The following is a 129,593-nucleotide window of genomic DNA, read 5'->3' on the forward strand; positions in this document are numbered from 1 at the left end:
TCACAAGAGATTCAGGTGGCCAGGGTAGGCCGGCTGCAGGGAGTACCAGGAGTACTATGCAGCCATGGCTCTTCCACACCGGGTCGGGTCAGCCCCGAGCACCTGGAATTCCCGTCCCGCGCGGTAGGGGCGCTAGAGGAGGGGCCATGGTTTGGGGTAAGCGGGAGGCCGCTGAGAAGTCGCTCTGAGCGGTCCCGAAACTCCATTTCCCACAGGTCCCTGCGCGCGACTCCATTTCCCACAATCCCCGTTCGGCTTCCGGCGCGGGGAGGCGACTCCGACGGCTTCCGGGTTTGGGCCTGGCGCTGCGGTAGAGGCGGCGGCGGCGGCGGCGGAGCGGGACGCGGGCGGTGGGAGCGGAGGGACCGGTATGGACGTTTCGGGGCAGGAGACCGATTGGCGGAGCACCGCCTTCCGGCAGAAGTTGGTCAGTCAAATGTGAGTAGGGGCTGGGCTAGAGGGCGAAATCTCCGGACCTTCCCCCCTTAGCCCTCCCGCGCGCGGAGGGCGAGGCCCGGGTGGGACTCGCGGGAGACCTAGGGCGGCCGGACCCGCTGGGGCCTGGGGGTTCCGAGAGCCGAAGGTTCCCGGGGCTCGCGTGAGTCCAGGGCGCGGCTGAGCTCTCGGCTGTCCTTTCCATTCTTGGCTGATATGGACTCTTCGTTAGCTTTCCCGGGGCCAAACTCTGCAAACCCAGCGAGCTCTGGCTTATGAGTCATCGTCCTGAGCGTTCTCATTCGTCATTTGTGTGCTTTGGTTGCAGACTTTCCCCTGCTTTGAATCACACTGAATTCGAAAAAGGAAGGGGGCAGCCCGTGGCGGCTTTAGCAGATCTGGGTGTTTTGTGACTCGTCTTTAAGAAAAGCACATCAGAGTGAGAGAGATTGCAGCGGGGTGGGTGGAAGATGAGGTTGGGAAGCTAGTCCTTGGGGCTGTGGGTGGTGGGGGATGGAGAATCTTAAAGGTAACCTGCCTCCCCCGCGCCCCAGTCCCGCCCCAGTGTGGATTTTGCTAAGGGTGGCAAGAAGAGGCTGTCAGGAAGCGACCGTCGGTTGGGAGGAGGGAGTGAAGAGCTGGGGTTAATACCTTTTCCCCACAGTTTCAGCTGCTGAACCCCTCAATGCAGGGGCTGCCACTGCGCCCTAGGCTTCACCTAGTGGAACTCCAGCTCCTCACCACCCACTGCTTGTTTCGTTCAACAGTATTTTACTGAGCTTACTGGTGTTGTGCTAGCCACAAATTCGCCTGAGACAGCCCCTGCCTGCCCTCTGGGAACGCACTACTATAAAGAAGCAGTTGCAGTGCGGTGCAGTTCTTTCTCCTAGGAAGAATGGACAGTTTGAGCAGGGCAGAAGCAGCCTTCTGGAGTAGGTGGCAAATAGATTGTGCCCTAAAAAGACAAGTAGGAGTGTGAAAGGCCATCATTCCAAGCTGAGTAGTGGAGAAGTATGAACTCTCACTGCATTGGAGGATATTGCTATAGGCTGAATTCTGGGGATTGAGGAGTAACGAGGTTCAGGAGATGGTAATGGAATGAGGGTGAGCAGGTGCTGACATGTTAGCAGTGGGAGTGTTGTGCTAAGGAGTTGAGCCTGTATTTGGCATGTGGCCTGCTTTGAGGTAGTGAAATGCCAGAGTTGGGAAGATTCCCGGAGTCCCTGGAGATGGATCAAGAACAGAAGAGAGAGGCCAGTTAGGCCATTATGAGTTTTGAACTCTTGGGGTTTGAGGACCTGTCATTTTTCATCCTTGTGTTCCTACTGCTAGATCACTGCCTGTCACATTGCTCCATAAAATGGTTGTGGAATGACTTAGTAAGAGAGTATAAAAGCCTGTACTAGACAGTGGTGGAAACTGAAAGAGGAAGACCATTCCAGAGAAAGGGGAGAGCAAGCATAGACAGTCCTTGATGACTAAACTGAATGCCGGGGGGGAGGGCGCGGGGGGTTGGGGAATGCAGCAGCGTGGAAGGAAGGAAGTGGGATGGAATGCTGGGAAGCCTCTTAGTACAGTGGAAGGCGTGGGGACTGTAGAGTTAGTGGCTCTGGGCACTGCTATTGGAATAGTCTGGGGGCAATTCTGCAGATATTGCAGAATCAGTGAAGTGTTTTGTTTTGTTTGGGGGAGTTGATCCCCTGGAGTTGTCTATAGATGAAATCATGAGGTATGACCCACTTCAGGGCTCTGGCAAGAAAAGCCCTTAGGGCAAAGATTTTTCTTTGGGAAGACCTTAGAACCAGAACCATAGAACCAGAAGACTGAGTTGCCATCAAAGGAAATTGGGGGATTGGGGAGAGTCAGAGGGCAGGAGGGTAATTGAAGAGTCTCTGGGTGCCAAGGACTGTCTGGATACTTCATAATTCAGCTTCCTTCTGCTTTTAGGCAAGCTGTATTCTTTCCTTTATTTGCCAGATTGCTGCTTGTGTATTAGTTTTTCTCTCGCTGCTGTACCAAATTACCACATCTATAGTGGCTTAAAACAACACACATTTATTACTTGGCAGTTTCAGTAGATGTAAGCTCTAGGTGGACTCAGCTGAGTCTTCTGCCTAGGGTCTTGCAAGGCTGAAGTCAAGATGTTGGTTAGGTGTGCATTTCTTCCTAGAGGCTCTGTGGTAGAATTTGCTTCCAAGCTCATTTAGGTTGTTGGCCAGATTCATTCAATGCAGTTGTAGGACTAAGGTGTTCTCGGACCTTACTATTTAGTCTTCATTCCTAGAGGTGGCCTGCATTCGGTCTCATACTTTCTATGTGGCCCCCTCCAACAGGGGTGGGTTTTTCTATTGCATCTTTCTGACTTCAGCCAAGAACATTCTCTAGTAAAGACTCAGGTTAGATTGGGTCCACTCAGATAATCCAGGATGATGTCCGTATTTATTTATTTTTAAAGATTTTACTTATTTAATGGAGAGCACAAGCAGGGGGAATGGCAGGCAGAAGGAGAGGCAGAAGCAGGCCTCCTTCAGAGCAGTGAGTCTGGTGCGGGGCTGATCCCAGGACCCCGGGATCACGACTTGAGCTGAAGGCAGGCGCTTAGCCAACTAAGCCACCCAGGCACCCTGATGTTCCTGTTTAAAGTCTATAATTTTATTATAGCTGGAAAGTCCCTTCTGCCATGTAACACCTAGCATGTTGACGGGTTTCAGGGATTAGGGCATAGGCATCTTTGGGGAGCCCTTTGAAACTGCTGGAATGAGCAGTTTCAAAGATTGCCTGACACGATCTGGTGCTCTCAGTTCTCGGGTTTGTCTATTTTCTCTCCAGGATTCGCTTGGAAGAGTCATGATTCTTGGTGCCTTGATTTGTTATGTTCACAGAGTTAAGTCTAACTTCCTCTGGTGTTTATGCTGTTGTTTGAAGGTGGATATCTTGGGAAATGTTTAGAACCCAAGTAATTTGTGTAGATGAGTGAGGAAGTAAAGAAAGCATAGTGAAGAACTGAGGAGTTTCAGCAGAAGGAAAAGCATCTGATAGCTGGTTCACTGTCTCCACTTGGCTCTTGAGTATCTATTAAGAGAACAGTGCTTCAGATCACGGGGCCGATAATCTAGTCTCTTGGCTACTATGAGAAAAAAGTGATTTTGATTTGGGGCTGGTTAGGAGAGCTCTTGTGCGGACTCTCTGGTATAGCCTCTTAGCCTTTTACTGCCTCTGCCACATCTGGACCCATTCTGGACTGCTCCTTCCCCCTTGTTCTCTGCTGCCCTGCTGAAAACCTGTCTGTGAACTTCTCAGCATTAGAACAAGATTCCAGATGGCCTACTCTCCCAGCTCCTCACCGTGGCCTGGCCTAGCCACCTCTTAATCCCCTCAGTTTGCTCCAGCCTCTCTGACCTTTCAGCTTTTTTAACATTCCAGGTTCTTTTTGTTGTTGTTGTTCTCTCTCTCTCTCTTTTTTTTGGTTCTCTTTATTTTTATTTTTTAAAAATATTTTATTTATTTATTCATGAGAGACAGAGAGAGAGAGAGGCAGAGACACATGCAGACGGAGAAGCAGGCTCCATGTAGGGAGCCTGATGTGGGACTCTATCCCGGGTCTCCAGGATCAGGCCCTGGGCCGAAGGTGACGCTAAACGACTGAGCCACCTGGGCTGCCCGGTTCTCTCTTTTTAAACAAGTTATTATGAAGTATTTAGGGTATTCAGCAATGGGTGGACTTCCCTCCACTACATTTATGACCAGTTTCTCTTCCTTTACTTTAGATGTTTGCTTAAATACTAAATACTCCAGATCCTTCTTTGCCTACCCTGCCTAATTGGGTCACTCTCGCTGATATGTTGGATCTCAGCCGTTTGTAGTTTCCCGTGGGCCCCAGTCCCAAGAAGCATGGCACCTGGCATATAAAACACGTGTTGAAGTGTGCAAGAGGAAGTATTTTTCTGAGGGGTATGTGTGCCGCCCTCTCATACTACAGTGGTCTTCTCTACCTGTGCCAGGATGCATTGTGAAGCTCTGCAACCACCCCACCCCCAACTTTCTCCACTTGTTACCAAGTGACCATGGGCAGAGTACCTAACCTTTCTGGGTCATCTCCCTCACCTATGAAATGGCTAGAGTCTATTAGCCCAGTCTGTCCATTAGCCCAGTCCATAGCCCAGTCTATCTCACAGGGAAGGTGGGGGGAAAAATGAAAAGACTTCCATCTGAGCCCTAGCAGATGCCTCCTCCCTAGGTTCTTGCAGGAGTAGGAGCCTTGGAAGGTGAAGGTAAAACCCCCAAGCCTGGGTAAGGGAATTCGTGACACTTGAAGGAGCCTGTGGGGAGGGTAGTTGTGACACGGTTGGTGAGTTCAAATCATCTCTTCATTGAACATCCACTCTCCCTACAGCACATGGGAGGATGCCCCCCTTAGAATTCTCAGCCTGGCTTTTGTGGGCCTAGGGCTTTCCTGGGGGATTGCTGGGTTAGTGTTGAACACATGTCTGGTATGTGGGATCCTAGAGAACAAGCATGTATCTGTAGTAGCCGGCACTATGCCTGACAGGGTAGGTAAGTAGTGAATGAAAGGACTTCGTCAATCAGTTCTTCCCCTTCTTTTAAATTTTTCTGCCATCTTATTCTTTAGACTTTTATGCCTCCCACCTCTCAGAACAGCAGATTGCACATATAGACATGAAATAAATAAATGTCTGTTGAGCTGAACAGATTGCAGAGGGGAGGAGATCTGGGGGTGGGGGGTGGGGAAGGGCAGTGTGTATCAGGGCTTTACTCGAGTGCCAGGAGATCAGGGAGCGCGGAGCAGATTCAGGCCAGACAGGTCAACCACCTCTTCTGGTGAAGCCCCCAAAGGAGATGTGAGCTCCAGGCTGGGACCTAGGAGATACAGAGCTATCTGCTTAGACCATAAGAAGAAAGTTGAGTGCTATTTAGCCAGAAACATAATGAAACAAAGCAAAAAAGTCCATGAGGAACAAAGAACAAACAACTGAAGAGCAACTTCCAAGGGCCTGGAGAGGCCTTAGGATGGGTGGGGAGTGCCCTGAAACTTACATGTCTCGATTCTGCCTGTGGGTTATGTTCTATCCTCCAAGCAGAAGCGAGGGCGTCTCGGCTGAGCCTTCCTTGATTGTGGCTTTTCCACTTAGGCTTCCCAACGGCCCTGTGCCCTCCTGGTGTGATTCTGGCCTTTATTCTCCAGTGGAGAAGGTACTGAGCCCTGCTGCTTTCTTCATAGCCTGGTTGGTATCTAAACAACCAGGCTGGCTTGCAGGCTTCTGTGTATAAGCCACCACTATGTCCATTCCCGGAGGCCAGGGGCCTGTCTCTTTGACCTCCTCCAAGCCTGACTTCCCCTGATGGCAATCAGGAAGTGATTGTGGAGCCATTGACTTCAGAGTCCTGAACCTTGGCCCTACTGCCTCTTGACCAGGAGTGACAGTGACCTGAGGGGTTGTGGGCCCTCATCTGCTCTGGGGTCAAGGTTTTCTTAATAGCAGCAACGACAGCAACTGATATGAATCCCCACTGCAGGAGTTGACTATGTTAGCTCATTGATTTCGCGCTTGCATTGTTAGTCGATGCATTTGTTACTTCCATTTTTAAGATGAAAAAACTGAGGTGTAGAGGAGAGGTCACTGCTGCTTCTAGTTAGCTCTGCATGTTACGAATGAATGCTTGCGGAACCAAAGCAGGATAAAAGAGGCAAACTGCCTTTTAATTTTTGAAAGCGAGGTCCTGCTTTTTAGGCGTAGCAGAGAGATGGCAGCTGGAAGGTGACCAAAGCCAGGTGCTGGCGGGCATCCTGTTGGCAATTTTAGCAACTCCCCGTGGGTCAGTGGGACCCAAACAGTAGCAGAAGGGCCAGCCAGCAAGCCTCCAATGATCTTTGGCCTTCGCACAGGCTATAGCTAGGCTCCCAGCCTCACCAGCTCCGTTTTGTAAGAGACCTCACCCATCCATCACACCTACAGCCCTTATATCCATTCCTGACCAGAAGTCTTCCAACTCTTGCTGCCATTTATGACAAGGTGGATGTGGTTAGTCCAGGCTCCCATGTGAGACATTCCCTTGTTGTCACATGATCATCTCCCTGCCACTGTCATGCAGGGCAAGGGAGTGCCCTTAAAAGCATTCCTCAGGGCAATAATGTTGGTTACATACCAAAGGGTGCATTTTTTTTTTTTTTTTTTGAGGAATAGTAATGAACTTTAAAAAATTCGAAATGGAAAGTTTAAATCCTAAAACCAAGTAGCATAGTTTATTTTTTTAAACATTTAAAAGAGTTTATTTATTCACAAGAGACACACAGAGAGAGAGGGGCAGAGAGACACAGGCAGAGGGAGGAGAAGCAGGCTCTATGCAGGGAGCCCGATGTGGGACTCCATCCCAGGACTCCGGGATTGTGCCCTGAGCCAAAGGCAAATGCTCAGCCTTAACCTAGGCGCCCCCCAAGTAGCGTAAGGACCCCATGCCACATTCAGCTTCAGGCTATCTATCCTTGCTTCTTGGACTCCACCCCCTGCCCTCAGTCATGTTGATGGTGGGAATGTTTGAGTGGCTGCCCACTGCCTTGGGTTCAAATCTCAGTTTGACTCCCTCCTTCAGGGTCTGTAGCCCCCTATACTGGGCTGCCTGTGGTTTCTCAGAGGAGCCCAGCTCTTTCTTGGCCCTGGCTGTTCTGCATCCTTTTTGTTCCCCTGCATGAGACCAATCCCTCCCATGGTGGAACATTGTAGTCCCATCCTGCTCACCCTTCCAGGACACCAGGACACCTGCTGCCTCCCTCCTCTTCACAGGCTCTGTGAAGAGTTACCAGTTTGTGCTTGAATTGCTTGAACACTCGTTTCCCCCAGTCTGAACCCCTCATGGGGATTCCTGCATCTCCAAGAATGCCGTAGCGCATGGATTCCCAAGCACCACCAGAGCCCTGCTATGGCTCTGTGGTGATAGTGGGCTAACCTGATGGGTGCTTGCCTCAGAGTTGGAAAAAGTCTTTTTTCTTTCTTTCTTTCTTTTCTTTTTTTTAAGTTTTATTTTTTTATTATTATTATTTTTTTAATTTTTATTTATTTATGATAGTCACAGAGAGAGAGAGAGAGAGGCAGAGACACAGTCAGAGGGAGAAGCAGGCTCCATGCACCGGGAGCCCGATGTGGGATTCGATCCCAGGTCTCCAGGATCGCGCCCTGGGCCAAAGGCAGGCGCCAAACCGCTGCGCCACCCAGGGATCCCTTAAGTTTTATTAATTTAAGTACTCCCAACACCTAAAGTGGGGCTCTAACTTATGACTCTGAGATCAAGAGTCTCATGCTTCAGTGATGCAGACACAAATAAATACAGGAAACATGGGCAGTCTGAAGGAGGTGAGTGGACGATCAGCATCCACATCCCCGTGGTGACACTGTACACCATAGTTACACAAATGTTATATTTGGGAGAAATTGGGCGAAGTTTACAAAGGATCTCTGTGTTACTTCTTATAACTGCATGTGAATCTACTGTTACTTCAGTAAAGTTTTTAATAATAAAAAAAAAGAGTCTCATGCTCTTCTGACTGAGCTAGCAAGGTACCCCAAGATTCGATTTGATTTAATTGACTGATTTTTAAGTAGGTTCCACACAGTACAGGGCTTGAACTCACTACTTGGAGGTAAGACCTCAGCTGAGATCAAGAGTTGGACACTCCACCAACTAAACCACCCAACCCAAGTACCCCTTATTTTTTAAGTAATCTGTAGACACAGCGTGGGGCTTGACCTTATTTAGAACTCCAAGATCAGGAGTCATGTGCTCTTCTGCCAGAGTCAGCCAGGTGGCCCCCCAAGTTGGAGAAAATCTTAACACCAATGATGGGAAGACGCAGGCAAACGGACATCCTCACAAACTGCTACTGGAAGCACATAAATGAGGCCATTTTTCTGAAGGCCCTTTGGCAATACTCTTTATTCCAGTAAGCTTAAAATGTCTACTTCCTTAGGCATTTCCTCCAAGGCAAAATGCAGGAGAGTGTTCAAAGCCTGTTGGCAGTGAGGGTGCTCATGTCCACATCAAGTCAGAAGAAGAAAAGGGGGAGATAAGACAGCAGTGGAGCTGGATTAGATTTGTTCTAGGAGCTAGGGATGGTAGGTTTAGGGCTGCTGTTAAAAATGACATGGGAGTCAGGAATCTGGGTGGCTCAGTTAGTTAAGCCTCCAACTCTTGACTGTGGCCCAGGTCATTATCTTGGGGTCCTGAAATTGAGACTGGTGTCAGGCTCCCTGCTTGAGTTTCTCTCCCTCTGCCCTTCCGCCTATCATGCTCACCCTCTGTGTGTGTGTGTCTCTCTCTCCAAAATAAATCCGTCTTCCAAAAAAAAAAAAATGACATAAGAGGGACACTTCGCTGGCTCAGTTGGTGAAGCATGTGACTCTTGTTTTCAGGGTTGTAAATTGAAGCCCCACTTTGGGTGTAGTGATTACTTAAAAATAAAATTTTTTTTTTTTTTTAAGATTTTATTTATTTGTGAGAGACACACAGAGAGAGGTAGAGACACAGGCAGAGAAAGAAGCAAGCTCCCTGCAAGGAGCCTGATGTAGGACCCGATCCCCGGACCCCAGGATCACGACCCAAGCCGAAGGCAGACTGCTAACCGCTGAGCCACCCAGGTGCCCCTTAAAAATAAAATCTTAAAAAGAATATGACATGGCAAGTGTTCCATAGCCTTTGATAATGAGAAGAGCAGGTTAGCAAGTAAGACATGTGGTCCAGAGTGTGTTTTGTTTTGTTTTAATTAAAGATTTTATTTATTTGAGAGAGAGGGAGCACAAATGGGCAGGGGGGAGAGGGAGAAGCAGACTCCCTGCTGAGCAGGGAGCCCAACTCAGGGCTCTGTCTCAGAACCTCAGGATCATGATCTGAGCTGCAGGCAGTCACTTATCCTACTGAGTCATCCAGTTACCTTGAGTGAGTTTTGTTAAATAGATGTTGTTAGCTGATTATCTGAGTAATTTTAATTTTCTTTGTAGCTTTCAGTACGTGTGTATTTTTGTTAACAATAAATATATATTCCTTTTGTAGTCAAAAATCTTTTGAAGAAGGGGTGGACCCTGTCTGCACATGAGGAGGAGGGAGCCATGGTCATAGATAGCTACCATAAGGTGGAAAATCACATTCTGACATTGGGGTGGGTGTCCTCTCACCAGAGCCCTGACTGCCACCACAGTCTTCCTAAGATGATTATTTCCTTTCTACCCCTGCTAAGAAGCATTCTTCTTTCAAACTTGAAACTGTCCTTCCAGATGGCCTTCCCTCTGTGCTGGTATGAGAGCCCTAGCCAGATGCTCCCTCCTCCATGCCAGGCCTTCTGGTTTCACTCTTCTCTGTTCTTTTCCCCATTGGAGGTTTGGCCTTGGCCTCATCCCCTCTTTATGAGCCCTGATGGCTCAACCCATGGCAATTCTTCCTCTTGAGTTTGTAGGGTCTACATTGAGTGCATCCTACATGCACTGAACAGAAGAATTCTTTTTTGCTATTTTTATACTCATTATAATTTTTTTTTGCCTTGCCAACGGTATTATAAATTCCTTGAGTGTAGGTCCTGATCTTATACCTCTACCTCTCACTGAGCAACTGGCATAGTGCCTTGACTTAGATATGAGGTGCATAATAATAGCAGATAGGGTGGTGGAAAACAGTGCTGACTTCTTTTCTGATGGCCTTCCAGAGCTTTCTTTCATCAGTGCCCCTCAACATTGAACCACTTCTCATTTGGAGCTTTTTTTTTTTTTTAATTGGAAACATTTAAAAACAGGGAGTCCATGACAGTTACGAGGTGGTTCTTTGTTTAACAGGTAAATAATTGAAGACCCAGTCCTGGAGAGCAAAGAAGATACACTAGAATCCCAGGTGTAATGATCTGGAAACCCACCTTGTGAGGGAGAAACTCCCTTCTACTTTAAAACAACTCTCTTGCTAACCTGGTGGGGGTTAATAAAGATCCCTGATTGAATGACCTCAAGTATCTTGAGGTGGAATGGCCATTACTGAGTGCAGTGACTCCTTGGAGAAGACATTGGACCTCTGGAAGTCTTCATTCTCTTACTTTGAGCTTTTTATTTTGAGAATATTTCAAACATACAGAGTTGTAAGGATAGTACAGAGTGCTCAGTACACCCTTCCCTCAGACTTACCCATTCTTTCATTTATACACATTCTGGTGCTCGAGCTTGATGAATAGCAACTGACTTCTGTCTTGCTCCCTCCTCCTTCTGGACCCTGTTTCATCTCACTTAGCCTTTGGCCCCACAGGCATCTGTAAGTTCTCCGCCTGGGAATCTGCTGGAGGGGTGGGGGGCACGTAGGGAACCAGAGTGGCCCAGCTGCTGGTTAGCCTTTGAGCTGAGCCACTTGCGTCTGGTCCAGGAGAAGGACAGGCAGGTGAGGTACATCCAGGCTGGAGGCCTGGACCAAAACTCCACCCCTTCCACACTCCCAGAGGCTCTAGCGGTGTGGATGGGGTGCTTGTTGGTTAACAAGTGGCTTATCCGCATCCCTGCTTATCCTTTTCTGCTCCCCACCCCTTTCCAACTTTGTTTCAGTCCTCATCAGAGGTGATGTTTGAGGAAGTGATCTGGTCACGGTTTTGGATGGTGCTTCTGTTATAAAGTAGAAAAAATGCCAGATTTGCCCTGAGAGGCTCTGATGGATCACCCTGAGCCCTCCAAAAGCTACGGGTCTGCTTTGATTCATGTTGGGGAGGATTCAAGTCTGTGAAAGTACAGAGGGAAACCTGTGCTCTGTACTCAGAATTCAGTCACAAGGCTGTTCCAGTCCAAACCTGGGGATGGGGCTGGGGCATAGCAGCTCTGGTTGTCTCACATGGTGTGTGGTTTTTTGTTTTTGTTTTTATTTATTTATTTATTTTAGAGCGCTCTTGTGTGGGCAAGCACATGGGGGTGGGGAGCAGAGGGAGAGCAGCAGATTCCTCTCTGAGCACACGGAGCCTGATGTGAGTCTGGATCTTAGGACCCTGAAATCATGACCTGAACCGAAATCGAGAGGCAGAGGCTTAGCTGACAGCCACCCTGAGAGGCAGAGGCTTAGCTGACAGCCACCCTGGCGCCCTGGTGCTTCTTTACATTGAAGTATAACGGATGAATGTTTACATGTGTAAATGCCCCATAGCCATAGCCCAAGCCTGCATCTGAAACAGGCCTGGCACCTCCTAGCACCTCCTCCCTGTGTGCTTCAGCCACTGTAGATTCTGCTCCTACTCTTTTGGCTTCTGGGCCATGGAGAGATGTGTTCTTAAATTTCCTGTCTTGGAATCATACTGTGTCTGCCATCTTTCATTCAGCATGATGTCTGTGATGGGTGATCATCCTATGGGTAGCAGTTCTTATTTATGCCATGTGTTACTCATCCGTTACTTGACTGCAGGTCACTTTTCTGCCCTATGCTTGATGGACATTGGAGTTAATTCCAGTTGTTGGTTATGTGAAGATAGTCCCAGGGATATTCAGGGGAATATCTTCTGATGGGTATATGCTGGATGCTCTCTGGGCTGAGCATCCAGGCTAGGTTGAGGGGTGTGGCCTGAATTCAGCATTACTGTGGTCTGCCAAACAGTTTTCCCAGGTTGGTATGTACCCATTTACATTCCCACCAGCCATGTAGGGGAGTTCCCCTTGTCAGACATCCTTGCCAACATCTGGCATTGTCAAGGAACCCGCCTTTATAACAAGCACCCTTGTTGTTCTTGAAAGCACACTCAAATTTGAGACCTACTAGGTGCCATGGCAATGGGAATGGAGAGAGGGTGATTTAGGAGGGAGAGAGTCTGTAAAGAAAGAAGCTTTGTAATTTGATGACTGTGTGTGTACACGCAGGAGGAAGGGAGGAGAAAGATACAGGTATGCACCCGTGAGGGAGACGGGCTGTGATTCTGTGCTGCTTCTGAAGGGTGGGGTACAAGGTGATGGATGTGTGGAGTATGCGAGGGTGTCAGCCCTTCCAAGGAGAGAGTCCAGCAGCCAGTGGGTGGTGCAGGGAGCAAACTGGAAGAGCAGTCAGCTGCAGGAACGAAGTGGGTGGGGGCCGCAGAGGAGGCTGAACAGAAGGCCCTGGCTGTGGCTGTGGTGGGCAGAGCAGATGTGTGGAGAGACTGGGGTAAGGTGGTGTGGGCACAGGAAGCTAGTCCCAGCAGCTTGGGCCTGCCTCTGTCACTGTGTTCAGGACCAGTGTATACAGTACTTATTCCCTTTCTGATAACATTGTAGAGGATTTCAAAACAGGAAGATGTTTTCTATAATCTCTCTGCCCAGAGATGGCCATTGGTGACAATTTGATTTTTGACCTCCAGTCCTATTTCTGTGGGTAATACCTTGATATGTATATATCTTAAAATATGTAAATACATGTATATACCAGTATTTTTAAACTTTTTCTTAAAGATTTTATTTATTCATTCATGAGAGACACGGAGAGAGAGAGAGGCAGAGACGCAAGCAGAGAGAGAAGCAGATTTCACGTAGGGAGCCTGATGTAGGACTTGATCCCGGGACCCCAGGATCACACGCTGGGCCAAAGGCAGATGCTCAACTGCTGAGCCACCCAGGCATCCCTATACCAGTGTTTTTAAAGTGGAGTTAGACTCAAGTTCAATTTGAGTTTTGGCTTTTTCACAGCTCAGATTGTGTTTGTCTCTTGGGGGATGACTCTGGCCTGGCCCTGTGTTCCTCTGTCCCTGTTTCATACAGGGCATGGACATAGCAAGGCTTCTGGCCAGTGGAACTTTTCCCATAGTTAGGTTTTGTCTAGGTAGTGAGGGACTGGACTGACCTCTGGTGTGGGAGCAGATTTCTTAAAACTTTTATTGGTTACTGCCCTTCAGAGGCCCTAGCTTCTCGAGGCCAAGAAGCCTCTGCAGCCAGGGTGACTCACAGTGCGTGGTCTCTCCCTGTGTGACAGCCAAGATGGCCTCCCATTGGGGCACTCTTGGAAGTAAGCCTCCTCCAGGGTCCTCTGAATAGCCATCCCACATGCTTGACATGAGCATTTTATTTACTATCTTGTTAAAAGTTACATTGTGGCCTTTCCCAAACATTCACAGAAATAGAGATAGAAGAATGGTCTCTCAGGTACTTTGAGAGTTAGCAACATATGGCCCGTTTCACCCATCCGTCTCCACCCCCTCCTGGACTGTTTTCTTTTTTTTTTTTCCTGGACTGTTTTCAATCACATTCCAGACACCATATGATTTCAACTGCCAGACCTTGAGTGCAGATCTCTAGAAGATAGGGCTTTTCTCTCCCCCAGATACCACAAAGTCATATGAGATAAGCATTTTAATAAATTCTTTGGGTTGGCAGAGAGCGTCTTCCCTGTGTGGTTGCCTGCCGGGGAGTGGGATGTGCTGGGGGCTGGAATTGGGGGAGCTGGCATTGTCCCAGGCCTAGAGCCCAAAGGCCAGCACCTGAACAGGAGTCTCAAGGCCTCTGCAGCTCTCCCGGTCCTGTGGGGAGCAGACTGGCAGATTGCAGTAGATGACAAAGCTCCTGTAGTCTTCTCAACAAGCTCAAATAACAACATGTCCTTTTAAGGGCAACAGTATTCTCTTTAATAGTTCTTCCATTGATCTAGTTTGTTGGGGATTGAGAAATCTTAAGAGTAGGATTTGGAGAGCTTGATCAAACAAACCAAGAGGAATGTGAAAAGAAAGTGCTTTCAGTCTCTTGTGTTTGTGTGATTAAGAAATTTCTTTCCACAAGACTAAAATACTCTTTCCTACATGTAGGTGGCTGGTTAAATTCTGAAATACTTATTTTTATCTGGTTAGAAAACACTTTCTATTTCTTCAAAAAGTCAGAGAACCAGAATGCAGAAGGGTGCCGGCCAAGACAAGGAAGCATTTGCAGTCTGGGATACAGTTTGGGCAACATGCTAACGGCTACCTGTGATGTCAAGAAGGCCAGGTGTTTGCACTGGTTACTGTTGGGGATTGAGCAATTGTTGTCTAGTCATTTCCTGCCTCTGAGCTGAAAGTACCTGGGGTCCTGGGGCAGTAAATCGCCACTGCTAACTGCACAACCAAGAGGAGGGGAGGCTCAGGAGGCTGCTCTGGAGCTTTCTAAGGACTTGGTGAAGGTTGGAAGACCCACTGAACAGTCCTTCACTGGTGGGGGACAGGGAATGGGCTTTTCCAGCTGGATGGGAGGATGTGGGGGTTGCCTGAGTCTGGAATTTTTTTTTTTTTTTTTTTTTTTTTTTAAGTAATCTCTATGTCTCACATGGGGTTTGAACTCATGACCCTGAGATCAAGTCTTGATGCTCTACCACTGAGCCAGGCAGGCACTCCTAGGAGACTTTCATTAACAGTTGGAGTTCACTGAGTATTTCTCCATGGCAGAGTCTGTAGCACACTTTTCATGTGCATTTTTCATTTAATTTTAATTTTTATTTTTAAAGATTATTTTTTACTTATTTGAGAGAGACAGTGCACAAGCAAGGGAGCAGCAGAGGGAGAAGGAGAAGCAGGCCCTCTGCTGAGTGGGGAGCCCGATGCTGGCTCAATCCAGGACTTTAGATCATGACCCAATCTGAAGGCAGACGCTTAATTGCCTGAGCTATCCAGGCACCCCATCATTTAACTTTTAATTCTTATTTTATTAAAGTAATGCATGCACATGACTTTTAAAAGTCAAGGAATGGTAAAAAACAAACAACAAACAAAAGAACCCAACAAACCAGGCCTCCAGGGTGGCTTAGTGGGTTGAGTATCCGACTCTTGGTTTCTGCTCAGGTCATGATCTCAGGGTCATGGGATCGAGCCCCATGTCAAGAGCCCTGCATCAGGCTTTGTGCTTAGTGGGGAGTCTGCTTGGCATTCTCTTCCCCTCCCTCTGTCCCTCCCCCAGCTTTCTCTCTTGAATAAATAAAATCTTCAAAAACAGAACAAAAAACGCTGCAAGAAACCATGATGGGCCCCCTCTCACTGAGAACTCCCCTGTGACTCCACTCTTTCTTCTGGCATGTGCCTGTGATTCTGAGTAATGTGCACATGCTGCGGTCTTGGGGCGTCACATTTATGAGTTTCATGAATTATGTATTGACTTTCTCTGTAGCTCCCTTTACACAGCCATTATCTCTGCTGCTCCCTTGTTCTACCAGTATGTTACCTCCTGGGCAACTCTGTAAGGAATACTTATGTTTTATGCCTGCACAGATGATACTCTGCAGACAACCATTGTAGCATACTGTGACAGGTTTTTGGTTTTTAGTTTTTCTGGAGAATAAAATAGTCTTAAAAATGTGCCCAGTTTTCTGTGTACCCATGGCTGACTCTTCCCGTACCTTCCTGTCACCTCTTAGTATAGTTATCCCCGCACTAAGCACTGCCAGGCTCTGCATCAGCTCCAGTTTTTTCCTTGGACTTCTGGAGCTCTCGGGGCACAGGCAAGAGGCAGTGCTAGTCTCTCAAGTTGCACGGCTCCAGTGCTAGGTTTCTTGTTTTCTTTATCCTGTAGTGTGGTTTTTATGGGTTTTTTTTTTTTTTTTTTTTTTTTAAATCTTTTTTTTTTTAATTTTTTATTTATTTATGATAGTCACAGAGAGAGAGAGAGAGAGGCAGAGACATAGGCAGAGGGAGAAGCAGGCTTCACGCACCAGGAGCCCGACGTGGGATTCGATCCCGGGTCTCCAGGATCGCGCCCTGGGCCAAAGGCAGGCGCCAAACCGCTGCGCCACCCAGGGATCCCTTTATGGGGTTTTTTGTTTGTGTTTTGTTTGGTTTGGTTTGGTTTGGTTTGGTTACTCCTTCATTCCACTGGCTTCTAGAGAAAGAACTCCATTTCTGGAGACCATGTCCATTTGGATGCACATGGGCTTCTAGGTGGGAAGTACTTCCTTGAGGACGGAGAAGTGCATCCTGCAGCTTTCTTGTTTCTGGTGGTGCTGCTGTGCCGGCCCAGCACTTCTCCCAGCGAGCTTCAGGGCCATGTGCCTCACTCCCAGAATTCCTGTTGAGTACTTCAGGGAAAGTTTCTTCAAGTCATATCACAGGGAGCCACGTTTCCTCCACTCTCTGTTCTCCCTCTGTCCCCTGTGTCTGAATGTTGGCCCCTCTATCTCCTCCTCTAATTTTTCCTTTATCTCCTGTATCCATCTCTTTGTCTTTTTGCTGTACCCTCTGGGAGATTTCTTCAATTTTATCTCTGACCTTTCATTGCTGACATGCTTACATGCTTTTATTTCTAAGAACTCTTTGCTTTTTTTTCTTCCTCTCTCTCTCTCTCTTTTTTTTTTTTTTTTTGTACTCTGACTTCCTGTTTAGTGGATGCAATGTCTTATCTCCTTGGAAAATAAAGATAGGTTTTTTGACGTTTTTTTTTCTTGTGGGGTCTTTATCTGGGAGGGTGTGAGGGTGTCTGGGAACCCTTGGTTGGTGGCTCACTCTAAGAGAAGGCCATGGGGAAGATAGGTGGATGCTCTGAGCATGAGGGGCATGCCCACTGCCAGCTTCCCTGGAGCTTCATTTAGCTTCAGGTTCTGGGTCTTTCCACCAGAACATGGTCTTCCAAACACTGGGCTGTAGGGTGAAGGCCTGGGTGCCACACTGGAGGAGGCCACAGGTGGGCAGAGGAGCAGACGGATGGGCCTCAGCATTTAGTTGGATCTACACACTCAGAGGCCACACCGTCTGCTTCCTTCATTATCCTCCCTGTGCTTTCTCAGCTGGCTCGGTTGACCCCTTCCCAGTCCAGTGATTCTCCATTTTACGCTTTTCCAGAGAATAAATCTCCGAGGTCTACTAGTGTGGAAGTGGTTACCCAGCAGTTTGAAGTGGAGGAGGACTTTCACTTAGGAACCTTTCCATTTACCCTTGGTCCCTGAGTGCCTGCCACACCCCGTCCAGAGCCTTGCAGAGATCTGGGGCTATCACTGACTTGGCTCCCAGCTCTCCTCGCCGTCCCTTACTTAGGACTCTGCTTTCTTGGTCAGCTTGCCGTGTCTCACCACTGGGCCATCAGCTTTCCAGATTCTAAAATCCTGTTGTTGGAGCCATCACTCCTGTCCTTCCTGGCTTTGTGAGTTTGTGATAAGAAAAACAAAATCCCCCCTTTTCCGTAGCTTTAGTGGGGTTTTGCGATGGAACAAAATTAGACATGCAGATTCAGTTTCTTATGCCAGCCTGGAGGTTCATATCTCATTTAATTTTATTTTTAAATGAAATTGTTATAGGGAACATATTTATTTAGACTGTGGCTTAAGCTAGCTTAATTTAAGTCAAAGCTGTGTTTCCTGCTCAGGGGCAGTGTAGTGATTTGTTTTCCTTCTGGTCTGTCTGCATTTCCTGGCCCTTCTCCTGGGGGCAGGCTCACAGGATTCCTTGGCTGTAGGGCAGGGCAGAAGCTTCGGGATGAGCCTCAAACCATGTGCAGTGCTTGGACCCAGCTGGCATTCAGAGAGGGTGAAACAGTGTTCTCTTGTGCTGGCCTGCACTGTGCCGCAAGTCCTGGAGGCTACCCTCAAACGTACAGGGTCATTGCATAGGAATGGCGCTGCCCTGAGTACCTGATAGGGAAGCAGGGGTGCCAGAGCTTTGCTGCTCGGACCTCAGCGATGGTCTTGAGCTGCCAAGGGCCTGGAGTATCAGGGGCACTTTTTCCTTATCTCTTTGGTAGATAGATGGTTGGTAAAAATGTGGTGGGAATCTTTTTTAACTTAGCAAGATCTTTTTCCCTATGTGGTATCTACTTTTGATGGTGTGCTGAGGAAGGCTTTCATTATGTAACTCTTCTCCTGTTGTTGTCTGCTACTTTTATGACTGGGGCTTTTCCACATACAGGGTGAAGGGTCACCCATGCAAGCTGCAAGGTCCTGTCCCAGGTGGCTGAACAGACTCTGCACACACAGGTGCCACTTCATCTGGAGGCTTCTCTTGTAGGGTGGGGGTGAGGCAGGGCTGGCAAAACTCCTGCCCCATGAAAGGTCAGTTGGCTGATGGGTGTGTGGTTCTCAAATGAGGAGGTGCTTCTCTGGGCAAAACAAAAACCTCACACAGATGGATGGGCCTCCTGTCTACCTGAAGCCAGGAGGGTGAGTCTGACAGAGAGGAAAGAACCTTCCTGCTTTAGGCAGCAGCGGGAGAGCAGACGGAACTCACTCTCTGCGAATGCGAGCACATGGTTAGCACTGGAAAAGGAGGCTGAGCCTGGAGAAGGGGCGGTGGTAAGGAGGGTGCTGTCAGGAAAGGTGGGAAGGTCCCTGGCTGTGAACCAGGGCCCTCTGGAAGGGAGAGCGAGGGGAGGGTCAGCAGGGAAGGCTGCCGAATGCTGCTCATCAGCATACCTGTGCTCAGGCCTTTCCTGAGAAGTGTGTAGCCCCCTGGGGCTGCAGAGCTGGGCACCCTGGGAGCACGCTTCCAGGTGGCTCAGCCTCAGGGGGACAGCAGCTCTGCCTGAGGGAGCTGCATGCAGTCACTGCTGTCATCTGCTAGGAAGGGGGCGACACCAGCGTCATTGAACATTGGAGGTATTTTGGGATGCAATCTTCCTGCGCAGTTAGGCAGACTGTTCTCTGATTTCTGTAACACACCCTAGTGCTTCCTGTGTGCCAAGTGCCTGACGTCATTAACTACTATGATCCTCAGACCAGCCCCATGAGGTGAGGACGCATAGGACCCACGAGGTGATGCCTTAACCAGGGTCGCTGGCTTGGGAGTGGAGTGGCGAGGGGCAGGCTAGAATGTTAGCACACCTGGAACTTACATCCATGTGCGCTTTCCCAGGACACACCGTTTGCTAGTTTTTTTGCTTTATCCTTCACTGATTCAGATTACAAAGACTAGGAACCAGCTCCAGTTGGCAAATTAAGTTTTCTAATTTGGCGACAGGGAAGAGGTGAGGCAGCAGAGTATGCCGGATAGTAGACAGGCACTGTGCAGGCTGTGCCAAGGCTGGGCCTGTCCTCACACCCTGGGCTCTTCTGTGCACCTCCCTTCATCCTGCCACAGCCCTTTCAAGAGAGCTCCTTCATAAAGGGCATGTGTGTGGGGGATAGAGCGCCTTTCCCAAGACCCAGAGCTGGCGAGTGTCCAGGTCGGAATTTGAGCCCTGGTCTGTGTGAGGTCTGTGTGATTCCAGAGCCCAGCCTCTTCTTCTGTCTACTTCCTGCAGGTTCAGTGCTCAGCACTTCCCGCCCATTCCGGCACATACCTTTCCCATCACCCTGACCTCTGCTGCCTGGATGTGCTCGTTCAAGGCTCAGTTTCCCCTGTACCTGCCACATGGATTCTCGGGTCTGCACGTCATGTCCCATCAAAATGCATGGCATTACCACTTCTTGTGTTAAAAATAGCCACTTATTTGTCTGGTGCTGATTACCGCCTCCTGCATATCAGTCCCTGCTCTCAAGGCATTCATAGGACAGCAGGGCTGACCAACTGGGAGCCAGCAGTTCCCATAGGAGGTGCCACGGGTGTGACCTGTAACTGTAAGTCTGCTTACAGTTTCTGTGAGGCAGAAAGTGAGGAGCCCAGTCAGAGGGCCCACCGGGCAGGCTGGTGGGATGGTTGGGCATCAGCATGCTTGGCAGTAAGCCCCTAGGAGGGTGATGAGGGAGTGGGCTCCACAGCCGCCTGCCTTGCTGGTGAGGAGCGAGGCCCTTGAGGCAGGCGGGGACATAACCTGCGCCACTTCGCACTCCCACGGGTAGTCACATGGCTTGGGACACTACAAGTGGTAGGGGTGGGACCTGGAGACAGAGGCCCATCAGGAAGGACCACCATAAATGCAGTGAGAGGTGGAGTGAGGAGTTAAACTTTAAGGAACAGAGGTCAGAATTGGGAAGTAAAGAGGGCGTACCCAGGTTTCCAGTGTGGGCAATTGGTGGACACACAGCTAAGGTCACAGGCCAAGTCTAGACAGGCAGGGCCTCCTTCAGCCTCCTGGTGGTGGTTCACAGGGCTTGTGGAATGGATCTGGTCCTTCCCCAGGAGACTCCGGTCTAAACCAGATACCAGTTGAACCCTGACCAGCCCAGTGTAGCCATGGCTACCAGGAAGAAGCTGCACCAGGGGAGCTGCAGAGCCCAGCTTGAAGCAAGGGGCTGCCTGAGCCAGTGTCAGCCATCCGGCCGTCTTCTCGGGGCTGGGTACACCCAGGCCATAGCCACCAGACAGGCCCCTCTGTTATGGTACTGGCGCCTCCCTGGCAGCCTCCGGTTTGGGGGCAACTGCCTTGGTATTGGAACTGTGGGAGGATAGCCAATTAGGGTCCACCCTTGTAAGCTGACCCTGGTTGCCCCCTGACCTCCCCTGACTGGGCAGGCTCTTGTATTCCTGGCACTGACCTCAGGCTTGCTTGTGTGTGGGCGGAGCTCACTAGGACTTGCTGGTTCTTCAAAGTTGTTTCCCTGAAGCTGTAACCATCAGCCTGTCCTCTTGTGTGCTAGTTTACATTTGTTTAGTAATGGTTGCTGGAAGGGTCTTGTTTTCTGGAGACAAAGGCTGAGGAGTGGCCATCCAGGTCCAGCTGCTCCTGTAGGCGTCCTGGGGACAGAAGAGAGGAGGCTTGGGAAAGCAGCGGCTCCTGCATCTGTGCAGGGGCTGCCTGAATGTGGGGCTGGGACCCACGACAGGCTCATGCAGTGGGCATGCTTGGTCCTTGGTACAGAGGGAGGGAGGGCCACCATCCCTAAGCACTGATGAGAGAAGCTGTTTCCTGTGCAGTTAGAACCAGATAATGGATGGCGCCACTGACAAGATGCTGAGCCGGCTAAAAAGGAAAGACGGGGCCTCCTTCGGGGAAAATGTTGGATGGTAACAGAGCAGAACTGCCTGGTTTCTTTTTTGCCTCATCTTCTATTTGGTGGAGCATGATCTGCAGACTGGAAGCGGGAGCAAAAAACATTTTTTAAGCTATGACTTGCAGAACTGAAAACAGTGCCCAGGGCGCCTGTTCATTCTTCAGCCAACAAACATGCAGGGCCTGTTGAGGCAGGTGTTGTGTGCGGCAGTGGAAGAGACCCGTATGTGACACGGGCACGGCACTGCCTCGCAGGGCCCTGGCACCGGCTGGGGACATTTATCCCAGTTCCGTTGCCTCGTGTGAAGGTGTGCATTTTGCCTGGTCAAGACAGGCCTGTTTCTGGCCTCCTGTGTGGACAGGGTTCCTCAGGCTCTTTTCAGTCACCTAGCAGCCAGTGCTGCCACTGTCCGTGTCATCTGTGATGTTGCTGGTCCAGGACAGGGCAGGGTCCCTCCTCCAGCACATCCTAGTGCATCTGGTGCCTTTGGCCCTGCAAGGTCCCCCCCCCCACCTCAAAGCTATTAAAGCTCGTGTCTGTGTCTCGTCTCTGGGGTTGTGCCAGGTGTCTTTGCTTCGGTCAGGGTTCGCGGGGGCCTGTGGGTCCTGCGAATCCGCTGACTCCGTCACAGTGGCCAGCCGGCAGCTTGGGGAAGACTGCTTTTAGCCAGCAGGAGCCAACCTAAGCCCTTGGGGATTGCTCACCTTGGGCACAGGGCCCATCTGCATAACTGAGTCCTTTCTCAGAGCCCTCAGCCCCCCCTCTGTCCTTTTGTGCTTCACATCTTGGCTCCTGGTCCTGCCCTCAACTCATGACCTCTCCACTTCCCCTCAGCCTCCATCACGTCCCCCTGGCCAGCAGTTGCCCTCTTGGCCGTGTCCACTGTTCTCTCCTCCATTGGTCTGCCGCTCTGTGGCCCTCAGCCCTGGCAAGCCTCCATGGCAGGTTTGCCTCACACTGCTCTTGGGAGGTGGGCAAGGGACAGGTATGGCCTGGGGGGGCACAGGTGAGGTACCCTTATGAAAGTGGGTGGGCTCAGTCACTTTTTTTACTGGAAACACTCAGTGACTTAGAGCCTAACCAGGTGACAACTCTCGATCTCTGTGTGTGGATGCCTGCCTCACGCTGCTTAGGTCCTCCAGGCTTGCCTGCTTTGCTTCTCACGAGTTGGATCTCAAGTTGTCCTCCTGCATTGTTCGATTTGTCCCGCTCTTGTGGCCCAGGTCACACTGCCCCTCCTGCCTGTGTCTGGTCCCTCCTGGCTGCCTTGCCTACAGGAACTTGTTGCTGCTGCTTTGCCTCGGTGCAGCTTGGGGAAGCAGACGGGTAGACTCTGCTCTCATGTGTTTAATGAGTTATCCAGCAATGTGGTGGGTCAGCATCATTTTATGCCTCTTTACACCATTGATAGAGATTTGTTCAAGCTTTAGCACCTAGCCTCCATTCTGGACTTTTTTAAGGATCACAAACACGATCATGCAGCCCCATGTGCACATTCTTTAAGTACCCTGGGGTTGGTTGGTTCATTTGTTTGGAGTGGTCAGAAGGCTGTCTAGCACCAGCTGGACCCAAGCCTGACATGTCCCTTTTTAACAGACGCACACATGTTCTTAGCTTTGTGTTTGGTGGGGGTGTGCCCTGCCATTCAGGGGGAGCTCAGGCTTAGCTGATGTGCATGACTCCATCCTAGCAGAGCATCAGCCGGTGAAAACCTGTGATAGCCTTCCATCTCTGGTTGGACATGTTTTGGCAAATATGTTTTTTGTTTGTTTGTTTGTTTTGGTTTGGTTTTTAAGATTTTATTTAGAGAGGGTGTGGGCAGGAAGAAAGTGTGAGCATCTCAAGGACATTCCATGCTGCGGATGGAGTCCAACCTCACAGTTCTGAGACCATGACCTGAGCTGAAATCAAGAGGCAGATGGTTAACCGACTGTGCCACTCAGGTGCCTGCTGGCAAATGTGTTTTTAAGTAGTTTCCACATTTGTGGGGTTTATCTCTTTGGTCCCACTTGGAGAACCTGCACACCCCACATAAGGACCTTTGCCTTGGCAGGGACTGAGAGTTGACTTTGCATGGCCCCTTCATTTTACAGAGGAGGAGACTGGAGCCAGGGTCCCACTGTCCTTAATGCCAGAGCTGGGGGGAGGGGACCCAGGCCGCTCAGAGGGTAGGAAATAGAGGGTGCTGGCGGCTTCTCAGCCATCTGAGTACACCTGATTGTGTGCTGGTTGTGAACAACTTCTAGGGCCTGGCACCTCTCATCTTTCATGTGGGGGGGTAGCTGTTTTGCTTTCTGGTGTCTACCTTTTCTGTTTCTTCCTTCTCGTGGCTCTTCCTTCTTACCTTGCTCAGCTTGCCTTTTATTGCTTTGCTGAGAGTCCCTCCTTAAATGTCTCTCCTAGGCCTTAGCCAGGCTGTTGTGCTGGGGGACAGTGGCTCTTCCACCCAGGTGCAGCTGCTGAGCAGGGCCTGCTGGCCAGGAACCCTGTAAGCAGACTACAGTTATGTGTCAACATCTCTTCTTCTTCTGTGTTACAGTGAGGATGCCATGAGAAAAGCCGGTGTGGCCCACAGTAAATCCAGCAAGGATATGGAGAGCCATGTGTTCCTGAAGGCCAAGACCCGGGTAAGGCCCTGGTGGTTGGAGCCCCCGGCAGAGTTCAGAGGCTTTAGGAAGGGGAGGGTGCGAGGCAGACTCTGGAAGCTCTCTGCCTGCGGAGTAGGGGTGGGGTGGCTGGTCAGTGATTGACCATGGGTGCTGTCAGCCTTACCTGTAGCATGCTGTGGATCTTCCCATGTGTCCACGCTACAGTTATAGGGAGGGTACTTGGAGGGACATGTAGGATAAAGGCCCAGCCTCTGACCACAACCCTATTGCCAACACCCTCCATTCATGGTCAGCTCCCAGGAATCTTGTAGTGTGCTCACAGTGGTCCCAGCTGCTCCTCTGAGTAAGAATGCTGCCCATGGGTCCCTGACATGTGGGCTCAGAAGCATTCCTATTCTGTTGTGTTAAGTGCTAAAGGTGATGCTTGTGGAGATTGAGGCCTTGAGCTAGGACCTAGGCCTAGGGATGTCACAAGTGGAGTAGTTGGGAAGGATTTCCGCTGTGTGAGTTCTTATCCCGGGCCTGGTGCCGTGGGCTTTTCATGTGACCATCTTGTCTCATCCTTTCATTGGAGTGTTCTCCCCAGGGCAGAGCTGTTTTAGTAGAAATGAAGCAGAACAGGCACAAGGAAGCCAGCAGCTTGTCTAGGGTTACCCAGCTTGTGCAAGGAGGGGCTGATTCCAGGGGCTTTTGTTCTGCATCGCGCCCGCCCTGCCTTCCTTGCAAATCTGACTGTGCAGACCCTCCGCTGCACTAGATCTGCTCTGAGCACTTTGTGCCTGAGTTTGGTTTTGGGAGTTCTAGGACATCTTTGGATGTCAAGAATTAAAAGCAGATCCTATTTATGCCCCTTGATGGGATACTGGTTTGGACAAACTAATTGTCAAGACATACAGACGTCAGTTTGGGAAATGGTCCGAGTGTTTAGATGAGGTGAACATTTTTCAAAAGGGAAAGATAGAGATTACCAGACAGAAAAAGCAGTTTCCAGACCAGAAACCACCTGTATGATCTGGTCTTAGAGGTTAGAGCACACAAGTATGTATTGGTGACCACATATAAGGAAAGCTCTGAGCACTGAGGCACAGGGGGGTCTGCACTCTGGTTATGCATAATAAACTTTGTTTTAATAACTTCACTGAGATTTATTTCATGTACAGCACAATTCACTCATTTAAAATATACAGTTCAGAGGTCTTAAGGATATTCACAGAGTTGTACAGCCATCACCACAATCTGAATTTTAGAACATTTTCTTTTCTTTTTTTTTAAAGATTTTGTTTATTTATTCATAGAGACACAGGAAGAGAGAGAGAGAGAGAGAGAGGCAGAGACACAGACAGAGGGAGAAGCAGGCTCCATGCAGGAAGCCTGACGTGGGACTCGATCCTGGGTCTCCAGGATCACACCCCAGGCTGCAGACAGCGCTAAACCTCTGCACCACCAGGGCTGCCCTAGAACGTTTTCTTTTCTTTTCTTTTTTTTTTTTTTTCCTAGAACATTTTCTAAAAGAAACTCCATACCCATTGGCTGGCACTCCCCATTTTCCCCATGGCCATACGCCACTACTTACCTGCTTGGCATTGCTATGGATTTGCCTTTTCTGAACTTCTCATATAAATGCAACCTTATGGTATATGGATTCTTTCACTTAGCATAATATTTTTCAAGTTTCATCATAGACCATTTTATAGCATGTACTTTTATTCCCTTTTATTGCTTAATAATATTCTGTTGTATGTATATACTACATTTAATTTATCTGTTCATTAGTTGATGGTCGGTTGGATTGCTTCTACTTTTTGGCCATTACCAATAATGCTGCTGTGAACATTTGTGTACAAGGGGTTGCCTGGCCGGCTCAATTGGTAGAGCATGTGACTCTTGATCTCAGGGTTGTGAATTTGAGCCCCACGCTGGGCATAGAGATTACTTAAAATCTTAAAAACAAAAACAAAAACAACATGCATGTAGAAGCTTTCCTATGGACATAAAGTTTTTGTTTCTCTTGAGTAGATACCTGGGAGTAGAATTGCTGAATCATTTGGTAGCATAACATTGCCACACCATTTTTGAAAGCAATTATGTCATTTTACATTCCCACCAACAGGGTCTGAGATTACAGTTTCTCCACATCCTTATCAACACTTGTTATTGTTTGTCTCTTTTATTTATTTATTTTTGAGATTTTATTTATTGGAGAGTGTGTGCAGGAGCAGGGGGGAAGGGCAGAGGGAGAAGCAGACCTCCGGCTGAGCAGGAAGCATGATATGGGACTCCATCCCAGGACCTTGGGATCATGACCTGAGCCGAGGGTAGATGCTTAACCAACTGAGCCACCCATGCATGCTGTGTTTTTTATTATAGCTGTCATGAAGTAGTATTTCATAAAAATTGTGGTTTTGATTTGTGTTTCCTAGTGACTAATGATATTGAACATCTTTTCATGTGTTTGTTGGCCATTTGTATATTTTCTTTGGAGATATGTTTATTCAGATCCTTTGCCCATTTTAAAATTGAGTTCTTGGGGTACAGGGTGGCTCAATGATTGAGTGGCTGCCTTTGGCTCGGGTCATGATCCTAAGGTCCTGGGATCAAGTTCTGCATCAGGCTCCTTGCAGGGAGCCTGCCTCTCCCTCTGCCTATGTCTCTGCCTCTCTCTCTGTGTCTCTTATGAATAAATAAATAAAATATTTAAAAAAAAATAAAATTGAGTTATTGGTTTTTTTAATTGATTGTAAGAGTTTTTAATGTGTCTTGGATATCATTCTCTTATTAGATGTAGAATTTGCAAATATTTGGGAGGATTAGATGTTATTACTGGTTTTGTTAGTTTGTATTAGAATTTAAAGAACGTTGATGAGGGCTTATTGAACTAGTTCAACTTTTGAAATGCAGAACTTGTTGGTTCAGTATTGTTTATTACCTATTGTTTGATAAGGAACTCCCCTAAAACTTAATGACCTAAAGCAGTAAATTGTTTCTCTTGATTCTGTGGGTCAGCAGTTGGGACAATTGGAGTTGCCTGCCTGACCATTCTGCTGGTCTCCTGTGTGACCTCGCATGCAGCTATAATCAGCAGGCAGCTGTGCTGACTTGGAAGGTCCATAAAGGCTTCACTCACATATCTGCACATCAGTTTTCCCGGCATGGCCTCCCGTGGTGTCTCCAGCCTGGACTTCCTTAACTGCATGGCAGCTGGCTTCTGAGGAGGAGGAGGTGGAAGCTACCAGTCCTCAGAAATCCTAGAACATCATTCTGACACAGCAGATCTTAAGGGCAGTGGGAATCGCCTTTTTTTTTTTTTTTTTAAAGCTTTTATTTCTAAGCAATCTCTACACCCAGTATGGGGCTCCAACCCAAAGCCCCAAGATCAAGAATTTCACACTCTACCGAGCCAGCCAGGTGCCCCTCACCTCTGTGTTTGATGTGAGCAGTGGCCTGTTTTTACAGGGAAGCCAGTGATTGTTGGTGGCCCTCTTGAAGATTGGCTATCACAAACACTCTCCTATCTGGGAAATAAGCCTTCCAGCCCAAAGAGGGCATGGGGCAGTACAACAGCCTCCTCACTGTCTTAGCCTCTGCTTCACTGTAGCCCATACTTTAGACCTTAATGACTACAGCCCCATTTCCTTTGATCAAGCTGGTTCTAAATCCCTAACTCCCAAGAGGAGGCCCCAACTATTTGGAAGAGAAGTATTTTTAACAGGTGTTGGAAATTTCCTGTCTTTCTTTTTTTCTTTTTTCTTTTTTTTCAGAGACAGACATACTGCTTGGGCACTGTCATCTGATGCCCAGCTTTTTACTACTGTTTAGGCTCTTCATAGCGCTGGATACCGGTCAGTGCAGTAAGGCCTTTCCGTAAGGGCTGGTCAGATGGCAGCCCGGGTACTCTTCTTACCTGCCCCTCCCACCGGAGACTCCATCAGAACAACTGTGAAAGAATTGAAAAAGTGAGACCCTAGAGCAGGGGCAGAGATGGGGAAGAGTAATTTATCTGTTTCTGGAGTCTAGGAGGGTCTGGGAAGTATAAGAGGCCACAGAGAAGAGGCTCACCTCCAGGGGAGTCCTGGCAAGCTGGCAGGTCCAGAGGTGTCCACCTCGAAGGAAACTGGGGTGTTAATGGGCACCTCAGGCTGCCTGGTGTGTACCCCAAGGCCCTGTTCTATACGCTTCGTGAGTGAGCTCATGTGATCTACATAAGCTCTATGAGGCAAATATAGTATCACTCTCCCCAGTTTCAGAAGAGGCGGCTCTGGCATACAGATGTTAGTTAACTTACCCAGGAGGTCAATGATCTGGGTAGAAGTAGAGCTGGGAATGGAACCCAGATGGCCTGATATCACCACACTCTTAATCACTTCTCTTACTGCCTCCCATCTGTCAAAGCAAAAAATACCCAAACAGCCATTTTAATTCCTTAGCACCTTTAATTCCTACAGATAGGACTACTCTGCCTAAAGGAGGCTGATGGAAGTAAAAATAATTTTTGTGCCTGAGGATAGTGGGTTATTGTGAGAATAGTGACTCCAAACATTTGAACCAGCCTTTCAAGATTCAGGAAAATTTGGCATCTACTGGATGAGAGCACAGTCGAGTCCCAGAAGCTCTGTGTCAGTGCTTATAGCAGCAGTGTGTGGTGATGGTTACTAAAATTGGGTGCATTTCTAAACATTTGCTTATTACTTGGTTGTTTTTATATTAAGCATGTTAGTTAAACACTCATCTGTTCTTTTGCATTTAATATAGTATTATGCAAAAGTAGTATATGTTTCCGGTTTACAGCATAGAAAGGACTAGTACAGAACTAAACCCCCACTGGAAGGCCAAAGTGAAACATAGGGACCAGGGAGGCTGCGAGCATCAGAAGTGGGAAGCTTCCTTAGGACCAATCAAAGAGGAGGGCCTGAGCTGAGCAGCCAGTCAGCTGGAATAAATAGGAAAAAGCATAGCCTGGGAAATAGGGTCAGGGCCAGCTGTACTCCCAGAAAGGGAAGAAGAGCATGTCTACGTACACCTGATAAAAGGAGGTGTTTTCCTACCTTCAGCCTTTTTAAGAGACCTCACAGGGCGAGAGTCTGGCTTTGAATCTGAATATACCTTCTGCTCTCCCTGTTTAATCGAGTGTGGCTGTGGGACCCCGCCAAGAATTCAGGCATTAGAAGCACGTATTAGAGCTGAGAAAAGAACAGCTGTGTACACTGAAAAATGTGAATACGTGAAAAGACTGGCATTCTCTTTCTTTTAAAGTAAGCTCTACATGGGGCCTGAACTTAGGACCCTGAGATCAAGAGTTGTATGCTCCACCAACTGAGGTAGCCAGGCACCCTAAGACTAGCTTTTTCTTTTTCTTTTTCTTTTTCTTTTTCTTTTCTTTTCTTTTCTTTTTTCTTTTCTTTTCTTTTCTTTTCTTTTCTTTTCTTTTCTTTTCTTTTCTTTTCTTTTCTTTCTTTCTTTTTTTTTTTTTTAGATTTTACTTATTGATTCATGAGAGAGGCAGAGGGAGAAGCAGGCTCCTTGCGGGGAGCCCGATGCGGGACTTGATCCCAGGACCCCGGAATCACGCCCTGAGCCAAAGGAAGATGCTCAACCTTTGAGCCACCCAGGCTTCTCAAGACTAGCATTTTCTTGGGATCCCTGGGTGGCACAGCGGTTTGGCGCCTGCCTTTGGCCCAGGGCGCAATCCTGGAGACCCGGGATCGAATCCCACGTCAGGCTCCCGGTGCATGGAGCCTGCTTCTCCCTCTGCCTATGTCTCTGCCTCTCTCTCTCTGTATGACTATCATAAATTTTTTAAAAGATTAAAAAAAAAAAAGACTAGCATTTTCTTAACAATTGCTGAGATCTGCCAGGAAAGTTGAGCTGGGTGCAGCTGGTTCATGAAGAAGGTTCAGTAGGCAATACTCCTTTCTTTATTCTGTCTAAATGTGTGACAGTCTGGACTCCTGCACCATCCTTAGTTTACATACTGGTTCAGAAGCTTCACTGTCAGTTCTCATTATTTGGTATTCACCAACTGTGTTTGTTGTAGCATGTAGTAAGGCTGAGAGAAGTGCATAATTTTATCTAGCCCTTGTGACATTTTCTCCCATTTACCTGTGAAGAGACTGAAATGTAGGGCAAGTCACTGGTAGCATGCAGAGCTAGCTTGCTTGTTTACTTGCATTTCTTCTGTGGGTTTTTTTGGGGGGATGGGGAGTGGTTTAAGTAGGCTCCACCACACCTAGCATAAGGCTTGAATTCATGATCCTGACATCAAGAGTTGCATGCTCAACGGACTGAGCGAGACAGTTACCTCTCTGTCTTGTTTATTTATTTTTAAGATTTTATTTATTCATGAGAGACACAGAGGGAGGCAGAGACACAGGCAGAGGGAGAAGCAGGCTCCATGCGGAGAGCCTGATGGGGGACTCGATCCTACGACCCCAGGACCACACCCTGGGCTGAAGGGAGGTGCCCAACCGCTGAGCCACCCAGGCATTCCTGTCTTATTTTTTTTTAAATTTAAGCTGGGTAAGAAGAGCGCTGGCATTTGTCTTATTATTCATTTTTTGTATGTCTAGGGTATTTTAGAATATGTAAAAATAGAATGTTAAAATACATGACTCCCAATGGGATACGTATCAAAGGCCTCCTGTTACCAAGAACACTGGGTCTGGAGCAGCTGCTCAGGGATTTGATACATTTTTCAATATATGAGGAAGACTTTCAAATAGACTTTGTAGAAATTGCCTAAGGAAATTCAAAGGACCCCGAATACTCAAAACAATCTTAGAAAAGAAAACAATCAGAAAACTCTTACTTGCGAATTTTTAAATGTACTACAAAGCTACTGTAATCAAGACCATGTCATACTAGCAGAAGGATGAACATACAAATCAATAAGATAGAATTGTGAATCTACAAATAAACCTTTGTGTTTACTGCTAATAGATTTTTTTTTTAATAGATTTTTTTTTTAACATGGATGCTAAAAGATTTCAGTGGGGAAAAATAGTGTTTTCAACAAATGGTGCTGGGACAACCTGATTACCATATATAAAATACTGAGGTTGGATCTCATCTTCACACCATATACAAAAATTAATTCAGAATGGATCAAAGACCTATATTTAAGAGCTAAAGCTTCTATTTCTTAGAAGAAAATGTAAGCATAGATCTTTGTGACCTTGGATTAGGCAACAGTTTCTGACATGTGACATCAAAAGCACAAGCAACAAAAGAAAACCTTGGTTAGTTTGACTCATCAAAATTTAAAACTACTAAAAAGAATTAAAAACTGTTGTGCATCAAAGGACACCATCAAGAGTGAAAAGACAACCCATGGAATAGGGACTGGTATCCAGAGTATATAAAGAACTTCTCCAACTCAACAATAACAACAAAAAACCCAATTTAAAAAAAGGGGGATAAAGGACTGTAACAGACATATCTCCAAAGAAGACATACAGATGGCCAAGAAATACATGAAAAGCTGTTCAAGGTCACTAGTCATTAGGGAAATGCAAATCAAAATCACAGTGGACATACAACTTCACACTCATGGCTGGAGACATTGGAACCTCCTATGTTGCTAGAAGGAATGTAAAATGGTGCAGTCACTATGGAAACATTGTGATGATTCCTCAAAAAATTAAACAGTTAATCAAATGCACACAAAACTTGTACATAGGGCATCTGGGTGGTTCAGTGGTTGAGCGTCTGCCTTCTGCTTGGAGCGTGATCCTGGAGGCCTGGGATCGAGTCCCACATTGGGCTCCCTGCGTGGAACCTGCTTCTCCCTCTGCCTGTGTCTCTGGCTCTCTCTGTCTCTCATGAATAAATAAATAAAATCTTAAAAAAAAAAAAAAAAGGTGGTATATCCATACAATGGAATGTGTTATGACCATATAAAGGATTAAAATGCTGACATATTTCTGTAACACAAATCAATCTTGAAAATATCATGCTAAATGTAATAAAAGAGTCATAATGGTCCATATATCACTTGATTGCATTTGTGTAAAATGCCCAGAGTAGGCACATCTACAGGGACAAGGTATTAGTTTCCTATAGCTACTGTAACAAAGATTAGCAGACTTTGGAGGCTCCAGTCTCCGGGCTTATGGCTTTGGCCTCTTGGCCCAAAACTCTACCCTTGTGGTCATCTTTCCTTTTTTTGAAGAGTAGCATGTTTGCAGCTGAGTCATTTTATCAGCCTGTTTCCTGCCTATAGAATTTTGGGAGTCTAACACCCTTCTTTGATTCCATCCAGTCTCTTTCCTTTTCAGGCCAAACTGGCAGTGTTCCTGCTGGTATAACACGCATACGCTTTCGTGGGTCTCCCATGAATGTGACAGGATTCACACCATCAGAAAAGGGATTTCTTCACTGATCTTTCGTGTATGATTTCATCCCTTTCCTTGGCTTCTGTGAGATGACTGAAGGGATTCATGAATACTGCCCTCATTCCCTTTGGCAATAGCAAAGTTTGTGTCCAGCCACACCCTGGCCTTTTCTCTAAGAATGCACCTTCCTAACAGTGAATCCCCTCAGTTTAGCTTTTTTTTTTAAAGATTTGGATAGCCTGAGAGTTTCCCAAACCATCCAAGTCCAGGTTCCTTTTTTGCTTAATAGTTTTTTCCTCAGTTTGTTTTCTCTCTCTTCTCATATTTTACTCTGACCAGCAAGAAGAAGCCAGGCCAGATCTTCCAAAATTTTGCTTGAAAGTGTACTCAGACAAATATCCAAATTCATTGCTTACAAGTTCTGCCTTCCACACAACTAGGATACAATTCAGCCAACTTCCTATCACTAGACTACAAGGATTCTCTCTGCTTCAGTTTCCAATGACGTGTTCCTCATTTCCTCTGAGCCCTTTCCAGAAGCACCTGTAACATTCATCTTTCTACCAACGTTCTGGTTTTAATGAGCTTCCTCACTTCCTTTGAGTCCTAAGTGGCAGAGGCTTTAGCATGCGCGTTTCTACCAACAGTGACCCCTGTTGCCTGACTCCCTCCTTTTTGCCTCTTATTTCTTGTAGACTGGGTGTTAGATGGGAAGAGCCCAGGGTGCAGTGGTGTCATGAGCAGTAATATGTCTGAGGTGGTGCCCTGTATTCATAATCCCCACAAGACCACAATTGGCCAGGGGTTTAGAGTGACAGCCTCACTCTTCTCCTAAAAAGTTCCCCATCCACTTCTCATCTGATGGTTCCACTGCTTAACTAAGGATCACAAAATGGTAATTGTCCTTAATTCTATCTTTCCTTACACATTTATTAGAAGGAATTTTTCTGCAAAGAAGGGTTTTCTATCATCAGCCAAGGCTTCTTGGTTGCTTGAAACACAGCCTATTCTGAATGACCAGGAATGCTTTCCTCTCCATCATCCCTCTGTAGCACAAGGGCTTGATACCCTTGGTTACCTCCAGGGGCGATCAGTAGGGCTTGAGGATGGGAGTGAGGGTGGTTCTTTCCCTGTGAGTATTATGAGCTTGGGGCTCTTGTGCCTCAGTCCACTGCACTGGTTCATTTTGATGCTTCCATGGTCCCCTTCCTCACCAGGGGCAGCCCCCAAGCACCCTCCTGTCCCTTTTAGGGCCTCTTATCACAACTCTATTCATCTTTTGCAGCTTACTTGTGTCTTGGTCCCAGAATGGGCCGTTCATCTCTGGAGCCCTGGTTCCTTTTTGAGGGTGAACTGGTATTTCGAGCATGCAGTGTGGACCCTGGTGCTAATGGCTTCTGTACCTTTTTTGTGAAGAGAGCTAAGAAGTAATATATTTTTGTAATAACAGCAGCAACCTCAAAAACCCCATAATTTCACACTGATATTTCCCATTCCAATTTAACCTTACAGGGTTTCACTTTCATTTTAAACGTGTATCTTTTCTCTTAATATAAATACCTTGGCTTCTAATATCATTAGCATAATTACTTGCTCTATTCTAAGATATTTTTGGGGGGCACCTGGCTGACTCAGAGGAGCATGCAGCTCTTGATCTCGGGGTTGTGAGTTCGAGTCCCAGGATGGCTGTAGAGATTACTAAAAAAAGCAAATAAACTTTAAAAAATGGAAAGAAATACTTTTGAAATAAACAGACTAATATTACTACTAATATTGGTAACAGATAATAACAAAATGTGGAATGAAGTTTAAGATTTCTTTGCAGCTCTGTTAGTCCTTAAAGTGCATCCCTTCCACTAAGGATGTGCAGGTTTTTGTTTGCTTTTTTTGTTTTTTAAATAACCACTCAAAATAATTCTTTTCGCTGTATAATTCTGACACCTGCCTGATAGTTGGCTTATACATTTCATTTTATTTTGAATTTTTTAGGAATTGCACTTTTTTCTTTTGGCTTGTTAGTTTTATGTTCAATTTGGTTAAAAAAAAAAAAAAAGGTACCTGCTTCCAATGTGAAAACCATAAAACAATGTGTGAAGTCTCATTTCCAGCCCAACCCCTGGTATCTCTGGGGGTAACTGTTTATCTCCGATTTTGGTTTATCCTTCCAATATTTCTTTTTGCAGATACAAGTGCATATATGTATTCAGATTGCCCATGTCTTAGACAAAAGGTAGTGTACAGTGTGTAGTGTATGGTGCCTGGAATTTTATATGGAGCCTGTGTATGTCCCTGCTCCTGCTGCTCCCCCCACGTCTGTGTGGGGAGGCATCCTTCACTCTTGTCATTGGGCCTTCATGCTAGACTTGCACAGGTCAAGCAAGGGTTTATTTTTTTTTTATTTTTTTATTTTTTTTCAAGCAAGGGTTTAAACTACAAAGCTTTCCCCCACACATTTCTGTCTTCTCATATGCAAACCAGACACATCTGCCTCAGTAGGTGGTTGGGCCGATTAAATGCATTGATAAATGTAAAGGTTTTGAGCTGTGCTTGGCACCACATTAAGTGCCACAGTGTTAGCTCTTACTACTGGTCTGGGAATATCCAGCCTCATGTCATAGCCATGACACTTAGATTTTATTTTAAGATTATTTATTTATGTATTCATGAGAGACACAGAGGCAAAGACATAGACTGAGGGAGAAGCAGGCTTCTTGCAGGGAGCCCAGTGCGGGACTCGATCTCTAGACCCTGGGATCACACCCTGACCTGAAGGCAGACACTCAACCGCTGAGCTACCCAGGCATCCCAACACTTAGATTTTTGATGTTGAGTGAGGGAGATGGTAAAAACTGAGTGAAGCTAAGGGACGTCACATGCTATTCAGGCCTTTCTCTGGAGTAGTCCCAGAGAGGAGGGGTGAGCCTAGGAATTCCCACAGTGGGGCAGGCCAGTCAGAACTTCTGAGTTAAGAACCAAGGGAATAAAGCAGCCCGTCCTAGGGGACAATGAAAGGTGCAGTCTCAGACCGCAGGGTCTTCTGAGAGAGGAACACTGGCAGCAGATGTGCAGCACTCAGCTCCCAGTGGTTCCTGGGTGGCCTGGCTGGCCATTGTGAGAATCTTGGCAATGTATTTAACCTGCAGGAAAACCTCGTGGCCGCTGTGTGACTAATTGCTTCCGGTGCCCATGTCTCCTGTCGGGTAGCCACACCTCTCCGTCCTTCCCCTGTCCCCCAGGCCTCATCATGCTGGTCTGGTCTGGTCCCCAGAGCCTCCACTCTACCCACCTGGCAGCGGGGTGGCCTCAGCTGGGAGCAAACCACGCTGGGCCATCCAGCTCTGGGCCAGGGACTGCAGCAGGGCTCTGAGCACCCAGTCCTGGTTGTGTTTTAAAGACCTTGGGGACACACCCTTGAACCCCATTTTTATTGTATCTTGCGTCTGTTGAAAGTATCTGGTTGGTTTTTCAACATATTTCCTCATTTTATTTTTTATGGAATTAGAGAAAACTACAGATTCTTTTAAGGTATCCCCAATTTAACAGCTGGCCCATGGCCTTAACAAGACATCCTCTTACTCTTGTACTTGGCCACCTCATTTCCTGAGCTTCCTTTGCGCCCCCACACCCCACCCTTCCTTGCTTCCTCTTCACCACACTGCTGTTCCTCAAGGACTGGCTTCACAGGTGATCCACAGGCAGGAGCCCTTCACCCCTAGATGTTTTCTTTCCTATCAGAAATTGGTGGGGGCAGTTGGAAATTGGGAGTGTTGACAAATACCTGCTAAGTGTCCCTTTGCTCCAGCAGAGGCTCACTGTCTCTCTGTACCTATCCCCTTTGCACGTGCTTGTCATCCCAGCTTTGCCTTCCCCAGGCCTATTCCCCTCGTTTCGTCTCTGCTGGTTCCCTGAGCCAAAACAGAGCGGTCAGGTGAAATTTGGAGATAGATGAGGAGTAATGAAGATTTAGAAAGTGCCTATATTTTTATTTTTATTTTTTTAATTTTTATTTATTTGTGATAGTCACAGAGAGAGAGAGAGAATGAGGTAGAGACACAGGCAGAGGGAGAAGCAGGCTCCATGCACCGGGAGCCCGACGTGGGATTCGATCCCGGGTCTCCAGGATCGCGCCCTGGGCCAAAGGCAGGCGCCAAACTGCTGCGCCACCCAGGGATCCCGAAAGTGCCTATATTTTTATATTCTCCTGAGACTACTTTTCCCTGAAGGTGTTTCTTTTGACACTAGGTTTACTGTTTGTTCTTGGACTCACAGGCCTGTGTCCCCAGGGTAGTAGCACAGCAGGTGGTGGCCTGGTGGCCAGGTCCTGGGTTGTATGGGTGTCATCCCATCTGTCTGTTGTCGAGTGGACTCTCAATGCTGCAGTGACTTAGGAAGGAGGGTTGTGGGAGCAAGGCATAGAGCAAAGGCTTTGCCCATTCTGGGATGCCTTGCTGGTGTTTCAAGGAGGGGAAGGATGATACAGCATCTCTGAAATAAGATTTTAATTCAGCCTTCATTGACCACAGGACAAACTCAACAGTGATGACTTCCCCAAAACCCCTGGGAGTGGGTGTCCTTGATTGCAAAGGGGACAGTCGGTAAAGGCAGGCCCTGCTGTGCCGTTCCAGCAGCCAGGCAGCCGGGAAGAAGGAGAAGGCCCTCAGCAGTGGCCTTCACCTGCCACCCTTGCATGACACTGTGCCCTCTCCCTTGCCTGTGCAGTAAATTCCGATTAACGCAGATCTCCGAAAGGCACAGCCAGGGGCGTACATCCAGATTTGCATGCAAGCACGTCAGCAGTGAAAGAGCAACAGGCCCAGTATTAAAAGCGAAAGTACTTGGATACAAATAGTGCAAAGACAAAAGCAGCCCGCCCATGTCTACTGCTGATGTGCCTTGTGACCTCAGGCTGGCCCCTCTGTGAGAGGAGGGGTCCCTGAGCTGGCTGGCAGCCCTCTCAGTTGAGCATTTACCCCAGCGTGGAAGGAGCAGCAGTTTGACGCCTCTCGGTATCCCTCTTGGCTTTTTTGTTTCTTTGTGCTTTTTGTTGGCCTGCTGTAGCTGAGCACTGACAGCTCTTCTCTGAGAGATTCCAGAGGACGCCGAGCCAGGCGGGCTAAGAGCCTTTGAGGAAGAACCCTGTGCTCCGTGACACAGCAGCGCAGGGGGGTGGGAAGGGCCGTCACACAGCTTCACTTCTTCATCTGGGATTAAACTGCTTCCTGTTTTTACTTTTAGGACGAATACCTTTCTCTCGTGGCCAGGCTCATTATCCATTTTCGAGACATTCGTAAGTAAAAATTTATATTTCTGGGTGTTTTTGATGGCTAGGAGAGGTTGGGCCTTTCTTGGGGCGGTGGAGGCTTTCTTGGCCACAGTGCCTGTGGCAGAATGTCTGTAAAAAAAAAAAAAAAAGCTCCTGTTTTCTGGGAAGTTCGACATTGCTTTGCATTTGATTCCATTTCCCATCCTCTCAAAGCCTCAACCTCAAAAATGCTGATTTTGGCATAATGGAAATGTTAGCCTTCAAGTGGTCTGGACTATTTTTGCTTGTCCATGAACATCTCCTTTTTCAAAAGACTGTTGCCTTTGTCTCTAGGCAGTTCTTAAATAAGCCAGGTTTATCCTGGAAAAGAAACTTCCTTCCCTAGGAGTTGGTTTATTGACCCCTGGGGGTCTAACCTAAATGTGGCTCCTGTGTCAGACTGGAGCTTCATGAGTCTTGCCTCTGGCTCCCTGCCTGCTGAGGGTCGCCCATCGCCTACTACATTCCAGCCCCTCTGATTCACAGGGTCCTGCTGGGGTTGCTGGGGTCCTGTCAGCCCAGCCTGGGGGCATCAGTGGCTCTTGAGAAGTATGTGTCCTTGCAGACTGGGCTCAGGAGTCTTGGTGGTCTTGTGTGTTATACATAAGCCTGGAGGACACTTGAGTATTCCTGGATGGTCACAGTGTTTAAAAGAAACCAGGTTGGCAGGGCCCTCTGGGGTTTCAGTCAACAGCGCCTCCTGCCGGCCTGGCTACAGTTGTGTGACCACAAGAGATGGGTTCCTCTTGACACAGGCTGTCTTTGGAGCACACACTTGGCGGTCCAGTGGCTTCTGTCTGGACTTGTAGAGGTGGCTACAGTTTTAGTCAGTACTCTCAGACAAAAGGAGATGTTGGGAACCCCAGAGCCCCTGTGTGGTCCATAGGTATTGCGTTTTTCCATACTGACTTTTTACTAGAATGACAGCTGGATGAACTTGATTCTACTCTCTTTGCCATGTTTGGGAAGGTCCTATGGTGTTTAGAACAAATTGCCAGAACTAGGAGCCTGAGGAATGAGCAGCCTGGATGAGACACCTTGATTTGTCGTGGCAAGTGGCTCGGCTTGTCAGGGCTGGGCTGTCTTGGCCTGTTTGGGAAGTGGCTCTGGTATAGGTGTACACAGCCTTGGGGGCCAGGCATATCCGCTGCCTGCTACCGGCTTGTCCCTCACCCAGCGAGGAAGGCCCTATTGCAGCACTTACCTCCTGGTGCTAGGGGCAGCTATAGATCCGACTTCTAGCCAACCTTGGACAGACTCACTTTCCCCATGGAGAAAGTGGGGCTGCTGCCTCACCAGAACAAGCTGAAAAAGGAGGTGTTGTGGCAGTCTTGGCATCGTTCCGGGCCCATCGCAGATCCCTACAGCTCTCATGTTTGTTGCTCGGGGCCCCACTGAGACCCTGCACTCAGGAAGGATAGAGAGCCAGATTAGGCCCACAGCAAGCTTCTGCCTGGGAGGCAGTTCTCCGAGGCCCTGGATTGACCATGGGCCGTTCTAGACCCTCTTCCCTCAGACCCCCATAAGTGTCACTTTTGCCCGGAGTGGACACACATGCACGCACGCACGCACACACACACACGCCCAAGGTATCTTTTATCTTTTGTTTAATTTCAGCAAATGACCTTTAGGCAAATGCCTCCAAAGCTGACTTATTGTGGAAATATGTGGTTATATAAAACTTTGTTTACTTTGTTTTTTGTTTCTGTTTTTTTAAACACAGATAACAAAAAATCTCAAGCTTCTGTCAGTGGTAAGAGTTTATCCTGTTCGAATTAAAGTTTTATTCTAACCTTGGGTTTGGGGCTGCAAGAATGCAATTGCGGATGCTTGCATGCGCCTGGGTTAAGCTGTCATTAGAGGAGAAAGTTCACAGAAAGAACTCTGGCTGGCCATGAGAATAGAGCCACGCCCAGCCCTCCTCCATGCTTCCTCTTTCCTGGCTGGCTGCAGAGACCTCACCATCCCATACCACTCAAATACTGTTTTTGTCCAGCGAAAAGATAATTAAAAACTCACAGTTATGGAGACATTATCTAAAATTTTGAGCTATCTGGAAGAGAATTATCATGGTATATTTACTATAATAATCTGTAGTAGTATTTTTTTTTTTTTGTAGTAGTATTTTTTAGAGAGTAGCTATGAGTTCACTTCCTCGAGGGACAAAGTTTCTTTGTAAGTTAAGAATTATTATCTTTTTAATTTCAAGACTTTATCATGTGGGAACTGTTGATGTGCGCTGGTGTTGCTGACCAAGCTGCCAGTGAAGGAGTTTAGCAAATCCCTGACGGCCAGCTGAGCTCTGATCTGTTAGGAAGGGAGCCAGCTTGGCATGCTGTTTGTCTCACTGCAGCAGTACAGCTGTAAATGCTGGGTGCCCAAGCTTGCGTCGACAGAGCTGGCCACGCCTCTCTGGGTCCGGCCTCCTTGCTGGGCTCTCTTGGCACATGCAGGGATTATCAGCCAGTCAGGACTGGGTGGGATCAAGAGTGTATGGCCAGGAAAATATCTGGGTTCTTGGCATTGGAGTGTGGGCTCCTTCAGCCCCCAGTTTTGTTCAGGGTACACTGGCTGGGCCATACCTGTCTCTAGGTAGTTGTTTGCCTTGAGTTTCCACTATTGTGACAAGAGTCTTGGGCAACTTGTTCCACATCATGGCATTGCTCACTGAGCGGACCCCACTGCCTACTGGCAAGTGTCAGTGTGCCTCATGGCCCTCTGTGGACCCTTTCCGCATGCTTCCTGCATACTTTAGCTTGTTTTGGTGTGATGTCCTGAAAACTCCATAGCAGGGGGTCCTGCACAGACTTAGCAGAGGTGGGCTTCTGGTGTGTGCGGAGACTTGTAACTTCCCTGGAGAACATCTGTCTATGCCCCCTCAATTCTCTAGCCCACAGCCTCTTTCTTACTATGAAGAAGGACCTGCTGTCCTTTTTTTTTTTTTTTTTTTTAAGATTTATTTATTTATGTGAGGGGAGGGGGGCAGAGGGAGAAGCAGGCTCCATGCTGGGAGCCCGACGTGGGACTCGATCCCGGGACTCCAGGATCACGCCCTGGGCCAAAGGCAGGCGCCAAACTGCCGAGCCACCCAGGGATCCCCAAGACCTGCTGTCCTTTGTTGTCTTTGGGGTTCCAGCTGTGTCTCACCCAGCAGGAAGGGTGTACAGCCAGGAGGGGTGGGAGCTGCTACATGTCTTCAAGGATTTGTTTGTCCCACAACATCAGGACCTTGGCACAGGCCAGACTAGGGTTTTAGATGCGTTCCCTACCCAAGAGGGCTCACGATCCAAGAGCAGTGACACACACACTGGCATTTTGGCCTCTGGGATGTGGTGGGCAATTGGGGGCCCAGAGGCTCCCAGGACTCTGGCCTTTCACTGCTTCGGGCTTTGAGGGAGTCATGCCTGGAGGTGGGAGGAAGTGTGTGCTCTGTGAGGCCTCATAGCTTTCAGAGCTTTGCGGTTCAGCAGGCACTTGGCTGAGACGCTTGCCCTTGTGTTCCCACAGACCCTATGAATGCGCTACAGAGCCTGACTGGTGGGCCAGCTGCAGGAGCAGCTGGAATCGGCATGCCTTCTCGGGGCCCAGGACAGTCTCTGGGCGGGATGGGTGGCCTTGGCACCATGGGGCAGCCGATGCCCCTCTCAGGGCAGCCACCCCCCGGCACCTCAGGGATGGCCCCACACGGCATGGCTGTTGTATCTACAGCAGCACCACAGAGTGAGTACCATGCTTCTCAGAGAACCTGCCACTTTCTTTGCAGACAATGTGCATTTTATTCCTTTGCTTAGGATGGTATTGAGGAAAGCTTGGAGAAACTCCAAGTAGCTCTTTCTTTTTATCTTTGTTATATATGGGGGGAACAAAGTTCCAAACCTTCTTCAGGCTATCAGAGGGTAAGTGACACCGAGGCCCTCCTACCCCTGGGCAGGAGTGGAGGACTCAGAGGAGATTGGGATAGTCTGGGATTCAATCCAAGGAGTTGTGTTTTGTACCTGAAGTAATTATGTCTCAGGCTATTCTTAGCCATAAAGCAGTGCTGTCAGCACCTGCACAACCCCCTAGAAGACACCTATCTCAGGAGCCATCCCTTCCATCGTTGCCTTTGCCCCTTGACCAGGCATCCCTGAAGGAGATGTCTTGCCCTCTTGGTGCTTCTCTGCAGGACCCAGCCCCTCATCCCCTCCATGCAGCTCCTCCAGCTGGTAGTGGGTATGTGGTGCCGGTCTCCCTCTCCCTTCTAGGGCCTGTTTTATTGGACCTTTGATTTTCACAAACAGTGATTTAGCATGCAGAATGTACTTCAGTACTGTGAGGTGCTTTGGTACTTTTTCCCCCTTTGTATTAATTTTTGTGTGTGTTTTTCAAAATAGTTTAAGAGTCACAGGAAGTTGCGGAATGGCACAGAGAGTGCACACATGCCCTTCACCCAGCTTCCCCAATGCTAACCTCTTAGTTCATTGTCAAACTGAGAAATGAACGTTGGAACAGTCCTGCCAACTCAAGTGGCCTTTTTTCAGACATCATCAGTTCTTACGTGCGTGCTTGCCCACAAGCTGACGTGGGTATAGTTCGTGAGGTTTGTAATGCGTGGTATCACCACCACAGTCAGCATGCAGCACCTTTCCATCATCTCTTAATAATTCCTCCCTCCAGCTTCAGGCCCTGGCAACTGCTAATCTGTTCCCCAGCACTATAATTACATCACTTTGCAAATGTTACATCGATGGAATCACACTTTTGACATTTTGAGACTGGCTTTTTTTTCACACAGTGTAATGCCTTTGAGATTCTCTAGGTTGCAACAGTAAATCATTCCTGTTCATTGCTAAGTTGTATTCCATGGAGGGGATGTTCCACAGTTTATTTATCCATTCCCCCGAAGGACTTTGAGTGGTTTCCAGCTTTGGGCTGTTACAAATAAAGCTGCTGTGACCATGGTTCATGAACAGGTTGTAACATTTCTATGTATTTTTCTCATGAATCCCTCATAGTAACACTCCAAAGAGAGCAGCGTCCCTACATCTGCTTTGCCCACAAGAGCTGGGGTCGAACCCAAGCTGCCTGCCTGATCCGAGCACCCCTGTTTTTTGTTTTTGAGTTTCCTGTGGAAGTGTCACTTTGCTCTTCACAGAGGCCATGTGCAGCCTCATTCCTGTCCACTCCTGCCCTGGAACCCCCCCATCCCCAGGCATCCTCTTCCCTCTCAGATCATCATTCTCTTCTCCTTACTGATGTCTTGCCATCTGACACTCAGCTCGTGTTCTTCATCTCCAGCTCCTTTGTCCCCTCTTGTCTTGTCAGTGTATCTGACATGCATGCAGGGCGGCTCATGGAAGGGTGCCCTGGAGAAGTACCACATCTGGCTCTTTTTCTTTTTTTTTTTTTTTTTTCTGTTATGCTCTGCTTGAACTTCTTTTTTTTTATCACACTTTTATTTTTTATAATAAAAAATAGTTTTAAAGTGTATGAATTTAGAATGCTAGCATTATTTGCCTTGTTGTCTCACTCCTAAGACTTTGTTAGTTCAGTGGCAAAGCTTGGGCATCTTGCCCATACCTCCCCTCCCCCCGCCCAGTCTGACCTTGACCCACATCCTGTTTTCAGCTTCTGAGGGACCTGGTCTTCTGTGTAGGTTTATGTGGGTTCTCTACTTCCATGTCCTACTGCTGCCTGTCAGAGTCCTCCCTTTCCGCCTCGGACTGCTTGCCTGCCTGGTCTGTGAAATAGTGGTTGTGGCCTTATGGACATTTGTTATTCCTTTCTGACAGTTTCTCCGAATGCCACTGTGGGATTAAGGCAGCTTCAGGGCAGGGCCAGAGGTTTTGCAAGGGTTCTTAAAGGATAGCCCGGGACACACTGTGGTAGTCTCTGGTGACCTGGATTCATCATGGAAACAGACCACTGGCTGTAGGTGAGGCTGGGGGGCTTGAATACAGCATTAGAAGGGAGACCTACTTTTCACTCTACATTTCTGTTCCTCAGTGAGTTTTATATCATGTGTCTGTAAAACCAACTTTAAAAACAAGGCCTATTTCTGGCTGTTTGACAGACTGGATGCTGAGGAACCATCGTCCTTCTAGCCAAGTAGATCCTAGCTGCAATTTGGATTGTAGGCCCAGTGGAAGGTAGAAGCATTTGCCTGCTGTGCCTTGGCCCACTGCAAGATTGGATAAAGCAAGCCTGGAATCCCTATGGGTAGCGGGATTTGTGCTGGGGCCTTTGGCATACCTCACTCCCCCAGAAGGAAGAGCAGATTGGAGGACAGTGCCCTTAGTTTAGGCCTGTGGGAATTCCAGATTAAGGTCAAGCATTGAGCACACAATCAAAGACCAAGCCTGAAAGGAAGTAGAGGCACCAGGAGGAGGTAATAGGAACAATGAACAGATGTGGAGATGCCCAGGGACCACACACATAACCACTGTTAGCTATGGGTGTGGCCTGATTAAAGAAATAAAGGATGGAACTCCAGATGAACAGGCACTATAATGGCTGGTAGAGTGGCCAAGCAGTTTTGAGAACAAACCAGGGAAAACTTGTAGAAATGAGAAATAAAATTATTGAAACTAAAAAGTGGAAATGAATGAACAACAGTTTAGATACAATTAAAGAAAGAATTTGTGCACTGGAGGCAACATTTGAAGACACTATCTAAAATGTAGTCCAGAGAAGAGGACATGGAAAATAGGAGGGTGAGAAATGCAGAGGATAAGGGGTACCTGGGTAGCTCAATCGTTTAAATGTTTAAGTCGGGGGATCCCTGGGTGGCGCAGTGGTTTGGCGCCTGCCCAGGGCGCGATCCTGGAGACCCGGGATCGAATCCCACATCGGGCTCCAGGTGCATGGAGCCTGCTTCTCCCTCTGCCTGTGTCTCTGCCTCTCTCTCTCCCTCTCTCTCTCTCTCTCTCTCTCTCTCTCTGTGACTATCATAAAAAAAATTTTTTTTAAACGTTTAAGTCGTTTAAGACGTGAGATCATGCACATCATGCATGATCTCAGGGTTGTGAGATGGAGCTCCACGCTGGGCGCGGAGCCTGCTAAGATTCTCTGCCTCGTCTCCAAAAAGAAATGCAGAGGATAAAATTAGAGTCTAACAACTAATAAAACGACCGAGTAGTGAGAACAGAAGCACACCAGTCTGTGAGGAGCTGGTGGCTAAAAACCCCACGGTCCCAAGCAGGATAAATAAGGCATCTCTGCCTTAACCCATTTTTGGGAAACCACAGAACACCAAAGGCCAGAGGAGTACCTTAGAAATAGCCAGTTGCTAGAAATGAGCAAGAAATAAACTCAGTGGACTTGGTGATGGTATCAAGAAGAGAGAAGGAGGTTGGTGGAGCCCAGGGGATAGAGCTACCGACCTTAGTCATGTGCCAGCAAAACTCCCAAGGACTAGGGGGAAGCAGACATTTTAGATAAACAAAGTCCAAGAGACCTTCACTAAAAGGTTTTTTATTTGCTCACCCTTTCCTCTTATTTCTCAGACGGTCCTTCCTGTGATGCCAGATGTAAAATGATAGAAGAAACTTTTTTTTTTTTTTTTTTTTAATGCATGAGAGAGAGAGAGGCGGAGAAGCAGGCTCCATGGAGGGAGCCCAATGTGGGACTCGATTCCAGGTCTCCAGGATCAGGCCCTGCACTGAAGGTGGCACTAAACCGCTGAGCCACCTGGGCCGCCCAAAGAAACAATTTTTATGTGAGGTAGCCAGTGTGTGTAAATCTAAGCAGTGATTCTCATCTATTTTGTACCCTGAGGGATATTTGGCAGTATTTGGAGACATTTTGGATGTCACAACTGTGGGAGCACTACTGGCATCTAGCGTAGAGGCCAGAGATACTGGTAAACCTCTTAAATGCACAGGACAGCCCCCTACAACCTAGACTTCTCTATCCCAAAATTTTGGTCAACACAAGGTTGAAAATCCCTGGTGTAAACAAAAATCACCTCTATAAAATAATAATGCTCCCAGCTATAACTATACAGATGTGCTACAGTCCAAGCACTATTTTGAGTGTTTTACCTATAACAGATTTTTATTTATGTATTTATATATGTATGTATTTATTTAAAATACCGTATTTATTTATTCATGAGAGACAGAGAGAGGCAGAGACACAGGCACAGGGAGAAGCAGGCTCCCTGTGGGAAACCCGATGCGAGACTCAATCCCAGGACTCCAGTATCAATGCCCTGAGCTAGGCAATGCTCAATCGCTGAACCACTTAAGCGTCCCCTATAACAGATTCTTAATTCTTAGTTCAGTGTGTAGGTACTGTTATTTTCTCTTCCACTGAGGTACAGAGCAGTGACAGAGTTGGGGCTTGAGTCCAGGCAGTCTGGGTCAGAGGCTGTACCCCAGCCATTATCCCTTCCTGCCTTCTTTTTAAAAAATTAATTAATTGATTTTTTTTTAAGTTTTATTTGAAAAAAAAAAGTTTTATTTGAGGAGGGGGAGAGCACAAGTTGGAGGAGGCGGGCAGAGGGAGTGGGAGAAGCAGACTCCACCGCTGATCAGGGAGCCTGAGACGATGCAGGGCTGCATCCAAGACCCCAGGATCAAGATCAGAGCAGAAGGCAGACACTTAACCAACTGAGCCACTCTGGCACTCTGTCCTGCCTCTTAATGTAAGTGTGCTATATGGGTGTAAGAAGATAAACAGTGACCAAACTAAATGGAAGTTAGGAAGTGTATCCCAAGTACAGATACCAAGTCTATCATGTGCATGTGAAACCTATTTTAAAAAATAGTGTTCTGGGATCCCTGGGTGGCGCAGCGGTTTGGCGCCTGCCTTTGGCCCAGGGCGCGATCCTAGAGACCCGGGATCGAATCCCACATCGGGCTCCTGGTGCATGGAGCCTGCTTCTCCCTCTGCCTCTCTCTCTCTCTCTCTGTGACTATCATAAAAAATTAAAAAAAATAAAAATAAAAAATAGTGTTCTAAGGTTTTTATATTTGGGAAAGAGGTTAAAATATGGGTAAATTTTATACTTTGGTAAGTTAAATATGCATGATGAAATTGAAAAAATAATTGCTTTTAAAAAAGAAAAAAAGAAAAATTGCTAAAACAATAGAAATAGTTTGTAAATCCCAAACCAGTACAAAAAAAATGTAATAAAAAACCAAAAATCCAAACAACACACAAAATTCAGCTCAATCATCCAACAAAAATATAATTCGGAGGGACTTGCATGGTCTAGTCGGTGGAGTGTGTGACTCTTAAATCTCAAGGTTCGATCTCTGCTTTGGGTGTAGAGATTACTTAAAAATAAAAATCCCTAAATAAATAAAGATGTAAATATACATATATAATTCAGAAAAGGAAGGAAAAAAATGTCAGTTATACCTCAAAAAGCTGGAAAAAAAGCGGGAGGGAAAGAAGCTTAGGAAAGAGAAGACATACAAATAAGCTGAGAAATACAAGCAATCACAATATATGTGAATGTGTTGACAAAACTTTCCTGCTAAAAGATAGGAAATGTGAGATTGTAAATGAAAGGCAACGCTACAGCTATATTGTCTTTACAAGAAACCCACCTAGAATATAAGACACAAAAAGATTTTAAAATGAAAGGTGCGTTGGACAGCTCCTCCTCTCAGTTATTGATAGTTAAGCAGATGAGAGGGGGTGCATCTAGCAAAGATTTGAACAGCATCGTCATCTAGGCATGTGGATGGAACAAATACAAGAATAAACCATAAAACAAGCCTCAACACTCTCACAGTAGTGCTGCCATACACATAATGTCTCCTCGCTGTCAAACAGAAGTCTGTAATGAAAAAAGAAATTTAAAAATTCATACAGCAGCAGAATGGCTAAAATAACACTCCCAAATGCTGGCAAGGATGAGAAGAAACCAGATCACTCGTACATTGCTGGTGGGAATGTAAAATGGTTCAGCTTCTTTAAAAATTAAACATACAACCCTGCAGTCACACTCTTGGTCATCTATCCCAGAGACATGAAAACTTAAATTCCCACCAAAACCTGTATGTGAGTGTTTGTGGCAGCATTATGATAGTCCAAATCTATGATCACTCCCAAATGTCCTTTATGGTATGAATGGTTGAACAGAGATACCTGTATCATGGAATACAACTTGGCAGTGGAAAGGAAAGAGCTACTGATACTCATTGCATCCTAGATGATCTTCAGGGAATCATGCTAAATGAAAAAAGCGGTCATCCTAGAGAGCCCCCATTTACGTAACATTTTTGAAATGACAAAATACTGGAAACTGAAGACACCTTAGTGGCTGCCCAGGGTATTGAAGGAAGTGACACCAGGTGGTGCTGGGGGATCCCTGTGATGTTGGAACTTTCAGTATCTTTGACTCTGATGGTGACTGAATCCACCCCGGTGAGGAAGTTGTATAGAACTTAACACACCTACACAAATGAGCACACATTCTGATTGTGTCATTATGTTATAATTTTGCAGAATGGTACTGTTTGGGGAAACTGGGCAAAGTGTACAAAGGATCTCTGGATTATTTCTCTTTTTCTAAAATAACAAATTTTTGAAATTATAATTCACATACTTGTGGTTCACCCATTTAAAGTGCAACGTTCAGTGATTTTTAAATGTGTTCACAGAGTTGGGCAACCATCACCACAATCAATTTTAGAACATTTTCATCACCCCAAAAGAAACTGGACCACAGAAAATCCTGTAAATGTTTGTTGATATCAGCATGATTCATAACCACCAAAAGGTGGAAACAGCCCAGAGGTCCATCAGCTGATGGGTGGATAAACATAATGTAGCAAATCCTTACCATGGAATACTATTCGGCAATAAAAAGAAATGAACTGCGCCTGCAACATGGGTGAACCTTGTAAATATTACCCTCCATGAAAGAAGCCAGTCACAAAAAGCCACATGCTGTGAGATTTCATTGATAAGAGGTGCCCAGAATTGGCAACTCCACAGAGAGACCGAGAGGAGCTCAGTGGTTGCCAGAGGCTGGGCCTCTTGGCCATTCCAAAGACGGAATTGGCCCTTTTCTCTCCTCTCTCTTGTCAGAGAGAAATTCAGAGTAATAAATTCCATAATCAACGCAGACAGTGTCCCCGGCGCCTCCTTTGGTCTCCTACATGGAGTGTGGAGCTCCAGTGCCTGTGGGCGCCGCGGGCCGTGGGCCCGCCCTCCCCGCGCTGCGCCCCGCCTGACTCGCCGCTCTGCCTCCAGCCCAGCTGCAGCTCCAGCAGGTGGCGCTGCAGCAGCAGCAGCAGCAGTTCCAGCAGCAGCAGGTGGCGCTGCAGCAGCAGCAGCAGCAACAGCAGCAACAGCAGCAGCAGCAGCAGTTCCAGGCCCAGCAGAATGCCATGCAGCAGCAGTTCCAGGCGGTGGTGCAGCAGCAGCAGCAGCTCCAGCAGCAGCAGCAGCAGCAGCAGCAACACCTGATTAAATTGCATCATCAAAACCAGCAGCAGGTACTAGGTGCCCCGGCTCCATGCTCAGCCTCCCCCATCCGAGGCCCTGGAGCCGTGGACACACGCCAGCCACAGTTCTGGGTGTGGGGACCCGGAGGTGGCCACAGCTCCTCCTGATGCCCGGTGCCCGGGCTTCCTCCTCTGGGGGCTTCCCGCAGAGCCCAGGGCAGGGAGGAGAAAGACGCCCCAACTTGTCAGGCGGGCACTGGGATGGTACAAGGAGGGCCTCTCCATCAGGATTCATGTCTGGCCGTGGGCCTACTGTGTGCCAGGGAAGGGAGGGGACGCTGGATCCATGAAGGCTTCTGGGTATAAGCGATTCGTGTAGGCATTAACTGAAGCAAGAAGTGAGAAGAGCACTCCAAGGCGCAGGGATGCCTGAGCCGTCCTATGAGCATGTTTCTGTTGAGTACTTGCATGCCTCCTGTTTTGTCTCTGAATGGTTTGGTGTCTGGACGCAGCTCTAACTGAACCTCCTGTCTCCCACGGGGAAACAGCAGTGTCACATTAGAAGCCCTGCTTAGAAGAAACTGTTTTCTTCCTCCTGTGGTTGGCAGGCAGCATCTAGACATATTAAGCATCCATCGTCAGGTCTGCTCTTGGTTGAGGGAGGGAAGGCCTGAGGGGACCTCTCCACTTGCCCACCCTCCACAGGCCTGGGCTTACTGCCTCTGTTTCCCAGCAGCCACCCTCCTGGGTCTCGGAGGCCCCCTCCCCCAGAGCTGACTATGATCCTCAGTCCCAGTTTTCCTCCTCATCCTGGAAAATGGACATTGACTATCTCCCTCAGGCTCATACTATTGCCCACTCTAGTGACCAGACAAGCAGCTGTGGGGAGGCCGCAGAGGTCTGCAGCCACCCGAGCATTTACCCCAGCTTCCATGGGGCTGGACCTCTATATAACCCTTCCAAAGCCCTCTGGATCCTTCCCTTCATTCTCTCAGGCTCAGGCATGGCCAGTGCCCAGTGGCCAGAGCACGGCCACACATTTGGCATGTCTTCAGTGTCCTGTGAGGGCAGCGCGGGCAGGCTCCTCAGGGCCAAGGCTGACACAGGGCCCAGAGGTGGGTGGGGTGACGGAGTCTGGCTTCTTCTGCCCCTAGATACAGCAGCAGCAACAGCAGCTACAGCGGATGGCACAGCTGCAGCTGCAGCAGCAACAACAGCAGCAGCAACAAGCTTTACAGGCCCAGCCGCCACTCCAGCAACCACCAATGCAGCAGCCCCAGCCTCCCCCCTCCCAGGCTCTGCCCCAGCAGCTACAGCCCATGCACCACCCGCAGCACCACCAGCCACCACCACAGCCCCAACAGCCACCAGTTGCTCAGAACCAGCCATCTCAGCTCCCGCCGCAGTCACAGACCCAGCCTCTGGTGTCACAGGCTCCGGCCCTCCCTGGACAGATGCTGTATGCCCAACCTCAGCTGAAACTCGTGAGTATCTGTGGCTTATGGAGGGGCTACAGCCTTTCTCTGGGTGTACATATGGCCAGCAGCTGTTGCCAGGGGTTCGAGGCTAGAGCGGGGTGTGTCCTCTTCAAGCACTGGGATGTCAGTGGCCCTTCCCCATGCTAGCCTCAGCATCAAGCTTGGCAAGGGAGTGTGTGTCCCAAGAGCTGCCGTACTCTGCACAGAGGCGCCCTTGCTGCTGGGCAGCAGTGTTCTCCTGAGCAGCCTGCCTGATTTCGGCAACAGCCATGGCATTTTAAGACTGGGTGGTCAGGTGGACAGCAGTACGCATGTTCTCGCTGTGAAGGTGGGTGTGCAGCCTCATTGAGTGTCCACGGTGGTCTGCCAACTGCTCGGAATCAGGTTCTGTCATTACCATGGTTTTGAAGAAGAGTATTAATAGAAAATAGTATTATTGTCAGTTTTTTTTTTAAGATTTTATATATGTATTTATTTATTTTTTAAAGATTTTTATTTATTCATGAGAGAGAGAGAGAGAGAGAGAAAGAGAGAGGCAGAAACATAGGCAGAAGGAGAAGCAGGCTCCATGCAGGGAGCCCAGTGTGGGACTCGATCCTGGGACTCCAGGATCATGCTCTTGGCTGAAGGCAGGCGCTCAACTGCTGAGCCATCCAGGTGTCCCAAAGATTTGATTTACTTATTTGATACAGAGCAAGAACACAAAGTAGGGGGAGCTGCAGGCAGAAGGTGAGGGAGAAGCAGGGTCTCCACTGAGCAGGTACCTGGAATTGGGGCTCCATCCCAGGAACCCGGGATCATGACCTCAGCTAAAGGCAAATGCTTAACTGACTGAGCCACCCATTACCAAAATAATGGTTAACACATTATTTTGTCTTTTTTTTTTTTTAAGATTTTATTTATTTATTCATGAGAGAGAGAGAGAGAGAGGCAGAGACATAGGCAGAGGGAGAAGCAGGCTCCATGCAGGGAGCCCAACGTGGGACTCGATCCCGGGTCTCCAGGATCAGCGCTGAGCTGAAGGCGGCTCTAAACTGCTGAACCACCCGGGCTGCCCCATTATTTTCAGTCTTATGCATCTCCGTACAAAGCAAATCCAGTCAGTGATATACCGAGGACACAGTATTGTCATCAAGTCAGGGAGAACTGTATCAGGGGGCTCTTTTAATAGTTTTTTGTTTGTTTGTTTGTTTGTTTGTTTGCTTATTTCCTTGGTTTTTATGGGCTTTTCTTGTTTTGGTTCGTTGAGTGTGGAGAGGGGATGGGCCATGCTTGAACTGAGTAGTAGGCAAATGGGAGGCCCACATGGCCCGGCTGGAAGCCTGGGGAGGGTCGTGAGCAGCAAGGCATGATCCCGCCTGTCACTTTGGGACCACCAGCCCTGGTCTCATTCGAAGAATGGGGGCTCTCGTAGACCCTCAGAGTGCTTGGCCCAGAAGTCCAGTAGGCCGGGCTGTGCACTCGGCCTTGGGAGCCACCTCTTAGCTCACAGCCCTAGAGGGTAGTGGTGGCTGTCTGGCGACACCTCAGTGGGAGGGCTATGCCACTTATCATAGCCAGGGGATGTGGGCTCAACCCAGAGGTAGGCTGGTGTGGGGCATTTCTAATGAGCTGTAGGATAAGGTGAGGCCAGCAAGGTGTCACCATAGCCAGTGAAGTCATGATGATCCCATCCCTTCTTATGAAGAGCTTCAAGCCTTAGAGCTCCCACAGAGGTGGCGGGTGTCTGCCCTCTGCCCTGGGCAGCTCCAGTAGTGCTCTCCCTTCCTCCCTCAGGTCCGGGCTCCGATGGTGGTGCAGCAGCAGCAGGTGCAGCCCCAGGTGCAGCCGGTGCAGCCCCAGGTGCAGCCGCAGGCGGCAGTCCCAACAGCGCAGGCCTCCCAGATCGTGGGCTCCGGAGTGCAGGTGAGGGCTTCCGGAGTCACTGGCTGCTGCCTATCCACCTGTGCACAGAGCCAGACTGTAGACACCACATACACTGGGGGTCCTGCTTGGGTCACGGGTAGTCTGGGAACCAGTCCTTGGTGTCCTCAATGGGGCGATCTCACCTTGGTCACATCTGAGTCCCCCCACCTCTCTTCAGACCCCTCATCTTCCCTTTCCCTCTTTCTCTGAGAACACGTGTTGGGAGAGGATAGCACTGTGGTCTCAGGCTCGCCCAGGCTCAGAGTGCAGGGCTGGCGGTCGGTGTACAGCGGGGTTCTGGAAATGGAAGAGCACCAGAACGATGACGCCTGGCTCCAGCGGACTGCACGGGCTCATGCTGCGGCACCTTGTTCAGCTGGCTGCCAGGGCTTGCTCTCTCTGCTGAGAAGTGTGGCGGAGGCCCGTCATGCCCACCTTCTGTATATCGGATGTTGATGGGACAGAGCAGGCCTTGCCCAGCCTTTCTTAGTAGAAGCCAGATTCTCGTTGGCATTTGGGGTTTGAGATCGGGCCTCGTGATTTTCCCACAGACACCCCTCACCCCATCCTACCGGTGCTGAGGAGAGGAGACATCTAGTCTGGGGCCTTGGTTCTTTCTGTCTTCACCTGGCACTGGGGACACTGACTTGGAAGAGAGTGTTGACTTTAGACAGAACACAGGTGCTAGGTGAAGTGCCACCTACCCAGGTGCCGCCTGAGCTGGGCTGCCACCACCACCTTGCTGTGTTCCCGCCGCACTCCTTACCTGTGAGTCAGCCGAGCACCCTGTTGGGTACGCAGCACATGTCGAGCACTCCTGGGATGTTGTATGTTCTATTGGTGCCTGATGATATGTCACTAGAAAGGAGGCTCAAAATCGGCCCTGTCTAGCCCTAGCCATGTCACTCCAGTCCATGGGAAGCTGCCTGAGAAGTGTGCCGGCAGAGGGACCTGAGGTATTGGCAGGGGTGAAGCCCTAAAGCAGATATGCTCTGTACACCCAGTACCCTGCACTGAACCCATGGGTGGGGCGGTTTTTCCTGGCTGTTACCATGCTCTCTCCTTCTGCTGGAGGACCGAGCCCAGCCAAGTATGGGAGCTTAACTGTGGGCTCAGTCACCTCTAGAGTAACCTTGATATGTAACCTTCTTCCTCCCTCAGTGGAACTTGGAGGGCTGCTAAAGGAGAACTAAGGTGGGCCCGGGACTCTTCTTTCTACATGGGGACCCTGGGAAACTTGGGGGACTCTGATAGCTGGGGAGGATGAAGGGGGGTCATCACTTGAGTGTCTGTGAGTGGGTTTGCTTTTAGGAGGCATGCGCCTTTTTCAGGAGTGATGTCCACCTCTCTCTCATGTATTACAGATCAGCCTTGGGGAGTGGGTGAGAGGCTCTGTCCTGTGTTGCATGGCCATGTGGTGGGATCTCCAGGTATTGGCAGTGGAAGGAGCTTGCTTGCTTTTTTTTTTATTATTATTCATAAGAGACACACAGAGGGAGAGGCAGAGACACAGGCAGAGAGAGAAGCAGGCTCTATGCAGGGAGCCCGATGTGGGGTTTGATCCCCGGTCTCCAGGATCAGGCCCTGGGCCAAGCTCAACCGCTGGGCCACCCAGGTGTCCCATGGAGGAAGCTTTCTTAAACCCCAGCCATGCACAGTACACATTTGTGCTGTGCCTCTCAGCCCAGATGCCACACCTCAAGAGGCTCTGCTGCTGATCTTCTGGTTTGTCTCTGGGCTCAGGCCTGCCTTGCTGCATTGTTGTAGTAGCGGTAGGGTCCCTGGGGTATGACAGGCCTTCCTAGGAGTGTCTCTGGATTCACAGCCTTCCTTTGCAGCCTGGGTTGGCACAGTGGACAAGACAAGGCTACAGATATTCTAACCCAAAAACTTTATTTACATATTATTGTTTTTTTTTTTTTAAGTAAGCTCCACGCCCAGTGTGAGGCTTGAACTCCCGACCCTCAGATCAAGAGTCACATGCTCTACCAGCTGAGCCAGCCAGGCGCCGTGACCCCAAAACTTTTTTTTTTAATTTCAGATTTTATTTATTTAGAGAGAGTGTGTGCACACGCAAGCAGGGGGAGGGGCAACGGGAGAAGGAGAAAGTGAATCCCAAGCAGGCATCATGTCCAGTGCAGAGCCCGACACAAGGCTCCATCTCATGACTCCAAAATCATGACTTGAGCCGAAACCAAGAGTCAGATGCCTAACCGACTGAGCTACCCAGGTGCCCCCTTGACCCAAAAACTTTAAAAAATATCTGATAACTATAGAAGATAGGAAGCTGAGAGACATATAAATAAGGAAAACTGTTCTAGCACAGGACAGTTTTTTTTTTTTTTTTTTTTTCTGTTCTCTTACATAGTTGAGGTCACAGGATATATACATAGGATTTTATGTTGGCTGCTTTCCTATTCACATTACAACAGAAGTAAACCATTCTGTAAATTTTCTTTTTAAGTAGGCTCCATGCCCAACATGGGGTTTGAACTCACAACCCTGAGATCAAGAGTCACATGCTCTACCAACTGAGCCAGCCAGGTGCCCCTCTCTTATGATTAAAATGATTAAAATTAAAATCTGCTTATGATTAAAATGCCTCAGTCAGCACTGTGGTACAGTTGTGTACACATACACACACGAGTGCTTTCTGCTGTCCTTAAGGATGGTTTTGTCCTTGGACCCTGAAATTATTTCTAGTTTTTTACTGTTACTGATAAAGTACATCCTGATGCATGGCCAGGTTCTGGTGGTTCTGTGAAAGAAGTGCTGGGGGAAGAGGGTCCGAGCACGCAGCCCTCCATGTCTCATCTCTCAAGGGTGCCCTCCCAGATAAAGCAGGAAAGAGGTGCCCCATCATGCTTACCAGTGCTGTAACCCTGATGGGTCACTAGGGCTCTGAGCCTGGGGTAAAGTTTAGTATTTTGGGTGTTCCAAGAAAATTGGTGAGCCCTGAGCTCATATACCAGGCTCTGTTTCATCTGACGTTACTTATGTAAATGAAAGGTGATGTCATCGTCCCCCATAGTGGGATTTACTAAAATATGACAGGAGAGCTGCACTAACTTCCTTTTCTCTCCTAAACGTTATCTGTGACTGTAGATAAACCCAGAATAGAAGGTCTCTCCATTTCCAAAAATGCCTGGACTCGTCTATTCTGTTAGTATATGAAAACTCTAAGTACAATTCTCAAGTTACAAAGAATTGTCCTCAAAGGCACACTTCCCTGATGTGTGTGCATGTGACCCAGCTGCTGTACAGTTACTTTGCACTGAGCTTGTTGAACTACTCGAACCTCTGTCTCCTCTTCCCAGGATGTGTTGCCCAGTGACCTGTGTGGGAACAAGCATTTAGCCCGTTGGGATGGAGTTTGAATTCCTTTCTGGGTAGGTGTGTGTTGGGAGGTAGTGAATATAGATGTTTGTGAAAAAGGGAGGAGTTGGTGGTTGTTGGCTGCATGGCTCATCTGATCCAGTAAACACTACTGATGTGTTTTCTATTAGGATTTGTGGGTTAAAAGAAAATGAACTTTCCCTCTCTGGAGTTCTCAGTTACAAGAAAAACAGTCAGTAGCAGATTAGATTTAAGCTTTTCATTCCTTATTACTTTTGTTTCTTCTGGAAAAAAGTTTTCCACCGCTCTCATACCACCTGACTGATTTCTCAAGGCCTTTCCTCCTCTGGAAGGAGCACTGTTGAGCTGCCGGTGGGCTCCTCTCAGTGCATGTTGGTTGTAAATGGACACTGTTCACTGCTGCGCCAGCTGACCACAGGCTGAGAGCCAATCCCAAGGACACTTGCTTTCGGCCCCACTCTCATTTGGGCAGTGTGCCTCCCAGGGGAGGACAGGCATGTTACCCCGAGTACCCTGTGATCACACACAACCCATCAGTGCCCCCATGTTGTGTCTGACAGGCTGGTGGGCTCTATGGGACTGTGCCCAAGTTTTGGCAGACCCTAGGAGAGTGGCTTCCTGGCCTCCTACCCTGGCAGATTCTTTGTTACATGGCTATAGGAACATCCAAGCCCAGCAGGTTGGCATCTGCCACTGCTTGTGTCACCCCCAGTGCCTGCTGCATGTGACCAGTGGGTGTGAATGTGAACACGGATGTGATACCAGAGGCCTCTTGGAAGAGCAGGCCTTTCTTCTGCTCCAGAGACCTGTCCCTGGCATACCTGCCATAGGGACTGAATGGCCATCCGTGCCGCCCTGGTCTCAGGGACTAGCTCATAAGCCTCCTGTGTCAGAGGTTTTGGTTTTTCACTGGTCAGTTCTTCCTCCTGAACTTCGTTGTAGTTTAGCTTGGTTTCATCCTAACACTGTGAGTGCACGCAGACACTGTTCTCTAGGGACCAGGCACAGGCTCCATCCCCTGACTCAGCCCAGGGCAAGGGCGGCCAGCCCTCAGGAGAGCACCGGGTTCCTGTCAGCACAAGCCAGGCCCAGTCCTACAGTGGTGCTCAGCCTGGCTCACTGCCTTTAGGCTTCTAGGAGTACATGTGGATGAGGAGAGCAGTTCCAGGGCATGCTGGAGTTCTGAAGTCTGCAGTCATCTTGTATGCTTAGGACAGACCTGACCCCATCCTTGTAGAGATGTACCTGGGAGGTACAGAGTGCCAGGCTTCCCTTGCCCACCTCGCCACAACTGTAGTTACAGAAGGAAACCAGTTCCCTGGAAGCTGAGCAGAGGCCTGAGGAGAGGCGGATGGTTTGAGTTCGGGCCCTCAGAGGCATTTTAATCAGACATGTGCTCCTGAGAAGGAAAGGTGCCACGAGGGGTCTTTTGTGCACACTTCTTCTGTTTTAACGACAGTTGACTTCTCACAACGACTTTGGTGGAGTACTGTCTTTCACAGTCTGTCTCTAGAGCCTGGTCTCCCAGAACCACCACCCATGGCCCCTGAGGTCTAGCCCTGAGGGCTCTGTGGGCCCAACAACAGATCAGGTTTGTTGAAGGAGTGCCGCCAACAAGGCAGCATTCATGGAGGCTCCTGTGGACCCCTCATGCCTACCTGGGCCTTGATGTTGTGGGCTGGGACATTTAGGCCAGGCTGCTCTGAGCCCCAAACACCCCTCACCCATGGGCACTCCTTGTCTCAGAGGCTGCACACGCCTCTCCACCAGCCCACACACTGTTTCTTTTTTGGGATCACTTTGTTTTCCCTCTGTTCTCAAGATGATCACCACAGCCTTGGCCCAACGTGGGATACAAGTAGGAGCCCAGTTCCCACTCCGCACCCCTCAGCTGCCATCCAGTCAAGCCTTCAGTGCAGGTATATGCGGCAGTGCCCAGGGGCCCCAGAGAGCTCAGGGTCCATGAGCGCCTTTGTGAGGCACGTCGTAATCTCCGGTGACTTCCTTCACCATGATTCTCAGAGTGACCAACTTCACGTGAGCCAAACTCAGCATGTGTTTCTTGGGGGTATATGAGTAAATACCTGGGTTTATTTTCATTTCAGTACTTTGGATAGTTCTAGTATTTTCATTTGCCGGAGAATATGGGAGCTAACTTTCTTCTGAAAAAGTTTGATGTTTTAGAGGTGCCTGGCTGGCTCAGCTGGTAGACGGACATGTGACTCTTGATCTCAGGGTCATAGTTCAAGCCCTGCGCTGGGGGGTAGAGTTTACTTAAAAAAATTTAAAAGTTTAGTGTTTTAGGTAGTTATGGTGGTGTCTTTTTTGTACTTAAATGAAACCATAGCTAAAGAGTTTTGCTATCTTGAGCTGTGCTGTTGATACTGTATAGCCATCAGCCATATGTAGGTATTTACATTTAAATTAGTTAAAATTACATAAAACTAAAAATTCAGTTCCTTAAGTTGAAATTCAATTACATATCAAGTGCCCAGGGGAACCTGGCACCATGGCACCATGAGGAAGCCAGTGGCTACGATACTGGACAGCACAGATTATAGACCAAGTCAGTCTGTTATGGTGGAAAGTTCTCTAGTACCATGCTGTTCTAGAATTTATTGTGTTGAGTGTAGGATTTCCTATACGCACTTTTTCCTGGGTATGTAAAAACCTCATGTACATCACACTTTTTCAGAGAGATTAATTCCAGGCTCTCTGTTACTGTATGACATCTGGAATTCTTCCCTGGTGTGGCCGTTTGTTTAACAAATTGTCGTGATGTGCATTCCGTGGGCCAGGCCCTTTTCTAGGACTCTGAGAGTAAAAGAGTAAGAAGGTTCCCTCGTCTGATGGGCTTGGGCTTTCCATTTTAGTGGGTTTGCTGGGAAAACCTCAGATTTGCCAAAACTGTAAAATGCCATCTCTCTTGTAAGGCAGGTGCATCTGTAACCCTGGCACACAATCCTGCCCTCCCCCGATGGGCCGTGCGCAGGGGCTGCCAGCCCAGGCCCTGCACCACACCACCATACACCACCGAAACAGTGGCAGGGGACTTCCTGAAGCCAAGGCATTGCTATTTGGCGGTATGGTCTGTTGTCACCCTTTCTGCCTTCTGACCTCTAAGAGTTGCCCCAAATGTGCCAGTAGCAGTTCCTTACTGAATGGAGTGTGAGTTCTTTGGCATTGGCCTCCCTTTTGGTAGTCATTGCACAGTGGGAGGCAGAAGTGGCTGGAATCTGCTGGTAAAAAGCCCATTTGAGGAATCCCTGGGTGGTGCAGCGGTTTAGCACCTGCCTTTGGCCCAGGGCGCGATCCTGGAGACCCGGGATCGAATCCCACGTCGGGCTCCCGGTGCATGGAGCCTGCTTCTCCCTCTGCCTATGTCTCTGCCTCTCTCTCTCTCTCTCTCTCTCTCTCTCTCTCTCTCTCTGTGTGACTATCATTAAAAAAAAAAAAAAAAAAAAAAAAAGCCCATTTGACAGTCGCTCGCTAGAGAGCAAGTTTGTGTGGCAGGAAAGTGGGCCCATAACCAAGGTGGCACAGAGGGCTCAGTGGAGCAGGCCCAGCTCCGCTTTACCTAAGGCTGCACAGAGTCCTCTGCAACTCCTGGCTTGGGGCTCCATCCCTTGGTGCATCAAGGCGCCCCAGCCCCGTTACCCACACACCTGTCACTAGCAAGTGTCCCCATCCTGGTCCCTTTGATTCTCAGCTCTGATGACCTTGTTTTCCTTTCCTGCAGCCTCTGGCTTGGTATCCATTGGGTCGACAGGTTGGGTGTTGGGTGTGAGGGAATGACCTCAACATGCAAGGCTGATTTTTTATTAAGAACAGAAGTCCCTAACATTTTGAGTATGTGCTACATGGTAGGCCTTGAATTACTTCTGTCTGTGGACTTGTTTGTTCTCACTGCAGCAGGTCACAGGTCACGCATGTAGGAGAACTCCCCATAGTCACCCCCTCAGCAGTGCTAAGTATCGACTGTTGGACCCCCAGCAGTGCTTGAGGCCAGAGGAGCCACCAACCCCTGTAAAATGGGCCAAGACACTCAGTGAAACCCTCGGCTCAGGCTCCGCAGCTTCCCTGTTCCCACCCTGGCCTCTCGGCAGGGTCCTGGCTTCTTCTTCTTCTTCTTCTTCTTCTTCCTTTTTTTTTTTTTTTTTTTTTAAGATTTTTATTTATTTATTCATAGAGACACAGAGAGGTGGAGACACAGGCAGAGGGAGAAGCAGGCTCCATGCAGGGAGCCAGATGTGGGACTCGATCTCAGATCCCTGGGATCAGGCCCTGGGCTGAATGAAGGTGGCACTAAACTGCTGAGCCACCCGGGCTGCCCAGGGTCCTGGCTTCTGAGCACAAATCTGCTCCCCGACACCACCCTCCACCTTGGGCATTTGGCCAGCCACAGACCTGGTTCCAGACTTGGTGGGCAGCTGCTCTTGTGTCTGTGTCGTTCTAATCTTGCCCCTCCGAAGCAAAGCTAGCTTATTCTGGAAATGCATCATTACAACATAGCCAGTGCTGCCCCTGCCATCCAGCAGGTGCCCTAGCGGAACTCTCAGCAGCTGGCAGCTCCAGGCCCTGGCATGAGGTGCTCAGTGCCCACAGTGCCTGTCCTCTTTGTTCCTTCCTTGGGGTAACAAACCGGGTTCAGAAAAACAGGCAGGATAGAAGGTCTGCTCTGTCAGCCCCTCACGAGGCAGGGCTCTCATCTCAGCCACTTCTGTGCCCCCAGCGTGGCCACAACCCTGCAGTGTGTCCCATGGCCGCATCTTCATATTGGGGGTGGAGAGCATTTCATGACCCCAACACCCACGACAGAGCAGGATTCTGTGCTGGACACATGCTGGACACAGTGCCCCTCGCAGGAGTCCAGGGGTGACATGGGGTCCCTGGCAGTGTAAGCAGGTGGCATCACAGTGGGGTCCATATTCCTCTGCTCTGAAGAGTGACTCCTGGGGACACGTCATGTACAGGGGCCAGGAGTATGGGACAGTTCCAGGGAGGTCTGGTGGGCGTGGGTGGTCCCAAGGAGGTTAGAGGGTATGGTGCCACCAGCCCTCCCGGAGGTTTCTCCATAGCACTTAGCTCTCCAAACAAGGCTTGCTGCCCCACTGCCCAGCAGCCACCTGTGGTCCAGCTGTGTCCCCTCTGTTTGAACCTTGCCTTCCTCTCCTCCTTCCTTCAGGCTGTTTATTGTGTAGGGTCTCTTCCCAGACACTTGTCCTTGCTCGCTAGGAAAGTAGATGGTCCTGAGATGCTTGGACTCCTCCACTAGTCATGTGACCTCAAGCAAGTCCCTTTCCTTGTAACTCCCACTTCCTACATGTGATATGCAGGTGACAGCAGGCAGGCACTCAGAGCTCCCTCCCCTGGGAGGCGCAGCATTAGCGTCACCGGCATGCGCTAGGCACGGTGACAAACATGCCTATGCCTCTGGCAGAACGTGCCCAGGGAAGGAAAATGTAGAGCCAGGGCTGCGGTTCTCCCCTCTGGAGGGCTTGGTATTTCGCTGAAAGGGGCACAGTCCTCTTGTTCCCCTCTGCCCTAGAAGCTAGGTAGACAGGATGTAAACCTGAAGACTGGGGCGGGGGAGGGTGTTCTCTCTTGTTAGCCGCCTTGGTAAACCATTTCTTTCTTGACAGAGGCCTTTGGCTTGCCGCTCCTCTTCCTCTATGTGTCTGTGGCTTCTCGGGATTTGGGAGGCCTGGGAGCGTGGGCTCTCTTAGGAGGGGATCCTGAAGGCCTGGGAAGGGGAATATGTTCGCTGCCAACTGAGTCAGGCGTTTTTCCAGAGGAGTTGTCAGGTGTAAAGAGATCTGGACTGGAGTGGCTGCGGGGAGCTCGTGGCTGAACACAAGAGGCAGGCTTGGGGGAGGAAGCAGAAGCGCTGAACTTGTCCCCCCAGCCTGGGCAGGCTGTTCCGGTTTGTGTCTTGTGGACTGTCTCATGCCCAGGAAGCCATGCGTGCTTGGTGGCTCCATAGAACCCAGAAGCAGAGGTGTGGGGAAAGATTCCTGGGGTCGGAGTGCTGAGGGTGTCTTTTATTTATTTTTTTTTTTAAGATTTTATTTATTTATTCATAGAGATGCAGAGAGAGAGAGAGAGAGAGGCAGAGACACAGGCAGAGGGAGAAGCAGGCTCCATGCAGGGAGCCCGATGTGGGACTCGATCCCGGGTCTCCAGGATCATGCCCTGGGCTGCAGGCGGCGCTAAACCGCTGAGCCACCCGGGCTGCCCGAGGGTGTCTTTTAAAATACAGCTTCATGGGCAGCCCGGGTGGCTCAGCGGCTTAGCGCCGCCTTCAGCCCAGGGCGTGATCCTGGAGACCTGGGATCGAGTCCCACGTTGGGCTCCCTTCATGGAGCCTGCTTCTCCCTCTGCCTGTGTCTGTCTGTCTGTCTCTCTCTCTCTCTCATGAATAAGTAAATAAAATCTTAAAAAAATAAAATAAAATACAGCTTCAGATATTTAGGTGGGAAGTGAACTGCGTGGTGGCCCTCCCATTGTGGTGGCTTTGCACTGGCCTTGCGCTGGCCATGATGCCCTCAGGCACCTCATTTCCCTTCAGAGAAGCCTCATCTCCCTTCAGAGAAGCCTCATCTCCCTTCAGACTACAGACAAGAGCCAAACACCTTCTAGAAGGGACACCTGCTGGAGCAGTAGCTAAAGCTGAGGCTCTTCCCTAGGGCAGGTGGGGGCAGGTGGGGCCCGTGCCATCCAGGGGGAGGCCAAGTGAGGGGGTTTACACTCAGGAAGAGGGCACAGCAAGAGGCAACTTCAGGGAGCACAGGGCAGTGTGTGGCAGCAGGTCGGGGTGAGGGAAAGGGGAGGTGACGGCAGGGGCTTCATGGGAAACCACACCCAGGAAAGTTCCTGGCCTAGCAGGCCAGGCCCACGGTGTGGGGCCTAGGGCCTGTACTTCTCCCTCGGCACCGTCTGCTGCTCAGCATGGGCTCTTCCAAGATGGCCTGTTCACCTTCCTAGTCCTGGGAGTTCCATCGCTACTTGAGTGGATTCCGGAGCCTCTCTTTTAGAGCAGGGGTCATGCTGCCTGCCCTGGGCCTCCTGGTAGCCCAGCATTGTGAAACGCACGTCCCACCTAGGAGAAGCCTGCTGCACTTGGTTCGACTCAGCAGCTAGGCTGCCCCAGGGCCCATCTCTGCCCTCGCTAGCAGCATGAATCACCTGGGACCATTTGCTTCACTTGGTAGAACAACTAAACAACTAGGCCCACCAGTTAGGGGCTTGAGCTCGCGTGTTCCTGCCCATCCACTCCCTGGCTGGGGGCCTGGTCACAGGTGGTGGGACAGCTCATCCTGTTTGCCCATGGGCTGGTGGGCCAGCGGCTTGTGTCTGGTGCCACTCTGACCCAGCTGCGTTAAAAGTGTGATAACGTAGCCTCCATACCCTCTGCCACGCCAGCATCCCATGCAGCTTTGTCCTGCACACTCAGTGGGAGTGGAACGGTGCTTCTCGTTGGGAGTTTGGTCCAGTGGCACTGGGAGAAAGTCCAGGGCCCTCTCCCCAGCCAGCAGAATGGGCAGGCAAGGACGGTGGGCATCCTGTTTTTCTGGTAGGATCTGTGTTCTTAAAAATTCTCTTTCTTGTTCCCTGATTCGAGGACCAAGAGACTAGCAATCCCCAGAGTGAGCCTAACCCAGTCCCCCAAGCAGCATGGCAGAGGAGTGTATGGGAGGGAGCTATGAAACCATGGCACCAGTGTCTGGAGTGCCCTGAGAGAAGCACCAGAGTGGGTCTGTAGAACCGGACGGTCCCAGAGTTGGGTGTGGGGGGTGTGGGCTGAGCCCAGGAAGCAGGCTCTAAGGGGACATGGCAGCATATGGGAGCTTGGCTAGGGTGTGGGAGAAGCCACCGCTGCTGACCCTTGGAAGCTCTGAAGCGGGCAGGGCCTGTGAGTTGGTCCTGGCTGGGCCCTTGTTCCGCCCTCACCATGTCCTGGGCGAGGCGGCTGTCTGTGGGGCTCACTCTGCCAGTCCAGACCGGGGGTCCTCAGGCCACACATGGTGGCAAGGCCTAACAAAGGGCCACTTTGCTCCCATTAAACATGAGACACAGCCTCCCATTCTGGCCTGAGGGCTGAGGGGACTCATGGAAGTACGGAGGAAGGTGGTCCCATCTGTCACAGGCCGGGAAGGCCAGGAGGCACCATCCAAGGCCATAGGTCTTCTGTGGCTCCCACACCCGACAGCGAGAAACACGGGGATGTCCTGTCCCAGCCCAGAAGCCTGTGGACTTCATGGTCTCCCTGCCAAGGAACAAGGGCTACCCAGCCTGGCCTTCCTGCCAGTACCTCAGTCGTTGTGGACTCGTGCTTGTGGATCCTCGGGGTGGGGGGCTGTGCACACATTTGTATTCATGGGGCAGGGTGTGCGAGTGAGGCTGAGAGGGTGACAGGGCTTCTGTGTGCAGACGAGGTCTGTGAGCCTGGGCTGGGGGTGGGAGCAAGGCTGCAGCAGGAGGGAAAGTGATGGGTAAGCACACTGAGCCCCCTCCACTTCCAGGTCAGCCAGAACAGCCTCACCATGCTGTCCTCGCCGTCACCGGGCCAGCAGGTCCAGACCCCACAGTCGATGCCCCCTCCCCCACAGCCGTCCCCGCAGCCTGGCCAGCCCAGCTCGCAGCCCAACTCCAACGTCAGGTAGGCCCGGCCGGGCGGGGGGGCCCCTCCCCACCTGGCTCCCAGGGTGAGCCTCACCTCGTGCTCCAGCTCACAGGTGCACTGGCTTTTGCTTTGCTGCAGCTCCGGCCCTGCCCCTTCCCCCAGTAGCTTCCTGCCGAGCCCCTCCCCACAGCCCTCCCAGAGTCCAGTGACGGCGCGCACCCCACAGAACTTCAGTGTCCCCTCCCCAGGACCTTTAAACACCCCCGGTAAGTCGGGCCTGGGGTGGGCGTGGCCTGAGGACCAGAATAACTCGTGTAACCCACACACAGCCCTGCAGGTTGAGGTGCTGAGGCTTGTCCCTCAGCCTCTAGAGGCCTCGCCTTGTAACGGGACGGGTGAGCTCTAGATCCCCCACCTAGAGGGTTTGCAGAGAGCCCGGCCTTTGCTCACCATGTTGTATCCTGCAGTGAACCCCAGCTCCGTCATGAGCCCAGCTGGCTCCAGCCAGGCCGAGGAGCAGCAGTACCTGGACAAGCTGAAGCAGCTGTCCAAGTACATCGAGCCCCTCCGCCGGATGATCAACAAGATCGATAAGAACGAAGGTGCGGCTGGACTGAGGCCTGGGTGCAGCGGGGCGGGGGGAACACCCTAGGTGCGTGTCTTAGTGGCCCCTCTCTGTCCCAGACAGAAAAAAGGACCTGAGTAAGATGAAGAGCCTTCTGGATATCCTGACCGACCCCTCTAAACGGTGAGCTTTGCCCCCCAGGCTCCTGGGGGAAGGACGGTGCTGGGCCTGTGGCTGGCTGCTTGGTTGGCCCAGCCTCGGATGGGCTTTTGGTGGTGACATGGAGTTTAGAAAAGGGGCCCTGGGGTTCCACTTAGATGTGTCTGCTGGGGCTCCAAGCCCCTGGTCCCCTACCTTTGCCCTGACCCTGACTTACCAGGGCCTTGGGCAAGTGACTCCATCTCAGTTACTCCCTCTGCACAAAGGGGCTCACCTGAGTTGGCTGGGAAAATGAAACAAGAGGATGTTGAGAAGCACTTGTAAGGCAGTGGAGCACCAGCTTCTCCACATGGTACACACCCCCCCGCGCCTGCCTGCCGGTCGCGGGGCTGCTGTGAGCACCAGAGTTTGGTCAGCGCTACAGAACTGCATGTGGACTGGCCTTTGGGTTACATCCCTATCCCTGCTTCAGCTTAGGTTCTGCTCCCATCTAGAGGATCTCGGTTTCATTTACTGGGCAAAATGCTGGAACCTGCAGAACTAGGCCTCTCGGATCTGGATTGCCCTCCAGACCCTCTTGGATTGATCCTTCATTGGGATTATAGTGCTGGGGGGCAGGGGCCTGACCTCTGTCCCTCTCTGCTGATCCATTGCATTTATGCCCTAATCTACCCGCCAGGACTTGGCAGGCCTGGGGACTGAACCATCTTGCCTTATGCTTCAGATCTAGGAATAGCTAGTCAGTGGCTGGGGCTCCTGTGGAGGGTTCTGGTGGCCAAGGCTGGCTCCATCCCCACCAGGGGAAGTCGGGAAGGCAGTGCTTGGGACCAGCACTCGAGAGCCACCAGTGCCCCATCCTTGAGCAAGAGGGTCAGCCACATCCCCTGTCCCCCCAGGTGCCCCCTGAAAACACTGCAGAAGTGTGAGATTGCCCTGGAGAAGCTCAAGAATGACATGGCCGTGGTGAGTGAGGTTCCATGGCCTGGTGGTGGTCACAGAGCCACAGGCATCTCTGGGGGGAACAGGGCTCACCCCACAGCAACTCAGAACCACACGCTGGGAGAAGCCTTCACAGCCAGGGGGCACACCACCCAGCCTGGGAACCTTGCCCAGGAGGCTTCTTCTAGGTCAGGTCTGCTGTGGGGGAGGAGAGTACGTGTGGGAACATGGGAGAAGTCACCCTCCCGCTGTAATCTGTGGGTGTTTCCTCCATCCCCCAGGTTCACATCTCTACCATCACGTTTCTATCCGCCCCTGCCCAGCAGAAGGCCGAGCCCTGAGGGGAGGGGACCTCTGGGGAAGGTCAAGGCGGTAGAAGGCAGGAGAATGCATCCAGGGTCAGCTGTATTTGTCTCCAGGGGGCAGAGGTTATGGGGAAGCCATGAAGTCTGGCTGTGAGGATGAGGACCTCGGGGTCTGGAAAGCCTCCTCGAGAGTGGGCTGCTGACCCCGCTGTCCTGTCGCAGCCCACGCCACCGCCGCCTCCGGTGCCACCGACCAAACAACAGTACCTGTGCCAGCCACTCCTTGATGCTGTCCTGGCCAATATCCGCTCACCTGTCTTTAACCATTCCCTGTACCGCACATTCGTGCCGGCCATGACCGCCATCCACGGCCCACCCATCACGTATGTACAGCCCGGGGCTCGGCCTCGTTCTGGGTGGTGGGCGGCAGGCCATGGGCCACAGGCCACAGCCTAGCAGCGTGTGACCACAGCTGCCTCCTCCAGAGCCCCAGTGGTGTGCACCCGGAAGCGTAGGTTTGAAGACGATGAGCGGCAGAGCATCCCCAACGTGCTCCAGGGGGAGGTGGCCAGATTAGACCCGAAGTTCTTGGTGAATTTGGACCCTTCTCACTGCAGTAACAACGGCACTGTCCACCTGATATGCAAGTTGGGTGCGTACCAGGGGGGCGGGGCCGGTGCTGTGGGAGAGTGAATCCGGAACTCCAGCCCCCAGGCTCTGCCGCTGCCCCCAGCCCCAGAGCAGACCCAGCCCAGGCCCACGTGCTCCATCGGAACGTGCACTGGGCCTCCCCCGATAGGCACACTCCCACCCTACCCAGGGGCCCACCATCCCCGCATCCTCCTGGATCCTCACACATACCTGGCCTGGGACGTGCCCTGAGCCCTGAGCCCACGCACTCCCCTCTCACCGGCCTGCCAGGGAAGCCCCCTCACTCCCACGCGGATAGGGCTCACTTGCCTGAGGCCCTAGGGAGATGTGGAAGCCTGGGAGTCAGAGTGATCTCCAGACTTCACAACAAGCCTCAGCAGGACCTCCTGGGATGTAAGAGTCCTGATTGGAGTAGGGCTGTGAGGCAGGGCGGCTTGGGGTCTGGGGCCTGGGGCCAGGTCACAGACGCAGCCACGTGTGTTGCAGATGACAAGGACCTCCCAAGTGTGCCACCACTGGAGCTCAGTGTGCCTGCTGACTACCCTGCCCAGAGCCCGCTGTGGATCGACCGGCAGTGGCAGTACGGTGGGTGAGCCCAGAAAAGAGCCATGGCGAGGCTTTATGGCTGCTGTCTAAGGGCCCTGGCAGGTGGGGGTCACTCTGGGCGACCAGGGTTTCCTCTGTGCCCCCGCAGCTGAGGGCCCTCCTGCCTTTTCCTGGCTGCCCACTTAGAGAGAGGGGGTCCCTGTACCTATCATGTTCTTCTGTCCATCTTGCATCTGCAGGGCAGCCATGCTTAGTGGGTAAGGGGTAAGCAGGCCGGCCCCCCCACCCCACCACCCCACCCCACCCCACCCCACCCCACCCCACCCCACACCCTGTGGGCCTCTGCAAGGCTGATACGGGAGCACAGAAGGAGCTAGGTCTCATAGGGACCCATCTGGGTGACACAGCTTCAGACCCGAGGCCCAGAGAGAGTCCTGTTGATGGGGGCCAGTGTCTCTGCAGTGCAGAGCTGGTGCATAGGGCTGAGATCCCAAGGCTCTGAGAGAAAAGTCCTGGGTTCCAGACCTGTGCACATTCTAGCTCTTTACTGACTCATGAGCCTGGGAGGGGAGCCTGTCGGCCACCCCGCTATGTGTGGGAGATGGCCTCCCTGGTCACATTGGCCAGGCAGATTGCCCCAGACGCCAGCCCTGTGACTGTGGGGCAATCCGTTCCTAGAGAGCGGCCGTGCGGCCTGGGGCCGGGTCTGCAGTGCTCACGGCCCGCTGCTCTGTTGCAGATGCCAACCCCTTCCTGCAGTCCGTGCACCGGTGCATGACCTCGAGGCTGCTGCAGCTCCCCGACAAGCACTCGGTCACAGCCCTGCTCAACACCTGGGCGCAGAGCATCCACCAGGCCTGCCTCTCAGCCGCCTAGCCACCCACCTGCTGGGGGACCACGGGGATAGCCGGCAGCCGTGTCAGGGCTGCAGAGGACATGCACCTCGTGTTGGACGTTTCTAGGTGTTGGCTCCCTTAGAGAGCCTGGGCTTAGATTAGCTTTCCTGCTTTTATCTTCTGCCTTGGGGACCCGCCAATCATTCTCCCACACTTGTACATGCCTGGGGCAGGTGGCTGTGGAGCTGGCGACATCAGCGGTGGGGTTGGGACTTCCACTGCGGAGTCGGACATGCCCCCAGCCCTGTGCGCTCCTCCTCGGGCTGCTGTCCCCTCGGCCTCTCCAAGGCCCATGTCCTTCCTCAGTAGCACGGGGGAGAACTCAGGGTCTTGTTAGAGCCTCTTGTGTGTGTGCCAGAAAATACTTCTTGTTTCTGTGGGGGAATGTGGAGGGCAAGGAAACCCTGTAAACACACACAGAATTCTCTGGTCACGGTTTTGGGTTCAGACCCTGCCACCACTGGCCTGTGGGACATGCCACAGGGAAGCTCCTGGATCCAAGGGCACTGGCTGCGTCTCAGAGGGAAGGTCGGCCTGCAGGCCGTTGTGAATCCCCTGCCATCGCCTGGGCCTCATACCTCATGGCATTCTCCCTTTAAGCCATGGGGGTCTGCTCAGCACTGTGGGTGTGCCTGGGTTGCAGGGGCACCTGGGTGGATCCTGTACCTGGCACTGTGCCCACTCAGTGGGCACTTGGGCCTGCTCTTGGGTCAGGGTGGTGTCCTGGGGACCTGGCGTCCTCAGAGCCACTCCAGAGAGCGAAGGCTCCCTGAGGGCATCGGCCCTCTGGCGAGGAGAGGTTTCCCCTTTTCTATGTGCACTACCGTGTCATCTGTGGTTCTTATAATAAATTTATTATTCCTGTGTTTGTCATGAATCAGTCACTATGTCCCCTCCCCACCGAAGGAGTGGGGACCACTGTCCAGTGAGGAATGATGTTGGGGCTGAGCCGGGTTCCCCTCCTGGGAGGTGGCCGTGGACAGCCAGACCTTAGTTCATCCCTTTCTGAGAGTGTCAGTGCCTCACCCTGGCTCACCCCTGGGTTTCTGGCCTAGTTCTGCCTGAAGCGAGAAGAGGCAGAGATTAGCCTGAGGAAACGGCCAGTGGCACCAGGAGCACTGGCCTGCCAGGGGAGGGTGGAGGCCAAACTGACAGCATCCACACGCCCCAGAAAGCTGCGGTTGTGGCGAGTGAGGGGTGGTGAGGACCTCACGGGATAGGGTGGGAAAGTCACAGGGTGGGGCCTAGTGTCCTGGAGAGGCGCACTGTCCCATGGCTGTGGCCCTCCACAGCGGAAGGCAGGCTCGGCAGGATGGCTCATCAGCTGTGTGTGTCAGTGTGGGGGCCGGATGGTGCCGATGGGGGCGGGTGCCTTGCCCTGTGCCCAGGGCCAGGAAGCACCCCCTGCCCCGAGGAGGGGAGGAGGGAAGGAGGGAGAGCATGCTGCACCTGCCCTTGTCTACTTGTCTGGTTGCAGGGCAGCCACCAAGCCCTGGACGAGCCCTGGTGAACCGCCCCCCCAGGGCACCCCCACCCCCCACCGCCACAGGGAGCAGAGCAAGGGGCGCAGGGCTGTGATGCCGACAGCAGTGAGGGATGAGACGCACAAGTGGAGCTATATTTCAGTCTTCAACAGGTAGGGTAATATGAATCTCATAACATGTTTTCATGTAAATGCAGAATAGCAAAATACTAAGCAAGAAACTAAACAGTTTCTCAGTTCTGAGACCAAGTCCTTTAGCTGCCATGAGTTTTATCTGGAATTTCGCTTGGCCTAAACGCATTAGAAGTCTTTGGTAGTGCTATCCAGAGAGGGTTATTAGCGTCTCCAGCTGGGGTCATGGGCTTGGCCGTGACCTGCCGCACAGACGCACACCGTGCCGCTGGCCTCAGAGCACCGAGCGGTGCAGCCGCCGGCTCCGCACCACCTGCAGCCTTTTCTGCCGCTCAGCGAAGCTGCTCTTCAGGTTCTGCTTCAGCGTGGGCAGCACGGAGCGCTCTGCCACGGGCATCGGGCTTAGAATCAGGCTGTAGGGCAGAGGGACGTCACTGCAGGTGCCCTCGGGGCAGGAGCTGAGCTGTGGCTGGCACTGCGGCCCCAGGCGAGGCCCTGGGCTGGCCCAGCCCCTGCCATACTGGGCTCAGAGACCACCCCACCCTCCCCCTGCCGGTGGGACTCACCATTTCATGGGGACGCCCTTGGTGGGGACCTTGGGGAGCTGCATGGCTCCCAGATGAGGTGCCTCCTGGTCCCTGGGGAAGGAGTCAGCAGTGAGCCCCAGAGGAGCAAATCGGGATGGGATGGGGATGGGGATGGGGATGGGGCCGCGCCGGGTCACTCACTTCGGAGAGCTGGGCCCAGCCTCCTCTGGGGCAGCCTTGGGCCTCTGCTTCCCTTCCAGGAGGGTCTTGAGGTGCTGCAACTGGAAGGCAGGGAGAAGAGGGGCAGTGGGCAGGACCCGCAGAGGCACTGGGGCCCCGTGGCCCAAGCCTCACCTCTTGGGCCTGCAGGAGGTTGGCGTTCCACAGCTGGCGGATAACCACCTCACACTGCTGAAGCGTGGTTGGCTTGCGCAGGTATGGCGGCAGGCCCATCGTGGGGGGCTGCTTGCCCTTGTGCTGGCCACCTGCTGCGGAGGTGGCCACTGTACTGAAGGTCTCCACTTCTTCATCTCTGGAACAGTCACTGCAGCAGCTCAGAGCCAGCCTCCAGGATTGGTCTCACCACCCACCACCTCTCTTCCAGGCAGCACCCGCACCAGTGTGAGGCTGGTGTCCACACCCGCCTCCTCGGGGCCTGGTTCCTTTCTGCTGACCGAGGTGCCCCTGGCACCACTGGGGGGCTCCAGTGCCAGCTGCGACCTGGGCCCGTCCCCTCCTCCCTCCTCAAGCTGCGCCGCTGCCCTCAGTCCTGACCCCACATCTGTGGGGCTGGTTGAGCGAGAATCTAAGGATGGGGTGTATCTAAGGAAGCCTGCCCTGCAGGTTGTACTACCCAGGGGGCAACGGGGTCTCCATTTTGGATGCAAAGTCCAGGCTCCTTGCTGCGCTCCAGGGAAGTCCCAGAAACTCAGATGTCAGCCCTGGTCTTGCTCCAGCCTGCTGGCTCCCTGTGCCTTGCAGAGGCCAAGCACAGTTGCCAGGGTGAGCCCAAGAACCCGACCTACTGTTCTCTTGGTGAAAAGCCAAGTGAGTTTGTCTCGTTTTTGTGAGAAAATGGTTTCGGGGCTGCTGCTGGCACCATCGTGTGGGCTCAGGGCAGCACAGGGACCCTGCAGACTCCCAAGGGAGAGGGGGAAGGCAGTGCCCACCAGATGGGCAAGCCTGGAGCGAGTATGCTTTCACTCAGGATACTGGCCCATTTGGCTGGCTGATTGCGGAATGTGCACTTCCTCCCGTGGGGTCCAGGCGAGCCCTTACTTGGCTGGCCCCTGCATCCCTGGGCCTTTGTCCAGCTTGCCATTGTGCAGCAGGGCAGCAGCTGGGCTCTCCTCTTCCAGGTCCATCTTCTGGGGAACATTAGTTTTCGAGTCCCGCTTCTTGGAGGAGGCGAGCTGGGGCCGGGCCTTGCCTTGAGAGTTGGCTGCAGCCAGGGCAGTCACTGTGGGCATCAAGCACCAGAACCTGAGTCCTCAGGATCAGCTGTGTGTGCCCCAGGAGTGCCCGCCCCCTCCCTCAGTTTCCCCTTGTAAAGGAGAGAAAACAGAGCCCCCAGTGGGGGGCTGCTGGGAGACCCGAAGGGGAGGCCTGAGGGCCTGTGGGTGGTGCCTGCTGGCTGTGATAGAAGCAGGCCCCCCGCACCTGGACCAGGTCAGGCTCCCAGGCCTCGGGAAGGCCAGGGCCGGGGGTGGCCCCACAGCTGTTACCGGACTCTGAAGCAGCACCCCATTATGGGCAAAATGACACTGAGTGAGAGGTCTAGGACCTGACCTGCAGAGGTTTCTTGCCCTGCAGAAAGAGCTGGGGCTGCTCCTGTCAGGATGCCTGGCCTCAGAAGGCAGAGTGGGGAGAGGGGTGATGGGCTCCCTTGGGAGCCTGCTTGGGGGGACACGAGCAGGGCTTCTGTTAGGCCACCTGTGTGCCGCCGCTCCCCGGACGACCACTGAGGGAGGCTCAGGGGCCCCTCTGTGTTTTGGGGTGTATCTGCCATAGGACCTCGTGCCCCATGTCGACACTCACTCCCTTGGTAGCCAAGCCCGCCGAGTTTTTGTAGTCTCTCTCTGGCCAGACCGCAGTCCTGTCACACCCCACCTCACCCCACTCTGGCTCCTGGGTCACCCTCCTTGGCTCCCTTCAGCCATCCCTTAACCCCTGAGTCCACAGGGCCTGGCAGAGGTGCTCCCAGGCTGTTTGTCCAGCAGAAGACTGCTAGGGGTTTTCAGTGCCCAGGGCCCCTGTGACGCTGAGCTCATGGAAGGTGCCGGCATGCTCACTTGACAACGTCGAATTTGAGACGGACTTGATGGACTGAAAGCTGGAGTTGGAAAAGCTGCTTGTGGGAGATTCTTGCACAGGGTCAGCTGGGGATGGCAGGAGTGCCACTTCCATCCTGGCGCCCCCAGACCGCTTTGCGGCCCTTCCCCTCCCCTGGCCCTGCTGGCCTGTGTGTTTACGCAGAGCCCGCCCCCTGCTCTGGTGAGGCAGAGCCAGGGTGGGGGAGAGGTGATTTTTTGAAGGGCCATCCAGAAAGCAGTGGGCTTGGGCCCAAAGAAGCAGGCCCTGAAGGAGGATGACCTCTTCTGATGTCCCACTGGGCACCACTGGCACCGCAGCACTGGGACCACTAACAGGCCCTGCCGCTTGCTGAGGACAGCTCCCTGGAACTGCTCTAGCCCTGTCAGAGGAGGGCTACCACCCCATTCTCTGTGTCCCCTAGGAAGAGAGCCCAAGACTGGGGCATTCCAGGCTAGCACCGCTCAGACTTGGCCCCAAAGGGAAGTGGGGAGAGCAGGCCCAAGACGGCCTGAGTCTCCCCGGGCTGGGCTGGGGACAGGCCAAGTGGGCTACTGTCCGGATGAGGAAGGGCCTTGGTAAGTGGCTATAGGTTTCTGCGCCACCACTTCCTTCCCCCAGCCTTCCTGGTCACCTCGGAAGGACTGTGCCCAGAGCCATCTGTGCCAGGAAGTGATGGACCAGAGGCACGGGGCTGGGGCTGCCCAGTGCTTGCCAGTGTTTCAGTGACAGCCTGGGGCCTGCCACAGCAGCAATCCAAGTAAAATAATCCAGAGCAGCAAGGCTCGGAGGGCAGTGGAAGGATCTGGGCAGCCCCCACCCCTAGCTCTCTGCCTGTTTCCTTACTGCGCAGACCTCAGGCCCTGGGACCTCCGAGAGCCCCACCTGCTGTGCTTGGGTGAACACCCAAACCATGGCTGGGGGCAGTGGCGTCCGTCCAGATCCCCTGGGGCCCCTTCCCACTGGGATAGCGCATAGGCAGTACATCTACCTGGGTGGACACAAGCGCTCTGGAGGGGCTGCTCCCGACATCAGTAACTTCCCATCAGGCACCCGAGGGCCTCATTCTTACCTTTCTTTGGCTTCTGATTCATTATTAGCTTGTAATGAAGATCTGAAAGCAAACACATGCTCTGGTCATTTCTGAAGCTGCTGCCACTTTGAGAGAAGAGGTCTACTCTGCCCTGTGCACGCCCTTCCTGCTGAACCCCTGAGAGACTTCACACATGACCTTGGCAGTCAAGACCCTGCCCGTGGGCCAAGACTTTGCCCTGGGTACCCTAAGGTGACAGCCACCCTGAGCCAGAGCCCTTGGGTATGAGCCTTGCCGGAAGTCCATCCGTCTGCCCATGACATCTGTCAGGCACCCTCTGCTAGGTGGGGCCCCAGCTCCAGGATGACCCAGCCCTCCAGGAGCCCGTAGCCATGGATGAGCAGATGTGGTCAAAGCAATGATCAAGTGGGCTGGCCACACCCAGCATAGGCTTCAGGGAGGGACAGGTGGGACTCGAGATTCCTTATGTCAAGAGGGGGAGGTCTGACATAACGGATACCCCTTGATCTCATACTTAGCACTCCATGTAATGGCAGCAGGAGAAAGGTGGGGAGAAACTGAGGCAGGACTAGGTGTATCGGGGGAGGAGTTCCAGCTAAAATAGAAGGGAGAAGAGACAGGGAAGCAGAGTAAAAGGCCTCAAATTCCACTTCAGGCCTAGCCCAGGTGGTGATGAGCCACCAGGCCCACAAAGTTAGGAAGGCTGGGCCTGAGGAGACACATGGGCCGGGCAGATGTTGGGGAGGGGCTGGTTGGGGCTGACACGTATCTGCCTTTGATTCTGGTGTGGTGAGTTTGTGAAAATCATTGAGCTGTATACTCCCGCTTTTTATGTCCATAAAGAGCTTTTTTAGGGGCCCCTGGGTGACTCAGTTAAGCATCTGCCTTTAGCTCAGGTCATGATCCCAGGGTCCTGAGATGGAGCCCCCACATCAGGCTCTCTGCGCGGTGGGGAGTCTGCTGCTCCCCCTCCCCTGCCTGCTGCTCCCTCTGCTTGGGAGCTCGGGTGGGCGCGCGCTGCCTCTTTAGAATTAAAAACAAAAAAGTGTTTTACAAGAGGCGGGCCTGCCTTGCTTAGAGACAGCCTGTGCCAGGGCCTCCCGGGGGAAATGCCACGAGCAGGCTGCCCGCCGGAGGATGGGCGGGAGGTGGGCCGGCCCGGCGCCCCGCACTACGACCCGGGCTGCGGCCGCGTGGCGGGACCCGAGGGGGGCTTGCTGCCCTGTTCCAGAGCCCACGCGTGTCTCTGTGCGGAGGCACCGGGGGCGGCAGGGCCGCGACTGCCTGGGGCCCCGGGCGCCGGGACTCACCCTTGTTCTCCCGCTTGAGGTACTCGATCTCCTCGTGGAGCCTGACCAGCGTGTCGGAGTGCTGCTGCTGCAGAAACTGCAGGCTCTTCTCCAGGTCCAGGACCCGCTTCTGCGCCTCGCTGAGCCCAGCCTGAGCGCCGTGCTGGCCGGAGGGCTGCAGGGCCGCGGGCGGGCGCGGGCGCGGGCGCGACGCGCCCCGGGAGCCCGAGGTCCCCGAGCTGGGGGGCCGCTGCCCCGCCGTCGCCCCGACGCTCATGTAGCCGCCGCCGCCGCCGCCGCCGCCGCACGCCCGCTCTGTGGCTGGGCTGCCCCGGCCGGGCGCCGCGTCGCCGTGGAAACGGGCGCGAGCGCCGGGGCGGGGCGTCCGCGGGGGCGGGGCCTGCACCAAGTCCCGCCCCCGCTCGAGTACCCGGGCCTGAAAGGCCGCCTGTGGCTGGAGGCCCGACGGCCGTCCGCTTTGGTACGCTTGTTTGGGTCGCTTCCTGAACAGATGCCACGGATCAAGGTGCAACAAAGAGGTAGAGTTTCCACTTCCAGTAACGCTAGAACCCGCTGCTTATGAAACGCGGACGGAACAGACGAACGCCCCGGAGAGCAAGCGGGACGCAAAGTGGCGGAAGGCCGCTCCCGGAAGAAGGGCCGCTCTCCCCCGAGCGCGCCCTGGCTGAGGGGACCGAGGACGAGGGCCGCCGCAGCTGGAGACGGGGCGCCCCTGGGAGGCTGGGAGCCGCGGCGGCCGAGTTGCTGAGGCTGTAAACTGGGGGTTTGCGGCGGCCTCAGCTGCCCCGCGGAGTCCGGGGAAGCGCAAAGAGCTGGAAGGCCAAAGCCAAGAGGAGAGTCACTTGCTACCAGGCCCAGCGGAGACCCAGCCTGGAGTCTGACAGAGGAGCCTGGTTTTCTTTGTAAATGCCTCAGTTTTCCTTCTAAACCCCAAACGGGCCACACCTTGGGAATGGAGACTATGTTCTAGAAGTGACACTTGCTCTAGAACTCAGGGCCACATCAAAATATATCCGCCCTCACAAAACTCAAAGCCTCACAAAACACAAATATTTGGTGATGTTCCAATAATTCAACCACCTAGAGAACAAAACTCAACACTTAAGAGAATTATTTTTTAAAGATTCTATGTATTTATTCAAGAGAGACAGAGAGAGAGAAAGAGAGAGAGAGGCAGAGACACAGGCAGAGGGAGAAGCAGGCTCCGTGCAGGGAGCCCAGTGCAGGACTCGATCCCGGATCCCGGGATAAACCCTGGGCCGAAGGCAGGCGCTCAACCGCTGAGCCCCCAGGCGTCCCTCTTCAGAGAATTATAACAGAACCCAGAGTCTCTGTGTCACATTATCCATGATGCCTGATATACAATAATAAATAATGGGCATGCAAAGAAACAGACAAATGTGACTGAGTCAAGAGAAAAAATTCAAAAGAAAGAAAAGAAAAAATTCAGATTCTATCAACAGGAATAGATCTGCCAGTAATTCTAGATAATAAAATTTATAGTTAAGTACTTTATAATAAATTTTAAAATCTACAGAAAAAAGGTGGCTGTAGTAATTGAAATCGTGGAGAATTTTTTATTTTTATTTTTAATATTTTATTTATATATTTATTCATGAGATGCAGAGAGGAGAGAGAGAGACAGAGACACAGGCAGAGGGAGAAGCAGGCTCCATGCAGGGAGATCGACGTGGGACTCGATCCTGGGTCTCCAGGATCAGGCCCTGGGCTGAAGGTGGCGCTAAACTGCTGAGCCACCCAGGCTGCCCAAAATCATGGAGAAGTTTTTAAGTGATTGACTAAGTATTGAGGGGGAAAAGGAAATCTCAGAATTACAAATGTATCTGGACTTCTGGTTTCCTAGACAGCCATTGGAAACCATCACTTCCATCCACACAGGAAAAAAAAAATAGCTGACCTGGGTGCCTGGGTGGCTCAGCCGGTTAAGTATCTGCCTTCCGCTCAGGTCATGATCCCCAAGCCCTGGGATTGAGCCCCTCGTTGGGTTCCATGCTCAACAGGAAGCTCGCTTCTCCCTCTCCCTCTGCAGCTCCCACTGCCTCTGGGTTCTCTCTCTCTCTCTCTCTCTCTCTCTCTCTCTCTCTCTCTCTCTCTCCCAAGAAAGAAAGAAAATAGCTGACCAAGCTGAAAAGCAACAACTCTCCCTGGATCCATCAGAACTGAGATCACAGGACAAACTACTGCCCCCAAATTGGAGCCACAGGCAGATGGAAACAGAATTGCAACTCACTGGAGCAGAAAACTCTGTAGGAACCACTGCTGGGGGAAGAAAATATAAACTAATTGACAAATTGCTGATGTGGCTCAGAGTGGACAAGGTTGAAAGTTTAAAAAAAAAAGTTCAAGGTTGGGGGTGTCCAATCTTAAGAGGCCCTCGCACCTTTGTGACTTTAACCTTCAGGCGTCCTCCAGATTCTCACGGGGAAGAATGGGGGGGAAATCCCCTTGTGATCCCAGCAGGAGGAGGGTGAAGGAGCCAATCTGAAATATTGTTCAGAGTATTCTGTTCCTCTTTACATGACTTGCCTTCAAAAGAAACAAGGGTGGCCCCAAAAGCCAAACCAGACCTGGATGGAAAGGAAACATGTCTCTAGCACCCTTCTAGCCATCTCCTCTCTCCACACCTTCCACGTCAGTGGGGCTCCTGTGTAAAAATGAGATACAAGTGAAAGAAATGCCCATCTCAGACCCAATTTAAGAAGTTTCTAGGAAAAGCCAAGGATAACAAGGAAGACAAATTGAGGGCACCAGAGGAATATTTTGCCTCTGACACCTATGGCTAGAGCAAACAGCAAACATGAACTAAACCCTAGCAAGATAAATACAGAATTTCACACTAAAGGTCTGTTTACCTCAGTTTTTTCCACACAAACAGAGTTGCATCATGTCCAACTTTCAACAAAAAAATTACAGTGCATAGTAAAAAAGGAAGAACACAGTTTGAAGAGAGAGCAAGCGTCAGAACTAGACTTGGATCTGGTAGAGATGTTGGAATTATCATAGTGGGAATTTTTTAAAGATTTTATTTATTTATTTGAGAGAGAGTGAGAACCAGAGAAATCAGAGAGAGATGGAGAAGCAGATTCAGCACTGAGTAGAGAGCCTGATGCGGGGGCTCGATCCCCAGACTCTGGGATCATGACCTGAGCTGAAGGCTTAACTGACTGAGCCACCCAGGTGCCTCCAGATTGGAAACTTTAAAAAACTATAATGAATATGTTAATGACTCTAATGGGAAAAGTAGACAATATGAAAGAACAGATGGGTAATGTAAGCAGAGATGGAAACTCTAAGAATAAAAACGAAATGTGAGAAATCAAAAACCTGTAACAGAAGTGAAGGGGGTGCCTGGATGGCTCAGACTGCCTTCAGCTTGGGCCATGATCCCCTGTTGGGGGCCCTGCTCAGTGGGGAGTCTGCTTCTCCCTCTGCCCCTGCCCCTGCTTGTGTTTTCTCTCCTCCTCCCACCTCCTCCCCCAAATAGATGAATGAAAATCTTAAAAAGTAATAATAATAAGTGAAGAATGCCTTTGATGGGCTCATCAGTAGACTGGAAATGGCCAAGAAAAGAATCAATCGGCTTAAAAATATGTCAAGAGAAACTGCCAAAACTGAAATGTAAAGAGAAGCGTGAATGAAAAAGAACAGAATATCCACAAATTCTGTGATTATTACAAAAGGTGTAGCATATGCATACTGGGAATACCAGAAGTTGAAGAGAGAAAGGTACAAAAGAAATATTTAAAGCCATAATGACTGATAATTTTAAAAAAATAATGAAAGACAACAGATTACAGATCCAGAAAGCTCAGTGGACAGAATAAACACAAAAAAATCTAGTCTCAGGGATATCATACTCCAACTGAAGAAAATTAAAGAGAGAGAAAATCTTGAAAGAACCCAAGGAGAAGAAAACAAACCCTCATCTGTAAAGAAGCAAAGATAGAATTACATTGGACCTCTCCTCAGAAACCATGCAAGTGGTAAGAGAGCGGAAGATGATATTCCATGTTGAAAGAAAAAAAACACAAACCTGGAGTACTGGATCAAGCTACATTTTCCTTTCAAAGTGAAGGAGAAATAATAAAGACTTTCTCAGACAAACAAAGATTGAGAAGTTTTGTTGCCAGTAGCTCTGCTTTGTAAGAAATGTTAAAAGAAATTCTTCAGAAAGGAGAGAAATGACGTAGGTGAGAAATGTCTCTACATAAAGAAAAGAGCTTTAGAGAAGGAATACATGAAGGTAAAAACAAAATTCTCTTTCGTATTCTTAAGACTTTATTTCTGTATTTTTTAAGTGCCTCCACACACAACGTGGGGCTCAAATTCATGACCCCAAGATCAAGAGTCGCATGCGCCACCAACTGAGTCAGCCAGGCACCCCTTCTTTTTCATACTCTTAATTAATCTAACAGATAACAGTTTGTTTCATCATAGCAACAATGCATTTGGTAATTATAGCTTATCAATAAGTGAAATGAATGACAGCAATATTATCAGTGATGGGAGGGAGAAATTGGAAATATTCTCAAGTCTTGAACTACCATGAAGTGGTATGGTGTTATTCTTTTTTTTTTTTTAAAGATTTAATTTTTTAATTTATTCATGAGAGACACACAGAGAGAGAGGCAGACACACAGGCAGAGAGAGAAGCAGGCTCCATGCAGGGAGCCCGATGTGGGACTCGATCCAGGGACTCCAGGATCACACCCTGAGCCGAGGGTGTGGGCCAGTGGCGCAATGGATAACACACCCTGAGCCGAAGGCAGACGCTCAACCGCCGAGCCACCCAGGTGTCCCGATACCTAGAATAACACCCTTTTGCCCGATAACAAGGCAAAAGGGTGTTATTCTAAAGAGAATTTGGGGAGCACTTGGGTGGCTCAGCAGTTGAGTATCTGTCTGCCTTTGGCTCAGCTTGTGATCCTGGGGTCCTAGGATCGAGTCCCACATCGGGATCCCCAAAGGCAGCCTGCTTCTCCCTCTGCCTGTGTCTCTGCCTCTCTCTCTGGGTCTCTCCGAGCTGAAGGCAGATGCTCAACCGCTGAGCTACCCAGGCGTTCCATAAATAAAATCTATTTAAAAAAAAAAAAGGAGTCCATTCTCCAAGAAGAGTTATAACAGTACTCCAGTGGGTCTTAGGGTTAGCACACTGGGTGCTTGCTGACTTAAAGCCCTTGGTCCGTAACAGAACTAATTTACTTTCTTTGAGATTTGTGGACCACTGGCCTTGGGGAATAAGGGACCAGAACAGGGGACATTCACAGGCCACAGAGGTCAGCAAGTCTGTTTGAAGCCCCCTTAGCTTTCTCTTTTACGATTTTATTTATTTATTCATGAGAAACAGAGAGAGAGAGAGAGAGAGAGAGAGAGAGAGGCAGAGACACAGGCAGGGGGAGAAGCAGGCTCCATGCCGGGAGCCCGACATGGGACTCAATCCCGGGTCTCCAGGATCATGCCCTGGGCCGAAGTTGTCGCTAAACCACTGAGCCACCCGGGCTGCCCGTTTTTTTTTTCCTTTTAAAGGTCATACAAATGACCTTACTGACCTCCCTTTGCACATCGGTAGACCTTGCCCTCCTTTGCAGAGAGAACAGAGTACTGTTGCACAACCCCTAGGTACCAAGGAACCAGACCTTGCACAACCTCGGAGCACCGAGATAACTCTGTAGCTGACATCATCAAGGCTGCATAGACTCAAAGAAATGTCACAGACCACTTGCGCTCCTGTAACTGATAAAAACCCCTTTCAAAATCTCTGGACCGGGATCCCTGGGTGGCGCAGCGGTTTGGCGCCTGCCTTTGGCCCAGGGCGCGATCCTGGAGACCCGGGATCGAATCCCACATCGGGCTCCCGGTGCATGGAGCCTGCTTCTCCCTCTGCCTGTGTCTCTGCCTCTCTCTCTCTCTCTGTGACTGTCATGAATAAATAAATAAAATCTTAAAAAAAAAAAAAATCTCTGGACCAAGCAGAGAAGTCGGAATTGACCTTTGGACAAGAGTCCACCTTCTCCCCAGGTGGCCAGCCTCCTGAATAAAGCTCATATTCCTTTCCAATCACAACTCTTGAAGAACAAAAACAAACCTCATCTCTTGAGTATTGGCCTTTCCGGTGATGGGCAACTGAACTTGGGGTTCGGGAACAATGCCAATCTTTAATATGTATGAGCCTAACAATAGGACAGCAAAATAGGTGAGGCAAAAACTAGAAAGAACTTCAAGGAGAAGTCAATGAGCCCACTCTTCTGGTTGGAGATTTCAATGCCTGTCTATCAGTAGTGGACAGATCCAGCAGGCGGAAAGTTAGTAAGGACGTAGTTAAACTCAACAGCACCATAAATCAGCTCACTGACACTGATAGGATACCTCATCCAACATCAGCAGATACTCATTCTTCTCAAGTTTATATCTAACATTCACCAAGACAGACCCCATTCTGGGCTATAAAATACTCCTTAACGGGGCACCTGGGTGGCTCAGTCGGTTTAGCATCTGGCTTTAGCTCAGGTCATGATCCTGGGGTCCTGGAATCGAGTCCCGCCGTGTCGGGCTCCCTGCTCAACAGGGAGTCTGCTTCTCCCTCTCCCTCTGCCCCTCCCCCCTGCTCATGCCCGCCCATGCTCACTCTCATTCTCTCACTGTCTCTCAAATAAATAAACTTTTTAAAAATCTTTAAAAAATACTCCTTTACAAACTTAAAAGGATAGAAATCATACAACGTATGCCTTCAGACCACAAAGGAATTAAACAACAGATCAGTAACAGAAAGATAGCTGGAAAATACAAAATACTTGGAGATGAAACAGCTTTCTTCTAAAGGACACACTGGTCAACAAAGAAGTCTCAGGTGAGACTTTTAAGATATTTTGAAATAAATGAAAACGAAAATACAAAAAAAAGAAAATGAAAATACAACTTAATGGAACTTGAGAGATGCAGTTAAAGCACCTCACAGAGGGAAATTTATAGTACAGAACGCATAAAATATTTTTAAATGGTTTTTAACCTTCAGTTAGGGAAGATCTTCTTAAATGAGATCCGAAATATAGAAACCATAACAAATAGACTGACAATTCTGACTTTATAAAAATTTCCTGTGCCTCAAAATTAAAAGACAAATAACACTTAGCAAAAATATTTGCGACATATATAACAGAAAAAATTAATATGTAGAATACATCACTGATTCCTACATGTTAAGAGGCAAATAATATAATAACAGATAAAATTTAACCCCATAAAGTGATTGAGGAACAAATGAATGAAATTATGTTCAAGAGAAGCTATAAAAGAAATGGTATCAGGGATCCCTGGGTGGCGCAGCGGTTTGGCGCCTGCCTTTGGCCCAGGGCGCGATCCTGGAGACCCGGGATCGAATCCCACATCGGGCTCCCGGTGCATGGAGCCTGCTTCTCCCTCTGCCTGTGTCTCTGCGCCTCTCTCTCTCTCTCTCTCTCTCTCTGTGACTATCATAAATAAATTTTAAAAATTAAAAAAAAAAAGAAAAGAAATGGTATCAGGCACCTGAGAAAAGTTACTTCTTACTAAAGCAACACAAGCAACACAAACAGTTGACCGATTTAACATTACATTTTTTTTTAACAAGGCAAAAGGGAAAGTCATTGTGGAACAGAGTTTTCCTTATCTGGCAAAGGAAACAACACATTCCTCTTCAGAAACAAATTTCTTGGGACCAAATTGGAGGGATGTAGCATTTTGGTTGTTTGAATGCGAAACATTGATTTATTGAATAGAATGGATAATGTCTTCAAGGGTGCTTTTCCTAAGAGACAAGCAAGCCAGATGGTGTTCATTTTATCCTTTTTCCTTTTAAATTTATATATTCCTTTAGTAAAATTAATAGATAATAAAGATCTTTTAAAATCTACTATTACAGGGACACCTGGGTGGCCCAGCAGTTGAGCACCTGCCTTTGGCCCAGGGCGTGATCCTGGAGTCCTGGGATCGAGTCCCGCATCGAGCTCTCTGCATGGAGCCTGCTTCTCCCTCTGCCTGGGTCTCTGCCCCCCCTCCCCCATATCTCATGAATAGATAAATAAAATCTTTTTTTTTAAAAATCTGTTACAGATGGACGCCTGGGTGGCTAAGTCGATTAAGCATTTGACTCTTGATCTCAGCTCAGATCTTGATCTCAGGGTTGTGAGTTCAAGCTCCCACACTGAGCTCCATTCTAGCCGTGGAGCCTACTTTAAAAAAAAAAAAAATCTGTTACAGAAAGTCTTCGCCTTCCCTGCCACTACTCACAACTCCCCAGACATAAACACCACATATCTGGGGGCTCTTTTTTTCATAGCTTTCCATGACGTGCTTAGCTACCATTTCTTGATTTATCAAAATGAGCCACATTCACCGGCTCCCTGTTCTAAATAGATGAGGATTTAACTCACTTATGTCACCAATACCACGTTCTAATGCGGTCCTATTGTTGTTCTTACTTCCTCTCTTATTTATATGTGTAATCTTACACCTTCATTTTTGGTTTTACCTTACTTTACAGCAAATGAAGTGTGGCCATGGGCATGTGAAAGCCATTGGCATGTTGCCAATGCCTCTGTTTGACATTCACCCGTCTCACTATGTTTCCCATCACTCTAAAGCTTGCCCGATAGGATGGTGGATTAGACTTTTGAAGATTTGGGTATGGTGCCAGCGGGGTGGAATCACTTCGTGGAGCTGGCATGATGTGCTGTGAGATGCAGGGCATGCTCTGAAGCAGGGACTAATGTATAGTGAAATTTCCCCATAGGAAAGATATCCAAAGATGTCAGGAATCCAGGGGTAGAAAGGGGAGTAGCTCCTTTCACTGTGACTAATCTGACCTACAACAGAGTTTTGGCTTCCCATCCCCACAACTTTGGGTCCTGCTGGTTTAGAGGTCTTAGTTCCCAGGGATGGGAAGGGACACACTGGTTCCACTGAACAGGAAGCTGAGACTGCCACCTGGTGACTTTGCCAGGCAAAGAAGAGGGTTGCTGTACTGGTCTTGGTGATCAAGAGTAAACTGGTTTGCTACTCCACAATGGGGACAGAGAAGAATACCTAGCACCCAGGAGGTTCTCGTGGTAATCTTACTTAGTACTCCCACAATCCGTGGCAAAAGTTATGGAAAACTCTAGCAAACCTAAAACAGGCAGGACTATGTAAGGCATAGAAACTTCAGGAATAAATATCTAGGTCACAGGGACACCTGGGTGGCTCAGCGGTTAAGCGTCTGCCTTCCAGCTCAGGGCGTGATGCTGGAGTCCAGGGGATCTAGTCCCACATTGGGGTCCCCACATGGAGCCTGCTTCTCCCTCTGCCTATGTCTCTGTTTCTCTGTGTGTGTGTGTCTCTCATGAATAAATAAATAAAATCTTAAAAAAAAAAAATCTAGGTCACCCTACCGGGTTACCCCCCTACCCAACTCCATCCCCCACCCCCTGTCCTGACCCCACCAGCAAAAATATGATGGGCTGAGGTGCTTCCTAGGGGCAAACAGAACGGGTGGTAGAAGACCGCCAATCATGTCATGTAACTAATCACAGAAGGAGGGAGGCATGGTAGTGGTTAAAGGTGCCCTATATCTTTTGTACCTGATACTTTCCTTTTTCTCCTCTCTCATCTTCATGCTGACAGTATTGATGTGTAAGTCCTGGTTATTTCTATATGTCAATAGTAGGTTATAGGGGTCGCCTGGGTGGCTCCGTGGTTCAGCGTCTGCTTTCGGCTCAGGGTGTGATCCCGGGGTCTGGGATCGAGTCTTTCATCAGGCTCCTTGTGGGGAGCCTGCTTCTCCCTCTGCCTGTGCCTCTGCCTCTCTCTGTGTGTCTCTTATGAATAAATAAAATCTTAAAAAAAATAAAGGATAGCAGAATCAGAAAATAAAGGAACATCTTTCAGAGATAGATAAAGGGGAACTTTGGTTTCCTCTTTGGATGTGGCTGCAGGAAGGATAGGCGAATCATACAACGTGGAAACTGGTGTTCTGAATATCTTTACTTGGAAGTGAAATGTGAAAAAGGAGCTGCCCAAGGGGTAGATTGTGCTGGGCTGGTTGTTAGCACCACCACCATTCATTTTTAAGGCTAATTAGAACTATATTTTCCAAAAAAAAAAAAAAAAAAAGAACTATATTTTCCAGAATCTCCTTTCCCATGTTTTTTTTTCTTTCTTTTTTTTTTTTAAAGATGTACTCATTTATTTATGATAGACATAGAGAGAGAGAGAGAGGCAGAGACACAGGAGGAGGGAGAAGCAGGCTCCATGCCGGGAGCCCGACGCGGAACTCGATCCCGGGACTCCAGGATCGCGCCCTGGGCCAAAGGCAGGCGCTAAACCGCTGAGCCACCCAGGGATCCCCTCTTTTTCTTAAGATTTTATTTATTTATGAGAGAGGGGGCAGGGAGGGACAAGCACACTCTGTGCTTAGCACGGAGCCCGACGCAGGGCTCAATCTCAGAACTCTGAGACCATGACCTGAGCAGAAACCAAGAGTCTGACCAACTGAGCCATCCAGGTGCCCCTCCCATATGGTTTTGGAGTAGAGTAGGCCAGAGAGGAAGTTGTATGAGATTTGGAAGACTGCGAATCAGTCACAGGCAAGTGTGCGAAGGGATTCACAGCGGCTTCCTGGGGCACTCTCTATTACTGAATTCTCAGATGATCAGTAGAAGCTTCTCAGAGATTCTGAAGAATCCCAATGCTTCAGGCTGAGATCTTTAGCATAGCTCCTTTGCGCTTGGAGACAGCTCCCATGACCTCTGCTCCTTCGGCTCTTCCAACACTCATGGAAGTTCCTAATTCTATATTAAATTCCTTTCATATGCAGAATACGTAACGGTCCCAACAGATGAAAGATTTTAAAGTCTTCCTGAGAAAAGAACAGATTGCTTACAAAGAACGAGAAATCAGCACGGCACTGAATATATCAGCAGCCACATTGGAAACTAGAATAAAGGGCAGTTCGGGTGGCTCAGCAATTCAGCGCCGCCATCAGCCCAGGGTGTGATCCTGGAGGCCCGGGATCGAGTCCCACATCGGGCTCCCTGCATGGAGCCTGCTTCTCCCTCTGCCTGTGTCTCTGCTCTCTCTGTGTGTCCCTCATGAATAAATAAATAAAATCTTAAAAAAAAAAAAAAAAAGAAGCTAGAATAGAGCAAAGCCTTCAAAATTTGAAGGGAAATTGATTTCCAGGTCAGAATTCTCTATCCAGCCCAATGAGTGTTCGATAGGGTAAAATAAATACATTTTTAGACATGCAAACTTTCAAATTTTTACTTTTTTGTCCATTTTTCCCAGGATGCTAACTAGAGGATATGCAACATCAAAATTAGCTAATGGGGGGAAGAGACACCTGGGTGGCTCAGTGGTTGATCATCTGCCTTCAGCTCTGGACAAGATCCTGGGGTCCTGGGATCGAGTCCCACATTGGGCTCCTCACAGGGAGCCCACTTCGCCCTCTGCCCGTGTCTCTGCCTCTTTCTCTGTGTCTCTCATGAATAAATGAATAAAATCTTAAAAAAAAAAAAAGGAAATGGGAAAATAATCAAACAAAAACAAGAAACAGAAAGAGAATCTAGAAAACAAGGAAGCCAATGCAGGAGAGAGGTGCCAAGAATTTAAGGGCTGATGGTGGAAGGAATCCTAGCATGGCCATGGTGCGAGAGGCCTGGAGACCAGGTTAGCCAGACTGGGCATGAGGACTGAAAGCTACAGAAGGGAGGTGGCCAAGGGGTAAAGGAAATGGAGTCAGCAGTTCATCTGATTTGTTTGTTTACATTGGGGCATCCTTCCATTCTATGGGAAACTTCAGGAAGATTTAGTAATAGTACTTAGAAAATGAAGCAAATGAACCATTGAGAGTGATTGGTGGACCAATGACTAACTCCTGGAAGAACAACATATATAAGAAGGGAATACAATTGTGCTATAAACACAGCTCATCAGTGAACAGTGTTTACATCATCCCAGTAATGTCAATACTAAATATCAATTTCACCAAAAATTATGACACACTGGAAGAGAGGGTCCTGTGGGAGTGTAGGGGGAGATGAGGAGGTGAGTGGATATTTTTGTAAGGGTGATAGTTTTTTTTTAAGAGTGATAATTTCTAATGTTCCATCAAAAGTCTGTAAAGAATATTTAAATTAAGGAAGAACTAGAGATTAAAGAACATTATTTAGAAATATAGAGACAGGGGGATCCCTGGGTGGCTCAGCGGTTTGGCGCTTGCCTTTGGCCCAGGGTGCGATCCTGGAGTCCCAGGATCGAGTCCCATGTCAGGCTCCCGGTGCATGGAGCCTGCTTCTCCCTCTGCCTGTGTCTCTGCCTCTCTCTTTCTGTTTCTTAAATTTTTTTTTATTTTTTATTTATTGATGATAGTCACACACACAGAGAGAGAGAGAGAGAGAGAGAGAGAGAGGCAGAGACACAGGCAGAGGGAGAAACAGGCTCCATGCAGGGAGCCCGAAGCGGGACTCAATCCCGGGTCTCCAGGATCACACCCTGGGCTGAAGGCAGCACTAAACCACTAAGCCATCGGGCCACCCCAAAAAGTGTATTCTTAATCCCCTTCACCTAGTTCACCGATCCCTCCATCCCCCTCCCTCTAGTGACCACCAGTTTGTTCTTTGTATTTAAGAGTCTGTTTTTTTGTCTCTTTTTTCCTTTGTTCACTTCTTTTGTTTCTTAAATTCCACAAATGAGTGAAATCATAAGGTATTTGCCCTTACTATTTGACTTTTCTTTTTTCTTTTTTTTTTTTTTTTTACTATTTGACTTTTCTATTGCTTTGATAAAAAAAAATAAAAATCAGACTTCAGAGGAAAATGTAAGAAAAAATGAACACCGTAGTAGAAAAAAAGTGGGCAAGGATAATTAGGCAATTCACAAAACACAAAGGATGGATTGACATGAGAAAACATTAAACGTTACACTAAAAAGTTAGAGAAATGAAAATATGCACAACAATGATATATGGGTTTTCCCACCAGATTATGTTTTTAAAAATATTTTATTTATTTGAGAGAGAGAGAGAATGAGCAGAGGGCCTGGAGGGGTAGAGGGAGAAGCAGACTCTCTGACAGCAGATGCTTAATCGACTGAGCCACCCAGGCGCCCCGAAGATTTTTTTTTTCTAAAGATTTTATTTATCCATTCATAGACACACAGAGAGAGAGGCAGAGACACAGGCAGAGGGAGGAGCAGGCTCCATGCAGGGAACCCGCCGTGGGACTCGATCCCGGGTATCCAGGATCACATCCCAGGCTGCAGGCGGCGCCAAACCGCTGCGCCACCGGGGCTGCCCGATATTTTTTTTTTTAAGATTTTATGTATTTATTCATGAGAGGGACAGAGACATAGGCAGAGGGAGAAGCAGGCCTCCGGCAGGGAGCCCAACATGGGACTCGATCTCGGGACCCTGAGATCACGCCCTGAGCCAAAGGCAGACGCTCAACCGCTGAGCCACCCAGTGCCCCAGAGATTTTTTTTTTATTTATTTCTTTTTTTAAACTTACCTTGTTTTCTCAGTAAATTGGAAACGTAATAACACTAGCCTGGCAGGATTTATTTCAAGGATGCCGGGAGATCATGCAGGAGATCTCTAAACACGTTACCTGAATACAAAGGAATGAAAGATAAAAAAGCTACCTCCATGTGGCAAGCCCGAGATATGGCTGAAAAGATAGTCGCAATTTTCCCTTTTGACATTCTTTTATAAAAAATAAATAAGTAGGCAGCCCTGTACACACACGTCTGTTCTCCATCCGTCCCCCTGCTGACACCGGGAAGGGTATGTATCATGCACACTGGACTCTTGTCCTCAGAGGCTGGAAAGGCACTGGGTCTCATTTCAGGGTGGCCCCACATCCTGCTTTTTCTGAAACAGTCCCAGTTTATGCCTGCTTCCTGGGGGTAATTACAGCAGCAGCTACTTTTATTCTCAAAGTGGTCTCATTTGGATGAGAAATTACATGGTTGCCATAATCCTAGTTCCCTAGATTGCAGGAATTCATCTAGACTAAAATACAGGACAAGATGCTTTAGGTCCCCTGTGGGAAGAGGGTGAAGTTGTTAAGCCATGTGTATTTTTACAGATTGGATTATATATATATATATATTTTTTTTATAATATTTATTTATTTATTTATTTATTTATTTATTTATTTATTTATTTATGAAAGACACAGAGAGAGAGAGGCAGAGACACAGGCAGAGGGAGAAGCAGGCTCCATGGAGGGAGCCCGATGTGGGACTCGACCCCAGGTCTCCAGGATCAGGCCCTGGGCCCAAGGCGGCGCTAAACCGCTGAGCCCCCCGGGCTGCCCCAGATTATATTTTTGATGACACAAAAGATGCATGTGGGTGCACACGTGTGTGTTTGTGTGCGCGCGCGTGTGTGCGTGTGGCTAACGCAGGTGAAAGAGTACATCCTCCCCTCCCCCCGCCACTGCAAAAAGATCATTGAATCAGCTCAAGCAGCTGCACAAGTTCTTCACTGTGAGCCTGTATCCCCAGAGCATCGACACAGAAGAAACAGCTTTATCCTGGAGAATATTAAAGGCCAATGTTGCAAAGAAATCTGTCTACAAAGGTCCATCAGTATAATTCCTGTGGCACATGTTATTTTTAGTGGAATGTTTTCTTTTTGGTGCCATTTGATTTACTGCAGAGTGTGACACTCTTTACTTATTTATTTGGGAGAGAGAGACAGAGACGGAGAACGTGCAGTGGGGAGGGGCAGAGGGAGAGGGAGAGTCTGAAGCAGACTCCACACTGAGCGTGGAGGGGGCTCCACCTCACAACCCTGAGATCACAACCTCAGCTGAAATTAAGAGTCTGACGCTCACCCAACCGAGCCACCCAGGAGTCCCTAAAAAATTTTTTTTAAGATTTTATTTATTCATGAGAAACACAGAGAGAGAGAGAGAGAGAGAGAGGCAGAGACACAGGCAGAGGGAGAAGCAGGCTCCATGCAGGGAGCCCGACGCGGAACTTGATCCTGGGACTCCAGGATCACGCTCTGGGCCGAAGGCAGACACTCAACTGCTGAGCCACCCAGGCATCCCAAAAGATTTATTTTAAGTAAACTCTACACTAAATGTGAGGGTCAAACTTACAACCCGATATCAAGAGTTGCATGCTCTACCGACTGAGCCAGCCGGGCACCCCACTCATATCCTACTCTTGACGGGAAGTCTTACTGATAATATAAATAGTCACATAAACACATTTCTTGTGATATATATATCATAACCTATGTTTAAAAAATTTTATGTATTAGTTATATATATGACATACTGTATTCTTACAATAAAGTAAATAACAAACATGTTAGTAGGAAAATCATGAGGAAGGGGCGCCTGCCTGGCTCAGTCAGGAGAGCATGTGACTCTTGGTCTTGGGGTGGTGAGTTCGAGCCCCACATTGGGTGTAGAGCTTACTTATAAATAAAATCTTTAAGAAAGAAATCATAAGGAAAATATTATACATTCACTGTGCGGTATTTATAAAAAAAATCCACATATAAGTGGACCCACACAGTTCAAACCAGTGTTGTTCATGATTAGCAGTACTTCACTAAGCTGCCAATGCACTGGAAAATGGGAGAGTGTCACCAACACACTAGAAACAGAGAAATTAGTGAAAGAGAAAAAGCAGGCAGCGTCACATTTATACAGCAATGAGTCTGGAAGGAACCTTATCCAAAATAGATGCGAGAGAACTTCTGCAAAAGCGGAGGATGTAGGGACGCCTGGATGCCTCAGCGGTTGAGTGTCTGCCTTTGGCTCAGGGAGTGATCCCGGGGTCCTGGGATTGAGTCCCACATCGGGCTCCCTGCAGGGAGCCTGCTTCTCCCTCTGCCTGTGTCTGTGACTCTCTCTGTGTGTCTCTCATGAATAAATAAATAAAAATCTTTTTTAAAAAAAAGGGAGGATGTATATTCCCAAGCGGGATAAAACGTGCCTCGAGAGGCTCCAGGGAGAATACCTGGGTGCTTAGTTAGGGCAGTGCTCTTAGAACAGCTTGGCTAGGGATGGAGAGGTCAGTAAGTGCCCTGATGGCTGACAAACCCCTTATCTGTAACCTACCAGCGTCACTTCTCTAACATTAGAATATTGCCTTCTCCCCCAGAGCTGTTGTCAGCAAGCTGCATCCACAAATAAGGATCCTTAAAAACACAGAGATACAGAGAATCACCCCGTATTTGAGGAAACACGCCATGAAAGTAGAAAGGCAATAAAAAGAATGAACACACCAGGAAACAGAGCTAATAGAGCAACCAGGAAAAGACTACAAAATAAGTATATTAACATCTTCAGAAGTATTCCAAAGGCTGTTTGTGTTCATGAGAAAGAAATAAAACTCCCTGCAAATCTGCAGCAGTTCACCTTCCTCCACCACGACCGCCTCCTTCTGCTTCTGCTGCTGCCCCTGGCCCAGCTCGGGTGCTCAGTGGGTCCCCAGTGGTACTCAGTGTAGCACACGCTCTACTTCCTGCGACGGACGCTGTGCGCACCCTGGCAAACAAAAGGCCCCAGGAAAGAGTCAGGAGGCAGAGCGATCTCTTCAAAGTAATGTTCGATGGCATTAGCCCCCTCATAAAACTAAAAATTAGCTTCCTGGTGCTCCAGAGATGAACACCAAGGTGCTAACATGGACTTTAGGGTCTGTGTAAGGCAGCTCCTCTCTACCTCTTGGTTTGCTCCAGGCTTCCTCTCGTTCTCTCTGCCCCTCACGCTCCCTCTTGGGCCACCTTGGCCTGCGTCTTCTACCTAAAACATATCCCCCCCTTTCTTCAGCGAAGTGAGACATACTCTTCCTTCAAACCTTAGGTCAGTCATACTTGAGGAAAAAAACGGGGCTTTCTGACCTCCACGGTTGGGTCAGATCTTCCTATTATTTGCTTCAGTGTATCTACTTTTGGAGCATTTAGCAAAGTTTCACTTTCATATTTATCTTTCTGACTCTAAACTTTTGGAGGCTGGATACGGGGTCGGGTATTGTTCACCATCATATCCCAGCACTTGCTAGGGTACCTGGATACTTGTTGAATGAAGTAAAAAGGAACACTCCAAGATTTCTGTACGATAAAATTCACAGGAGTACAATCTCAGAGTTAAAACACCTAGGATTTGACTTGTTCCATAGTTTAAAAAATAGTTTTACTGAGATATAATTCACATACCTACAGTTCATCCACTTAAAAGTCTATACAATTTCTTTGTATATTCGCAAAGTTGTGCAAACATTATTATAATCTAATTTTAATGATTTTAAAACAATCTTTTAAAGATTTTAGATCGATCTATAGATGATAGATAGATAGATAGATAGATAGATAGATAGATAGATAGAAAGCATCGGGGGGTGGGTGGAGAGTAAGAAGGAGAGACAAAATTCAGGCAGCCTCCCTGCTGATCATGGAGCCCAACACAAGGCTCGATCCCAGGGCCCTGAGATCATGACCTGAGCCAAAATCAAGAATTGGGCGCTCAAACAACTGAGCCACCCAGACCCCCATAAACAATTTTTTAAAGTTTTTATTTAAGTAATCTCCGTACCCTACATAGGGGTTGAACTCACAACCCCAAGATCAAGACTTGCTTGCTCTTTTGGCTGAGCTAGCCAGGCATCCCAAGAATCTAATTTTGGAACATTTTTGTTCTTCCAAAGAAAATCTGTGCCCGGGATCCCTGGGTGGCGCAGCGGTTTGGCGCCTGCCTTTGGCCCAGGGCGCGATCCTGGAGACCCGGGATCGGGGATCCCTGGGTGGCGCAGCGGTTTGGTGCCTGCCTTTGGCCCAGGGCGCGATCCTGGAGACCCGGGATCGAATCCCACATCGGGCTCCCGGTGCATGGAGCCTGCTTCTCCCTCTGCCTGTGTCTCTGCCTCTCTCTCTCTCTCTCTCTCTCTCTCTCTCTCTCTCTCTCTGTGTGACTATCATAAACAAATAAAAATTAAAAAAAATAAAAATAAATAAATAAATAAATAAAAAAGAAAATCTGTGCCCATTAACTGTCCCTCCTCATCGCCTTTGGACCAGTCCTGAGTAACCAGTAACCTGTTTTCTGTCTCCAGAGGTCTGTTTTCTGGACATTCCATAGGAAAACAATCTCACAGGAGGGGTCAGAGCCAGTTAAGCATCTGCCTTTAGCTCAGGTCGTGATCCCAGGGTCCTGGGATTGAGCCCCACATTAGGCTCCCTGCTCAGCAAGAAGTCTGCTTTTCCTTCTCCCTCTCCCCTCCCCCCTGCTTGTGCGCACTCTCTCTCTCTCTCTCTCTAATAAATACATAAGACCTTAAATTAAGAAAAGAAATAGAACCTCAAAATATGTGGTCTTTTGTGAATGGCTTTTAAAAAAATATATTTTATTTATTCACAGACACACAGAGGGGGGTGTGGCAGAGACACAGGCAGAAGGAGAAGCAGGCTCCATGCAGGGAGCCCGACGTGGGACTCGATCCCGGGCCTCCAGGATCACACCCCAGGCTGCAGGTGGCGCCAAATCGCTGCACCACTGGGTCTGCCCATGAGTGGCTTTCACTTAGCATCATGTTCCCAAGATTTATTCACCGGCGCCTGGCTGGCTCAGTAAGTAGAGCTTGGGACTCTTGAACTTGAGGTTGTGAGTTTGAGCCCCACTTTGAGTATAGAGTTTACTAAATAAATTAGAAAAAAAGATGTTCTCATATTGTAGTATTAGTACTTCGTTCCTCTTTATGGCTAAATCACATTCCACCGTGTGGACATACTGCATTTTGTTTCTCCATTCATCACTTGGTGGACATTTGGGTTATTTCTACTTTGGAGCTAATGTGAATAACGCTGCCATGAACGCTTGTGTATACTTTTTGTGTGGACTTGTGTTTTCATTTCTCTTCAGTTATATACCTAGGAGCAGAATTGCCGGGCCATAGGTTTCCTTTTTGAGGAATTGCCAAAAAACATTGTACTATTTTATGTTCTCACCAGCAAAGCGTGAGCACTCCAGCTTCTCCACATGTCACCAACTCTTATGATTGTTTGTCTTTTTGATTATAGTTGTCTTGGAGCCTGTGAAGTAGTATCTTCTTGTGGTTTTGATTTGCATTTCCCTGATGACTACCAGTGCTGAGTGTTTTTTCTTGTGCTTAGTGGCCATTTGTATATCTTCTTTGGAGAAATATCTATTCAAGTCCCTCACCCATCTCTATTTTGGATTACTTACCTTTTTGTTCAATTTTAAGAACTCCTTGTGTATTCTAAATAGAAGCGCTTTATCAGATATATTATTTGGAAATGGTTTCTCCCATTCTGTAGGCTGTCTTTTCACTTTGAAAGTGTCATTTTTTCAGTACCAAATTTTTTAATTCGGATAAAATCCATTTCATCTACTTTTTCTTTTGATATTTATGCTTTCGGTGTCATATCTAAAATACTATTGACTAATGCAAAGTTGTGAAGATTTACTTCTCTGTTTTCTAATAGTTTTATTATTTTTAGGTCTTCTATCTGGGTTTATGATCTGAATGATTGGACGAGTCCCTTCCAGTGCAGTGATCATTTTTTTTATAAAGATTTTATTTATTTATTCATAGACACAGAGAGAGAGGCAGAGACACAGTCAGAGGGAGAAGCAGGCTCCATGCCCAGAGGCTGACGTGGGACTCGATCCCGGGTCTCCAGGATCACACCCCAGGCTGCAGGCAGCACCAAACCGCTGCGCCACCAGGGCTGCTCCTGTTTTTTTGTTTTTTGTTTTTAAAGATTTATTTATTTATGATAGACATAGAGAGAGAGAGAGGCAGAGACACAGGAGGAGGGAGAAGCAGGCTCCATGCCCAGAGCCCGACGTGGGACTCGATCCCGGGACTCCAGGATCGCGCCCTGGACCAAAGGCAGGCGCCAAACCGCTGAGCCACCCAGGGATCCCCCTGATCGTGCTTTTCCCCAGTGATTTTTGTTCAACCTTAGAGTGAAGAGCTCCTCCCCACCCCACAATCCTTTTCTACTCACGTACAAATTAACTCACCCAAGTCACTCACGTTGTGATTCCTGAGGTGTTAGGGTCAGGATGTGTACCTAATAGGTACAGTATTGTTGGGGTGCCTGGGTGGCTCAGTCTGTTAAGCATCCCACTATTGATTTTGGTTCAGGTCATGATCTCAAGGTGGTGAGATGGAGCTCTGTGCTGTGCATGGAGTCTCCTTGAGCTTCTCTCTCACCCTCTCCCTCTGCCTCTCTCTCTTTCAAAAAAAATTAGAGTTATTTGTCGAATGTATTCATTGGGCAGCTGCTATGCATTTGCATGGTACTGGAGCCAGAAAGATGAGTAAAAATGTAAGATTTGTCCCTAAGAAGCAAACTGGCTGGAGATTCATTTAGAAGTATTTATCCAGCACCTCAAAGTGTCCAGCACCAAGCAAGTGATAAAGAAATCCCTCTTTACTTTTATTTGCTGAATGGTGGTGATGAGTACCGAGGAGGGCACTAAATCCAGGCCAGGGGTGGGAGTGGAGGGAAGGCAAGCTCTCCTAGAGGAGCTGATCACGGATGGTCTCCGGGCCGGGTGGGAGCCGGCTGTCTGAGGAAGGAGGTGGACCACGCCGACCTTCTGGAGACCGGGCCCGAGGAGCAGACTGCGCACGTGAGCAGTGAGCACCAGGCTGTGTGGCGGACACAGCGCTCCTCCCACCCGGAACGTAGGGCGCAGGAAGCAAGTTCCTGGCTGGGCTGTCTGGGGCCATCCCAGGCAGGAGGCGCACTTCAGCCACTTTACTGCACCTTCAACAATGAGATTTCAGATGCACAGAGTCCGAGCCGCCGCCACCGTGTTCTGTGGGCCACAAGACGCACGTGTCCATTGCGGGAAGTCCACAGTTACCCAGGAGGTTTGGGCCGCTTTTCACCTGAGCATCACAAGAAGTGCGTGCTTCTTGCGTACACAGCGAGAAATGCCATGTCCGCACTCAGGTGGCACGGGCGCCGTGTGGCAGGTCCCATAGGTCCCATCCTCCCTCGAGAGGTGAACGCAGCTAGAGGCAGGTGAAGGGAGAAAGTGAAAGCGATCGTCCAGTTGACTGACCTTCACCTCCCCCACTGCCCATTGGTGCTGGGTGCGGCGGGCCCCAGCTCTCCCGAGTGCCAGCCTCACGCGATTGCTGGAAGGCACCTGCTCCCTTCTCTGGCTTGTGTTCTTCTGACTTAAGGCAGTGGTGACTCACAGGGACACCTGGGTGGCTCAGTCGGGTAACCGTCCGACTCTTGGTTTGGACTCAGGTCGCGATCTCAGGGTCCTGGGACGATCCCCACGGCGGGCTCCCCGCCCACTGGAGGGTCTGCTTCTCTCTCTCCCCGCGCCCCCTGCTTGTGTGCACACCCACTCTCTCTCAAATAAATCAAATCTTAAAAAAAAAAAAAAAAAAAAAAAAGCAGTGGTGACTCATGGATATTAAAGTCACTGCCTGTTCTCATAGCTGGAAGATCAGTTGGGACAAAGTAGGAATTCTTCAGGGAGAGGTTGGGAAATAATTTGATCTATTTTGGTCACTAGATGTTTTGAGAAAACTATGCTAGGAATTCCAGTTTTCAGTCAAAAAAAGCTCGCTAAATTTTCAAAGTGAGAGCTACATGAGTCCGTTCTCGCCTCTATTGATAACGTCAGGGTTATCACTGATGGCTGGGCATCCGGAGGGTCTGCTCTACTCTCGGACATCAGAGGGAAAGACCTAGATTCCTCCTGAATCCAGAACCGCTGTCCCTGGTCACTTACACGGAGCATCAGAGCCTGAGCTCCTGGGCTCAGCGGTGGGGCTGGCTGACGCCTGGGGGTCTGATGGATTTGGTCTTGAAAGGCAGTGGGACGGCATGGGCTCCGGGCAGCAGGTGCCCAACTCACCCAAGGGGCTGGCGAGTCTCAGATGGCGGGAGGCCAAGCAAAGCGTCCAGGACATCACGCAGCTGTGCTTCCTGTGCTGAATGCCACCAGAGGGCCCGGGCCACGTGTCTGGATTTGGCCCTCTGGTGGGAGTTGGGGTGGTGGCCAGCAGTTGCAGGGACAAGCCAGTTAGCAGGTGAGGCTCCAGGGGGGCAGGAAGCTCGTCTGAGCACCCCCCCGCCTCCAGCCAAGCCAGGCCCTGCAGCCTCTACCCCTGGGTGTCACTTACCCTTTCCTTGCACTACAGACAGAACTGCTGTCCCCGAGGCCCCTGTTACCCCAGCTGTGACCCCAGGGCTTCTCTGCGGGCACCTCTGCTCTTGTCCCAGTCCTTTCTCAACTGTGCAGCGAGAGTTCTTTACAAACTAACTGGGGTCACTGTGAAGGTGTGGTCCCCACTGCCCTCACCTGGAAGAGCAGCTCCCCAGCTCAAGCGGGAGCCACCGAGCACTAAGGCTGCCTGCCCTCCCTGACGTCACCTCCCAGACCCTGCCCATTGGAACCAACCCCTCCTTGACCTTCATTATGACTTCTGGACTGGGCTCTACAAGTCCCGGGGCAATGGGAGGCCCGCCTGTTCCCTCCGGGTCCCCAGCACAGTGCAGGGGACACATGAGTGGAGTGTTTGCTTTCTAGGCTGTTGGAGAATGTTTTCGGGTGAAAAAAGGGCACATGAGAAACATGGATGAGGGAAGCCATGGAAAAGCAGAGGGACACCCCATCCTCGTGGGCAGGGTGGACATCCGTCAGGGGAAGCCACGAAGGAGGCACTGTAGGGAAAGGGTGCCACTGACCTCTAACCCCAGACCATCACCTCAGGGGCTCACTTCCCTTTTTTCCACCTAATGAATGTGGGAACAAAAGCCACTCACCTGTTAGCGTTGGACTTCTAGAAATGATGACGTGTTATTTCCATCAAATTTGACAAAAGCAACTACCCTGCCTAGGGACAGGGGGACATGAAACACTCACACCGGCCAAGCAAGATGCCACATAGGCCTGGCAGGTGCACAGTTCAGTTCCCAGCTGCACACACAAGCCTCTGAGCTTCCAGAAGTCACAAGTTCAACTCATTCCAGAGTTGCTTTTCGTACTAAGGCCAATTCTGATACACTGAATAGGAGGCAAAATTCTCGAAGCTTAGACCCTGCTTGGGCCTGTGCTGGCTGAGGCTGACTCTGGGCCTGGTTCCCCGAGCTCCAGGGAGCCTGTGGCTTTCCCACTTCATCGTTTAGGTCTGCCTTGGTCTGTTGCTGCTAGAAATAAACCCACTCACTGTCCTCGCCAGTGGACAGTTGGTGCCTCCTCAGTGGCCAATGTCATCTGCTGCCATCCCCAACCTTTTGGGTGATGTGCACCTTTAAGGGCGACTGTGCTGGAGGCTGAGCCCCAGCACCAGACAAGTCAGGAGCAAAAACAGGTTTATTCAGATCTGTGGTCAGTTACAAAGTTGGTTTGATTTTTGGTCACGCGCCCCAGAATGTGTATTCTCAGTTTACATCAAAACACAAAACTCGACATTTAGTTTGAAAACTTAAAAACAAAGGCTTTGTTTAAAATCACTGTTGAGACATTCTCTCTGGTGCATCACCCGTATGACAGACCAAATTGCTCGAGACCCCACGGGGATGACTTCTGACAGTGAACATGTAATTGAACGTTTAAACGTCATCAAAATGTCAGGGCCTTTGCACTTGAGTTTATTGAAGATACAAAAAATGCCTGTGACCATCTTTGGTTGCAGACCAGATTATGCTGACTCCCACGCCCCCGCCATGTCCCTGCCACGCCCTCTCCATCCACGGGACATGCAGGCCTGTCCTGGACTAGGCAGTGAGGCTGGTGTGCCACCAAGCGATGTGCTTAATGGCTTGGGGGCGAGGAGGGAGGCAGGGGTGAAGCAGCGTCCCACTGAGCAGCTGTGTTCCCAGAGGATCTTTTCTCGGAATGGGATGGCCCAGCCTCAGAACGGCTGGGCACACGTGGAGAATGACCCTCACTTTACCAAACGCGATGGCAGCATCTCGCTTTAAAGTCAGGAATCAGAACCACCCTCCAACGTTCTCAGGAACCTCTAGGGTTTTGGGAGCAGAGGCTGAGCTACTGTCCTACTGTCGCCAGGGAGAGACGTGCACCACCCTGCCAACCTCGGGGACGGCAAAGCCCCACCCAGGGAGCACTGCCTCCCAAGCTTCACAAGGCTCCACCCAGGATGGTCAGAGCACAGAAGGCCCTCAAGAGCCACGTCACCGCAGCCCGAGGGCCAAGGGCAGCAGGGGGAGCAGTGGCTGGGTCCAGGGCAGCCCCCCGAGACTAACAGGCCCTCTGATACCACTCCCTTCCCTGTCCGGCCTGGACCACAGCCTTCCTGTCTTAGCTTCTTACACATGGCTCTGTGGCTGTAGGAAAACACCCCAGAGCTCGAAGGTGGCCTCCTGGGCTCAAGGGAGGGGCTGTGCGGCCCTCTTGCTGGCTTGGCCACGGCTCAGAGCTGGTGCAGCTTGCTCCGCTCGGTCAGCAGCGTCATGGCCACCGCGTAGAGGAGGTAGCCCAGCATGAGGAGCAGGGCGCAGGGCAGGGGCCCGATACAGAACAGGGAGGCCACGAAGAAGGCCAGGAGCAGTGAGAGCAGCGTCCGGTAGCTGCCCAGGAAGCGCAGGCTGAGCCTGGGGCCCCGGGCACGGCTGGCCGCACTCTCCCGCGCCACGGGACTCAGCAAGTGCCTGCCCGTCACCCCAGGCTCCGTGAGGTGGTATCGACAAAAGCTGCCAAGGAAGTCGGCCCGGGAACACAGGGCTGCCATCTGGCCTGCAAACTGGGGCACAGACAGAGATGTGAGGAGTGGGCGCGGGCGGGGCCACATGCTCACCCCGCCGCTCCGACGGCGGCTGGACCGGAAGTGGGATGGCTCTCTAGCCGGCACTTACCCTGCAGTTGATGGCGGACGACAGCCGGAAGAGCATGCGGACCAGGCTGGCGATCTCATAGCTCCGGATGGGCTGCAGCTCCAAGTCACCCTGGTACTCAATGTCAAACTTGCGCAGCCCGTTGATGATCTAGACGCAGCAAAAGAGGCAAGCCGCAGGGGAGACCCAAGCCGAGAGGGCAGGCCCGCAAACACCCGTGCAGATGCATCAGAGGGGGGTTTCTGCTGTGGGAGCTCCTGGGACAATGGGGGACAGGAGGGGCCCCCCAGGACGTGGACCTTACCTGGTACCGGCCCAGGGGCGTGAGGATGAGCCCGTCCTCTCCCACAATGCAATCTGGAAGCTGCTTCTTCCCGTTCTCATCTTGTGTTGTCCCCAAGGCGAGCGTGAGCTGGGCGAGCTGGGCCTCACTGAGCTGTTAGGGAGGAAGCACCGTGGCTTTCCACTACCTGCTTTCACTTCCAGGTGAAGGGAGGAGACGGGGCCACACCCTGGGCCTCTAACAGCATGAGGGGGCCCAACATGACATCGCAGGAACAGGCTCCACCTCCCACACTCCGGGTGGGGAGGGAACACCAGGGAGGGGACAGCCCCACTGCTCGTACTCGGAACATCTGGCACAGGTACTCCAGGGCCTTCTCTAGGTACTCGTCTGTCTTGCGGACACTGTCCTGCCCCATCTCATCCAGGTCGTTGGCTGGGTAGGAGCCATTCGTGTCTGTGGAGCAGAAGCCCAGCCACGACAGGAAGGGGTGGCCGGGCGTGCTCTCCCCACACTGGTCAGAGATGGACTTGGCGGTCTGCTTGGCCTGCGTGATGAGCTGAGCCAGGCGCAGGACCTGTGGGGTACATGGGCAGGTCGGCTGGCTCAGGGGGGCCGCTTCATGCCACCCAGCCAGCAAGACACGGGCAGGCGGGCCTGGGGAAGCCCAACAGGCCAGGAGGGGGCGGACATTTTAAATTTTTTTTTTTTTTAATTTTTATTTATTTGTGATAGTCACAGAGAGAGAGAGAGAATGAGGCAGAGACACAGGCAGAGGGAGAAGCAGGCTCCATGCACCGGGAGCCCGACGTGGGATTCGATCCCGGGTCTCCAGGATCGCGCCCTGGGCCAAAGGCAGGCGCCAAACCGCTGCGCCACCCAGGGATCCCTATTTTTTAAGACCAAAACATGCATATTCTGAACGTGAAAGCTTTCCAACAAACGCTGCCTTTATCAGAAAAACCTTAGACCTCAATGAAAAAAGGCAGGAGTAGAGCAGTGTCCAGGCAACACCCACCTTCCCTCTGCCTGAAAGGCACATGCCCACCCCGGCTCTACTGTTCCTACAGCTTCGAGATGGCCATGTGGCCCTGGGGGAGCCCCAACTCACCAGCGTCCGGACCTCGGGCCCAAACATCGGGGTGTACTTGCAGTCCTGGCCCTCCAGGCTGTACACGTGGCTCTTCACCCGGAAGGAGGTGTCGGTGACGGCCGGTGGCCACGAGGACAGAAAGCTGCCAGTGAAGGTGGGAGCCGTGAAGAGTCGGTGCTGGCGGTGCGGGATGACAAGCTCTGGCTCCAGGAACAGCTGCTCCCCTGGAAAGCAGGACACGAATCTGCCTTCAGCTTCCAGGGCATGAACTACCTAGTCGCTGCTGGCAGGCTTCCTGGGTTCCTGCGGAGGCTTCCGAGGGGCAGGGGCCCAGCTCCTGATGCCCCCAGAGTCCCTGCCAGTCTCAATGGGTAGGCCAGAGAAGCTAACACCGGACAAAGTCATCTCAGACATGACACGAACTGAGACCACTTTCCAATGCCACCAGGGTGCTCTGTCTCCCTCCAGCACGCCCCCGACGGGGAAGGCACAGTGCAGCCAGGCCCCGACCTCTACTCCATCACTGTCCACCAGGAGTCCCCATGCCACCTTCACCAGGCCACCAGTAGCCTATGAGGTACACGCAGGGTCTGTGGGTCCCTCTCTAAGTGCTGCTTCCCACTGACTATGGGCTTACCTTTCTGGATCATTTCAGCCAGGTTAGGCTGGGCAAAGACTTTGGCCACTCGGAACACCATGAGTGCGTTCTTGGGGCTGACCAGGTCGGTGCGGAGCGCGCGGCTCAGGAAGCCCACAAAGAGCTTGGTGTACATCAGCAGGTTCTCCTGCACAAAAGGTGCCCTGGGGGCCGGGGCCGTGCATCAGGGGCCACACCTCCCACCACGTCCCCGCTCTTCCCTGTGTTTGACTCTACCCAGCCATGACATCGTGGTGGCTGAGGGCCCAAGGAGGTGGGGGAAAACTAGGCCTCCTGTGGACCACACAATCCTCCACAGGATGAGCCCTTCCCCAGAAGACAGGGCCTCCGTGGCAGAGGCTGGCCCAGCAGCAGAGGCTACTAGGCAGAGAGCACTAGTGAAGGAGAGTGGAGGGTGTCAAGGGGCAGCTTGCGGGGGAGAGTGTGAACGTACATCTAAGTGGACAAGAAGGGCAAGGGGACAGTGCAGAGTCACCAGCTGTTTCCATGGGAGGTCAATCCCAGGCAACGCAGCACAGTCGAGGGGCAGCTCGTGCCCACCCCGAAGGAGGCCCCCCAGGGAGGACAGCGTGCCAGGGCTCACCATCTCTCTGACACACACCGGGCCTGGCAGTCGCTGCTCGGGGCCGGCTTCTCAGGTGCATACCTCCAGGGCTGCAGGTAGCTCAGCCACATCTCCAGAACCTGGTGAGACATGCATGTCCAGAAGGCCTGGTGGCTGGTACTCTGGTGGGCTGTGGGGCTGGGGCTTTGGGCCAAATCCTAGGGCGGCCTGGAGCCCAGCTTCCAGGAGGCAGCTCAGGTGAGCAGGGGTAAGCCTAACTGGGGGAACACAGAATGCTTCCATGGCTGAGCGAGGCAGGTGCAGCTTGGTGAGGCTGGGAACCCACCCAGTGTGAACACCTGGGTTCCAAGTCAGGGCGGACAGAGCTTTTCCGTACCTGAGGGTTGGCTTTGGAAACTCAAACGAGCAGAACATGACCCTCAAGGCCTCCCCACCAGGCCTTTGCACTAACAGCTGAATCTCGCCTGTGTCTGCCCCATGGGACCTCCCTTACCAGGCACACAGAGGGCAAAGGCAAAGAAGGCGGGGCTGACACTCACAGCTCTGAATGACGCATCCAGGGGCCAGTGGCCAAAACAGTGCTGCAGGAAGAGGTAGAGCTTCTGCTGGACAAACCTCGGGACGGCAGCCCTGCAGGGGAGGGGGGGAGAGGATATCCTCTTTGGTGAGCCCAGTGGCTCCTATTTGCAAGGGCCAGCTCTGCCAGGGTGAGCAGTGGGCACCCCCTGGGAAGTAAGGCTTGTTTTGGGCCCCATTTCTCAGAAGAAGAAACCAAAGTTCAGAGAGGTTAGGTAAGGTCCCAATAACACACAGCACACTTGTGGATGATCTACTGAGGCTCCTGTGACCACTTCTGCTTGGCTTGCCACACACAAGTCACCTGCTCTGCTGGCCCCAGTTGGCCTAGGAATCAGGCCACCATCCCAGCCCTTCTGATAGAGGGAGAGGAGGGGCAGAGGAAGAGGAGCCAGTTTGGCTCTTTCTGCCAGGCCTGGAAGGAAAGGCCGTGGCAACCAGGTGGCCCTACCCACCTGTGGGGCCAGAGTGGAGGTGGGGAGATAAACCCAGGAGGGGTCAAGATGATTTCCCACCTGCCCACCCTGCAGAGACCTCACATGCCATCTCACAACAGAGGGACAGGTCACTATGGCCTGTGCACAGCCCTGTACCTACCGTTTGAACTCCTCCAGAGGGCTGGTGGCATGGGAATGGGCAGAGGGAGAGACCTGCTCGGGCTTCAGGCTGTTGGAAAAGGCGTGCAGATGCTTTAGCAGCAGGCGCACCACTAGCACATGCTCCTCGGTGGGTGTGAACGACTCCTAATGTTGGGGGGGGGGGGAATGGCGTGAGGGCCCAGGCAAGTCTGGGGTGAAGCCCCCAGGTAGGGCCATGTCCCACCCACACCATTTCTCCTCGTAGGATGCCCGGGCCACCCCCAGGGCCCTCCCCATGCCTTGCACCAGCAGATCTGCCTTGCTCGCTGGCTCCGAGACCTGCTAAGAGCACTGAAGCCTGCACAGGGCAACCCTGGGACAGCTTCCTAAAAGAGACCTGTGGGCTTCCCGGGCCATTGCCACCCAAGTCCTCAGGGGTCCCCAGCTGCTGGTCAGCCAGAGGAGCAGCAGCAGGAGGCACGCCAGGCCAGTATCCCACCCTTGATCTGGATTCCGAGTTTCCTGCCTGCCTCCCGGGTGTGTGGAGACAGCTCTCTGGGGCCCATGGCTTTCCCTTTCAGGTACAAACACTCCCCCCGGTCCTCCTGCTGCGACCCCCCCTTTTCCATCGGCTTCCCATTCTGGACACAACCAGCTGGGGGCTCGACCAAGGGTGGCCTTTCTCCTTTGCTAACAGACCCGTGGTCAGCACAACCCCTAAGACAAGAGCACTCTCAATCTTGTGGGCTGAAACTCCAATTCATAAAGTTCACGTAGGATCTTTAAGACCCAGACTAGAGAGGACAGCTTGTCTACTGGCTGTTGCGTGATGGAGAATAGGGCCGGGGCTCCTGAGTGGCAGGGAATGGCACTGGCAGGCCCCACTGCCCGTCAGCTCCCAGCCCTGGGGTGCCCATACACCCTCCTCTCCCCACACTCACCCCCAAGGCCTCTGAGGCCTCCACAGACTTGATGGAGGAGCTTTCGGAAGCCTAGTCGAAATCCTGAGCAACGCTGAGGCTGGCACAGGCCATGCCTCCTGGCACAGCCTCCAGGGACCCAGCCCCAGCCTCGCCACCGCCCACGAACTGTCCTCTCGGCTCTCCCCACCATGGAATCTGCCTCCGCGGGCCCAGGCAACACATCCCACGGCTCCGTACACACGGACAGGGAGCTATGGGGCCTTATGAGGAGATGTGCTGCTGCTTTTCAGTACACTTAAGTTTTTGTGTGACGAATTTGCATCGTTTGAAGGAAAAGATATTTTCATAGTAATGAAATTTCAGAAAGCACTGATGCCAGGCTGTAACTGCCCCTCGGGAGCCTCCCTCTTTCTCATTCCTGGTCCCTCACCGACCCTACCACTGTCTCCCTGACAGAGGACAGGGCATCCGTGCTGAACTGGAACTGTGCCCCATCCTGTGCACAGGCCCTTTCCATCACACTGGAAGCCCCTTGGGTTATCTTCCTGCGGGTGGGGGTGGGGGTAGGAAGAAGCCAGACCTTCCCTCTGACACCCACCCCCTCAAGCCAAATCCCCATAGGAGCCTGGCCACCGCTGTACATGGCCTCCTCCAGCTGCGTGCCCTGGAGGGACACGTTCCCAATGCCCTCCAGCATTTCTCCCAGGGCCCTGACCTTCTCATCTAAGCAACCCCTCCTGCTGAGGACGTTTCTCCAGGGATCCTGCTCTTAGCCAAGTGAGACCTTCCCCAACACAGACTGGAGGGGTACCCATCTCTGTGCTCAGGCCAGCCCTGCCAGCCTTCCTGAACCATTCTCTTCCTTCCTCCCCTCCTCTCAGCAGTTGCTGCTTCTGGGTGGGACCCCTGTGTGCGCTCACCACCCCATCCCACCAAAGTGGACTTCTCATCCTCTGCTCAAATATCAGATTAAGTGTTGTTGTGGGCTCCCACTGAGGGGGAACTGGACGATCCCCGACCTCGAGCACGAATCTAGACGCAGGCTTTCTGCCCAGACCTTGCTGGCATTCATCTCATGAATCTATGACCCACCAGACTCCATCAGCCCTAATAGCCTGCAGGTCTGAACTCCCTCTACCAACCTCAAAACCATCCACACCGGTCATGTCAACCTAAAGCAGACCAGTCTTTATGAGGCTCTCATCCACTCCTGCCTGCCTCTGGAGGAGTGCACAAGTCCACACCAGGCCAGGGCCCAGCATGCTCAGGAATCGACAGCATCCCTAGGCCAAGCCCTTGTCCTCTCCGCCCCTTGGCCTCACACAGGCTTGGGGTCGGCAGAACCACGCCACCACGAGCCCTGGGCCTCCCTGTGCTCGGTCAGTTCCTGAGCACCAGGCCTGCACTGCCAGGCGAGTGAGGCCACTGCAAAGGCCTTGCTGTTCCCACTCCCTCAAACCGGGGCCAAGAGCAGAAGCCACCAACTCCCAAGAGCTTGCAAACTCCAGGTGGCTTAGGGTTTGGCCAGGAAGATCTGGTGGCCCTACACCCCACAGCTGGGCCAGTCTGCCAAGCTGAAGACCAAGCCACGCTGAAGACTGACGCTTGCCACCATCCGACACACACACACTGGCCTTGCTCTGTTTGGAACTGGTCTGAGTCACCCCAGCCGGCCCCCCGCCGGCCCCTCGCTTTACCACTGCACTGCCATGCGCTCCATGGCTCACACCACAGGGCAGGGGTGAAACGGAACAATACGGAACAATACGAGAGCGGCCAGTACTTGGTAGGCGTGGAGGGCCTGGAGGCTGGGTTGGGCAGGGCTGTGGAGGGCGCTGGAGACACTGAGTCGGTAGTGCAGAACCTCCAGCTGAGAGACAACAAAACAGAGAAGCCGAGAAGAGGCAGGGAGGGCAGAGGGCGGGGGACAGGAGGGGAGAGACCGGGGAGGGGACAGCAGGGAGAGAGAGACAAAAGTGAGCCCAGAAATAAGGAGAGAAAACAAAAAACAAAAAAACAAAAGCACATCAGTGACAATCCACACAATCAGAGCCCCGCAGCCTCAGGCCAGTGGGACACCACCCTCTCAGCCGCCCTGACAGGCCCGCCTGCTGGGCAGACCAGAGCCAGGCCCCAGGACTGCTCTTCCACCTGCCGGGCAGAGAGACAGACAGACACTCAAGGTCACCTGGACAGCCTCCTCCGTGTCACTGGGGCCTGAAGGGCTCTCTAGCACCCCGAGGTAGGCCCGACTCGCTCTCCTGCCAGAGGGTCCTGCCCTCCCCTGACCCTGAACACTCCGTGTGCAGCATGTGCATGCTGCAGCCCGCCAGGATCGCAGGGGCCTTGCTGGGACACACCGCTAGCCACCGAGGCCCTGAAGGCCCCAAGGCTCAGAAAAGAAACTTTTGAGGAACCAGTTTAATGGAGAACTCTCTGCTCACAGAAGAAAACACGCAATTTATTGGACATCCCCTGGTTGTTCCAAACAGAAATTTACCAAATTGATATATGATGTGATCAGTTCTTAGGTATCAAAGTCCAGTCAGCGGCCCCTCCTGAATGGTTCTCTCTGTGGGGGCTGATTCCCAGGGTGGCGCAGAGGCTTAGCAAGGCTCAACCCCCCAGGCCTGATGCCCTCCACACTCTGCATTCTGTAAGTCGTTAAAGGTGGCACAAACACTCATGGGTTTGAATTCTGGGAGACCCACCTCACCAGGACTCCCCAACTCCAGATACACAGAGCCCTTCACCAGTCCCAAAAGGCCCCAAGATATTGGCCATGGCCACATACATCCAGAGGCAGCTGGAACCCTGAGGCTGAGAGAGCCTGGGACATGGGGGATGACGGCTGAGTTGGCACAACTGTCCAACCCCCTCCACCCTCTGCACCCCCTGCAGTGACAAAGCCTGCTAAAGTAATCCCCTTCAGCCAAGCACAGCCCAGATCCGGCCCTGGCACACATCCTGCCCTGTGAGGGCCATGCCTCCCACTGAGTACCATGCTTCACACAGGAGAGGTCAGAATGCGTGTGCCAGACTTGAGGAGACAGGCACAGCCAGAGACACGCAGAGCAAGGACAGGAAGGAACACAGCAAGTTGTCCGCCCTTCAAGGTCTTCCTCTGAGCCAGACCCGGGGCTCAGCTACAGCTCAGTGGGAATCAGGGAACATGTGGTTCCCCTCCTGGGTGCCTGCCCAGCCTACAGGAAAGCAGGGCAGGCCCCACAGTGGCCGGAGTGTGCAGTCTTTAGCGACCACCTGCCTCTCCAGAAGCCCTGCTCAGTAAGCTAGGGTGGAGCAGAGGCCCAGGCTCTGCAGAGCAAGCATCCACCCAGGGGATGCATTAAAGCACCGTGGGACCTCTCAGAGCTGCACTTCCTGCATCTCTAATATCAGGAAAAGAGTGACCCCATAGCTAGGATTCCACATGGCAGCACAGGCCTGGGTAAATGTAAGGAGCCTCGGATGAAGGAGACCTCCATGGTTGTCTTTCTCCACTTCCCACACACCAGGTTTTCTGAGGTTTCATTTTCAGCCTCAACAGGAGGCCAAAAAACAAAAACTCCAAAACCCTCTCTGGGTGTTTGGTGGGGTTTCCTGGTTGTCCCCTGACCATCACCAATCATTCTGAGCAGCTTTGATCTGCCTTGTGGTCTGGCCAAGAGGAAGCAAACGTGGGGAAGAAGGGGACACTCCCCCTAGCCCCCACTCTGGCAGGTACAGCCCACCCACTCCTCACAGGTGACAGGCAGATCTACTAAAAATTACAGTGAATGTGCTCCCACTGTCTCAGAAGACAGAATGAACAAAGTAGCCTCTGCCTCTGCAAGACCAGCCACATGCACAGGGGCTGAGCGAGCCCCCCAGCACCACAGGGGAAAGCCTGGCCCCCTGACCCCCGTGCATCAGCCAGGAACATGCAGCAAGTCCACTCTGGAAGCAGGAATGGCAGTGCAGGTGATCAGTGACTTGAGAGGCCCAAGATGGAGTCCTGGCTTTCCCTCTGTTCCATGTGGTGCCAAGGACAGAGATCTGGGGTACTCTGTACTTTAAGAGAACAGCAGTTGGGGGTTATTCCCCAAACCGGTAATCAGCAGAGTACGGAAGGTGAGCTGGCTGCTGAGACTCTGCAACAGGAAAACAACTGCTACTTGCTGGAATCACAGAGGGAAAGTCACAGGCCACCCTTACGAATTTCAACCCACAGAGTCTTAATTTAAGAACTCTCTCAAGAACTTGGTCTGGCATCGACAAAAGCAAAGTCTAAGAAGCACACAGAAGCGCACAGAAGCCACGGATCGCACAGTTGGTTACAAGCTGATGCTGCCCTCAGCAGGGCCTGGGTTCATGTGTTTCAGGCTGTTTCATGGAGTGTGAATCTAGGCGCCCACCCTGCCTCTCATTAAGCTAACAGAGCTGTTCTACCCTGACGAGTCCAGTGGGCTGCCAGCCCAAGCGACAGCAACCCAGGGAAGGTTTCAGGGACACAGCTGCAAATGAGCATGCTGCCCTGTGAGGGAAGGTTAGGAGAGGAGGAAATAGGCCAGGCCACATGCAGGAAGGCACCAGATCCCACCCACCGCACAAAGGGCTGCCTGCTGCGGCTCTGGAGGAGGTGGAGGGCAGCGTGGACGCCCAGGTGAGCAAAGTCTGCCAGGGGCCACCTCGGCAGGAGAGCAGGAGGCACTGTGACAGTAGAGGGGACAGCCCCAGCTGTGACTCCCAGAGGCATCTGCAACTCTCCTGCCCCCAGAGCACGAGCACCACAACCTCATCCATTCCAGCTGCCGGGAAGCAGGCTCTTGAAGTAGCATGGGGAGGACCCCAGAGAGGACAGGCCTCCGGCTCTCATGGTGAAAGCCCACCACAGAACAAAACCCACCTGCTGTCCAGCACTGGAATAAGGGGTGATGGGGAGTTTCTGCTTCCCACCATCCAGCCCTTGAAAACTAGCTGAGATCAAGGACAAGAAGTAGCAGGCAGACCAGGCACACCAGGGCCAGAGCAGATGGAACAAAAAAGTGCGGCAACGTACCTTAGCGTGAGGTGACTGCATTTTTTGGTACATCTCCAAGGAATAATGATGAAGCCACATTTCAACAAAAACCTGCAAGAGAGCACTGGATGGTCAAATAATTTTCATCTAGGGTGTTGTGAACAACAAACCCCCCCCCCAACCTCTGGGGCAGGGGATTAATATCCAAATGACGGTGGTCACAGGAAATCCCTCCAGCAATGGGGGTGGGGCAAGCTTTCCCATGGATCCACTGGACACTGAGCAGCACTGGGTCATGAGAAAGTCAGAACTCAATGGACAGGGAATCCTAGGATGAAAAGCACTGCCAACGACATACGTTAGACAGGTGGCCACGTTTCTTCCAGTCTTGGATTTCTACATGGCACAGCAGGAAAATACCAACAATTTTGAAGCCCTCTCAGGCTGAGGACAGTGTTTAGGCCTCTGTCCCCTGGGGGCAGAAGGCAGCCGGGCAGTTTACTTTCAAACAGAAGATGAGAAGGGCCTCCTCACTCTCACCTGGAGTAGAGTTTCAGACCTCCAGATCTCATGGGAGGCGGGGTCTGCGTTCACAGATGTCTGATGAGAGACGTGTCGCTTCAGGAGGCTGGTGTGGTGGAGGCCATAGGAAGCAAAGGGGATGGCTGGCGTCCTGAAGGACACACAGAAACAAACAGGCCTTTGTTAGGGGCTCCTGATGGCACAACCAGAGGCAATCCGAATGTGAACAGTGGGTGGCAAGAGTAGCCATTACACCTGCTGAATCACAGGACGGACCCCGTATCCATATGGATATACAAAACCAATGAACAGGAAAAGTCTTCCCTACCGCAGCGTGTGCACTGATCAATGTAAGGGAGGAAAGCAGAAAAGCACCCTTAGGCAACCATCCTATTAATAACTGATTTAGCCAATGATCATCAAGGGACACTAATACCAATAATTACATAGTCTTAGCCTTTCTTCCCAACAAACCCCTCCTGCTAATTAATTTAGGCACAAAGTACCCATTTAATCTCACAGTAGGAAAAGCTGGCCAACACCCCCTCACTCCCCCACCCAGTGATCAAGACAATATCACCAGCATACAGACTCCATAGCCGCTGGGCCTAATTGCTAAGAAACACCAGAGACACTCAAGATAAGGGCATTTTGCAAACCTCCGGGTTGCAAGCTTCCAAGGTGTCAAGGTCAGGAAAGACAAGGAAGACTGAGGGACTGTTCCATAGAGGGACCAGAGACAACCACACACAGAGAGCAAGCCTGCAATGGATCCCAGCAGGGGAGCAGACATGGGTGGGGTAGCTAGTGCAGCTCGAGGGGGGTCTAAGGATGAGATAGTGGTCTGGCTGCAGTAGTAATTTCCTGATTTGGATAAAAGTGCAGTGGCTGGGGGATCCCTGGGTGGCTCAGCAGTTTGGCGCCTGCCTTTGGCCCAGGGCGCGATCCTGGAGTCCCGGGATCGTGCGTCCCAAGTCAGGCTCCCGGCATGGGGCCTGCTTCTCCCTCCTCCTGTGTCTCTGCCTCTCTCTCTCTCTCATAAATAAATAAATAAATCTTAAAAAAAAAAAAAAAGTGCAGTGGCTGTGCAGGAGAATGCATTTGCTTTTAGGAAATACACTCCAAAACATTAAGAAATAACAGGCATTGTATCATAATCCACTCAACTGAAATAGCCTAGAAAAAATACATACAGAAAAATAGAAAGTAAAATGATTTAGGGACACCTAGGTGGCTCAGCAGTTTAGCGCCTGCCTTGGCCCAGGGTGTGATCCTGGAGTCCCTGGATGGAGTCCCACGTCGGGCTCCCTGCGGGGAGCCTGCTTCTACCTCTGCCTGTGTCTCTGCCTCTCTCTCTCTGTGTCTCTCATGAATAAATAAATAAGATCTTTAAAAAGATAAACAAAACAAAATGATTTAAAAATGGAGACGAAGCCCCCATGGAAGTTGTTTGTTATTCACGGCAAGTTTTCTTTATACTTTAGGTTCTACGTAAAAATAAGCCAACAAAACTGGGCCCAGAAAACAGCTTGGCAGCTGAAACGTGTCTCTGAGACGGCATGAACCTGACCAGTCCGGCTCCTTCTTGGCTGTAGCATTACCAATGCCAGGGCACCCTCTCCCCACTACCATGCCCCCACCTCTCCCGCTAGTCCCCTCTCCTTGGGGTGTCTGTACACACACATTGAGTCCTGGGTCATGGCACAGCACATGCCAGCAGCTGTGGGGCAGACTATGCCTGCCTCCCAGGGACAAAGGTGCATGAGCTGAGGACGGTGAGGAGCACAGGTGGCAGCTCCCGGGGTAGGAGCGTCTCCTGCAGGGAGACGGCCAATTGACCACTGGCTGAAGGCCTCCCAAGACCTCAGTTCACCCTTGGGTTGAGGCTGGCTGCACACTCCCCCTTCCTGCATGGTCCAGCCACAGCCCAGCCTACTTGGACTGGCACAAAAGGATATTTACCCCAGGGCCTCTGGCTCAGGCCAAGACCTGGTCCTGCAGCCTACACAGATCCCTCCGGTTTTTTTTTTTTTTTTTTTTTTTTTTTTTAATATTTTATTTATTCAAGAGAGAGAGACAGGCAGAGAGTGAAGAAGGCCCCATGCAGGGAGCCCGACGTGGGACTTGATCCTGGGTCTCCAGGATCAGGCCCTGGGCTGAAGGTGGCACTAAACCGCTGAGCCACCCAGGCTGCTCCATCCCTCTGATTCTTATTCTTCCACATGTCAGCCATGCAGTGGCTTGCCTACAGGCCCTTTCTCTCCAGCACCACCAGCCCAGTGGCATCAGTCAGCTCTGGAAACACAGCTTCAAGCCACTACTTCAGTGTGGGGCTTGGATATCACACGTAGGGAGGGCTGCCATGGGCAGAACACAGCCCACTCTCAAACCAAAGCTAGGCCTTGTCCATGTGGCTGCAGGACCTGCTCACTGAAAACCCAGACACAGACATTCTCCTTACCCCCTGCTCTCCGGTCTGTGCCAGGGTAGCTGGGGTTGGGGGATCTCAGGCATAAGAAAAGTTGGAGCAACCTGAACAAAAGTGGTACTACTGTCCCGCGAGCAATGCCCGCTGACCAGGCTACTCCCTCATGGAATGGCTACCCCAAGCCAAGCCAGGGCAACCAGAGAGCCTTACCTGGGAGCTGGTGAGGGACTGGGCCCCCCGGGACTGGAGGAGAGTGGGGGGAGCACACTGCCTTCTGTGGGTAGGAACCAGGACAGGTACCTGTCCACGAGGATGAAATAGGCACAGTCTGAAGTTCGGATGTGGAGGGCCCCAGGGAGTGGCTGGAAAAGCAAATCTGTATTGGTGTGTGACTCTGGGTGCCGCCCCTGGCTGCTGACCCCAGCAAGTGCAGGGCTCAGATCAATGCACACGAGCCCTGGGACATGGGCCATATGCCAGAGGTTGGACCAGAGGCACCCCAGGGCAGTACTAGGAGACAAGTTCCCACCACAGGGCGCCTGACTAGACCCCAGAGTCCTTTTCAGCATGCAAACTTCCTGGGCACCTCTTCCCTGCCCCATGCCCAGCAAGCACTTCCTGCAGGAAGCTAAATCAATTACCACCCGGAGTGCCCGGATCACCCCATGTTGCCTGTCAAGTCTGCGCAAGCTCGTCATCCCCACTAAGTGAGGATGGCCTGAAGAATAAAGGCTGGAGGAGGAAGCAGAGGAGGAGCTGGAGAAATGAGGTGGGAAGGGAAAAGAAGTGGAAGATAAAGGGAAGTCCTAGGTTGTAGCCCCAACCATCGTGGGGTGGGGGTGGGGGGCTTTGATCAAAAGCTGCTCAGGGTCATCCCTTTTGTACCTTTTGGGTGATGAGGCTCAAAGCAAAGAAGAACATGTAGTACTCGAACGGGTCTGATGGCAGCATCAGGAGGCAAACAGGTCTGGTTACTGGGCCACCCCAAGCACTGTGTCCCACCCTCTCAAGGCCCCCCACCCCTGCAGACACTGACAAAGGATACTGAGGGCCAAGTTTAGGCCAAGGCCCCCTGTTGCGGGGAACTGGACCTTGTTGTGGTACAGAGGGCTGTCGGGGAGTACGCGCTCCTGGATGGATGCCTTCACAGGGCCCTGTGGAGACAGGGCACTGGGCTTGTGGGCTGGCTCCAGCAGGGCACTCCCATGCAGTGTGGAGGCCACCAGCACAGGGACCCTGCCTGGGGGAGCAGTGCTGTCTTCTGGGTAGCACTGGAGCAACAGGGCCTCCACTCAGAATGGCTCGCGTTATCCTCAGGAAGACCCTCAATCAGCAAAGGCAGAAGCTCTGGGAGTTTCTGAGCCTCATCAAGCACTTCACATTCCCCATCTTCTTTGCTTTTCATACCCACCCAACACGTCACCCGTCAATTTGCCCCTGAAGGACTGGAAACTCAGAAAAATAGAGCAACTGGTTACACAGCTCTGCCTGCCACTCAGCCAGGCACAAACCAGGCTGTGTGGTGCTTTCTCCATGGGCAGAGTTTGGAATAATGCCTCCTGGGCCCTGAGCAGACTGCAGTGCTCTCCTGCCCCCCGAGCCCTGCCCAGCCCCCATCACCATAGCCGCTATGCCGGACACTCTGCCCCGAGCACGACTCTCACTCCACTGCTTACTTACAGGCAGGTAGGAGACAGGAAAGTCAAACTTATAGTCTTCAGCCTGAAGCTTATAAACCAACTTCATCATTGGGCCACTGAACATGAAATTAAACCGATAAAAACAGGACAATGAACTATAAACCATTTTGCTGTTTCTTAACTTTGAAAAATACAGCACTTTAAGAATGGGATCACCATGAGGAAACATCTAGCCCCTCTCAGGTGAAAAACCTACCTACCCAGGGTCTAGAAATTCCATTGCAATGCTGTACTCCATAGGATTCACACGTCCCTGTAGGCAGCGGAGGTTCCAGCCGACAAGGACACCGTCTAGGCTGCCGAAAATGCTCTCCACCAGCCATGGGAAGATGGTGTGCAGTTCCTGAGACAGTGTACAGGGGAAGCTTTGGGCAGGCTTGCTGAGGACCAGTACCTACTGCCAGGCTGCATAGGCCTCCTGCCCAGTCCTGCCTATAGTACAAGTTCTCCATCTCCTTCACTCAGTGTATACACATGAACTGGAAATTTCCAGGATAAGAATATTTGTCCAGGTTGGCTTCCTGGATTTATACCTACTTGATAATTCTGGGTGTGAATATAAATAAAATATATATTTTCAGTATGAAAACCAGGATTTCTCAATCTTTTGGGCTGGACACGTCTTTCGTTTTTCAAAGAATATATGAGATATGCCCCAAAGAGATGCTAGCAGAACAGTACCTTTGCTGGAAAATCCTCGATGACTTTAACCAAGTCTTGGCACCGCTGTGCAAAGGGCTTATTTATAGAGTCAGCTTTCAGGCTAGCCTACAAGAAAGAACAAACCGAAAAAATCATGAGCATATTCACTTGGCAGCTTCTGCGGTTATTCTGGCTCAAACCAAAACAAACTCAAGTGATAGGTAGGAGTCAGACACTGCATGGGCCTGGTTCCCCAACATCTGATGTGTCAGGTCATGCATGTGTCAGTGGCCTAAAGAATGCAACTAGGAGAGGCAGGGGTCCTTTGCTCTCTAAACAATCAACAATCAGGATTCTTCCCTGCACCCTCTGTCAGGCACCCCCAGTTACAGCAGGGCACTGCAAATTTTCATGACAGAAGTGACTTCCACCCAATCCAGAAGGAGGGGGTCAGCTCCACGGTCAGCCTCACAGCAAAGGACTTATTGTATACGGCATCCCTCACAGACCAGAGTACTCACTGAGTATGTACACATGAACTGGAAATTTTCCTGTGATGACACCACTGTGATCATCAGTGAGGATGCTCAACAAAAGAAGGGTGACAGCAGAAACCCTCTTAACCAAGCTGTCCTTTATTCCGTTGGTAACAAGCCAATGAATTCATTACCTTAAGAAATAAGGCAGCCTAGAAATAACAAATGGCTTTAACCAAATGTCAACACTAATCATGAAGGTGATGGGCAGGCCAAGGAACATTCAGGACAAGAATGAAGGAAATCTACCCAAGGTCAGAGGTGTGGATTAACATCTGGAGAAAATGCCAGAATTTGAACCAAGAGGGCTTTGCGCAATGATATCTAAGCCCTTAGCCACCTCTAAATGAGGGCAGTGTCTCAAATCAGAAGTAAATATCTGGGCTGTTGCAGCCACACACTGTGGGAAGGCTCCCCCATGCCTGGCCTCTCTATCCACTCGATGCCAGGAGCACCTCATGTGTTGGCTCGAGAGGGTGCACCAAAGTAGGATGTCCTTCTGAATAAATGTTTACAGAAAGTATCTTCTGGGAACTAAAACTAGGAATCCTCACCATGGCTATCTGCCTCACACCTAACTTCCCAGTGTCATGTTTCATACTGAGAGTGTAGTCCTGGTACCCCCAGGGCAGCAGTGTCCTGCCTTCACGGAGGACAGTTAAGATTAGAATATCCCATTGAGGGATCCCTGGGTGGCGCAGCGGTTTGGCGCCTGCCTTTGGCCCAGGGCGTGATCCTGGAGACCCGGGATCGAATCCCACGTCGGGCTCCCGGTGCATGGAGCCTGCTTCTCCCTCTGCCTGTGTCTCTGCCTCTCTCTCTCTCTCTCACTGTGTGCCTATCATAAATAAAAAATAAAAAAAAAAAAAAAAAAAAAAAAGAATATCCCATTGAGTATGCCAAGACTTACAAGACATGAAAATTCTGATATATATCCTTTCACATGCTCCTCCCCATGCCCAGGAAGTAGTGAAAATGGCATTTGAACCAACTTATCTTGTAGGTGAGAAACTCATCTTATAAATGAGAAAACAGGGCTCAGAGGTTGAGTAAACCCAATGTCCTGCACTGGTATGGGGCAGAGTCAAGTCTAAGGATTCTAACCCCCAGGCCAACTTTCTTCACATCCCCTCAAAAAACCACCAGCAGAAGGTTCAAGCCAGAGGAAAGCACTCACAAGTCCCTGAGCTGCAGAACTATCATCACGCTGACACTCCCACAGGCAGCCAGTACTCACCAGCAGGAAGCTGGGCTGCTGCAGGTGAGGGAACGCCATAGCAGCCTCCTGGCAGCTGGTGAAAACGCCCGTCTTAGGAAACCACTGTGAAAAAACAAAGGCGACATCTCAACATCTGCCATACAACAGAATACTATATTGCCTCACAATGTCCAGGGGAGTATATGTGTAACTCAACACACACTGCACTGCCCAGTTTCACGTTTTATAGAAATGCCAGTCAGATGGCAGTCCATGGCGGCCACCTTCAGAGCTAAGTGTGCGGTGGCAAATCCTTGGTAACGCTTGTACGGCACTTGTTAGGTGCCACACCTGTTCTAAAGACCCTCCATATATTTCCTCATTTAATCCTCAGGGGTAGGCAAAATTGTAAAGACAGCCTTTCCAGATTCCTATCCTTGGGTATTCAATCAAACACTCATCTAGGTATTATGAAGGAATTCTGCAGATGCGACTGAAGTCTCAAGGGGGTGGACCATAGATACAGAGCAGTTCCAGCTGCCAGCCAGAAAGGAAATGGGGACCTTAGTTCCAGAACCCGAAGGAAGGAGATTCTGCCGGTAACTTGAATACGCTTAGAAAAAAATTCTTTCTGAGAGCTTCTGGGTAAGAGCGAAGCCAACCAACACTTTGATTTTAGTCTTGTGATATCTTAGGCAGAGAACCCAGCAGAGCCTGCCCAGACTTCTGGACTATTTAACTGTGAGATAAGAGTGGATACAGTTTTAAGCTGCTAAGTTTGTTGAGGAAGAACTGAAAATATATCCTCCAGGTGCATGAGTGGCTCAGTGGTTGAGCATTTGCCTTTGGCTCAGGTCATGATCCCAGGGTCATGGGATCAGGTCCCGTGTTAGGCTCCCAGCAAGGAGCCTGCTTCTCCCTTTGCCTGTGTCTCTCATGAATGAATAAATAAAATCTTTAAAAAAAAAAAAAAAAGAAAGAAAGAAAGAGGGGCACCTGACTGGCTCAATTGATTAAGCGTCTGCCTTCAGCTCAGGTCATGATCTCAGGGTCCTGGGATCAAGCCCCACATGAGATTCCCTGCTCAGTGGGGAGCCTGCTTCTCCCTCTCTCTCTGACCCTCTTCCCTACTGTGCTTGCTCTCTGTCTCAAATAAATAAATAAAATCTTTAAAAAAATAAAAAATAAATTTAAAGAAGGAAGGAAGAAAGGAAGGGAGGAAGGAAGGAAGGGAAAGAAAGAAAGAGAAAGAGAGAGAGAGAGGGAGAGAAAGAAAGAAAGAAAGAAAGAAAGAAAGAAAGAAAGAAAGAAAGAAAGAAAGAAAGAAAGAAAGAGAAAGAGAGAAAAGAAAGAAAGAAAGCAAGAAAGCAAGCTCGATCCCTGGGTGGCTCAGCGGAAAGAAAGAAAGAAAGAAAAAGAAAGAAAGAAAGAAAGAAAGATCGATCGATCGATCGATCCCTGGGTGGCTCAGAGGTTTGGCGCCTGCCTTCAGCCCAGGGTGTGATCCTGGGGTCCCAGGATCCAGTCCCACACTGAGTCCCACATCCCCTGCATGGAGCCTGCTTCTCCCTCTGCCTGTGTCTCTACCTCACTCTCTCTGTGTCTCTCTTGAATAAATAAAATCTTTAAAAAAATAGAGAGAGAGAGAAAGAAAAAAATATATCCTCACAACAATCCTGCAACGTCAATACAGATAAAGAAGTAGAGGCAGAGAGGAGGTAAATCACTTGCCCTCACTCAGCTGGTAAATGGCAGGACCGGGCAGCCCGGGTGACTCAGCGGTTTAGAGCCACCTTCAGCCCAGGGCGTGATCCCGGAGACCCGGGATGGAGTCCCACGTCGGGCTCCCTGCATGGGGCCTGCTTCACCCTCTGCCTGTGTCTCTGCCTCTTTCTCTCTCTGTCTCTCATGAATGAATAAATAAATAAAATCTTAAAATAAATAAATAAATGGCAGGGCCAAGATTCTAATGCACAGACCTCCTAAGACAACTCCTACAGAGACAGGTGGGTAAGTCTCCTGAATGTCACCTGTGCTCTGTGAGGATGAATGGAGGGGATGAGCAAGCTCAGTCGTGGGAGGTTGTTTTCTTTTTTTTCTTTCGTGGGAGGTTTTGAAGAAGCCATCAGAAAATTAGGAGCAACTCTCTAGATTCCTATCTCTCTGCCCACCTAGGTCAGAAACTGAAAATAATCCAGATGTGGACTGAACAGAAAGGGAGCCTGAGACTGCTCTGCCCACAGCATGAGTAAGGGCGCTGAGGCGGCAAATGGAAGTGTATGTGGATGAGGAAAGACCAAGTGCAAGGAGGCTGTGAGGCAGTGGAGGAGTTGACAGGAGATGTGCATCTCTGCCTCTTGGCAATAAAAACACCTCCTGGGTTTTTCCAATTCTTAATAGTACTGGCTATCAAATCCAGTTTTAAAGACCTAAGAGGCCTCAGTACTGAACCAGGAGAACACTGCGATTAAAATGACCAAAGCAAAATGATCAGAACAGCATAAGATCCTGGCCTGTTTCCAAGGGCAGAGCTTTGGCCATGCTGAGGTGCGAGGGCCTCCTTGCTCAGAGGCAGCCTGCACTGGCAGCCGCCGAAGGCCTGAGGCCCAGAAGAATCTTTCGGAGGGCGGGCAGCGTCTCCTGCGCCCTGTCCTCTAACCCAGCCGCAGCCAGGCTCCTCCATCACACACCCTTCTCCACTGTGTATCAAGGGTTCCTTTCATCCGCCACTTCACAGCCACTTTCGTCAGTGGCTGCTCCGGATCTTGTTTGGGGTCTCAGAGCCGCAACGCCAATCACACTATGGCCAAGGCCTCCCTCTGGCTGCGCTCTGAGCAGCAGAAGCAGAGCATGCTCCCATTAGCAGCTCACAACTGCCCTGAGAAGGGAGCATCGGGATCTTCATATTACAAATGAAGAAACTGAGGCTCGGAAAGGCCGGCCCACACAGGGAGGAGTCGGGTGAGAATTCACCCCCACGGCGCAATTAACCCGAATCTCTCCTCCCACCAACTCGTTCAACGGACGTTAGCCGAGCACCCACCAGGACCGGGTGTGCGGGGCGCGCGGGAAGGGGGCATGAGCGCGCAGCCGAGCCCCTGGCTCCCCCGCCTGCCGGCCCGGCTCGGGGCACGGACCCCGACGCCCGGCCCGAGGCCTGCGGCTCGAACCGGAAGTGAGATGCTTCGGCGGAGGTCCTGGGGGCGGCCGGCCCGCAAGCGGCTCCCCCCACTCACCTGGGGGACCCATAAAGTCGCTCGCCGAAGGGACGGAGACCTCCATTCGGCTACCCGGCGCCGAAATGTCGTCATCAAGCTGCGCTTGGCGTCACGCCTCCCCCGGCCCAGCGGGAAACGCACCGCGGGCTCCGCGCGCAGCTATCTTAAGAAGGCGCGTGCGCACAGCGGAGGCCGGGTTCATAGGGTTACACCTCCGAGTGCGCGTGCGCGTGCGCGTGCGCAGCGGGGGCAGCCGTCGCTCTTAAAACCCAGCGTTCCCGGGCGGTAGGAGCTGGAAGGAGCGCGCGTGCGCGGAAAGAGAAGCTGTCAAGACGGTCCTGGAGGCGCGCCCCCTATCGGGGAAACGACGCGGGATAATTACACCCCGCAAGGACTGACTTTTCTTCTGACCGGTATTTATCGAGCGCCTACTACATGCCAGGCACTGCGTGGGTGCTGCTGCCCAAGGGAGAATGACCAATGCCGTCTGACCCTGCTTGCCCAGAAACGGGTCTCCGCGGTGCCACAGGATCCCGCACGCCCTACACACACCCCTGTTGTGGGATCACTGAGGACGACCGTGGAGAAGGAATTCTTTTTTTTTTTTTAATTTTTATTTATTTATGATAGTCACACACAGAGAGAGAGAGAGAGAGAGAGGCAGAGACATAGGCAGAGGGAGAAGCAGGCTCCATGCACCGGGAGCCCGACGTGGGATTCGATCTCGGGTCTCCAGGATCACGCCCTGGGCCAAATGCAGGCGCTAAACCGCTGCGCCACCCAGGGATCCCGGAGAAGGAATTCTTGAGACTATTGGTGCAACTTAGTAAGTTCATCGAAGTAGCACAGGGACAGGAGGAGCCGTGGGCAGAAGCTGCTGCACATGTGCTGAATGAGGCTGGCGGTTCTATCGGAGGGGCTGTGCAGGGATTATTAGGTCACAAATGTCTTCTTGGGATTTCTCCTTCTAAAACTACTTTCGCAAGGTTTCTCTGGTGCGTATCATTCAGCTCGGTAGTGACCACCCGTGAGACGTACCGGCAGCCAGGAGACCTTTGAGGATGTAGCAACCGGCCCTTATCTGATCTTTATCAAAGCTATGCAGGCTGTCGTTCAGCCTTCGGGCTAGAGACGAGCATCTTCCTGCTTTTACCCCTCCTCGCCCCGCAGGGAAACGTCTGCGGATGGAGCGGCGGAGCGGGGCGCGGCGGGGAGAGGACTGCGGGCGGGGCCGGCAGGGGGCGCTGCGGGAGCGCCGGGGCGCGGCGGGGAGAGGACGGCGGGCGGGGCCGGCAGGGGGCGCTGCGGGAGCGCCGGGGCGCGGCGGCGGCGGCGGCGGCGGAGCGGCGGGCGCGGCGCGCGCCTCCCCGGGGTCCGGTACATGGCGGCGCCGGGCGCAGGGCCCGGGCCCGGAGCGCCCCCGGGGCTGGAGGCGGCCCTGCAGAAGCTCGCGCTGCGGCGGAAGAAGGTGCTGAGCGCTGAGGAGATGGAGCTGTACGAGCTGGCGCAGGCGGCGGGCGGCGCCATCGACCCCGACGTGTTCAAGTGAGCCCGCGCGGGGGGTGCGCGTCGTCCTCCCCGCCCCGCCCCGCCCCCGCCCCGGCCTCTGGTCTGCAGCGCCCCCCGCCCCTTCCCGGCCCCTGTGCGCGCCCGCAGTGCAGTTGGGGGACCCGAGGGCGGTGGCCGCCCTAGGCCCGCGCGGGGAGGGCTCACAGCCCACCGCCTGTGTTCTCTCCAGGATCCTGGTGGACCTGCTGAAGCTGAACGTGGCGCCCCTCGCCGTCTTCCAGATGCTCAAGTCCATGTGTGCTGGCCAGAGGCTGGCGGGCGAGCCCCAGGACCCCGCGGCCGTGTCTCTGCCCACATCCAGCGTGCCCGAGACCCGAGGTCAGAGCCGGGCCCCGCGCTCCCCGCCCCTGTGGCTCGGCGGGGGGCGGCGGGGGAAGGGAGTGGGCAGCGCGGGACACGAGGCAGGCTTGGCCCTGAGCGGCAGGGCGCTACTGTGGGTCTTCTCCCAGCACCTGCAGGGACCATCCAAGGGCTCCATTCTTGGTTTCCAGTCCCCAGCTTTGGCTTCGTTGCTACCCTTCACAGTGCCCGTGTGCGAATCCAGATCAGGTGGATGCAAAATGGGTGCCCAGGGTGCCCAGGCGGGCTAGGGCTCATCTAGGATTGCGGCTGCCGCGCTGGGTAGAAGTGCTTTCGTTCCACAAAGACAGGAGCAAGGTGGTGTTGGTTCCTGTTCTCATGGTGTGTACAAGCCTCCTGGAAGCGCTCAGGGGGTGGGGCAGGCACAGGCCTTCCTGCGCCCTCTCCACCTGTGGGCCACCTGTGCCCAGGTGCTGCTCAGGAACGTAGCCAGCCGAGCTTCCTTGCTCGGATTGCAGGACAGGGGTCAGCGTGGCAGCCCCAGGCTGCCCTAGATGCAGGGTACACAGGCCTGAGTGGGCACAGCACTAGGCTTCAGTTTGAGGGGCCTCCTCACTCTTGAGAGTCAGGACTGGGGGATAAGCTGGCACTACTAACGAAGGTGTCACAGTGGAGCTCCATCTGCATCCTCCTGGTATGTCGCATCTGCTCCCAGTTTCAGAAATGCTCTGAATGCTTGGCCAGAGCCCTCAGGCACTCACAGACATCCTGAGAAGGGGCTGGTGTTCGGGCTGGGGGCAGGCTGGGCCCCTGTGGGTGGGAGTGCCAGGGCCCCGGGTACCTATGCCCCCTGTCCTGAGAGGCCCTGGGCCCTGGAGCGCAGGCTTCCTTACTGATCCACGCTCTGTCTACTCTCTTTGTGTCTCTCTCTGACCTCCAGAGGCCTCCTTTCTCTCTGCCAAGAACCGTAGTCCCCCTGCAAGGCCCTCCTTTTCCTCGGCCCCGCGGCCTGCGGCCTCTCCAGTTCTGCTCCACGGCCCAGCTGCCACGCACTCGCCTCTCTCTCCAGGGCCCCCCGGTTCCCTCCGGTTCTCTTGCTGCCTGTTCTCTCCTTTCGCAGGTTGCGTTTATTGGTTTATCTCTGGGGGTTGGTGCTCTCTCGTTTCTGTGGAAACTGCTGTGGCCCCCAGAAGGAAGAGCAGCCTCTAGAGGAGCTGCAAGGGCAGGACCTTATGGGCCATTCCTGCCACACAACTTAGAGACCGAGACAGGATTTCATGCCTCAGTTTATTAGAGACAACCTGCAATATTTCTAGAATGGGACCACCACCCCCTGTACTCTGTGGAGGTGCTCTCACCCCAGAGGAGGACAGTAGGCAGAGGGGCGGGAAAGCCTTTACTTTGCTGTAGAGAGTGAAGCCTTAGGTATGAGAAACACTTTGGCCTCTTAGATGCAGTCACCCACCAAGACTGGTAGCCTAGAGGATAAGCTGTAATTGCCCTTTCCTGCCTGCCTCCTAAGCCAAGGGTACCTTCCAGGTATTGTCAGGTCTGATGAGGCTGGAGGCCCAGAGCCAGGAGGGTGTGAGGGCCTGAGATCTCCATGTGCTCTCCATGCCCCTCCCCACCTCACCCACCTCGATGTTCTAGGTGCCACCTGGAGTTCAGGCTGGGGGGAGGGGGAGAGAAGGCCAAGGGGCGGGTCAGGGTAGAGGTGGGTAGACTACAAAGCTGAGTTGAGGAATCTGTGGACAGAAGGAGGGAGAAACTGGAATGGAGCCCTTCTGATTTGAGGGGGGGTGTTGCTGCTCATGAGTGCCAGGCTGGCTGTCAGTGCTGAGGACTCAGGGGTTGTGAGATGGACAGGTTCTCCCTCCAGTGAGGGAGATGGTTAGATAAATCAATGGTGAGAGACAGGAGGAAGCCAGTGTAGCTGGCTTTGCAGGAGCAGCAAGAGTGAAACAGGCTCAGAGTCCTGTTGGCCTGCAGCCCTTCAAGGTAGGGGTAGTGGGTGGGCTCCAGCCAGAGATGCAGGCCCAGGCCCCTGGTAGAAATAGGCCTGAGCTTGGAGGGGGGATAAAGGAGAGGGTGGGGTGGAGAATCAAGAGGTAGTGTGGGTTTGGCACTGGGAGCAGTGGCATAGAGGGGCTCTGAGAGAGGTGGGGAGGAAGCCCCAAGCATGGAGAGAAGAGTGGCATGGAGTTCTGGGCCCCATGAGGACTTCTCAAGTGTTTAGGCCTTGGGTCTACTGCCGGCGATCAGGATATGAAGACATAGAGGCCCTGGGGAGATGCCCAATGGGGACAGAGGGCAGCCTGGAAAGGAGGTTGGTGGGGAAGCACTGAAGGGAGGTAGAGCACATGAGGGGCCATGCCAGGAGTGCACTGTGGCCAAGAGGCAGAGGCAATAGAGGACAAGAGCTCTGAGGCCACATATCACATAATCTGTCCACACAGACCTTGGGCAGGGCCTAGGGTAGAGAAAGAGGAGAGATGTCAGTGATCAGTTGGGGGGACTGTGGCAGCCTAGGATCATGATGGGGTTTGGGGCTGTTGGGGCTACCTGGCCTTAGGTTTCATATGGAATTGGGGTGTGAAGCTGCTGCAGACTGGGGGCTGGAGCCCCACTCAGGTGTTTGATCTGGTAAGCTGCAGCAGGCAGGCACAGGGGTCATCTGGGTTCTTGTCCCCTGGCTATCCAGGTGGGCTGTGGGGACTTTCACTTACAAGCTCACTCAGGCAGAAAATGGAGAAGCAGAAGACCTAAGAGCACAGAGGGGTAAATGCTTGTCTTAGTGAGGGTCTGGTCACCTAAGGAAAAATAAAATTCAGTTGAGTGTTCTCTGCTGAAGCTTAGGGAAACTGTATACTTTAAAAAAATGCTCCTCCGGAACGTGTAAGATGAAGTTTGGTGTGCCGAAGCTGTGAGCCTTACACAGAGCTGCGTTGTCCAATATGGAAGCCATGGGCCCCCTGGGGCTGGTGTGACTGAGACTCACTGCAAGTTTAAATACACCTCAGATGGCCAGATGCCTAAGAACTGGCACAAAAAGAGAATACCTCACAAGTAATTTTTGTACCTATTACATGTTGAAATAGTAATATCGCATATTTGGGGTTAATTAAAAATACATTATTTTAGTTAATTTTGTTTCTTTTTACTTTTTTACGTGGCTACTAGAAAATGAAGGACACATGTGGCTCATATCGTGTATCTATTGGACAGCGCTGCTCCAGAACAATCACGACACTTGCCTGAAACACTGAGTCCAGGCATATGTATATGTGCAGGAGGGGTCACACCTCCCAGGAAGCATAGGCTACATTAAGAGCTAAAAATGCATGTGTGCATGTCCCTGGTGCACATCAGTCCTTGTCATTCTATGTGTTATGTTTTCTGGAAGCACTGATTATGCCCCTCCTGTGTACTAGTGTACTAGGCCAGAAGGGGCAGCAAGACTGGCTGATGGGTTAGACCTTGCGGCAGGCTGTCCAGTAGCAGTGATGGATGGTCCTGGCCGCATACTCACCCTGGCCATCAGACCTTGCCAACCAGCCTGAGGATGTTGGGGCACCCACTGTGCTGCTTCAACCCACCCTGTTCTTTTCCTTCCTCACACAACACACATCCAGTGTCCACCTGGTCACTAATATTTGGCCTCAGCGGCCCCTCTGGCCCATTTGAGCACTGCCACCATGAAGGAGAAAGGCTGCTCCTGGGAACCATATGCGGGATGGGAGCAGCAGCCCACATTCAGGCTGTCAACCCTCGATCCCCCCACCCCTGCCAGGATTGCTTACAGGGGATAGGGAGTCAGGACCACATGGGTCACACCAGATGTAAATGGCACAGTGGGCCAGCTCCCTAGCTGTAGGGAGTGTGTTTCGGGTTGCATTTGGGGTTTTGCTTCATCAGAGCAGTCAGGTTTTAGGAGTAGGAGGAGCACCAACTTTATAACACAATACGCCAGGCTTTTTAACGTTCAGTGATCGTCTTCAACTGTTTGAGGCCCCCTCAGGCATTGGGCCTGGGGACATGTCACCCCTCCTACCTTTGGCTCAGCCTTGCTCTCCAGATTCCACCTGACCCTAATTACCCCACCACAGGGAGCTGGGGCAGATAGGACCAGCTCCAGAAAGTCCCTTGTAAGGTGTAGGGGTGCATGGCAGAGTCAGGCTTAACAGAGCAGATCTGTCCACTGACAGGCCCTGCACACCATTCTCCTGAGACCAAAGTGTCACTCTCCTTAACCTCCCCAGCTCTGTCTAAAATGAGGTCTGAGTGGGTCTCCCCACTAACAGTGAGAACACATGATTCCTGAAGGTTCTAAGAATTGCAGAGAGCTGTATAAATGGTCTACTTTCATTCTTAGATGAATTTCTTATGCCTTTTATGGCTCAACGTTACATTGGTGTCTTATTTCAAGGGATTATCAGCCTCAACAAGTTAAAGATGAACATTATTTGCTGTTTTCTCCTTTTCTCTCATCCTTGAGCTTCCAGAAGGGCCCTGGTCACTATGCTGAGGGGGAGAGGAAATTCAGGTGTGTGCCATGCTGAAGAAAAGCTGCAGACTCAGGCCCACATCTGAGATTCCCCCCCACCCTTGCCATTTGCTGTGGGTGAGCTGTGCTTGAGCTGTGCTTCCAGGTCCTTTAGGAGGTGCCCCTAGCTGAGCTTGTGGGGCACCTAAGTACCCAGGGTTAGGCCAGCCTGGAGAGGGACATGGCCTCAGAGTGGGCACCAGCCTGTGGCGAGCTGCAAGGCAGTGGGCCTAATGCACTCATAGGAGACTGGGTCCTTGCCCACTGACCAGTCAGTAGGAACCAGAATATCAGCGTTTGTAGTAGGAAAAAGGAAATGTATGGTGACGCCTCTCTGCTTTGTGTCTGTCTTTTCTGTGAGTCACTGGTAGGCTGAGTTGGCCCACCTCACCCCACCACATGCCCTCAGCCCTGGGTAACCTGTTCTTACATCTTTGTTGAATCCACTGTCTGCAAGCAACTGAGTGTGAAGCCCACGGTGGCAAAGCAGGGGAAAATCTGAGTCCCAAGCATGCCACCACTCTAACCCTTCCCAGCCTACTGAGCAGCAGAGTCCCCCTGTTCCGTAGAGGGGAGCTGTTCAGAAATGCTCTGAAGGAGGGCTGTCCTAAACTCTGTAGGAATCTTGGGGGGAGTGTCGTACCAGAGAGAATGGAAAGCAAGTCTAACAACCTGGAGAAGCCAGAGGCTGCAGTACACTGTTTGTGCGGTTGCCTCCCCTTGTTCAGATGACAGATAGTAAAACAGGAATGTCTTAAACATCCCCCCCAAGGAACCTCATGGTGTCTTTTCTCCAAAAACCTACCAGTCCCCAGGGCAGGCTATTTATTTGACTAAGAACTGACCTTGAGCTTGAGGGTCAAACACAGGACACATACCTCAGTCAGAGTCTGCAGGGTGGACCCTGCCAGACAGGAGCAGCGAAGAGCCCTGGCCAAGGGAAGCCTATGGGGAGGGACTGGGACCCAGTGGGTGAGCCTGCTCCCTGGGCATCTTTTGTCCACTGTGGTGTCCTCTCAGTCTTATGAATGCTGTCAACACCCTGAGGTCCAAGTGTGGTTTCAGACTTTCCTGTCTTCAAAGAAAGAGGGTAAGGTAAGTAAATTCTAAGTCAAGGGCTATCTGCACCAGTGGCCTTCATCTGAATGTAACTACTTGTGGTCAGGGCAAGTCTCGTTGAGCAGTCAAGCCTTGACAGGAACTCAATCACAGGGTTGAACTTGAGAGCGAGAGACTTGACCACCAAATGTTTGCAAAAATACTTTCGGAGGTAGGCAGAGAAACGCCTGTGAGAAGGAGCTGCCGAAGTCCAAATCCAAAAGCCTGACTTCTGTTCCTTTTTTTTTTTTTTTCCTGACTTCTGTTCTTGATGGATGTGCCTCCAGCAGTTCAGCTGTGGGTGATCTGGAAGGGGGAGTGCTAGGGGAGGCAGGGAGGCAGCAGCCTGCTGGTGAGCCTTCCAGCACTGCTGGTGGTCAGCAGGGTCGTCACACTTTCCAGGGCTGGAGTCCACCAGCTGAGCTTACCTTTCCCAAAATGGGCCTCTCGGACTCTCCTTATTGCTCCTTGCACTGCTTCTGTCCTAGGACACACGCTTGAGGGCCTCCTGCACTCTGCTGAGGACTTCTCTTGGATATGCCATTTCCAGGCAGTCCTCAGCCTCAGAGCTTAAGGCTGACAGAGGGTTCCTGGCCGAAAGGTTGGACAGAGATGTACTAGACATAATATGCAAGGAACACAATGCAGTAGATGTGATGACTGTGGATTTTGCCCTGGTTCCTAATGATTGTGTTCTGTGTCTGCTCAGGGAGAAACAAAGGCAGCGCGGCTCTGAGTGGAGGCCCAGCACTGGCAGAGCGCAGTGGCCGGGAAGGATCCAGCCAAAGGATGCCCCGACAACCCAGTGCTACCAGGCTGCCGAAGGGGGGCGGGCCGGGGAAGAGCCCTACTCGGAGCAGCACCTGACATGGGCAGACTTTTCATGTGGCCCAGCTGTGGGCTTTGGCAGCCTCCTAATGGAGGCTACATGGGGTTCCACAGTTGGTAATAAAGCTTTGTGGGAAACCGAGGGTCCATCCAAGCTGCTTGCTATCACCTTTTGAATATATTAAGACACAGATTTAGAATCAGTTCTGCATGGTGGGCCTCGCTGTGCTACAGTTGAACTAAGTGACTTAAGTGATTTCACCTTCCTGTACCTGACTTTCAGGTTGGAAAGACCGTATCTGTACAGTTGGCCCTTGAACAACACAAGGATTAGGGGCACCAATCCACTGCATAGTTGAAAAATTAATGTAACTTTTGACTTCCCAAAGCTTTCCTACCAATAGCCTACTGTTAACAGGAAGGCTTATCAATAAACAGTTGATTAACATATTTTATGTATGTATTATATATTGTATTCTTAACATAAGCTAGAAAAAAATCATAAGGAAAAGATATTTATACTGTAAAAAACCCACATACCTGCACCCTTCAAACTCATGTTCAAGGGTCAACTGTATTACCAGATCTTTTATAAACCGACAACACCACGTTTTGCTAAAGGGAAAGGGGCAGTGCTTTTGCTGAGACTGTTCCCAGGGTGCTCATCTGCAAGGGTGTGAGCATGAAGGTAGAATGATGTCATATAGGTTATGTGCACAATGAAATCAAAGATGATGTGTGTTGTAACCTAGAGCTCACTCTGTGGGCTGTGAATGCCATGCAGAATTCAGTAAGACTCCTTTCCACCTAATAATGTCCTCGACCCTACATACTTCGCCCACAGTATTAGGGACTTGTCAACAACCCCCTTCCAATGTTCAAACTCCAGTTCCTGACTTACACATTAGTCACCATGTGCTGTCAACAGAAAAGCCTGAAAAATGACAAACCCAACTGAACATCTAACTCAGTTTACCTAGAATCTAGAAATTTTTTTTGTTTTGAAATCTGTGTTTGGAAATTGTTTCCCTGCTTCTACAGTATAGTCTGGGACAGCCTTCCACATGACCCGGCAGGCTTTGGGGTCCTACCTATCCCAGCAGGCACAGGAGTGTGTCCCAGCTGCGCATCACAATAGAAAGGTTTCATATAGAAACTTTGATTGTAAATAACTGGAGACCAGCTGTGCTGCAGGGTAGTAGAGGGGGGAGGGGGAGAGGAACGCATGCCAGCCCTGCTCCCATTTAGTATTCTTCCCCTTTGCTCCTCCCCACTACTCCTGCTCACTTGCTTGCACTGGCAAATAATCTAAAAAAAAAAAAAAAAATTTAAAACAATGCCCCCCAAAACAAAGGCCTTGCTGAAAATGGAGCCTTAGTAAGAGTTTGCACTAGGGCAGGGCTGC

The 129,593-nt window shown here is 51.0% G+C and overlaps 4 protein-coding genes and 1 non-coding gene across 16 annotated transcripts; 2 read left to right on the forward strand and 3 right to left on the reverse strand.

Annotated features, from left to right (window-relative positions):
- Positions 1 to 278: 278 nt before the first annotated feature.
- Positions 279 to 69,136, forward strand: MED15 (mediator complex subunit 15). Of its 4 annotated transcripts, XM_038575938.1 has the most exons (17): positions 280 to 438; positions 23,762 to 23,849; positions 37,394 to 37,445; positions 39,184 to 39,213; positions 40,968 to 41,180; positions 48,651 to 48,895; positions 49,999 to 50,328; positions 52,099 to 52,227; positions 64,107 to 64,243; positions 64,346 to 64,473; positions 64,675 to 64,809; positions 64,892 to 64,955; positions 65,828 to 65,894; positions 66,398 to 66,558; positions 66,661 to 66,827; positions 67,313 to 67,411; positions 68,112 to 69,136. In XM_038575938.1, exons 1-17 carry the CDS (start codon positions 371 to 373, stop codon positions 68,246 to 68,248), a joined length of 2,250 nt encoding a protein of 749 aa, XP_038431866.1. In that variant the 5' UTR covers positions 280 to 370; the 3' UTR covers positions 68,249 to 69,136. The 4 variants fall into 4 exon arrangements, with proteins under 4 accessions (XP_038431867.1, XP_038431866.1, XP_038431868.1 ...); XM_038575939.1 differs by lacking the exon at positions 39,184 to 39,213 and having other exon boundaries at positions 279 to 438; XM_038575940.1 differs by lacking the exons at positions 280 to 438; positions 23,762 to 23,849 and adding an exon at positions 37,004 to 37,164.
- TRNAK-CUU lies at positions 54,701 to 54,773 on the reverse strand. The gene has a single exon. It is a non-coding gene; the product is annotated as a tRNA-Lys (tRNA).
- Positions 69,137 to 69,858: 722 nt separating the features above from the next.
- LOC608483 (coiled-coil domain-containing protein 74B) lies at positions 69,859 to 75,341 on the reverse strand. Of its 2 annotated transcripts, XM_038575942.1 has the most exons (7): positions 75,085 to 75,341; positions 73,793 to 73,834; positions 71,689 to 71,869; positions 70,765 to 70,942; positions 70,612 to 70,691; positions 70,450 to 70,521; positions 69,859 to 70,296 (listed from the first exon to the last, which is right to left on the reverse strand). In XM_038575942.1, the coding sequence occupies exons 1-7, from the start codon at positions 75,338 to 75,340 to the stop codon at positions 70,158 to 70,160; spliced, it is 948 nt and encodes a 315-aa protein (XP_038431870.1). In that variant the 5' UTR covers position 75,341; the 3' UTR covers positions 69,859 to 70,157. The 2 variants fall into 2 exon arrangements, with proteins under 2 accessions (XP_038431870.1, XP_038431871.1); XM_038575943.1 differs by lacking the exons at positions 73,793 to 73,834; positions 75,085 to 75,341 and adding an exon at positions 72,702 to 73,705.
- Positions 75,342 to 98,429: 23,088 nt separating this feature from the next.
- On the reverse strand, positions 98,430 to 120,039 carry SMPD4 (sphingomyelin phosphodiesterase 4). Of its 8 annotated transcripts, none has more exons than XM_038575945.1 (20): positions 119,869 to 120,039; positions 116,672 to 116,755; positions 114,938 to 115,024; positions 114,457 to 114,599; positions 114,237 to 114,312; positions 113,602 to 113,710; positions 113,442 to 113,494; positions 112,767 to 112,918; positions 110,147 to 110,279; positions 109,646 to 109,717; positions 106,391 to 106,477; positions 103,704 to 103,849; positions 103,070 to 103,160; positions 102,567 to 102,649; positions 101,945 to 102,108; positions 101,326 to 101,531; positions 100,558 to 100,791; positions 100,236 to 100,367; positions 99,953 to 100,081; positions 98,430 to 99,840 (listed from the first exon to the last, which is right to left on the reverse strand). In XM_038575945.1, the coding sequence occupies exons 1-20, from the start codon at positions 119,941 to 119,943 to the stop codon at positions 99,511 to 99,513; spliced, it is 2,586 nt and encodes an 861-aa protein (XP_038431873.1). In that variant the 5' UTR covers positions 119,944 to 120,039; the 3' UTR covers positions 98,430 to 99,510. The 8 variants fall into 8 exon arrangements, with proteins under 8 accessions (XP_038431873.1, XP_038431872.1, XP_038431877.1 ...); XM_038575944.1 differs by having other exon boundaries at positions 102,549 to 102,649; XM_038575949.1 differs by lacking the exon at positions 119,869 to 120,039 and adding an exon at positions 119,676 to 119,724 and having other exon boundaries at positions 102,549 to 102,649.
- Positions 120,040 to 121,193: 1,154 nt separating this feature from the next.
- On the forward strand, positions 121,194 to 128,342 carry MZT2B (mitotic spindle organizing protein 2B). Its single transcript, XM_038575956.1, has 3 exons — positions 121,194 to 121,395; positions 121,589 to 121,737; positions 128,070 to 128,342. Exons 1-3 carry the CDS (start codon positions 121,232 to 121,234, stop codon positions 128,225 to 128,227), a joined length of 471 nt encoding a protein of 156 aa, XP_038431884.1. The 5' UTR covers positions 121,194 to 121,231; the 3' UTR covers positions 128,228 to 128,342.
- Positions 128,343 to 129,593: the final 1,251 nt, after the last annotated feature.

The sequence above is a fragment of the Canis lupus genome, chromosome 26 (genome assembly GCF_011100685.1).
Source record: "Canis lupus familiaris isolate Mischka breed German Shepherd chromosome 26, alternate assembly UU_Cfam_GSD_1.0, whole genome shotgun sequence".
NCBI lineage: Eukaryota > Metazoa > Chordata > Mammalia > Carnivora > Canidae > Canis > Canis lupus.

What these genes read in the sequence shown, in the direction of transcription:
- LOC608483 (XM_038575942.1), bottom strand. Translation starts at nt 75,340, where the DNA reads ATGAGCGTCGGGGCGACGGCGGGGCAGCGGCCCCCCAGCTCGGGGACC. An exon ending in CCTCAAGCGGGAGAACAAGG is followed by an intron (nt 73,835 to 75,084) that starts GTGAGTCCCGGC and finishes GTTTGCTTTCAG; the next exon opens with ATCTTCATTACAAGCTAATA. An exon ending in GCTGGGCCCAGCTCTCCGAA is followed by an intron (nt 70,522 to 70,611) that starts GTGAGTGACCCG and finishes CTCCTTCCCCAG; the next exon opens with GGACCAGGAGGCACCTCATC.
- SMPD4 (XM_038575944.1), bottom strand. Translation starts at nt 119,943, where the DNA reads ATGACGACATTTCGGCGCCGGGTAGCCGAATGGAGGTCTCCGTCCCTT. An exon ending in ATGGAATTTCTAGACCCTGG is followed by an intron (nt 114,313 to 114,456) that starts GTAGGTAGGTTT and finishes TTTCATGTTCAG; the next exon opens with TGGCCCAATGATGAAGTTGG. An exon ending in CGCCCCTGGGCCGGTACCAG is followed by an intron (nt 100,082 to 100,235) that starts GTAAGGTCCACG and finishes TGCTGCGTCTAG; the next exon opens with ATCATCAACGGGCTGCGCAA.
- MZT2B (XM_038575956.1), top strand. Translation starts at nt 121,232, where the DNA reads ATGGCGGCGCCGGGCGCAGGGCCCGGGCCCGGAGCGCCCCCGGGGCTG. An exon ending in ATCGACCCCGACGTGTTCAA is followed by an intron (nt 121,396 to 121,588) that starts GTGAGCCCGCGC and finishes TGTTCTCTCCAG; the next exon opens with GATCCTGGTGGACCTGCTGA. An exon ending in CAGCGTGCCCGAGACCCGAG is followed by an intron (nt 121,738 to 128,069) that starts GTCAGAGCCGGG and finishes GTGTCTGCTCAG; the next exon opens with GGAGAAACAAAGGCAGCGCG.
- MED15 (XM_038575938.1), top strand. Translation starts at nt 371, where the DNA reads ATGGACGTTTCGGGGCAGGAGACCGATTGGCGGAGCACCGCCTTCCGG. An exon ending in CAGAAGTTGGTCAGTCAAAT is followed by an intron (nt 439 to 23,761) that starts GTGAGTAGGGGC and finishes TCTGTGTTACAG; the next exon opens with TGAGGATGCCATGAGAAAAG. An exon ending in CTGACCGACCCCTCTAAACG is followed by an intron (nt 64,956 to 65,827) that starts GTGAGCTTTGCC and finishes CTGTCCCCCCAG; the next exon opens with GTGCCCCCTGAAAACACTGC.